General features: G+C 49.4%; 1 protein-coding gene and 2 pseudogenes across 1 annotated transcript; 1 reads left to right on the top strand and 2 right to left on the bottom strand.

Annotated features, from left to right (window-relative positions):
• Positions 1-14,954: 14,954 nt before the first annotated feature.
• On the bottom strand, positions 14,955-17,111 carry LOC112628020 (annotated as a pseudogene).
• A 3,680-nt stretch (positions 17,112-20,791) lies between these two features.
• On the top strand, positions 20,792-20,983 carry LOC112628070 (annotated as a pseudogene).
• Positions 20,984-44,876: 23,893 nt separating this feature from the next.
• On the bottom strand, positions 44,877-125,922 carry SMAD6 (SMAD family member 6). The gene is made up of 4 exons (XM_025390668.1): positions 124,007-125,922; positions 116,061-116,117; positions 111,416-111,493; positions 44,877-45,872 (listed from the first exon to the last, which is right to left on the bottom strand). Exons 1-4 carry the CDS (start codon positions 124,821-124,823, stop codon positions 45,334-45,336), a joined length of 1,491 nt encoding a protein of 496 aa, XP_025246453.1. The 5' UTR covers positions 124,824-125,922; the 3' UTR covers positions 44,877-45,333.
• Positions 125,923-141,478: the final 15,556 nt, after the last annotated feature.

Here is a 141,478-nt window from a genome sequence, read left to right as displayed (position 1 = left end):
TTCCCCCTTGCTTACCTTTCTTTCCTGCCCATAGGACACAGGCCTAAGCTGTTCCTAGAAATCCTCCTTCCTATGCTTCCTCAGGCCAACTCAGCTCACCTGTCCCATCTCAGCAGAAGGCCGGTCCTGGAGCAGCCGCTCTTGGTCTCCCACTTCCTGGGGTAGTACAACTTCTCGGCCAGAGCCGGGCCACACCACAGCTCCACTCTCCTAGCCATGGATCTTGAACAAGACTTTCCACCTATTGAGACTCAGTTTTCTTACCTGGAAAATGGCGAGAGCAGTGGCACCCACCCTGCAGGAACATGGTGAGGATCCAGTTATCAAATATCGAGTGCTTCGGATGCTGCAGCCACATAGTAAGTCCTGGCCTTTAGGAAGAGTCAGTTCTTATTATCCACTCTTGTAACATCTTGTTCTTTTCCTTCCACGCACTTGCTAAATTTTGTAATTTTGGTCAGGCGTGGTGGCTCATGCCTGTAATCCCAACACTTTGGGAAGCTGAGCTGGGAGGACTGTTTGAAGCCAGGAGTTCAAGACCAGCCAGGGCAACATAGTGAGACCCCTGTCTCTACAAAAATAAAAATAAAAAATGTAGCTGGGTGTGGTGGTGCATGACTTAGTCCTCCTAGCTACCTGGGAGGCTGCCCAAGTAGGAGCCTCCCAAGTTGGGCCGGAGAATTGCTTGAGCCCAGGATTTCGAGATTATAGTGAACTATGACCGCACCACTGCCTTCCAGCCTGGGAGACAGAACAAGACCCTGTCTTTTAAAAAAATTGGAATTTTGTATTTATTTGTATTGATGTGTGTGGCTATTTGTTTAAGGCCTTTCTCCCCCATGTGGACTGTAAGCCCTAGAAGGGCAAGAGTCACCCTCATCTGCAGCTGTATCCCCAGTGCTGAGAACAGAGAAGGGGCTTGAAAAGTGTTTGTGGAACAAGTGATGGCATGAATGAATGGTAGATGAGAGAAAGGATGGACTGTGGCCAGGGAGGGCACAGAGACCCAGTCAGGGGTCTGGCAGGAGTAGAAAAGGCTTCATTATCTTTGGCCAGCATGGCCTGACTATTACAAGGTTCATCACTAAGTGTAATCTCTTTCTATCCACAAATCTTAAATTTCACAGGAACCTGCTCCACCCACTCCCAGACCCTGTGCAGGGGATGCACCCTTCTCCGAGGAGTTGATCACCCTGGCTGCAACCCCAGTCCTTGGTGCCCTAAAGCCTGAGGTCTCTCCCCACCACATGGGGAGGATCACACAATCAGGCTCACTGTCCTCTCTCCCTACCCCTCACAACAACCTGCCAGAGGACTAAAATGGCTACTGCTTCCATTTCATACAGGAGGAAACTGAGGTTGCTAAGTTACCGAATGAGTCTGTCCCACGCCCCACAGAAATATCCAAGAAACTAGCCCAGAGCGCCCCAAGTGAATGGATGTTGAGCAGAACCAAGCTTGGGGATCCACGGCCTGCCTGAGCCTTCGCCCCTGAGAGTGTTCGGGAGAAAGAACCTCAGGCTGGAAGAGTCAGCAGAGATGGATTCAACTCTGACTCCTGCCCTTAAGGGTCTCCATGATGGGGACCCATTTTCTGCAGCGTTCAAAGTCCTCCACCCCAACCATCACTCAGGCCTATACGCTCACCAAGCAGGCTGACTGCCTCTGCCTGGACCACAGCCACCCCTGGGGATGTCTCAGTTATTTTTGCCAACCACAAGTGCTGATGGGAAGTTATGACCGTCTTGGATCCCTAGGAATGGGAATGAGGATTTCGTCCCTGTTATTTGGGAGTGCACGGACTTGTCTATACTGAGGCTCTGCTAGGCTCCTTTCTGCATACCTTAGAGCACCGTCAGGTGAGGCTCAGTATTTCCATTAGGCAAATGGGAAATCTGAGGCTGGAGATATTAAATTATTGGCCCAAAGTTACCCAACTAGGCAGTGATGGAAGTTGGGGTGTCTTAACTGTCAGTGGCTTTGGAACCATTTTCCACTTATTTGTGCAAGTTTAGTTGCTTGGGTTGCCATAGTGGAGGGGAGGTGGTCATTCCCCTTTAATGGAATTTTTCTACTTCAAGGACTTGTCTGGCAAATGTAACGCTTTCAAAATATGAGATGGCATTAGGGGTGAAGTGAAATGGTTCCTTGGTGGGTGTCCAGCCTTTAGATCATGCTCAAGTCTCCCCTGTAAAGGTCCCTGGCCTTTGCTGCTATTCTCTGGTCATAGAGAGCCCACCACTTCGGGGGTCAGGTCCTCTGTTCTGGCCGAGCATGTGGGACCTGCCCTCCTTGAGGTTCCCAGATACTGTCCTACTCAGAGATGAAAACATATTCTCCGTAGACCCAGTGGCCTCGAACTTGTCTCTCATTTTCTGAGGCCAGCCCGTTCCTTTCCTCCCAGGGAGATCATATGTGCTCGCGTAACGGAGCTGTGGTTTCCACTCCAGCCTCTGAAGCCAAACTCCGAGGAGTTTCAGATATCCCCAAGGCCTCCGAGGAGGAAGGCCCCTGAGCACGTACGGGGAAAGGGCTGCATCTGGTCTGCGTTATCCAGTAGCTGCTGCTGCCTTGAACCCTGTCAGGGAATGGAGGCCCAGATCAAGGGGGGACCTGGAGGGAGGACCAGGAAGGAGAGGTCTCAGCTCCCTGCTAGCCTTCCTCCAGCTGTCCTCCAGCCCTTTCCATGGGACCACAAAGCTGAGGAGGCCCTCTGTGGATATTTTGACCAGATGCTCCATTTCCCAGGGTGGAAGCTGAAGTCTGAGGTGGCACAGCCAGCTTTGTGGCAGGACCATGAGGCACTTGGGGCTTCTGATACTAATCAAGAGTTCTTTCCACTGCCCCATGCCAGATGCTTAAAACCTGGCAAGTACGGGGCAGGGCCTTCTCTCTGGAGGGGGACACTGCCCTGCAGCCTCTTCACCAGTCACGCTGCCTCAAGATGGCACAGGGAGGTAGCTGCTGGAGACCAGTCTGTGCGGAAGCAGAAATTGGCATTAGAGGTTTACATGACTTCAAGATGAAGTGGGGAAAAAGAACACCCCAATGCTGCAAGAAGAAGAAGTGATTCACAGAAGACACGTGCTTCTCAAGCTAGGAACAGAAAGAGTTCCTTAAAAACTCATGCTTTTTGACCTGCAGAAGCTCCTCCCTACCCCAAGCCCATCTTCACAGACGGGGCTCAACCCACATGTCCTGAGCTCCTGCCCCAAGCCTAGTCCTCCCTCCCACCAGTCCCATGGGTCATCCTGGTGGATTTTCACAACAGCTCCATTTTACAGATGAGAGAACTGAGGCCTCCTCTGTCTGACCAGGGACCCTGTGCTGGGCTGGGGAGCCAGCATCACAGGCCTGGGTTGTGGGGATCTAGTCACTTATTTCAGTTGCTTCCCTGCACTTCTGAGCCTGAGCCAAGGCATGCGAAACTCCCCTCCTGGGGTTTGCTGGCCTTGCTTCCTGGTGCCTCCCAGACCTTTGTCCTGGGGCTCCACCCAGGGCCCAGCAGGGAGAGGAGCAGATAGCAGAATGGTTATGACCTGGTTTTGTTTTTGTGCTTGCTCTCCAGTCCTGCGAAGCCTTCAGGACAACATTTTATATAAACAAGAAAGAAAAAGGGTGTATTTTTGGAGATGAGTTTTCTACCTCCCTATCCACACCCAACAACCTAATGATTTAACCTTTTTAAGTACAAAAACTTTAAGCGGTGCTGGAAAAATTTAAGCAGCGCTCATTCATTATCCTCAATTTCTGGCAAAAAAAAAAAAAAAAAGAGAGAGAGAGAGAGAGAAAGGAAGAAAGAAAAAAGAGAGGGAAGAAAAAGGAAGAAAGGAAATAAAAAAACAAATGAAAACTTCCCAAAACTCATGGGAGCACAGACTAGAGAATAAGAACATCAGGCAACGATGATACTGACCTGTTCAGATTGTGTCTTGGGAGTGCAGAATTACTTGGGTCCCCTGCTCTGCTATAGGATCCTTTAAAAACGTGACATCCTGGTCGGGCACAGTGGCTCATGCCTGTAATCCCAGCACTTTCGGAGGCGGAGGTGGGCAGGTCATGAAGTCAGGAGATTGAGAATCCTGGCTAACACGGTGAAACCTCGTCTTTACTAAAGATACAAAAAATTAGCCGGGCATGGTGGCAGGTGCCTGTAGTCCCAGCTACTCGGGAGGCTGAGGCAGGAGAATGGCGTGAACCCGGGAGGCGGAGCTTGCAGTGAGCCAAGATCGCGCCACTGCACTACAGCCTGGGGACAGAGCGAGACTCATCTCTTAAAAAAAAAAAAAAGTGACATCCTCAGGGCACAGGGCCCAGCCCGACATTAATTCTCTAAACCTTTGGCTATATGTTTTTTTATTTTTCCCCATTATGCTTCTGAAACAAAATTGGAAATACTGAGAACATGGGAAATGTAAATTGTCAATATTCCTACCACCTATTGCAATCAAACACGCATACACACACACATATACATTTAGTATATTTCTTTTTTCACTTAGCGACAGACCGACAGACTTCTGTTTAAACCCCAACTTCAGGCAAGTTGCTTTGTGCCTCTGTGCCTGTTTCCTCATCTATAAAATGGGGATAACAATCATGCCATAAAGAGTATATGAGATCATGTGTGGGAAGTGCCTGGCCTGTAGTGAGGAAGTGGTTCATTAATGATTGCAGTTATTAATGCTGTCATCCTAGACGCTGCCTCTCTAGTACCCCTTGTGAGCCCCAGGGGACTAAGATGACCTCTACACTCTTATGCATTCCATAGCCACTCAGAGGGTATGTGCTCTGGGCCAAGCCCTGCACTGGGTTCAAGGGCAGAGATGAACATGCCCAGGTCTTGTCCTCAGTGCAGGAAATAAGGCAAATACATAAATAAATGACAATCTGACAATCTTGGGTGACAAGAGTGATGGTGGTCACATAGGTGGGTATTGTGGGACTCCTGAGTTAGGAATCCACTCAGACTCTGCAAAGAAGGTGATGGAGCAGCCAGCTCAGAAAAGAGGAGTAGAAGGAGATGTGTAAAACAAATACGTAGAAGGACACTTTGAATAGACGGAAGAGTGAATGGCAATGCCCAGAGGCCCAGAGGCCCTTCCTGGGAAGAGCAAGTTCTCGACTCTGGCTACAGCAGATGATGTTGACAAGAAACAGGGCTGCAGCGCTTAGGCTTGAATGATATATGGTTTTGGGGTTCATCTTCACACCAACAAGAATGCTTTCAGCTGCAAGGAACAGAAAACCCTGATACAACTGGCATAGCAAGTAAGTGATACAAGATCTCATATGTCAAGGAGATGAGAGGAGGCATCCAGAATTGGTTAATTCAGCAGGTTAATTCAAAATTCATCCACACCTTCCAGAACTCAGTTAATTCCCTGCCTCCACCCCACCATCTTCAGTGTGTCAGATTATTCTCAGACTTGTCCCCTCGTAGACCTAAGGTGGCTGTCATAGCTCTGACATCACACGCAGACACATGCAATGTCCAGAGGTGGAGGAAGGGCTAGCCTGTTCCTGGAGGATTTTCCTTCCTGCCCCAGCTCTCTTTTACAATTAAAAGAACTACTTCCAGCCAGGCGTAGTGGTACACACCTGTCATCTCAGCACTTTGGGAGGCCCCGGTAGGCAGATCACTTGAGCTTAGGAGTTCAAGTCCAGCCTGGGCAACATGGCAAAACCCCATCTCTACTAGAAATACAAAAATTAACCAGGTGTGGTGGCATGCACTTGTAGTCCCAGTTACTCAGGAGGCTCACTTGAGCCTAGGAGGTAGGGGTTGGAATAAGCCAAGATAGGCCACTGCACTCTAGCCTGGGCAACAGAGTGAGACCCTATCTCAAAAACAAACAAACAAACAAACAAACAAACAAACAAACAGACCTACTTCCAGAATTCTCCCAACTTCCCTCCACTTCTAAGAGGCCAGGAAGGCCTGTACTTGAACCAATCTCTGGCAAGAAGAGTGAACTGTCATGATTGACTGAAACCAACAAAGCATCTAACCTGAAGCTGGCCCCTCCTAAAGCTCCAGTGGTGGGATAAGGAGGATAAAGGAACAATGCTACTGCTCTGCCAGTAAGGTAGAAATGAAGTAGTGCATGAGGAAGGGGCAGTGAGCAGTGTCTGCTAATATCCTGAAAGCAATGGGGAGTCATTACTTAACTTCTCTGTGCCTCCATTTCCCCAACCACAAAATGGGAATAAACAGTACCCACCTCATAGGGTTATGTTGTGGATAAACTAACCTTTGTAAAGCCCTGAGCATAGTGCTTAGCACATATTAATCCATTATTAAATATGTTATCATCATTATCACCATCATTACACTACCCTTCTGCCTTATCAAAACTCTCATTCTCTAAGTTCATTAAGTCCCAAGATGAAGGCCGGGCGCAGTGGCTCAGGCCTGTAATCTCAGCACTTTGGGAGGCTGAGGTGGGTGGATCACAAGGTCAGGAGATTGAGACCATCCTGGTTAACACAGTGAAACCCCGTCTCTACTAAAAATACAAAAAATTAGCCGGGCGTGATGGCGGGTGCATGTAGTCCCAGCTACTCCAGAGGCTGAGGCAGGAGAGTGGCTGAATCTGGGAGGCAGAGCTTGTATTGAGCGGAGATTGAGCCACTGCACTCCAGCCTGGGCGACAGAGCGAGACTCCATCTCCAAAAAAAAAGAAAAAAAAAAAGATGAAAACAAATCTAGAAATGTGACAATTAGGAGGTCTCTTCCTCTCCCGCTGGCTGTCAGTTTCCTCATCTCTAAAGTGAGATGGTTGGGCCAGGTGACCTCTGCATCCTGCCCTTTCCAGTCCTGATTTTCTCTAGGGTCCATGATGTGCACCAAACTGCTTGCCAGTCGTGGAATATACCATGCTTTAGCGATCCTCCAAGCCTTGCTCAGGCCATCTGAGCAAGTTGCTCAGTTCTCACCTTGGAATAAACGTCATCTTTTGGGGCTTATCTCAAACGTCCCATCTCAGAGTCTCTTCCCAGCCTTACCCCTCAGCGAAGCCTGCTTCACATTGCACTCCTCCTGCAGCGAGTCAGTGGTTTCTGCCCCAGGAGGTTGGTAAGTGTAAGTCTCATAGACAGTGAGCCCTAGAGGGAGACCAGTGTTTGAACTTCTGAGTCTCCAGTGAGCAGCAGGAAGTGATATACAGCAAGAGCTCAGAATTGTGTTCATTTTTTCTTACCAATAATGTGAGCAGGTAATATTTATTGAGGTCTTACCTCTAGCCAGGGAGTATTTGAAGCACTTTCCATGGAATGTCTTATTTCATCTTTGTAACACCCTACCCACAAGATAGTTACTATTATTGCCCCTACTTTACAGATGAGAGACCTAGACCTGAGGCTCAGAGAGGTTTAGTGAGTGAACCAAGGTCACACAGCAGGTGAGTGACAGAGTCAGGATTATATCACATGTCTGTCAGGCTCCAGAGGCCCTGTTCCTTAAACAATGACTTGATCTCTGTCAGATACTAAAGCCTCCAGATGTTGCCTGGATGCCATATGCAGCTAGCCGGTGGTCACTGTCTAAGGACATGGAACTCTGAAGAGTTGCCTTGCTTTTTTTTTTTTTTTTAAATTAATAGGCATTATTCTTTAGTAGCAATTTTAGAGAATAATTAAGCAAAGAATACAAAGTTCCAATATTAACATCTTGCATGAGTGTGGTACATTTTTTGCAACGAATGAACCAATATTGATGCATATTAACTGAAGTACACAGTTTACATTAGGGTTCCCTCTGTGTGTGGTTCAGTTCTGTGGGTTTTGACAGATGCATGTCATGTATCCAACATTACAGTATTATAACAGAATGGCTTCACTGCTCCCAAAATCCTTTTGCCTCACCTATTCATCCCTACCCCTAAACCTTTGGACATCATTAAATTTTTTAGTCTTTAGTTTTATCTTTTCTGGAACAGGTGGAATCATACAGTACGTAGCCTTTTCAGACTGACTTCTTTCACTTAGTAATAGGCATGTGAATGGCTTCTTGGCCTTTGGCTAAGAAGTGCAATAACATGCATTTGAGCTTCCTCCATGTCTGTTCATGGCTTAATACTTCATTTCTGTTTACCGCTGAATAATGTTCCATTGTTGAGGTGTACCACAGTTTATCCACTCCCTTATTGAAGGACATCTTGATTGTTTCCACTTTTGGGTAATCACGGACAAAGCTGCTCTATAAACACTCATGTGTGAAGGTTTTTATGTGGACATACATTTTCAACTCAACCAGATAAGTCCCTAGGAGTGTGACTGCTGGATTGTGTAGTAAGAGCACGTTTAGCTTTGTGAGACACTGCCAAATTGTCTTCCAGAGTGGCTGTACCATTTTGCATTACCACCAGCAATGAAGACAGTTCCTGTTGCTCCACATCCTGGCTAGCATGTGGTATTGTCAGTTTGGATTTTGGCCATTCTAATAAATCTGCAGTGGTATCTCATTGTTATTTCAATGAGCAATTCCTTACTGATAACTTAGGTTGATCATCTTTTTATATGTATGTTTGTCATCTGTATATCTTCTTTGGTGAGGTGTCTATTCAGATCTTCTGCCATTTAAAAATTGGACGGTCTGCTTATTGTTACATTTTAAGAGTTCTTCATATATATATTTTGAGACAGGGACTCACTCTGTCACCCAGGCTGGAGTGCAGTGGCAGTGATCACAGCTCTTTGCAGCCTCCACCTCCTGGGCTCAAGCAATCCTCCTGCCTTAGCCTCCTAGAGTAGCTGAGACTACAGGCATGCACCACCATGCCCAGCTAATTTTTGTATTTTTTGTAGAGATAGGGTTTCGCCATACTGTCCAGGTTGGCTTCATGTATTTTGAATAAAAGTCTTTTATCAGCTATGTGTCTTGCAAATATTTTCTCCCAGTCTGTGGCTTGTCTTTTCATTCTCTTAACAGTGTTTTTTGCATAACAAAAGTTTTTAATTTTAATGAAGTCCGACTTAGATATTTTTTCTTCCATGGTTCATAGTTTTGGTGTTTTTTCCTGAAAACTCATTGTCAACCCAGAGTTACCTAGATTTTCTCTTATTTTATGGAAACTTTATAGTTTTATGTTTTACATTTAGGTATATGATCTATTTTGAGTTAACTTTTATGAAAAGTATAAAGGTCTATGTCTAGACTTTTTTTTTTTTTTTGCACATGGATGCCCAGTTGTTCTAGCACCATTTGTTGAAAAGACTACCTTTTCTCCATTGAATTACCTTTGGTCCCTTGTCAAAGATCAGTTCACTATATTTACATGGGTCTATTTCTGGACCTTCTATTCTGTTCCATTGACCTGTTTGTCTATTCTTTCATGAATATCACACCGTCTTCATTACTGTAGATTTATAGTAAGCTTTGAAGTCAAGTAATGTCAGTCCTCTGACTTCCTTTTCAGTAATTATGTTGACTGTTCTGTTAATATCAAAAAATAATTCACTGAGATTTTAATTGGGTTTGCATTGAATCTATAGAACAAGTTGGGAAGAGTCATCTTAATGATATTGAATTTTGCTATCCATGAATATGGAATATCTCTCCATTTTCTTTTTCTTTTTCTTTTTCTTTTTTTTTTTTTTTTTTTTTGAGGTGGAATCTGGCTCTGTCACCCAGGCTGGAGTGCAGTGGCGCGATCTTGGCTCACTGCAAGCTCCGCCTCCCGGGTTCACGCCATTCTCCTGCCTCAGCCCCCGAGTAGCTGGGACTACAGGTGCCCGCCACCACGCCCGGCTAGTTGTTTTTGTATTTTTTTTAGTAGAGACGGTGTTTCACTGTGTTAGCCAGGATGGTCTCGCTCTTCTGACCTCGTGATCCACCTGCCTCGGCCTCCCAAAGTGCTGGGATTACAGGCGTGAACCACCGCACCCGGCCTTCTTTTTTTTTTTTAATGGAAGCTTCTGACTTATTTCAGACAAAGTATTAGACTTGCTATTAAGAATCACCTTGAGGGGCATTCCAAGATGGTCGAATAGTAACAGCTCTGGTCTGCAGCTCCCAGCATGATCGATGCAGAAGACGGGTGATTTCTGCATTTCCAACTGAGGTACCTGGTTCATCTCGTTGGGACTGGTCAGAAAGTGGGTGCAGCCCACAGAGGGCGAGCCGAAGCAGGGCGGGGCACCGCCTCACCTGGGAAATGCAAGGAGTCAGAGATTTCCCTTTCCTACCCAAGGGAAGCCATGACAGACTGTACCGGGGAAATTGGGACACTGCCACCTAAACACTGCGCTTTTCCAATGCTCTTAGCAAACAGCACACCAGGAGATTATATCCCGCGTGTGGCTCAGCGGGTCCCACGCCCACAGAGCTTTGCTCACTGCTAGTACAAGATCAAACTGTGAGGCAGCAACCCTGGATGGGGGAGGGGTGTCCGCCATTGCTGAGGCTTGAGTAGGTAAACAAAGCGGCCTGGAAGCTCAAACTGGATGGAGCCCACCACAGCTCAACAAGGTCCACCTGTCTGTGTAGACTCCACCTCTGGGGGCAGGGCATAGCTTAACAAAAGGCAGCAGAAACTTCTGCAGACTTAAACGTCCCTGTCTGACAACTCTGAAGAGAGCAGTGGTTCTCCCAGTACAGTGTTTTTATATATATATATATATACACACACACACACACACAGTATTATATATATATTATACTTTAAGTTCTGGGATACATGTGCAGAACGCGCAGGTTTGTTACATAGGTATACATGTGCCATAGTGGTTTGCTGCACCCATCAACTCATCATCGACATTAGGTATTTCTCCTAATGCTATCCTTCCCCTAGCACCCCAGCCCCTGAGTGATGTTCCCCTTCCTGTGGCCATGCATTCTAATTGTTCAGCTCCCACTTATGAGTGAGAACATACGGTGTTTGGTTTTCTGTTCTTGAGATAGTTTGCTGAGAATGATGGTTTCCAGCATCATCCATGTCCCTGTAAAGAACATGAACTCATTCTTTTTTTATGGCTGCATAGTATTCCATGGTATGTATGTGCCACATTTTCTTTCTTTTTTTTTTTTTAGAACACATTTAATTTGCAAATACATAGTTATGCTTCCATCTATGTAATACTTCCTCTTGTAACTGAAAACAGCTAGCTCTTACCCTAATATAGTACAAAGTCTCATATGTCACTTTATCTATCTTTGAGTGATGTTCATTCCTCTCCTAGCTGAGCCTCAATATTTCATTATTATTATTATTATTATACTTTAAGTTCTGCATGTGCATAACATGCAAGTTTGTTACACATGTATACTTGTGCCATGTTGGTGTGCTACACCCATCAACTCGTCAGCACCCATCAACTCGTCATTTACATCAGGTATAACTCCTAATGCAATCCCTCCTCCCTTCCCCCTCCCCATAATAGGCCCCAGTGTGTGATGTTCCCCTTCCCAAGTCCAAGTGATCTCATTGTTCACTTCCCACCTATGAGTGAGAACATGCAGTGTTTGGTTTTCTATTCTTGCGATAGTTTGCTGAGAATGATGGTTTCCAGCTGCATCCATGTCCCTACAAAGGACACAAACTCATCCTTTTTTATGGCTGCATAGTATTCCATGGTGTATATGTGCCACATTTTCTTAATCCAGTCTGTCACTGATGGACATTTGGATTGATTCCAAGTCTTTGCTATTGTGAATAGTGCCGCAATGAACATATGTGTGCATGTGTCTTTATAGCAGCATGATTTATAATCCTTTGGGTATATACCCAGTAATGGGATGCCAGCACAGTGTTTGAGCTCTGAGAACGGACAGACTGCCTCCTTAAGTGGGTCCCTGACCCCTGTGTAGCCTAACTTGGAGACATCTCCCAGTAGGGCCGACTGACACCTCATACAGCCGGGTGCCCCTCTAAGATGAAGCTTCCAGAGGAAGGATCAGGTGGCAATATTTGCTGTTCTGCAATATTTGCTGTTCTACAGCCTCCACTGGTGATACCCAGGCAAGCAGGGTCTGGAGTGGACCTCCAGCAAACTCCAACAGACCTGCAGCTGAGGGACCTGTTAGAAGAAAAACTAACAAACAGGAAGGAATAGCATCAACATCAACAAAAAGGACATCCACACCAAAACCCCATCTGTAGGTCACCATCATCAAAGACCAAAGGTAGATAAAACCACAAAGTTGAGGAGAAATCAGAGCAGAAAAGCTGAAAATTATAAAAACCAGAGCATCGGCCAGGCACAGTGGCTCACGCCTGTAATCCCAGCACTTTGGGAGGCCAAGGCAGGCAGATCACAAGGTCAGGAGATCGAGACCATCCTGGCTAACACAGTGAAACCCCATCTCTATTAAAAAATACAAAAAATTAGCCAGGCATGGTGGTAGGCGCCTGTAGTCCCAGCTACTGAGGAGGCTGAGGCAGGAGAATGGCGTTAACCCAGGAGGCAGAGCTTNAAAAAAAAAAAAAAAAAAAAAAAAAAAAAAAAAAAAAAAAAAAAAAAAAAACCAGAGCACCCCTTCTCCTCCAAAGGATCGCAGTTCCTCACCAGCAATGGAACAAAGAAGGACAGAGAATGACTTTGGCGAGCTGACAGAAGTAGGCTTCAGAAAGTCAGTAATAACAAACTTCTCCGAGCTAAAGGAGGATGTTCGAACCCACCACAAGGAAGCTAAAAACCTTGAAAAAAGATTAGACGAATGGCTAACTAGAATAAGCAGTGTAAACAAGACCTTAAATTACCTGATGGAGCTGAAAACCACAGCACGAGAACTACGTGATGCATGCACAAGCTTCACTAGACAATTCAATCAAGTGGAAGAAAGGGTATCAGTGATTGAAGATCAAATTAATGAAATGAAGCGAGAAGAGAAGTTCTGAGTAAAAAGAAATGAACAAAGCCTCCAAGAAATATGGGACTATGTGAAAAGACCAAATCTACATTTGATTGGTGTACCTGAAAGTGACAGGGAGAATGGAATCAAGCTGGAAAACACTTCTCGGGTTATTATCCAGGAGAACTTCTCCAACCTAGCAAGGCAGGCCAACATTCAAATTCAGGAAATACAGAGACCACCACAAAGATACTCCTCGAGAAGAGCAACCCCAAGACACATAATTGTCAGATTCACCAAGGTTGAAATGAAGGAAAAAAGGCTAAGGGCAGCCAGAGAGAAAGGTCAGGTTACCCACAAAGGGAAGCCCATCAGACTAACAGCAGATCTCTCGGCAAAAACTCTACAAGCCAGAAGAGAGTGGGGGCCAATATTCAACACTCTTAAAGAAAACAATTTTCAACCCAGAATTTCATATCCAGCCAAACTAAGCTTCATAAGTGAAGGAGAAATAAAATCCTTTACAGACAGGCAAATGCTGGAGATTTTGTCACCACCAGGCCTGCCTTACAAGAGCTCCTGAAGGAAGCACTAAACATGGAAAGGAACAACCAGTACCAGTCACTGCAAAACCATGCCAAATTGTAAAGTCCATCTATGCTAGGAAGAAACTGCATCAACTAACAGGCAAAATAACCAGCTAACATCATAATGACATAACAACATTAACCTTAAATGTAAAAGGGCTAAATGCCCCAATTAAAATACACAGACTGGCAAATTGGATAAAGAGTCAAGACCCATCAGTGTGCTATATTCAGGAGACCAATCTCATGTGCAGAGATACACATAGGCTCAAAATAAAGGGATGGAGGAAGATCTACCAAGCAAATGGAAAGCAAAAAAAAAGTAGGGGTTGCAATCCTAGTCTCTGATAAGACAGACTTTAAACCAACAAAGATCAAAAGAAGATCAAAAGAAGGTCATTACATAATGGTAAAGGGATCAATTTAACAAGAAGAGCTAACTATCCTAACTATATATGCACCCAATACAGGAGCACCCAGATTCATAAAGCAAGTCCCAAGAGACCTAAAAAGAGACTAAGACTCCCACACAATAATAATAGGAGACTTTAACACCCCACTGTCAATATTAGACAGATCAACGAGACAGAAGGTTAACAAGGATATTCAAGACTTGAACTCAGCACCAAGCAGACTTAATAGACATCTACAGAATTCTCCACTCCAAATCAACAGAATATACATTCTTCTCAGCACCACATCACACTTATTCCAAATTGACCACGTAGTTGGAAGTAAAGCATTAAAAACAGGTGCTGGAGAGGATGTGGAGAAATAAGAGTGCTTTTACACTGTTGGTGGAAGTGTAAACCAGTTCAACCATTGTGGAAGACAGTGTGGCAATTCCTCAAGGATCTAGAGCTAGAAATACCATTTGACCCAGCAATCCCATTACTGGATATATATTCAAAGGATTATAAATCATGCTACTATAAAGACATATGCCCATGTATGCTTATTGCGGCACTATTCACAATAGCAAAGACTTGGAACCAACCCAAATGTTCATCAATGATAGACTGGATTAAGAAAATGTGGCACATATACACCATGGAATACTATGCAGCCATAAAAAAGGATGAGTTCATGTCCTTTGTAGCGACATAGATGAAGCTGGAAACCATCATTCTGAGCAAACTATCACAAGGACAGAAAACCAAACACTGCACGTTCTCACTTGTAGGTGGGAATTGAACAATGAGAACACTTGGACACAGGGCAGAGAACATCACACACCAGGGCCTGTCATGGGGTGGAGGGATGGGAGAGGCATAGCATTAGGAGAAATACCTAATGTAAATGACAAGTTAATGGGTGCAGCAAACCAATATGGCACATGTATGCATATGTAAAAAACCTGCACATTGTGCACATGTACCCTAGAACTTAAAGTATAATATAAATAAATAAATAAATAAATAAATAAAATTTATTTCTTCTAGTACTAAAAAAAAAAAAAAAAAAAAATCACCTCAAAGTGATCACTATTATGGTCATTACCACAACAGCTAGTGAAGCAGGATGGAGGCAGACACCTGCAGGGCCACCAACATGCCTGAGAGCCAAGACCAGCCCTAATTCTTCACTTCTGCAGCCTCCTCCTCAGTCTTTCCCTTAGCCTTCTTCTTCCTCTCCACCTCTCCTCCTTCTCCAGCATTGCCACTATCTCAGCTACCTGACTGATAGAGATGTGAACATCTTCTTTGTCCACCAGCTCAATCACCTTAATGAGGTTGTCAATATTGACCTTGCCATTTTAATTTTTATCCAGTGTTGAGGCCAAGCTGATCAGCTTGTTTTCTGGAATGTTCTTGATTTGCTTCATGGTGCTGATGAGCTCGGTGATACTGATGACTTTCTCTCCCGCTCCCCCTGAGCCCTCTGCCTGGCCCAGCTTGCCAGGCCTCTGATCCATCTCCAGCTGTGTGATCAAGCTGTCTATCCACCAGATCATCTGCTGAACTCTCTTTGTCAGTGTCTTGCTGGCTTTAGATTTTTCCACATATTTTTCTTTGCTGATCTTAGAAACTTCCTTCTTGATCTCTTGCAAATCATCACTATAGTCCTGGACGTCCTCCTTCAGTAGCTCCAGCTCCTCCTTCTCCTTGGTTAGGGACTTATTTTGCTCCTTCAGTTTAGAACACGAGTCACTAAGTACACCCATTTCTTCTTTGGTTATTTTCTCTTCCTTCAAGATCCCCAGCACAGGGACAGTGTCCTTCAGGGCCTCTGAGGGCAGGATCATATCAGGCACTTCTGGCTGCTGGTCTGCCACTGGCCTCTCAGGGGTGGCTTCTTCCATTTCATTTCTTGGGATAGCTTCTGCAGCTCATTCTCCCTGTGCTCCTGCTGGATGGCCACCTCCTCCTGTAATGTAGCCTCCAATTTCACTTTGTTGTCCACCTGCTCGCCCTCAACCTTGGCCACTTTCACCTGGGCTCCCTCTGCCGCTATCTCTGGAAGAGTCTGCAAGGTGGATTTGAGCTGGTCAGTAGGAGAGAGGGTGTCTGGGAGGTATATAGCTCGGGACAATGACAGCAGTGATATGGGGATCTCTTGATGCAAATGCATATCCAGCCACTGCTTCAGCAGGCTCCTCAGATGGTTTTCTGAAACCCAGAGGGCCCACATCCCTCGAGTTCTACATGTCGACAGCAGTTCCTTGATATTCAGGCTGTCCACCCCTTCCTCAGCAATCAGCTCATTGTTGGCCTTTATGGCCCTCAACCTCATGGTGAGCTGAAAGCATAGGAAGTTGTTGGTGCCTATGGCCTGGAGATCCAGCAGCTCACACAATGCCACCAGCTGCTGGCAGGTGAGGTTATCCAGGGTCAGCTCATCCTCAAATAATTTGGGAAAGCGCATGATTTCTTTGCTGTTAAGTCTTTCCTGTCTCTCAGATCTTCTGGAAAAACATGGAGAAGTCTTTGGCAGTCCTCCCCTTCACTTTTTTGTTCTTCACAGCCATCTCCTTGATGGTGTCCTGGAGAAATTTAGCCAGTTCCAGTTCCCCCATAGCTGCTTCTTCGGTCTCTCCTCCTTGATGGACTGGGTCTCAAATGTGGACAGCAACATGTTGGAAAAGATTTTCACTACCATGAGCAACAGCAACTCCATGAAAAGCACCACTGCAAAGATCAGGAGCTGGACCAGGCAAAAGAGGTCAGCACAGACACGGACAAACTGCCTGTGCTCCCAGCTGGTCAGCATGTGGCCACTGAGAATCCTCCAGAGCGTGTGTGTGGCTATCTTGGTGGCGGTCCAGAGAAGGCAGAAGCCGTGGTAATAGTGCTTCAGCCTGTCCAGGACCCTCTGCCCCACAGACTTCATTGGCGCCTCTTCAGCGGGGCTGTATACGGGGCTGCCTTCCTGCAGCTTCTTGTTCTTGTCCTTGGAGGACTTGACTACGGAGTCGTTGCCAAGGTGGGGAGATGAGTGCCAGGAGCGCGCAGGAAGGTCCTGAGGTCCCGTGACCACCAAACATGGCGCCACCGTTGCCACTGTGTGCCAGCGCTCCCGCCTCACAGGCCAACGGCTGAGGTGATGGCCTCTGAAGGAAGGTCACCGGATAGGCGGGTGTGCGGCAGCTAAATGGAACATTCACGGGGCTCGTCAGCCCTGCGACGGAGACCAGCACGATCCCCCAGGTTACCCCTCAGGGCAGCGACGTGGGGTGGTGGGAGGCGGGAGGCCGCCCGGCCCTGACAGCTCCTCAGTAAGATGGATGACATGGGCCTCCTGCAGCAGCTTCCTCCTCCTCCTCTTCCTCCTCTGAGGCTCCTGGGCCTATGTTGCGCCTCAAGCTGGCCCGCAAGGACGACTGACAAAGGCTGCGGACCAACGAAGAGCTCCAGGACCCAGCATCAAAGGCGGCCAAGTCACTCACAGACTTCCGGGGACCAGGTGGGCAGAGCAGGGACGGGAGGGGAGGCCGGGTTGCCTTCACCATTGGGCGCTTCCGCTCCTGCGCACTCCATTTCTTTAGATGGTTGATCTCTTTCATTAGTTTTATCATTTCCTTGTGTAGCTCGTGTACACATTTTGTTATATTTATACATAAAAAATTCTTTTCTTTTTTCCTTTTTTTTTTGGTAAGTGTTATTGCATTTTTAATGTCAAATTGTTGTTGTTCATTGCTGGTATCTATGAAAGCAATGGACTTCTGTTATTAACTTTCTTTTTTTTTTTGAGAGGGAGCCTTGCTCTGTCGCCCGGGCTGGAGTGCAGTGGCTCAATCTCGGTTCACTGCAACCTCTGCTAAAAGGATTCAAGCAATTATCCTGTCGCAGCCTCCTGAGTAGCTGGTTCTACAGGCACCGGCCATCATACCTGGCTAATTTTTGTATTTTTAGTAGAGATGGGGATTCACCATATTGGTTAGACTGGTCTCGAACTCCTGGCCTCAGGTGATCCACCACCTCAGCCTCCCAAAGTGCTGGGATTACTGGCATGAGCCACCACGCCCAGTGCTGTATATTAACTTTGTATCTTGAAACTTTGCTATTTGTTCTAGTCGTTCTTTTGAAGTTCTTTGAGATTTTCTCCATAGACTATCACGCCATCTGTGAATAAAGAGTGCTTTATTTCTTCCTACCTAATCTATAGACCTTTTCTTTCTTTTTCTTATCTTATTACATTAGCTAGAAATTCCAGTATTATGTTGAATAGGAGTGGTGAGAGGGGACATCTTTGGCTTGTTTCTGACCTTCACTGGAAGGTATCTAATTTCTCACTATTAAGCATGATGTTAGCGCTAAAGTTTTACAAATATTCTTTACAAGTTGAGGAAATTCTCCTTTGTTCCTACTTTCTTGAGAGTTTTGTCATGAACAAGTGTTAGATTTTGTCTCTTTACTTTTAACCTTTATAGTTAAAGTGGCTTCTTGTAGACAACAGATAGCTTTTTTTTATTCCTCTGACAGCCTATTTTTAATTGGTACATTTATAGCATTTGTATTTAAAGTGATTATTGATATAGTTGGATTAATATCTACCATGTTTGTAATTATTTTCTATTCACTGCACTTGTTTCTTATTTATTTATTTATTTTGAGGTGGAGTTTCACCCTTGTTGCCCAGGCTGGAGTGCCATGGTACAATCAGGCTCACTGCAACCTCCATCTCCCAGGTTCAAGCAATTCTTCTGCCTCAGCCTCCCAAGTAGCTGGGATTACAGGCGTGTACCACCATGCCCAGCTAATTCTGATTATTGTTTTTTGGATTTTTTGTTGTTGTTGTTTGTTTGTTTTTTTAATGTGTGTGTGTGGGGGGGTAGTTTTTGTTTTTTTTTTTTGACAGAGTCTCACTTTTGTCACCCAGGCTGGAGTGCAGGGGTGTGATCTCATCTCACTGCAACCTCTGCCTCCCGGGTTCCAGTGATCCTCCTGCCTCAGCCTCCTGAATAGCTGGGATTACAGGCACCCACCACTATGGCTGGCTAATTTTTGTATTTTTAGTAGAGATGAGGTTTTGCTGTGTTGGCCAGGCTGGTCTGGAACCCCTGACCTCAAGTGATTCACCTACCTCGGCCTCCCAAAGTGCTGGGATTACAGGCATGAGCCACCATGTTTAGCCTGGGTTTTTATTTTAATCTTACTAGAGCTGAGCTGTGTTTAAGATTTGCTATAGCTAAAGGTGCCAAAGGCTTTGCTATAGCTGTAGGTGCCAAAGGCTTTGCTTTCCTTTAATTTCCTTGGTTTGTTTTTTTCTCCATGGTTAACTTTGGGTTTCCCTAAGAACTTCTTCTTAAAGAGTCTGTGTCTTATAGCTGTTTCAGTTGTAATTCATTGTTATTATACTGAAGACCTGTTGTGGTGGTGGAAATAAAATGTTGGGGAGAGGAGGCATTCTATACTCTTATTGTTAAATCTTAGTTTTTTAGTTGGCCTGAGCCCCTGGGCTGTGACCTTCAGAAGCATTTTTTGGCCCCATTATTTTTTCCCTTCTCCTTAAGTAAGACAGACAGGAAGGATGGAAGGGGTTGAGTTGTCTAATTGCCCCAGTCAGACAAGGCTCTGATAAAGTAATTTCTCGGGAGGGTTGGCCTTTTTCACTGAGAAAGCTCTAGGGGTATTTCAAATGGTGATTTTTCCACTCTTTCTGTCTGGAACAGGGTTTTTTTTTTTTTTTTTTTCTCTCTGATCTTCCCAGTGTCAGTCTGGTCGGGTTCCTGGAGGTAAAACCCACTTAAGTATTGAAGGGAGACCTACAACTAGGCCCCCAGAAGTTTTTAATTTTCAAACAAGTTCATTCTTAATTTCCAGAAATTCATCAAAATTACTATTCAAGTGTTCCCAACAGTTCCTGGCTCCAGTGGTTTCTGCTTCAAGTAAGCTGATCTTGGCTGTATTCACTCATCTCCCCAGATTTCAGAGTGGCAGTTTGCCCTGTGACTTTAATTCTCTGATGAGAATTAAGAAACATTGTTGACTTTCAGTTTGTTCAACTTATTTCATGGTGTGAGGATGGGTGTGACAACTTCCAAGCTCTTTATACATCAGAGCTGAAACCAGAAGTACCCCCTGCTGGTGTTTTAACGTATCTGCCAAAGGCCTGCCTCCCAGTCATGCCTCCCAGTCATGGGACAGAGGGACAGAAAGTGCAGGGGAAGCAAAGCCAGGAGGAGCCAAACCCATGATAGGTCCATTCAGTAGACCTGTCCCGCTGCCCTGCAAAAAGGAGGCCCAACCAGGGGAAACCAGGGCCCTAGGGAAGGAGCCACAAGCTTCATGCCCAAGACCCCTCAGACTCCCTGTTCCTCTGCCAGCCCTGGCCTCCTGGATCCCCCTCTAGGGCTTGAGTTGGGTTGCAGGGGAGGAGGAAGCATGGGGCACATGAGGGTGGCTGAGGTTAAGCTGGCCAGGCAGACCCACCAAGCACTAGCTCCACCCCTCACTAACTGCAATACCTTGGCCTGGTCACTGCCCTTCTGGGGCCTCAGTCCCCATCTGTAAGATTATAAAATAACAGCACTATCCTGGTATGACTGTGGAAGGGAAGAAAGTGCCTGGCACTGAGCCTGGCATACCCCAGTGTCATACAAACACATTTCCTTCTTCCCGCTACAGGAGTCACCTCCAGTCCAGTATCCCTGCCTTTGCACTGCTTTCTCTGACTCCTCACAGGTCAGCACCACCTTCCTTTCATCCCACCCCAGCCCAAGGGTCACCCAGAGGAGGGCAAGACAGAAGACTGACAGCAAGTGATGAGTGTTAATGGCGTTATGTGCCAACCACTCTTCTAAGCATGATGTATATATTTGCTTAGATATATGCACCAAGAAAAGGTATGATCTAGAAAATGTGTTACCTCGGAGCACGGGAACAAGGTCATGAAAACAAGGTCTTGGTGAGATGCCGCCATTTCATCCGTCCTCGGTCTCTGCGCCTTTCGTAGAGCTTCCAGCAGCACTATGTTGGGTCAGAGCATCCAGAGGTTCACAACCTCTGTGGTCCGTAGGAGCCATTATGAGGAGGGCCCTGGGAAGAATTCACCATTTTCAGTGGAAAACAAGTGGGCATTGCTAGTTAAGATGTGTTTGTACTTTGGATCTGCATTTGCTGCACCCTTCCTTAGAGTAAGACACCAACTGCTTAGATCATAAGGATGCTTCAGTTCATCCATTTAACAGATATGAAGAGCATTTTAAGAGATATAGCCTCTGGAAATGGATCAAACTCTAACTCATATGGCATACTAGATATGTTTGTTAATAAACTTATGACATGAATGCTTAATGCCTCTTTTTTGAAATAGGGAATGTAATAATTGGCCATTTGCCTACTTTATTAATTTGGATAACATTCCAGTATTACTCTGTGATTTAGCTTATTTAACGGTGTTCAACTGAGGTTATATTAAATTTTTGATTCCCAGGTCAGGATTTTGTTGGTAATATATACAATAAAAGGGAAATACAAATCTGAAAAAAAAAAAAGAAAAAGAAAAAGAAAAGAAAACGTGTTACCTCCATATTACAGAAAAGGAAAACCAAGGTGCAGAGAAGTTTAGCAACTTCCAGGATCACAGTCAGTAAGTGGCAGAGCCTGGGTTAGAACCCAGAGCCCACATTCTAGGAAAAGAAATAAAGGAAGTGAAGATCCTCTACCTTGGGAAGTGGCGACTCAGAAGGGTGAGAGCCTCCCACTCACTGTACTAGTTTGGCTGTGGGGTTTTAAGAACTGGAGGCTTCCTCCAGTGACCTCAAGTTCCAGGGTTAACCGAGGGGATGCTTGTGCCAATGAGGGAGCCAGAGCCCCCCATGGAGCTGGACTGAGCATGGCGCAGATCCCAGATCCCCGTGATCCTGTAGTGGGAAGGGGTCGGGGATCTGCCCGTGTGCCTCACCCAGGACTTCTTGAACTTGAATGTGCTCACAAATCCCTGGGGATCTTATTAACATGTAGATTCAGACTCAGCAAGTCTTGAGTAGGGTCCACGATTCTGCATTTCTCATAGGCTCCCAGGCATTGCTGATGCTGCTGCGCCAGGGACCACATTTGGAGAAGCGGTTCTCTATGGGACCCTGAATCTCTCTCAGGCCTCACTTCCTTCAGGCCTCTTCTTGCTTCTTTCACTCCACTTGCCTGATTCTCCAGTTCTGGAGTGAGGGTTCTCCCCACTGCTCTACCTCTTAGGTGGCAGGACAGCTTCTGAAGGGCATTTTAAGACAAGTTACCCAGGGAATGGCCAGCCAGCTACCGTACTAGTTAGCCGGCATGGGCCAATCTATGAGTTGGGCCTAGCATCATCCATCACTTCTGAGATCCCAGAACTGTGGCTTCTGGTGAAAAAGCAGCATTTATATCACCTGTAAAATGGAGAAGTTATCACAGAACCTGACCTCAATGGGTTGGCTTGAGGATTCAATGAGTTAGTATCCACAAAGCAGTGAGCTCAGTACCTGGCACACAGTGAGCGCTACTTGAACCTTAGATCTCACTTTGTTGAATGACTTTTTAGCAGATGTGGGTTTGATATTGGCCCCCAGATTATTGCATGCAGTGGTCCTCAAACTTCAGCATGCATCAGAATTGCCTGGAGGGCTTGTTAATCACAGATCGCTGGGCTGCACCCCAAGGTTTCCGATGTAGTAGGTCTGTAGTGGGGAGCCGAGGATCTGCACTTCTCTCAAGTTCCCAGGTGCTGCTGATGCTGCTGGTCCAGGGACCAACTTTGAGAACCTCTGATCTAGGAGCAACCCCTGTCCCTGCCCTACAAGGAGCCTGAAGGCCAGAGCTGGCAGTGCTAGGCCAGGTCACACCCAGAGTTAGAAGCCTTACCAGCCAGGTATCCTGGGCTCCAAGGACACCAGAGAGGGGCTTGTCTGAGGCCCGAGGCCCCTCCGCAGGCCTCTCCTGCAGGCCTGCTGCCTCCTTCCTGGCCCAGTGCCCTGGCCCTCGGAAGGCCCCTCCACCCAGCTTTGTTTGCATTCCTGGAGCCTGCGTCAGCCTGGGCAGCGGGCGTGTCTATGCGGGCTGGCCTGGTGCAGCTCTGATGGCTGGCCCTGCACTCCAGGCCTCCTGGGCTGGGGCCGCAGTGGCCACGCAGGGCTCACTTAGCAGGCCGGTGACTCATGCTTCCTCCCAGATTCCGGGAAATGCCTTCCTGCTGCTGCTGCTGCTTTTTTCTTGTTTAATGAGAAGTTCTCTGCAGATTCCCATGGCAACCTCAGGATGGGGAGGCAGGGGGAGGAGGAGGCCAAATCTATTCCCAAGAGGGGCCCCGAGAATTCCCATCTCTCTCACACACGCACACACGCTCCCACCCTATTGCCAGCCCCGGCCTGAGTCCCCAACCCACCATGGTGCTTTGGTCCAGGAGGGCCAGCCCCAGAAATGCTTGCTTTTATTAAAAAGGAATGGCCTCACAAAGGCACAACTGTAGGAAAGGTTGTAATTTGCCCAAATAAAACTTAATTTGATCCATGAAATAGCTGTGGTTTATTGTGTAATAGATGTGCTATGTGTTTCAATTTAATAGAAGCCAATATAATAGGGGGCCAGTGGGGGCCTCCAGAGGCCCACCTCTTCCCCTACTCACAGTAGGGCCACACAGCCCGCTCCATTGTTGGGACCCTCCACCAGGAGAGGACGGAGAAGGGCTGGCCATAGACCTCTGGCCCAGACCACGGAGGCTCATGGGAGAGACAGCTCAGGGACAGAACAAGTAAGAGTGCTTGAAGAGGAAAAAAAAGGAAAGAAATGAAAACCACCCTTTTTCCAAAGCAAAGGCTGTGGGTGCGTGAGTCTGAGGAGGGGGCCGTGGGGGCTGAGTCACTTTCCTGTCCACTGCTGGAACAGGAGGGCCCCTGCTAGGGGCTGTGGGAGAAAGAAGGCTGAATCTGTCACTTGGAGTATGTTGAGGGGATCCCTTTGAAGAAGGCTTCAGGGACAGTTCCTGGGACAATAGGCAGCTGCTTCAGCCCCCAGAGCCTGTGTGTGCTGCCTGTGCTCAGACTCAGAGCGAAGGTAATAGAAGCCGGGGGTAGGAAAAAGACAGGAATGGGGCTTAGCTGGGTCTAGTGAGGCTCCCAGAGATGGTCTCACCCAGCATCCCCCTGCCCCCCACCACCCTGGTGGTCCAGACTGAGGCCCAGAGAGGATAAGTGAGTTGTACGAGCTCAGCTGGTCCTCATTCCATAAATTCTTAGTACACACTGGTGCTAGATCAGGATGGGGGTAGGGTGGGATGCCAGGCTGGTTTTACAGGACCCACCCCCAAGAGTGCTGAGCAACTGACAGAGAGCAGCAGGGGAAGGGAAAGCAGGTATTGCTCTAAGCACGTCGTGTGCATCATCTCATTTAATCCTCATGACAACGCAGTATGGTAGGTATTGGTGGCCCCATTTTTCAGCTGAGGAAATTGAGGCCAGGGCGGTGGCTTGTCCAAAAATCACAGTTCCCCCTCAACCCCCTGCTGCCTCTTGTGAGCGGAGACAGTATCTACCCCATCCTCCCGTCCTTCTGGGTTCTGGGACTCTGATCCCTACATCCAGGTTATTCCTCATTCATTCTTCCCATTGGGTGCTTTTCTTTAAAAAGGCCTTTATTTGGCTCAGTGTAACGTTGGACAAACTTCTGAGCCTCAGTTTTCTGATTCATAAAATGAGAACTGTATGCATCTCACAAGGGCTATTCTAAAGGTTAAATGAGATGCCACTTGAAAGCACCATAGCCAGGGCCTGGCATTTAGTGGGTACTCACAGGTACTCATGAAATCCATCTATTTCTAACAACCCCCATTGAGAATACCATATGCTAGGTAAGTTCTGAACATTAATAAGGGAGGGAGAATAACTGGGATTTGAATTTCAACTCTGCCATTTACTAACATGGTATTGGAACAGGTTCTCATCTTACCTTTCTAAGTCTCAGTTTCATCATCTGTAAAATGGGTATAACATTGCCCATCACAGGGATGATGGGACAATTAAATGAGATAATGGATGGCACATAAAAGGTGTTCAATAAACAATAGTTGCTGTTTCATCATTATTATTATTGCTTCCTAAATGCTTTTCAGTGGGCTGGCCTCCAGTGTATATGACCAACATGTCTAGTGTGATGCTTCCCCCTTAATCTTGGTCCTGTCGGCTCCTTTCGCGAGAATTTTCAGTGCGTCTGTGAGCTGGAGTTTCTGCCCTGAGGCTGAGAGAACGCTCTGTGTCCTGTCTGCCCCAGAAAGAAATCACACATGAATTCAATGACTGAAGGAACGGAAGGCAGTTACCCTGGAAGCATTTGCAGGACACAGTCTTCTCTTTTGTTCTTCCAAGGAAATGCCACCGCACTGCCAAACCCACTGTTGGGCTGAGAAGGGCGGGTTTGTGGGGCAACAAGAGGGGGAGAACTTAGTCAGGGACAGCAACAGGAAGCCTTCTCTGAAAGCCAAATGAGAGATGAGATGCCCCCATCCCCTCACAAGGACCCTGGGGTGCTCCTCTCCTCCCCTGCTGCCTTGCCAAATCCCACCAGTGCCCACTGGACCACAGGGAGGCCAAGAGGCCCAGTTAGAAAGCTGTGTAACGGCTTGTTCATCAAAAGTTGCACCATTGGGCTTGTGTGATATTGGAGCCCTTGAAGACCGTGATTCACCCAAGGTCACAGCACATTTGTGTGCGTGTGTGTGTGAGTGTGTCTGCTACTTCCCTATGTTGTGTGATCTCCCTTCATCTCAGTACCTCACAGAGGTGCTGCAGGGATCAAGGGAGGCAGTCACGTGTGGAAGTCCACTATTAAATGATACAAATGTGAGGATTTATTTATTTATTTATCTGTTAGACGGAGTCTCGCTCTGTCGCCCAGGCTGGAGTGCAGTGATGCGGTCTCGGCTCACTGTGACCGCTGCCTTCTAGGTTCAAGCGATTCTCCTGCCTCAGTCTCCCAAGTAGCTGGGACTACAGGCACGTGCCACCATGCCCGACTAATTTTTTGTATTTTTAGTAGAGATGGGGCTTCACCGCGTTAACCAGGATGGTCTAGATCTCCTGACCTCGTGATCTGCCTGCCTCGGCCTCCCAAAGTGCTGGGATTGCAGGCATGAGTCACCTCGCCTGGCCTGAGGATTTATTTATTGTCTTTTAATAGAGTCAAACTTCAGCTAAGCAGAGCACTGGCAGCCAGAGATGTTTAATTGAGATTTAATGGCAAATCCTTTTTGTTCAACATTTATTGTGGACAAACGTTTTATAATTATAATTGATAATGAAGTTTAATAGAATGAAAATGATATATGATCTGTGTAGAAAATTTTTAAAATGTGGGAAACTATAAAAGAAAAAGATTGCAAAAATAATTTCTAACTTCATATATGCATGCATTTATATCATTAATATTATTATAAATTTGCATGCATATATACACCATTTTATTCTGCTAGGGGCTGAATTCAGTGCTTACTACATTATCTATGTATATACGTATAAATGAAGTATCACATTACACATATGTATGTTTATCACCTGCTTTTTTTTCTCATTCAGCATTATTTAATGATAATTTTTCTATACAATAAAAAGTACTCTAAAACATGATGCTTTTCTTTATAACAATAATACATGTGTATGGTAAGGTAACTAGTCCAGAAAAACAGAAAGTAGAAAGAAAAAATCCAGTTGTATCTCCATCTCCCCCCGCCATTCCCCAAATGCAAGTGCCATTAACCATTAAGCATAATTTTTAAAAGCTGTATAATATTTTGACACATAGATGTGCCATCATTTCTGTAATTTCCTATTATGGGACATTGAGACTGCTTCAGAATTTTTTCCGTTATAGAAAAATGAATATTTCTCAGGAAAGATCCCCAGAGGCAGCATTGCTGGAACAAAGGGTACAAACATTTTTAAGGCTTTTGATCCAGATTGAGAAACTGATTTCCTGAAAGCAGCTGCCATTATAGCCTCATCCGCATGGAAAGAGAACATGCTTTTCGCCCATCTCATTTTATCTCAGCCCCACTGAGCATGACTTAAAAAAAAAAATACTTTGACCAAAGTGATCAGTGAAAAGCAACATCTCCCTCTTGTAATGGAATCTTTTGTTTTCTACTAAGATTAAGCATTTTTCCATATACTTAGCCACTGAAATTTCCCCTTTTGATTTCCTTTATACATCCATTGCCCATTTTTTCTCATTCTGGGTTTTAGACTCTTTTTCGTTTTGATTTGTAAGTGCTCTTTACATATTTCTTTTTATTTTAATTCTATTTATGGTGTGTTTTGACGTACAGAAGTTTCCAATTTTAAATATTCAAATATACGCATCTTTTCCTTTATAATTCCTTCCATTACTGCTGTGCTTAGAGAAGCCCTTCCCATCCAGAGATCAAAATCACGAACATTTTATGTTAGTTATTTTATGATTTCATTGTTTTCACATTTTGCAGTCTCATCCATCTGGAATTTATTCTGCTCTGTAGTGTGAGGTGAACATGGAGCTATTTGCTCCCCGCCCCACCTCCCTCCACCATCTCCTCAGTTTCCCCTGCTCTACTTCTTAAGCAAATCTCCCTTTCCAGGGGAGTTCTGTGCAATGCTGCAGCTCCAGGCACTGTGCCATCACCATCTGAAGACCCCTCAGGTCTCCAGCATCACCTACATTTGCCCACCATGTGCCACGGCCCTCGCCTCCTCCTGGGGACACAGACCCCAACACAACACAGTTGCCACTCTCAGGCAGCTCCCAGGCTAGGGAGACAGTAGTTCTGTAAACAGACAGTCACAATAGCATGTGCCAAAGGCTGGAACAAGGACGGGTGTCTGGGGGCTGTGCAAGCCCTCGGAGAGGACTCAGGGTCTACCTGTGCTAGGTGAGGGGAGAGCCGTTAGGGGATGCATCCCTGAGGAAGGGACAGGTAAGCAGGAGCATTGAGAAGCCAAAATAGCAAAAGACTCCAAAACACACAACCAACAGGTAGCTCCAGGGGATCACAGTGGCTGGGCCTGGGTGGGAGGAGACAATTGTCACTATATGCCATTTGGTCCACGTGCATGTATCTCCTAATAAAAACATTAAATGTTCACAAGAATCACCATTTTGTATGAACAGAAAAGAATTTCCTTTCTGCAGTTCAGCAGTGGAATGGGTGAAGGGCCTTCTAGGAAGAACAGAAGCAAAGGCTTGGGGTCACAAACCGGGAAGGCATGACAGCTCAGCCTAGGGAGGGTGAGAAGCTGCAGACTAGGAAGGACCTTCTATTCGCTGGGAAGAGCTCAGGCTTCGATGGGCAGCCATGGAAGGCTTTGCAAGAGCATTGACTTGGCCAAGGCTGAATTTTAGGAAGATCCATCTTTCTAAAATTGGCTGCATCCTAGAAAGAGGAACAAAAGTCACTCCTGGGGTAAGCAGAGGGACCCAGGATGAAACAGCTATGGTGATGTCACAGAGAGATGATCATGTACTCAGAGCCATGGTGGTCTGGGGCTGCCTCTTCCAGCCTGGAAGAAGGTGAACATGTGGACACCTGGCATTTAGTCACTTTGGGATCCTACCATGGGGGAGGATTCTGGGTCTGCTCTCCCGAGGCCCCAGCCTCAGTGTGTTTGGCTTCTCTGGGCGTGAGAGTTAGGGGGCTAGAAAAGGTGAGGAGCCCCAAAACAACTAGTCTCTATAGCAAAAAAGATCTCAGTCCAAACCCTGACTCTGTCTCTTATTTCTCGTGAGAACTTAAATTACTGAGATCCTGCCATCCTCATTTTTCTATATCTGCACAACAGGACGAAGGGGTTAGTGTGAGTACCCAGTGGTAAGTATCCCATTAGAGAATGTATGTAAGATTCCATGTGCATGGGCTTCCATTATGTTATATGTAAAATACAATACCACTGCTCTAAAGAGGAGGAGTACTTTAAAAGGAGAGTCTAGGCCAGGCGCGGTGGCTCACGCCTGTGACCCCAGTACTTTGGGAGGCCGAGGTGGGTCGATCACCCGAGGTCAGGAGTTTGAGACTAGCTTGGTCAACACGGCGAAACCCTGTTTCTACTAAAATTACAAAAAAATTAGCTGGACGTGGTGACGCCACCTGTAAGCCAGCTACTCGGGAGGCTGAAGCACGAGAATCGCTTGAACCCGGGAGGCAGAGGTTGCAGTAAGCCAAGGTCGCACCACTGCACTCCAGCCTGGGCAACAAGAGCGAAACTTCGTCTAAAAAAAAAAAAGAAAAAGGAGAGTCTAAAAGATGCATTGCTTAACTCAAAGCCATATCTGGGATTTCAGGCACAAGAAGGCAGCTCATGAGAAAACCCTGGCCCAGACTCTGATTAGCCCTTTCCACTCTGCTCTGTCCATCCCAGGCCCTCTGGCAAGCCTTTCATTCTCTCCTGGGCCATGTCTCAGACCACATCACTGTCCACATCAGTACTTCCCATTTTACAAAGCACTTTCCTGCTTCTGAGCTCATTTTTTCCTCACCACAAGACCTAAGCATGTCTTAGACCCATTTCACAGATGAGGCAATGGAGATTCCCCTATGAGTAGGGGGCATTAGGGAGCCCATTGGCTGCTCCGTGCCCCGCCCCACCCCCAGCCTTCTAAGCCTCTCCAGGCTTAGATCTGGTGGTATCCGGAACCAAGAGACATGAAATGCTACAGGCCAGGGTCTGTAGGGCACGTGAAAGAATGCCAGCACTTTGGATAAGGGAAAAAACTACTGAGGCCGAATTTAGGGAGCACTGGAACTGAAGTCAGGCAGACCTGGTCACAACCCAGTGCCAACACTTGGCTGTGTGACCTTAAGCAATCGCTTGACTTCTCTGATCTTTTGCTTCTCCCCTGCAAAGCAGGCACTATCCCACAGAAACTGAAGCATTACTGTGAGCGTAAAACAAGAGGCCTGATGGTGCAAGAGTTATCTCTTACCTGTGTAACAAATTATGTGTCTTTGAAGAGACTGCCTAAGGGCAGTCAGTCCAATCTGTCCTGTTTGCCTACACCACCAGTCAGGTACCATTCATCATTCCATGAAATGATGCATGCCCCACCACCTTCCAAGGTGTCCGTGGAACAATGCGTGTGGGGCAGGGCAGACATCCGTAAGTGCTGACAGGTGTTTTGCATGGGAGGTGCAGGAGCTGGGCTATCTCATGCTATTTCCTTTAACTTCTTAGTTTTTCGGTAAAGTTAAGGGAAATGGCAACCAGATAATGGTTAGAGCCATCTGGTGCAGGATGATCAACCCAGCAGTTATTAAATTTAAGGCACTTGCAACAGTTTGGGAGAGCAGCACCAGGGCATCTTCCATTGTGAGAAAGCCTCCTGAAATCTAAAGTGTCCACCCTTTCCCAGGTGCTGGGGTGTTGCTTTTCTTCCACTAACCCAAAAGCAGTGTGTTCCATTGCAGTAGCTGTAACTTCACCTTTTTTCCGATTGTGCCTTACATGTATCCAGACTTTTCTTCCAGAAGGGTCAGGTACAAGAGCAACAGGGTATTTTTATAAAATTTAAACAGAATTCAGTTTGAATCCCCAAGAGACCAGCATGGGCAACATGGCAAAAACCCATCTCTACAAAAATACAAAAATTAGCCGGGTGTAGTGGTATGTGTGTGTGGTCCCAGCTACTCGGGAGGGAGGAGGCAGGAGGATCGCTTGAGCCTGGGAAGTCAAGGCTGCAGTGAACCTCTTGGCCGAACTATCAACTGTAGGTTGTATCGACTAGGCTGGCCATTCAGGAGAAGTAAGAAGTACAAGGCCCAGGAATTGTTAGAGCAGAATCTCAAATTTTCAAAATTGATTTTTTTTTTTTTTTTTTTTTTTTTTTTGAGCCATGGTTCTCACCTTGGTGCCAGGCTGGAATGCAGTGGTGCAATCTTAGCTCACGGCAGCCTCAACCTCCCAGGCTTTCCCAAGTAGCTGGAAACATAGGCAAGTACCATCATGCTCAGCTAATTTTTGTATTTTTGTAGAGATGGAGTTTTGCTATGTTGCCCAGGCTGATCTCGAACTCCTGTGCTCAAGCGATCCACCCACCTTGGCCTCCCAAAATGCTGGTATTGCAGGCATAAGCCACCATGCCCAGTCTCAGAATTGGTCTTTATAAACCCTCCACCTCTTTCATCCTGGTCATTACCCAGAAAGTGGCCAAGAGTAAATGATCTCTTTCTGGACAGCCAGAATCGATGACCAAACTACCAAACTGTCTTATTCAGGTGTGTAGACTAGGAGATGGTGAGACAGAGTTGGAAACCTCTACCCAAGTTTTGAGGAGGTTGTTCCAACACTCAGCAGTATTGGATGCCGGTGGATGGCAGGAAGCATGGAAGGTCATCAAATACCTTGATGGTCAGCCCATTATTCGGTGCTTTCTGCAATCAAACGTACTCTCTTTTTTTTTTTTTTTTTTGAGATGGAGTTTCACTCTTGTGGCCCAGGCTGGAGTGCAATGGCGCAATCTCGGCTCACTGCAACCTCTGCTTTCTGGGTTCAAGCGATTCTCCTGCCTCAGGCTCCCGAGTAGCTGGGATTACAGGCACCTGCCACCACACTCAGCTAATTTTTGTATTTTTAGTAGTGACGGGGTTTCACCATGTTGGTCAGGCTGGTCTTGAACTCCTGACCTTAGGCAATCCGCCTGCCTCAGCCTCCCAAAATGCTGGGATTACAGGCGTGAGCCACCATGCCCAGCCCAAATGCACTCTTATCAAGCTATAAATTGTCCAGAAAGCTGAAGACAAGACAGATAAGTTTCAAGGACCACAATGTTGTAGCTGGAATTGGCCGGTGAGACTGCAACAGCAATGCCAGAACCTGAAAACGTGTCAAGAGAAGTGAGGCAGCCAACAACAGCTACCAGATGAGGTCCAAGGTTCAAGGTAGTCAATCTGCTATAAGCAGACAGAGGCCATGCCCACTGAAAGACATCCAGGTCAGCTTTTGGCAGGAGTCACGAGTCTGGCAGGCAACGGTAGAAGCATGGAGTCCTTTACTTAGTATATCTCTATGAGGTAGAGGTATTGACAGGTCTGGTAGGATGACAGGTCTAGGCAGCAATGGGGGCAGTCTGAGCAGAGCCAGTTTGCCAGTCAGTCTCATCAGAGAACAGGCCCTTATGATGGGCATCTTACAGGAGTGACCCAGATCAGCAGCCTCAAATGTTTCCAGTTGGTGACCCCAAAGAGGGATGTCTTTAATCTGCCAGTCTGTAGTTTTCCAAGTGGCAGATCAAACAACCAAGCCATGGGCTACATCCAAGAGTCAGTAAAAATATCACAAGCTTCATCAAAGGGAGTTGGCCTGAGCTGTGAAAACAGCATGAATTTCTGCTCATTTCTGGTTCCACAGAGCTGACACTGAGGTTGGACAGCCATAGCAGCCTGGTGGACACCGTTGGGTTTTGGCTCAGTTGAACCATCAGTGAACCAGGTCAAGTCATTTGGGGGAACCTCTGTGGATCAAGGTCCATGCTGAGCCAGCAGCTTTGCTTCAGGTGGTATAGGGTGGGATCAAGTTTCCCCACAGGGATGTAAAACTAAGATGCTGTTGGGGCCAGGTGAACTCTGTTGTTGAGTCTACCATTCCCATTGGATGAATAGAACTTGGCCTTTCCCACCTTGTTAGTCACTGAATCTGAGTTGACCCACCCCAAATGGGAATATCAGACCATGCAGTCACAAGGCCCCTGTTTGGTTAGGTGTTCAATTTCACTAAGCCCACAAGCAAGCTAACAGACAATTTATAAAGGAGTATAAATCATATAAAGCTTCTTTTAGCCAGAAGCTTCGATCAGCAAAATCACCTGTCACATTTTGCTCTTCTAGCTCAAAGGGGTCGTCAGGATTGTGGGGCCCCAAAGGTATCAGCATTTCTCTGTGTATGAACTTTCCCCATTGAGAGAATCTCAATGACCCTTATGGGACAGGGAAGCACGAGCATTGAATTGCCAATTCCTGCCAGCCATTTAGATATAGAAGCCACAATAGCAGTATATTGACGTGGCCCAAAGTATCATGTTAGTTTCCCTTCCCCTCAGTGAACCTACTCAAGTACATTAGCTGAATCCAGGCTCCCCTCCCACCATGGGTAGGATGTTGATTTGGCTGCCTGTCTCCCTCAAACCCATAAAGATTTGAGTTCTTCTCCTCTCTAAAGCTCCTCAGCGTGCTTGAATGAGAGCAACTTTAGCCCCCTTGGGAACAAGAAGACTTTAGTCCCATCTCAATCTTTTTTTTTTTTTTTTTTTTTTTTTTTTTTGGTGGAGTCTCACTCTGTCGCCAGGCTGGAGTGCAGTGGCTCGATCTCAGCTTACTGCAACCTCCGCCTCCCAGGTTCAAGCAATTTTCCTGCCTCAGCCTCCTGAGTAGCTGGGACTACAGGCACGCGCCACCACACCCAGCTAATTTTTGTATTTTTAGCAGAGACAGGGTTTCACTATGTTGGCCAGGATGGTCTTGATCTCTTGATCGATCCACCCACCTCAGCTTCTCAAAGTGCTGGGATTACAGGTGTGAGCCACCATGCCCGGCCCCACCCCAATCATCTTACTCCTTAGATCAGTTGAGGTTGTGGTAGCAGAGGAGGGAGCAATCAGAGGTGTGAAGGGAGAGAGTGCTTCGGTGCCAGTAAGCAAGGTGCATTCACTTTTGGCTTCAACCAGCATGGTGGTTGCTTATGGCCCAGCTAAGCAGTCCACTTAAAGCCCTATATTGGGACATTCTAATGTTAGTATATTAGGACATTCTTGCATTGCTTTAAAGAAATACCTGAATGTCTAAGACCAGGTAATTTATGAGAAAAGATGTTTAATTGGCTCATGGTTCTGCAGGCTGGACAGGAAAACATGGGGCCCGCATCTGCCTCTGGGGAGGCCTCAGGAAACTTTCACTCATGGCAGAAGGCAAAGTGGAGCAAACCCGTCATATGGTGAAAGCAGGAGGAAAGAGTAAGGGAGAGGTGCCACACACTTTTAAACAACCAGGTCTCACCACTCTCACACAACCAGGTCTCACCACTCTCANACACTTTTAAACAACCAGGTCTCACCACTCTCACACAACCAGGTCTCACCACTCTCACACAACCAGGTCTCACCACTCTCACAAAGACAGCACCAAGCCATGAGGGATCCACCACCACGATCCAAACACCTCCCACCAGGCCGCATCTCCAGGACTAGAGATTACAATTCAACATGAGATTTGGGCAGGGACAAATATCCAAACTGTCTTACAGTCATCGTTGTTGACACCTCTAGCTTAGTTTTAGTGATACCTTGACTCAGCGGCTGTAGCCACACTACTTTCTGGCTGGGGCCACGGGATTTATGCCCATAGACTAAGTTGGGCCTGACCTGCAGACAGTGCAGCAACTTGTTAAAGGAGATCACCTGAATTCAGGGCATGTGCTGCCCCAAATGTAAGATCTTTCAACTTCTTATGTGGTTTCAACATAAGGACTAGGAGAGTTTTCCAGGGTGGTGGGTTGATAGCAAAAATTTATCTAGATTTCTTTGGCTCAATTTCTCATTCTCTAATGGGTCACCATTGGTATTGCAAACCCAACATGAAGGATTAAGAGCCCTAATACCAGCCAGGCATGGTGGCTCATACCTGTAATCCTAGCACTTTGAAAGGCTGAGGCTAGCGGATCACCTGAGGTCAGGAGTTTGAGACCAGCCTGGCCAACATGGTGAAACCCCATCTTTACTAAAAATACAGAAATTAGCTTGGCGTGGTGGCGTATGCCTGTAATTCCAGCCACTTGGGGGGCTGAGGAATAGCTAGAACCCTCAAGGCAGAGGTTGCAGTGAGCTGAGATTGCGCCACTGCACTCCAGCCTGGGTGACAGAGCGAGACTCTGTCTCAAAAAAAACAAAAAACCAAAAAAACAAAACAAACAAACAAAAACCCTAATGCCCACCAATTCTTCATTTCTGGTTTCCTCTAGGAGTTTGTTTGTCTCAGAGAAATCTCCCCAAGCAGGCCAAAATTCCCATATATTCCCTTAGAGCAGCCAGGGCCCATGGTAAAAACAATAACAACAACAACAACAAATAAATAACAAAAAAACTGAGACCTATTGCTGTCATCTCCAAATGGATGGCATCTCCAGTTGGCATGTTAGAGGGCAGGAGGGGCTGAGTGTTGTCCTTCTTCCTTCATAAGCATCATGTGCTCACCTCCGCATCTCCCGAGTGAACCCGCCTAAGTTGTAACAACCCTTCTAGTTTCTGCGCACAGCAGGAGTGAGTTTGCCTCCCTTCACTTTCTGTGCATGTGGCCATCTCTGTAATTGCTACCTGAAAGGCAGTGCCACCTTCTGCCCACCCAGGATAAAGCTTAGTGCTTCTTTGTTGCAGTGGCGGGGGGGCAGGGATTGAGGCTGGCAGTTAGATTGGTGAGGAAGCCCAGAGAAGAGTTAACAACCACCAAGGCACTGTTTTGGCAGCTGTCTTTGAACCTACTTCCCAGTACTCAGCCTGCAACCACCTCTCCAATTCCTTCTCATTAACAAGAATTAAAATAAAATAGTGGGCCACTTATTGCCCATGTGACCATACAATTTGATTAGTATGTTTGGTGCTGATTTCCATGGACTTCCCTCAAATTGCATGAATTGGTTTGTGAGATCCTCATCTTTCCTCTTCAAGAAAGCTATTTCTCTGTCAGCACCCCATCCTGATCATCAAAACTGTCAAGAACTGTAAAGAATCTGAGATTTTATCTATTTTTTAAATAAGATAAGAAGTTAGCTTGTCACTGTTTCATGAAAGACATGAGAAGACACAAGACTCCTGGGTCAGAGACAAAGGACTTCTTTCTGTTCCTCATGACACAGAATGAGCATCATCATAGTTTCCCTTGTGATGCCAAGAGAGACAGGTGATACCTGCACACTCAGTGGAGGTGCCTTACAGGAGAGGAACCCTGGACCTAGGGAACCCAAATCTTTTATAATGGGCAGTAAAGATGCCTGCCCATTGCACCAAAGGGAGACACTATATCTTCTAATGCTTGTGGCTATCATATATCTTTTAAAAGATAGTCCAGAACAAAGGCCATCAGTGCTTCTGCTTGCAATATTTGCAGAGAGACCCATGGAGAATTGTCTCTAAATGCGATATGCTTTCTCATTTGATTCCTACATGGTAGAGGATATCATCCCCATTTTACATATGAGAAAACTAAGGCTCGGGGGAAATATGAAATGCCTAAATTCACACAAACTGGAAAATGATGGAGCCAGGATTCAAATCTGTGTCCACTTTCACTTCTCTCTGAAGCTTGCCCCTCCATCATCATCAGTAGCTCAGGCATAAGGCTTGATGGAGAAGGTAGAGAAATCTCTCTGTCCAAGGATGGTTTTCATTGGCTTTGTGGACTTCAGGTACCTAGTGTCTCCTCTTTCCCCAACGATGGAAAATTTAAGAACAAACTTACCTCAAAGGCCTTTGGTTTCTCCTGGTCACTTGGGAGCCCACCCCCAAGGCTTAGGAACTGTCACAGAAGATGTGTGATGACATCTCCTGCTTCCTCTGGGTCTGGGCCAGCCCTCACCTAGCAGAGCACCCAGGCTCAGACTCAGACAGAACAAAGTTTCCCAGACATATGGATTGACAATTCCTCAATTTAAAAATCTGAGTGGCTCAAGTCTTTTCTGCAAGCTGTGACAAGGACACCTCTCATCATGGCCAGGGTGCAGCAGGGATCCTAGGTGTGGGCCCACATGGTGCCAAGGGGCCCTAGGAGCTAGACCTCAGAGCCCCTGGGCCCTAGAGTGAAGAGGGTTCAGGAGCCACCAGGACAGACCCAGTGCCATTCAGCTTTTTGGGGGACCTGATGTGCCTTTTGACATTCATTGATGTTATATTTGGAGCAGCACAAAGCAGAGAATTCTTAAAGGGTCAAAATAGTTGTCATCAGGGCCAGGAATGGCAAACATCCTTGCCTCATCGGTAGAGAAGGAAAGGAAATAAGGAACGGGAGCAGTCAATAATTCCAAAAGATCAGCTTCTAATACACACACTGTACTTGGGAAACACCAAAATGCTGCCCATTTTAGGCAACTTGAGGAACTTGGCCAACATTGAAAGGCCTATTTTGGAAGAGTTTTTTTTTTCTCCTCTGCAAAGACTCATGAATAGTTGTGTTTCTGTTAAAATGTTAACGAAAATGCATCTCGGACTGTGTGCATATATGCAGTGGTGTTTATGTGCGTGTTTTCCCAGGCATCCCAAAAACTCCATTTTGTTCATTGCTCAATGATGAGAAATAGAAAGCAAAACTATTTTAAAAATAAACATTTCCAATTTGCTGGTTCAAGCAGAACTGACCCAAAAAACTGGCAACAGACATAATATTTTATGTATTTAATTTTTTTAAATTATAGAGACAGAGTCTCACTATGTGGCCCAGGCTGGACTCAAACTCCTAGGCTCAAGTGATCCTCCCACCTCAGCCTCCTAAGTAGCTGGGACTATAGGCGCACATCACCATGCCTGGCCCAAACATGATTATTTTAAAGATTCAACAAATACTAAATGTCACTCACGACAGGCCAGGCCCTGCTTAACTACTTCACAAATATTAACTCATTTAATTTAATTTCCCTAACTACCATATTATTATGCCCATTTTACCAGATGAGAAAACTGAGGCTCAGAGACTATAAGTATCATGCCTAAAGTCACTTAGCTCGAGGAAGAGCTGGGCCTGGAGCCCCAGAAGTTGGCTGCAAAGCCTGTGTGCTCAACAGCTGTGGAAAGTCAAGTTCAGAAGTGCTGCCACCAGCAGGGGTGTGGGGGTAGGAACATCAGCTCTGGAAGGAGAGATCTGAGTGTGAGACCCAGCTCTGATACTTACCAGCTGTGTGACCTTGGCAAACTTGTTTAACTTCTCTGAGACTCATCTATAAAATGGGATAAGGATTACATGACATAATATAAACATAACAAGTACATAACAAGCCCCTGAGTAAATGATTACTGCTATTATTATCACTAAGCGAAGTAAGAGTTCTGTTACTAGCAATCGTCCCAGCTCCTCTCTGCAGGTTCAACATGAAAGTCCACTGTATCTGCCTCTCTTGGGAGCATAAGACTTTTGAGTGAGGGGCAGGAGTTCTCTTGAGACCCTGAATTCCCCCAGAAGCCATCTGGCTCAGACTTTTCATTTAAAGGGCAGTTGAGGCCTGGGAAGAGGGGGAACTCTCCCAGCGTCACTTACCCAGGTCTCCCATGGTACCCCAGGGAGCCCAAGGAGGTCAAGTTGAAAACCATCTCTCCTCTGCTCAGACCATGGACTCCCAGTCTCAGGCTCAGAAATCCTGGGCACTTTATCCACATTCCACTAGCCCCATTGATAGTTGTTTTAAAAATGGTTAGAGAGGGCCGAGCACGATGGTTCATGCCCGTAAACCCAGCACTTTGGGAGGTCAAGACAGGCAGATCTCCTGAGGTCAGGAGTTCGAAACCAGCCTGACCAACATGGAGAAACCCCGTCTCTACTAAAAATACAAAATTAGCTGGGAGTAGTGGCGCATGCCTGTAATCCCAGCTACTCAGGAGGCTGAGGCAGGAGAATCTCTTGAACCTGGGAGGCAGAGGTTGCGGTGAGCCGAGATTGCGCTGTTGCACTCTAGCCTGGGCAACAAGAGCGAAACTCTGTCTCAAAAGAAATAACTAAATAAAAAGGTTAGAGAGGCTACCAGGCTCTTTCAGTCTGTGTCGCTAGTGGTGATCAGCCTAGCCTGAACACCCCCTCTCCAACTCCGCAACAGCCTCCTCCAAACCCCCAAATGGACCAGGATGACACACACCCTCCTCTGGGTTCTCAGGGCTGCTGGAAGTCAGCAAGGGCTCAAAATCCCAGGGTGAAGGATTTAAAAACCTTGTCTTCATTTGCCTTTCATTAAAAAGCATAAGGAATGCAACAATGAGAATGTGCTTAACGCCACAGGACTGTGCACTTAAAAATGGTTAAAACGACAAATTCTGTGGTATGTATATTTTACCACAGTAAAATGTAAAAAACACAGGGAAGATAGAAAAAGTTCTGAAGATGGATGGAGGTGATGACCGCACAACAATATAAATGTATTTAATGCTGCCAAACTGTTCACTTAAAAATGGTTAAAATGGGAAATTTTATGATATATATGTATACATACATACATATATATATATATTTCACCACAATTAAAGCAAAATGAAACATATGATCCACACCCCAACTCTTCTTGCCTCTCAACTGCTTTGCTCAGGCCAGTGCTGGCTTCCCAGAAGCCTTTGCTGCATTGCTGAGGCTGGCTCTGGAAGGAGCTTCAAGTCATGTATTGGCCTCCCTCTGCTACTGCCTTGCTGTGTGACCCTAGTTAGCGCCCTGCTCTCTCTGGGCCTCAGTTCAGGGATAGCCATGCACTAGACGCACTCTGAGGCCTTTCCCAGTTCAGATGTTCCCTAAGTCTGTGGTTCTAATTCATCCAATGGATGCCCCCCCACCCCGCCCACCTCCCACCACAAACCAAGAATTCTTTTTTTTCTCCTGTACTTTAACAGATGCAAACAGCAATTCTTGCCATCACACTCTCAAGAGGGTAGAATAAGGCTGCAGGCCATGAACCCCCAGAGCCTGGGCCTGAGGGTGGGGGAGGGGTGAGTGATCTTAGGGGCCTGTAGGGAGAAGCCAGCTGGGGGTTGTCATGGAGATACATGACGCTAATAAACATACCCCCCTCTACATGCCTGCTTGGCCCTTTAGAGTTTATATAACTCGCCCACATCCACTACCTCCATGGTCTTTTCATTCCACAAACATCCAGGGAGTCCATCCTTTGTATCCGCCACTAGGCTGGCCCGTGGCCACGGGAGCCAGTGGGATATGAGACATCTCTGGCTCTCAGGAGTCTCCAGGGGAAGAAAGAGTAGACACCGGTGTGGTCAGAGCCTGGATGGGGTAGGCTGGGAGATGATTGAGAGGAGGGGACAACTTGGGCAAAGGCCTGGAAGACACAAACAGACAGAGAGAGAAGTCTGGAGTGCAGTGTTTGAAGGGGGTTGTCTGGGGTTGAGATGGGGCAGAACCACATTCCATCAGTGCATCACAGGCCACTCTCAGAGGCAGGTCTACATCCTCTGAGGGTACAGGGAGTCATCCTGGCACTTGGAGGAGGAGCGGGTCAGATTTGGGTGCAGACCATCCCTGCGGGTGGAGGATGGATTGGTGGTAGCAAGAGAGGGGCAGCAGCTGTCAGGGGAGGGATGTGACTGTGGATCATTGACTCAACTCCCCAACTGAGGAAACAGGGGTTCACATAGGTCAGGTGACTGCCCAAGGCCACCAGTAGGCTCAGGGATCTGGATCTGAGTCCTCACACTTGAGGAGTCCCCACACCAAAGCTTTACTCACCTCCCTGAGCTGCCTTCCAGGCCCCCAAGTCATACCTGTGAACACCTGATGAGTGCTTAATACAGGCCAGGTCTGAGTGCCTGACAGGCACGAGTTCATCTAATCCTCCCAACAACTCTAGGAGGTAGATACTCTCATATTAGTATTCCTCACTTCTACAGATGAGGAAACTGAGACAGAGAACTCAAGTAACTTGCCCAAGGTCACACAGCTGCTAAGTGGCAGGGTCAGGATTAAAACAAGGCAGCTGCAGCCTAGGCGGTTGGGGCTTTTATGCCCCTTGCAATGTGTGGGATGGGAGTTTGCAGGAGGGGACACATGGGCAGGAAGTGGCCTATGGAAGTGTGGAGCACCAGGAAGTCCCCAGAGATGAATAATGTGTGTGCATGCTGTGTGACCTCAGGCCACTCGCAACCCCTCTCTTGGCCCCAGGTTTTCTCATCTGAGACAAGAACCCAAAATCTCCAGGTTCTCTTCTCTCTCCCCATCTGTTTCTCTCATTCCTTAGGTCAACCCCTCCATTCCTACCCTCAACATACACACCCAGAGACTAAGGCAGGGGAGGTGCTGGAGATCGGAGTGGGGTATGGAATGGAGGGGAGAGGAGAATGTGGGGACTAACCCTTCCCCAAAAACCTAGTCAATTGCAGGAATACCTCTGGGGCATCACCTTGGATTTGGGGGGCAGTAAGTCCTACCAATCTTGTCTCCCAGGGCCTGCAGGGACCGGGCTCCCCCCAGCACTCTGCAGAGAACCCAGGGCTTGTTTAGAAAGTGTCTCCATTGGAGCCTGAGTCACCAGATCCCTGGGTGGTCTAGGGGAAACCACAAAGTTACTGCGAAGCAACAAGACTAGGAGAGGAGGGAGAACGGCAGGTCCTGCCACCGCTGAACTCAGCAGCTAGGCCAACTCCCAGAACTCGGTTTCCCCTTTTGTAAACTGAGGGGTTGGAACTGGACTCTCAGACCCCCGAGAAGGCGGCCACAGGGCCTCTCCCTGACACTTGAGGCCATCCGAGGACCTCAGGGAAGTCCTCAGCTTCGGAACAGGAGATAGCTTCAAGGTTGAGATCCCTGGGTCCCCAGAATTCAGTCTTTCAGGAGGGCATATTGCCCCCCAAGAGACAAGCCCACTCCAGCAAAGCCAATCACAACCAGGGCATGGGGAGAACTCCAGACTGTCATCTGAGACAGGGGCTTGTTCCTTCCTCCAGGGAGCTTGGACAAATGATCATTAATGTAAGCATCAGCTTCTTTATCTGCAGGGACTCCCAGGGAGTGAGTGAGTGTCACTAGTCATCGCTCCAAGCACATCCTCACAGAGCAGCCTGCTATGAGCCTGCAGAGTTCAGACAGAAGGGCCAAGGCCTGAGCAGTGCGGGGAAACAGAATGGGTAGGGAGCCATGGGGACTTCCACGTTCAGTTCGGGCCTCGGGTTTGCAATGGGAAGGGGTGTAGGGAGTTTGGGTTGGCAGCAGAACGAGGAGAGTTTTCCTTGAAGGCCAGGGTGGGGCCAGTGAGGCTTAGCTCTAAGAAGCAAATGTCAGCCAGGCACGGTGGCTCAGGCCTGTAATCCCAGCACTTTGGGAGGCAGAGGCGGGCGGATCACCTGAGGTCGGGAGTTTGAGACCCGCCTGGTTAACATGGTGAAACCCCGTCTCTACTAAAAATACAAAAATTAGCCAGGCGTGGTGGTGGGCACCTGTAATCCCAGCTACTCGGCAGGCTGAGGCAGCAGAATTGCTTGAACCCGGGAGGCGGAGGTTGCAGTGAGCCAAGATCACACCACTGCACTCCAGCCTGGGCGACAGCGTGAATCCGTCTCAAAAAAAAAAAAAAAAAAGTCATCTGCCTGGCTGGTCGCCCTCTGAGAATCTGGGAGACAGAGAGGATGACAACTTTCTATATGCATGCAATAGTCCCCAGGGTAGGGGGCAGGAAACCTGGGTCACACTCCAGCATTCCTTGACTACAGGCTTGAGATGAGCACCTCCCTGCTCCAGGTCTGTTTCTTCACCAATAAAATGGGGCTGTCAACCCGTGATGATGGCAGATTATAATGATCACTTCCACATCCAGGCACTGCAGGGTGACTGGCTGCTTCCTCTAATGGCAAGAAGCCCCTCTCAGGAGACTGGCATTGGTGGGCACCAGGCTCAAGGGGAGCCAGGATGGGTTCAGGGCTCAGAGGACCTTGCAATGATCCTTAAGCTGCCCAGATCTGCTCATCTCCCTGGCCCACTGAGAAGCAGCCCACCTTCCTCCCTGCCCCCTGAAGATCACCCCAGCTCCTCATCTTGGTGTGTGAGGGCCGCCCAGCCCTTTCCAGCCCTGGCTCTGTGTGAATAATGGCAGCTGTGTCCTGGTGACAGACCAGGTACTCTGTGGCATGCTTCACTCTCCCAATTCGTACCTACTTCTGAGGTAGGGGCAATCTTATTCCCATCTTACAGATGGGAACACCAAAGCATGTTAAGAAGTTATTAAGTCACTGAAGTCACTCTGAGTGGCAGAACTGGGATTTGAACTCGGGCAGCCCGGCTCCAGAGCACGAGTGTCTGGAAACTCCCCTCCTGCTTCCTGGTCTCTGCCATCCCCAAACTCTTTGCTCCTGCACCCTCTGCCACCCTTAGCCTGCCAGCTTCCCGCTCATTTGTCCTGTGAGGACCAGAGGTCAAGGCACTGAGCCTCTTAGGAGGCCTCCCGATTCCTCCTTCTCGGCACTCGCATGGAAGTGGTTGCTTATTCCTTTTGGACGTGCACCCACAAACTGCCTGTGAGCCTGTGGTGCCTCCCGTCCTGCCCCCACACCAAGAGCCCTCTGAATACTCCAGTGTGACAGCCATCTCTGCTGAGTGTCTTCAGGTCAGGGCCTCAGTGCAGAGCACCCTGGCGTGAACAGCTGTGGTCAGCCCGGAAGCACCGGCATGCCTCAGTATGGGGACATTATTACAGGGGTGGGGACAGTCTATTCGTAAATAACTTTGGGAAACAAAGTTAAACGGTTTTTCTTCTTGGAGGATGTGGTGGCCATGATTCCTGTCTCCTGGTATTCATGTCCTTGTGTAGTCCCTCCCACATTGTAACAGAGATGGTTTGTATGACAAGTATGGCAGAAGCGATGGTATGTCACTTCTGAGATCTAGTTACAGAAGACAGCAGCTTAGGTTGGGCATGGTGGCTCACATCTATAACCGCAACACTTTGTGGGGCCGAAGTGGGAGGATCATTTGAGCTCAGGATTTCAAGACCAGCCTAGGCAACATGGTGAAATCCCATCTCTACCAAAAGTACAAAAATTAGCCAGACATGATGGTGTGCACCTGTAGTCCTAGCTACTCAGGAGGCTGATGTGGGAGGATCACCTGAGCCCAGGGAGTTTGAGGTTGCAGCGAGTCATGATGGGGCACCTGCATTCCAGCCTGGGTGACAGAGTAAGACCCTGTCTCAAAACAAAAAACAAAAAACAAAAAACAAAAAACAAAACAAAACAAAAAAACCCAGCAGCTTCACCCTTGCTGTTCTGGATCACTTGCTCTGGGGAAGCCATCTTGCAAGTAGCCCAGTGGAGATGCCCACGTGGCAGGGAACTGAGGGCTCCTGCCAGCAGCTAAGTGAGCGAGCTTGGAGCAGGTCCCCCAGACCCAGTCAAGACTCAGATGACTACAGCCCTGGCTGACAGCTTGATGGCAACCTCACCAGAGACCCCGAGCCAGAACCACTTGGCTAAGCTGCTCCCAGATTCCTGACCTACAGAAACTGTGGGAGATAATAAATGTTAGTTATTTTAAGCTGCTAAGTTTGGGGATAATTTATTATGCAGCAAGACATAATACACAGGACTTCTCAGAGCACTTAATATGTTAATATAAATCTCCAAGAAAAAAGATATACAATGCAACATTCCTCTTAGTTATCTGGCCAAGGAAACTTTCTTTTTTTGAGAATATTCTTCAGAAAGCTGATCTAATGATATGGCTCTGGTCCTACAATTCCATGTAACTTCTAACCTTGATTTTGTCTCATGAGCAAATCATTTATCCTTCCAGAACCTCAACTTTTCCCTTTTACAAAGTAGAAATAAACCATCTGCCTTTACATAAATCATTAATACAGCCCTGGATGGGCAGATTCTGAGCTATTTTTGGCTGGGGGGTGGGAAATAGCCTGTCGAGGTCCTAAAAGGATCTACTCACCATGGGGCTTCAGATGGTTCTGCAAGGTAGCAGGTGGGCTTAAGGCCCATTTCAGTCTTTGTTCCCCAGGCCATTTCCACAAAATGGTGAGAAATAGTGTCTTCTTTTAGCTTGCTCATAGCTCAAAGATGGGAGGCATAGACCTGGGCCCTTCTAGGCTGGGGCATGAACCTCCTCCATGAGACTGGAAAAGCTTGTTCAGGATAAATGGCCAGTATATTTTCCCTTTCCTCACCACCATCCCTATCCAATGGACACACCATAGCCATGGGCAGGAAGGAACAACACAACCTTCTCTGGTTTACTTGAGTAAATGTGACTTTCCTCCCTTTTCAATCCGTTCTATCTTTATCCAATAAAACATGAAAACTCAAGTCAAGTTTCAGGGTACACGATGGGTCAGAAATCCGCTGAAGCCTTACCTGCCCCTCTTCGTAAAAAGAAGACAGTTTAAAAAAAACTATAATGCGAATACTTTATTATCGAGTGACTGGTATTAGCTTTTTGACTGGGCTTTAATATCTCAAAAACCATACACCAAACCCAGGCTTTTCCACCTAGCTCTGCTGTATCATTTTCTTTATATATATATATATATATAAAAGTAAAGAAGAGGAAGGAGGAAGAGAAAGAAAATATATCTGTATTGAAAGAATTATAAGCCAAAGTGCGTCTTTCTTGTTTTGTCCATATACACACATTGCACCATACATAAATAATTACATTGTAAAAATGACTCCATAATTACAAGTATAATATATATTTCCATATAATATATAAAACTTTATATTAAATCTAGGTAGATGATATCTGGGGGATTTTGTCCGTGGGGGCTGTGTCTCTGGGCATCGGCCCCTCTCGAGGCCGGCAGGTGGCGGCGGCCGCGGCCTCCCACCCACCCCTCCGCCGGGCCCGCCACTATCTGGGGTTGTTGAGGAGGATCTCCAGCCAGCAGGGGCAGGAGGTGATGAACTGCCGGGAGTAGCAGGGCCCCCAGCCCTTGGCGAAGCTGATGCGGACGCTGTTGGGATCGTAGGGGCCGTCGGCGGCGTCGGGCTCGGGCGCATGCTGCAGCCCCGAGCGCTCGAAGTCGAACACCTTGATGGAGTAGCCGGGCGGCACCTTGCGCACGACCAGGGCGCGGCCGCCGGGCGCGTCCAGCGTCGGGGAGTTGACGAAGATGGGATGCTCGCCGCGGTTGTAAGCCCACACGCCGTCGGGCTCCTTGCTGAGCAGGATGCCGAAGCCGATCTTGCTGCGCGTTCGCCGCACCGACTCGCTGCGCTGCTCCAGGTTGAGCTGGCCCAGGCAGAAGCCGCTGCCCTGAGGTAGGTCGTAGAAGATGCTGACGGCCTGGTCGTACACCGCGTAGAGGCGGCCCACGCGCGTCCGGTGCTCCCAGTACGCCACGCTGCACCAGTGGCTCGGCTTGGTGGCGTCCGGAGACATGCTGGCGTCTGCGGGACAAGCACAGGGACTGCCGCGTTATTCGGGGTGGGGAGGTGGGAGGCACCAGGGAGGGGAGATGGGCTCTGCTGTCTGCACAGTGGGAGCTGGGTAAGGTTTCCAGCATTCAGCAGTCATGTGGGCACCGACTGTGTGCCAGGTTGTCCTCAGGAAATATAGCACACAACAGGACATCTCTTTCACACACACACACACTCACACAAAGGAGAAAACAGAGGTTATGAGCCACAGAGTGCAAGCCAGAGAGCACCTGTTGTGTGCTAGGTGCTGTGGAAGCACAGACATGAACCCTGCATACCCGGCCCCTGCCTCTTCATGCTAGCAGGAGAGACAGGCAGCTGCCTGCACGCCCCCAAAGGAGGGACTGACTGTGGAGCACCCATCACGGACCAGGAGTGGAGCACTGTGCTTCTTACTCTTCACAGCGCACAGGACTCACTTGGTCCTCATGATCACTCTGCAAGGGCGCCACCTTCTCCTCCTTCTACAGAGGAGGGCACCCTGCCAGGATTTGAACCCACTAGTCCAAGTCTCAACCTGACAGAGTAGGGTTAGGCTATTGGTGGATGGGGGCGGGGGTTGACATCACCACATTAGAGGACTCAAGTACAGGAAGGTGGGCTGGGGGTGGGGGGAGCTGCCCCCAGGATCCCATCTGGCCTGCAGCAGCAGGATTCCTGTGGTGACCTTGTTATAAATATGACTGCCCGACTGCTCTCTACCTCAGCCTTAGCCTCCCGGTACCGCCCACTTCAGTTGGCTTTCTTGGCAGGAAATGCAGGTTTTCACCAGAACTGCAGCCACTTCTGCATGGCAGAGGAGCTGAGGGTCCCTAAATGACAAAGAAAATGGCTCCTTAAGGGCTCTGGAGCTGCCCAGCAATCGAAGGTGTGTGCTGCTCCTCTCTGGGCCTCAGTTTCCTCACTGTATAGCAAAGGGGTAGCTAAGGTGTTACTGAAATCCCTTGTCACACTCTGACTCGGGCCATCTGTGTGTCTAGGGGAGTTTAACAATTTTCTGAGACCAAAGTTCAGACCAACACAGACCAGGGTGCTCCCTGCTCTCACGTGGCCAGCTTCTCAGATTCTGATATCTGGCCTTTCCTTGGAGCTCACAGCTCTGAGAAGCAGGCAGGCACCTATAACTGCCCAGTGAGGTGACATGATTTGCCTGCCATGCCTGCTTCCACACAGGTCCCTGGCCTGGGCCTATGCAGAGGGAGGTGTTCTGCTGGAGGCCTGACAGAGCAAAGCAAGGTGCTTCATGGCTGTTTTTCTGAGGAAAACTGATCAAAGTCCAACCAAATCTCAGAGGACAACACTTCTAACAGCTTCACCTGGGAGCCTGCGTGGGGCCAGCTCTGGCTGCCTTTGCCTTGGTCTTTCCCCTGCCTAGAAGCCCCAGAAGAACAGGGTGGCAGGGCCCCTGACATCCCCTTACACACTGGGAGGCCCGCCCAGCCACCTGGCAGGAGGCTGTCTGCCTCAGGGGCCTCCTGGAGGCTGACTGCTCTGCTGTGGCTTTGGGCTGGGCACAGGCTTCATGAGTGTGCCCCTTGCCCTGTGCCTGGCACTGAGTCCCAGACCCAGGTCCCCAAGTCTGCTGGGGGGTAATCCAAGTCCTCACACCAGCCCACAGCTTGGATCATTTTGCCTCAGAGTCTCCAGGGAGGCCTCTGATGCTTCCAGCTGATGGTCAGGAGAGGAGGAAGAGGAGGTTCTACTGCCCTCGACTGAACTGCCCTTAGCCAGTGAGCAATAGTGACAGAGACAGCTCAAGCCCTTGGGAGGTCACTAGGTTCAGGAACTAGGCCATTCCCAGCAGATGGGCAGCTGGGAGAGCCGACTCTGAGCTCCAGTCACTCCACTCCAGTGCCCCTCTCCCCAGCCATCTATCTGGCATGGGTCTGGGAGCCCCCAAGGGCCAGAAAAGCAGCACCGTGCTAGCCTGACCATGAAACTCCAGCACCCACACTGCCCACCAACCAACAAGAATTCCATGACTGTGTCAGGCACAGCAAGGTGGGGATGCAAAAAAAGCGATGCCTGGAGTATGCCGGGAGACAGGATGGGCAACGGCATTCGTGAGTGCCTTCTGTGAGCTGGGCCCCTTCTGCACAACAGCTTCATTTCACCTCTGCTAGCAGCCCATTCCACAGGTGAGGAAACTGAGGCCCAGGGTACACACCAGTGAATGCTGGGGCCGCCTTGGTGCCAGGCCACACTCTAGAGGGGAGCTCTTCTCCACACTCCAGAGAGTTCTGCCCTGGCTCCTTCCTAAAACCTGCACACTGAGCAAGTGCCGCTCCCTCCCTAAGCCTCAGTTTCCCTATCTGTAAGCATGACTGCTCTCATGGTCCATGAGTCCTAGAGGTGATTGTTTACAAGCTGAGGCGTCACTATCCCCACTCTTGGAGGACTCCATTTACTGTCTCACTGAGGGAGGGGTCACTGCTGCACCTCTTCACAGACAAGGCTCTGAGACAGTTGCCCAGCCACTCTACCCGACCCATGGAAAAAGGCAGAGTCTAGCTGGGGAAGGGCAGGGGCGCAGGGGGCGGGGGGAGCGACTTTCTCTTTCCCAGCTTCCAAAAGGTTGCTGGCTGGGAACTCTGGGAGGCTGAGGCAGGAGGCTCACTTGAGCCCAGGAGTTTAAGCCCAGCATGGGCGACAAAGCAAAACCTCACCTCTACAAAAAACGTTTAAAAATTAGCTGGGCATGATGGTGTACATCTGCAATCCCAGCTACTCGGGAAGCTGAGACAGGAGTATTGCTTGAGCCCAAGAGTTTGAAGCTACTGGGAACTGTCATTGTGCTACAATGTGTCACCATTCCAGTCTGGGTGACAGAGTGAGACCTTGTCTCAAACAAAAAGAAAAACAAAAAAGAAAAAAGGAAGTTTTTCAATTCAAGGATAGGTGGGACTTCCTATTCCCCTCCTCTCAGTTCCCAGCCAGGCCAAACTCGCCCCATTTCTCCGCTCAAAACCCATGTCCCCAGCCTAGCCCCAGTGCGTGTTACGGTACCCTATGACTGGGGATGAATCCACAGAGCCGCCCTCAGGCCTTGCCTGCCCCCAGCCATCCAGCTAAGGGACACCCAGGGCTTGAGCCAGGCCCCATCCCCTGCGGCTTCCTTGGTTGAACAGACTGGGTTATACCTCATCAGGCCTGCGCTCCTGGCCATGTCTCCCAAATCCAGGGAGACAGACCGCCACCTCCGGGAAGCCCTCTCTGACCTCTCCTTCCCGGGGCACCTGAACTGCAGCCCCTCCTTTGTCCTTAACAGGCGTCTGCGCTCCTGGCCAGTGCCCCCAAGTTGGTCTACACTCTGACTGGGAAGGGGTGGGGTGGGTCTCCATCTATCCCAAGGCTGCATATCTTTCTTGGGCTCAAGCAATCCTCCTGTCTCAGCTTCCCGAGTAGCTGGGACCACAGATGTACACCCTTGTGCCCAGCTAATTTTCAAAAGCTCTGTTGTAGAGATGAGGTCTTGCTTTGTTGCCCAGGCTGGGATTAAACTCCTGGGCTCAAGTGACCCTCCTGCCTCAACTACTTTTGCACCAACCTAATAAAAGGGAAGGGGGCAGAAAATAAATGTCCAGTGCCTGGACATTGCCCCCACCCCCCACCCCACAGGGAATCCTGAACCCAGCTGGTGGGCTGGTGGCTTCAGGCCCTAGGGCACGGAAGGGTGGTGGGCAAAAACCAGGGTCTCTTGTCTGATCCAGAGGGTAAGCCAGCCACTCTCAGCCTCCCTGTCCCCACTCAGCTCTCAGTCCCCGGGCGTCAGAGCTTGAGTATCCACTGACATTATCTTATCCAGTGAGACCCAACACTTCAGCCTTCCACAAACCAACACATTTTTTTTTAACAGGGGAGCTGGGAATGACACAGGGTGACCACTGCTTCATTTTTGTTTCTGTTTGAGAAACAGTCTCACTCTGTCACTTAGGCTGGGGTACAGCAGTGGCGCAGTCTCGGCTCACTGCAGCCTTGACCTCCCAGGCTCAAGCGATTCTCCCACCTCAACTTCCCAAGTAGCTGGCATTATAGGCACACACCACCGGATTTTGCCATGTTACCCAGGCTGGTCTCAAATTCCTGGGCTCAAGCAATCTGCCTGTCTGTCTCCCAGAGTGTTGGAATTACAGGCATGAGCCATTGCACCCGGCCTACCACTGCTTTATTTTGCCATGTACAGACTTATTTTCTAACTTATTTTTATTTCTTTCACCATGGACCAATGAAAACTTAGTTTTGAGACTGGCCTGTTGGGACCACTAATGGAGTCCAATCATCTGGTGCCCCACAGACAGCATCCTGGGAGGCGTCGAGGGACTTGCCCAAGGACACACAGCAGTGGGTGGCAGACCTAGGGCCAGAACTTGAGAGCCCAGAACTCTACTCTAACCCATGCCGCATGGTCCACAAGGTTTCACAGTGAGACTGTCCTAAGGCTGCCACCACTGACTGGATATGTGGCCATCGATAAACTGCTAAATGTCTCCAAGACTCATTCACTGTATTTGCAAAAGGACTGATTCAATAATCAAGTGCTCCACTCACACACTGTCCATCTCTGAATTTTCTAGACACTCCGGCAAAATCAAGTGGGTGCAGAAGGAAGGAGCTGCCTTGTTTACGGGCTCCAGTGTTGGCCTTACCCTTCAGAGGCCAGGGATCTTTAGTGGGGTTGGGGGTCATGGCCCAGGGTCGCCGCCATGGAAGGTCTCAATAGGACTGTGGACAAGGCCCTTTGCAAACTGCAAAGCACTTTACAAATGTTAGGGGTTAGCCCCTAGCCTGGTACCTGCAGTGAAAGAGGTGCCCAGTGAGTGAAGGAATGGAAGAATGAAGCAATGCATGTCTGAATGTCTAGAATGAGCCCTGCTGTGGCTCCATTCTCTCACACACATATGTGCATTCAGATTTCATGCGGTGTGTCCAACACAAGCTGACATGCTCTCTGTGACACCATGAGTGAGAAGGTAGGTGCCCCCTAACCCATGGTCCCTACTCTGTACTTCCCACAGCTGCACGGCCCCTTCACCCTGTGCCTCTCAGTCACAAGCCTAGGCTGCCACTCAGGTGAGGGGACAGTCTCTTACAGAAGGATCTTTTTCTCCTCGTGGCTCCTAGGCTGTGGTACTGCCATCTCCCACGGCCATCAGCCTAATTAGGAACCAACTCTTTAATTGCAAATAAATACCGGGGAGTCAGACCCGAGTGAACAACATCAAAGATGACCGAGTTTTGACCGAAACGCCCGCTCACTACCCCCTGCTCAGGGCCTGGCCTAGTTCCCAGCCAGACTCTGGGTCCTGCTGGGAGGGTTCCGGGGGAGGAGGAGAGGCGCTGTGTCTGGGATGGATCTGGCAGAGTGGCACTAGCCTGGGAGGAGTCCTGCCTCCTGGCCCTGATCCAGCAGGTCATCTCCCTCCTCCGGCCTCAGTCTTCCCATCCGAACAATGAGATCATTACTCTCTCCCCAGCTCTAAATTTCCGTGATTTAATGTTCCTAGGACTAGCAGCTCTAGTCCTAACCACCCAAACCCAGAAACCAGCTCAGATATCTATCAACAGAAAACCAATAAACAAAAACTAGGAACATCCAGCCAATGAAACACTACTCACCAGGAAAAAGGAACAAGCTACTGACACCCGCAACAAGGTGCATGAATCTGAAGGGCATCCCACTGAGCGTGGGAGGCCAGACACAGAAGGTTCGTGGTATATTTCCACTGAGACAAAACTCTTGAGAAGGCAAACTAATCTACGGCAGTGTAAATCAGAACAGTGGCCAGGCATGGTGGCTCACGCCTGTAATCTCAGCACTTTGGGAGGCTGAGGCGGGTGGATCACCTGAGGTCAGGAGTTCGAGACCAGCCTGGCCAACATGGCAAAATCCCGTCTCTATTAAAAATACAAAAAAATCAGCCGGGTGTGGTGGCGGGCACCTTAATCCCAACTATTTGGGAGGCTGAGGCAGAAGAATAGCTGGAACCTGGGAGGCGGACGCTGCAGTGAGACAAGATTGTGCCACTGCACTCCAGCCTGGGCAACAAGAGCGAAACTCCATCTCAAAAAATAAAATAAAATAAAATAGATGAGAACAGTGGTTACCCCTGGGGAAAGGGAGACAACTGGGAAGAGGCACAAGAGAACTTTCCAGCATGATGGAAATGTCTGATTTCTTGATTGGAACCATGGGAACTTGGGCATCTGTGCTGTAAAAAGACACATCCTGTACGCTTAAAGAACCGTGGATTTCATTTTAGGTATGAGACCTTGAAAAAAATTAAAAAGAAGAAAGTGGCAATGTCCTGTAGCTGTTCTAGAGTGGCCCTAGCAGGGCTCCGCAGTGGCCCAGGGGACAAGCCCTTTATCCTCCTGGTGGCAACCACATTCCTGCCACCAGAGGGTGGTGGCTGTCTGCACCGAGGAGGAGGAGGTGACTGGTCCCAACAATAGGCCTTCTCCCCTGCACAGAAATCCGCCCCTCCGATGGCTGGCATTCTTTCCTCTACGCCTCTCTGCCCAGGGAGGGTGCTGCGAGCCCAACATGTAATTTTGTGGGGGTGCAGGGGCACCAAGGGAGCTGACTGCAGTCTGAGGGAGGCGGGGAGTGCTGAAATCCCAAGAAAAGCCTTTAGCTTCTTCGAATCAGCAGTTTTCTGTCAAAACAAAGGGCAGGAACGTTCCTGTGTGCTCCCCCGTGGGCTGCAAGCTCCAAGAGCCTGAGCATAAACTGCAGCCTGCTTTCTTCCTGCTTCCCCCTTTCCTTTTGACCAGACTGCCTCAGACTCAGCCATCCCCTAAAGGAACCAGCGTTGTGCCCAGCTTAGACTCAAAGGTTCAGGGCATTCATGGGAGGCTCAGCCCGAGTCCTCTGGGTCTTCAAGGGTCTGGGTCAGCAGGGGAGCAGGTGGTCCCTACTCCTTCACCTTCCAAGTCTTTGCTGCTACTTCACACACACCTGGGCCATAGCAACCTCCCTGGCTCTCCCAGGGCTAGATGGAAAGGGCCTGCTCAGCACCTCGTTGATAGGCCTGAAACAAGGGCAGACAGGCCCAGACCCTATCGAGAGCGAAGAAGAGATACTCAAAAGTCTCAGAGGCCCAGAGAGGTTACGTGACTTGCCCAGGGTCACCCAGCAAGTTGGTGGCAGAGCTGAAGAGGGGCCCAGGGCTGGCTTTTCCAATCTCCTTTGCACAGGGCTGCACTGAGGCCTCCTGCCCTCCTGGAAAACTCCTTTCTTCTGTCCCATGTCATGCCTGTGGCTTCAAGTTCCAGTCCAACCGGCAGCTTTTCATCTGTGGCTCCCAGGCCTGGGAGTAATTACGTGGCCCTGCATCTGGTTAACCTAACACCCCTTTTAAAGCCTTGTTTGCCCATTAGATAAGTAGTTTTTGTTATCAAACTTAGAGGGAAAAAGGAGTTTCCACTTAACTCTCCTTTGTCGTTTTAAGCTGCAGAAATGGCTTCAGGTTTTGCAGCAAGTCTCGAGATGCAGCATTAATTAGAGGCTCTTTTTCTTTTCTTTGTGAAGGGAGGGGAAGACCAGTTCTTTCTTTATCCACTGGGCTCCGGCAGTAAAAGCAGAGAAGGAATGTGCACAGGGCCATGTTAATGGTCAACAGCTTAGAACGAGCCTCTCTGCTGAACTCTTTCCAAAAGCTGGGCCCAGCTGACAGGAGTTTCCTCTTATTCGCTCCCACCCACCCCTCCCCACCCCCCACCTCAGCTCCAGCACCTTTGGCTCCTAGAGGAAGCCGGGCTTCCAAGGGGAAGTTCCTAATCGGTCATTACATCACGGGCGGTCTGGCCACCACTGCAGCCTGCCTGCACAGGGCCCACCTCAGGGGCTCTTTTGGCGGCTGGTCTCTACACTGGCCACCACCCCCCAGACAGCCGCTCAGCTAGTCGGCTGCGGGTGGAGGGATGCCCCTAAGACAGGGAGTGTGATGGGAACAGGAGGGCAGCATGACAGAACCAGGAGGAGGGAGACTGAGGAACATGCCATCCACATGGCCAAGGCGCAAAAACAGGCTCAGAGAGGTAAAGTGACTTGCCAAGGTCACAGTGGAAATGAGTGACACAGCTGGGACCAGGATGTCTCCTGCATACGGTTAAAAGCATGGACTAGGGAGCAAAGGTGCCTGCATGTGAATCCCAGCTCTGCCACTCAGAGCTGTGAAATCTTGGGCGAGTGACTTCACCCTTCTAGGCCTCAGTTTCCTAACCTGTAACACAGGGATGCAATCAATGGTTACTTCATCAGGGTGTTGGGATTAATTTCAAGTGTGTCAAATAATGCCTGGCTCAAAATAGGCATTGCATAAGTTAACAGCTATTATGATTACTAATATTATTACTACCATGCAGCCTTATCTACATATATATAAAAATTATATGACAGAGTAACTCAGCCTGTGTGGTTCATAAGGGCATTCGTATTCAGTAGTAACACCTGCAAACATAATATGTGCCAGTGGAGTTGAGAATCAAGGGGAAATAATAATAGTCATGATAATAATATAATAAACTAGCTCACATTTAAGAAACCTTTACCAAATACCAGGCAGTGTCTGAAACCCTTTAAATGCACTACCTCAACATATGTTAATTCTCCCATCTTAAGATGAGAGAGCTGAGGCCTGAAAGTCCGGAAACATACCCCAACTTCTCAGCGACGAAGCTGCAGAATTGGGATTTGAGCTTCCATCTTTCTAACCTTAGAGATGCGGACTCTGCATCACTCCTGTGGTTGCAACCTGTGGGCTGCAAAATCCTAGAGGACGTCAGGGCAATGGCACAGAGACCATGCTATAAGAAGCTAGCCATGTCCACTCCACGCCATCACGTGGGGGTTCTGCAAAGACTGGACGAGAAGAGGGGTCCTCGGAGGTGACAGTGCTAACGACACTGCCCCACGACATGCTGCCCACCTTCCTAGGAGGACGGTGGGCTTTTCAAATATCACACCCTAACAGCTATTTCTGGCCCCCCTATGCAGCCCTGGAAACACACTTTTTGGCTTTTAAGTGTAGTTTTTCCCCCACACTCAAACATTCTACCCCTCTAATACACAAAAATGAGTATTTTGTAGATGGGCTACAATCATAATAATTGATCTTGGGCAAGGGCTGCTACCCCGGGCTTGTCCCTGGGGAGTGGGAGGTGCTCTACATGCTTCATTCATGATCCTTTTTGAACTGTGCAAGTCCAGGAGGCAGAATCATCCCAATTCTCAGGACAGACCCAAAGTGAGAGTGCAGCGCAGGAATCCGGATAGACTGGACTGACCCTGAGCCCACTGTCTCTCCTCTGGGCCCTCCTTGGTGCTGCCTCATATGCTCCCTTAGCTCTCCTGGGTGGTCCTCAGAGTCCCCCAGTCGCAGGAGGGGTTTAGGAGTGATCTGGGGTATCCTGACGGTCAGCGGCCACCTGGCTGGGCCGTACCCAGCCTTCTCGAGGCCAAGGGTTTTCTGCAGGCTTTTCTCTGCAGAAAGGCCTTTCTTTCAGCTTCGGCGCCCTGACTGCAGCCTGCTTGGCCCCACCTCTCTGGAAGAACAAAGTGGTGGCCTGGGCTGTGATGGGTAAGGTTTCCATTCTTTTATCTCTTGCAGTATTCAAACAAATCCTGAACAGATGAACTCATCTTGCAACCCTGACACAAAACAAGCTTTTTTTTTCACCCAGGTCCTAATATACAGGCCTGCTCAGTGTCTCCTCCACAGGCCATTTCCCCAGGAGCTATTAGGCCTTACCACTCCAACGGGCAAGGGGACCCACCAGAGGATGAAACCTGGGGCCCCACTCCCATCAGCATGCCTCTACCTGCCCTCCACCTGCAGCTCACCCGTCTGGCCCTGCCGAAGAGATCGTCTCCCACCCGCTAAGACTGCTCTGGGTTCCCTGGGCCCAGACAGCACGGCTTTTCTCTGCAGGTCCCAGGGCTCTGTGGTACAAGCTCCCTTCACTACACTCTCTGCAGGCAGCTATAGCTTTGAAGAGCCACACGGAGGCTGGTGGTACAGCTATCTCCTCCATCAGAGGACTCATCCCTCAGACTCTGTGCCAGAAACAGTGGTGCTGCCCTCTTAAAAGAAACCCCAATTACTCAAGCCTGAAAAGGAAAAGACCACCTGGCAAGCAAGGCAGGGAAACCCCTCAGGCCCTTGGGGAGGACAGGAGCCCAGGTGGGGGAACTCTGGTTCCCTGTGTCCTGGAGGGAACGAGGGTGGAAAGGGAGAGCCAGGGCAAGACAAGCAGATTATAAAATCAGCCCACGTTTTGAGAAGGAACCAGTTTCTGCAACAAAGCCTCTGAACTTTGCTCCCATTCCAAGTCCTCTTTTGTTTTATCATAAAGTCAGACTCTGGAGTGTGTTTGTTTGTTTTCTTACTCAGAGACCACCTGGGGTGGGAAAGCCTTGCTTTCATTATTGCCCCTGGAAAGGTTCTAAAATAACAGTGTGCAAGACAATGAAGCTGGTACCTCAGTCCCCAGGTGGCAGTTGTGAGATGGGAAGGGGCCCCCAAATCCTCCCAGCCTATGGGTCTGCACTGCTTATGGCCAAACTGCCGGGTTCACCTATAAACCAGGGCCTGCAGCGGCCTTCAGGGCTGCTGTTCTCACAGCAGGCTGGGCCTGAGTTCTCATCTCAGGCATTAAATGCCCAAGTTCACCAACTGAACCTAACCCTGAAGTCCCTGGTTAATCTGAGATCACAGAGACAAAACTGGCCCTTTGGGGTTCAGATAGGGACAGCCTGGGCGTGCATCAGAGGTGCAGGGATGCTGGTTTGTAGCAGATGATGGTAGGCTTCAAGAAAGCCCTTCTCAGCTGGGCGCGGTGGCTCAGGTCTGTAATCCCAGCACTTTGGGAGGCCAAGGCGGGTGGATTGCCTGAGGTCAGGAGTTCAAGACCAGCCTGGCCAACATGGTGAAACCCTGTCTCTACTAAAAATACAAAACTTAGCTGGGCGTGGTGGCGGGCACCTGTAATCCTAGCTACTCGGGAGGCTGAGGCAGGAGAATAGCTTTAACCCAGGAGGTGGAGGTTGTAGTGAGCCGAGATTACGCCATTGCATCCTGGGCAACAGGGCAAGACTCCGTCTCAAACAAAAAAAAAAAAAAAAAAAAAAAGAGCCCTTCTTTTGGCACATTCTCCATCTTGCAGATTCCCAGAGCTGACAGAACTTGAGGCACCTTTAATTGTCTTTTATTCCCCATATACAATGTGTTTTATTGGCAAACCTCCTGCCTTAGACTTCTTCTTGGACCTAACTAATATAAAGCCATAAAAGCAAAGTACCTAAAAATTGCCCTCAATTAGCCTGTCTCAGCTCTCAGGAACAGGCACCCACACTGGTGTAGAACTGTCCCAGGGGGTAACCAGGTAAGGTACCCACAGCCCAGCCCCCTCAAATCCTTGGCCTCACCATCTCCTGCCACCAGGCCGCTTAGCTCCCTGGGCTTTGAGCGCCCCACCCAGTGTGCATTTCCTCCATCCACTCTCTTGATCTGGAATGCTTCCTGAGACCACAGATGATGGAGAGGTGAACTCGTGCAAATCTTCACAGCTATGTTACCGTGGGCAGGTGACCACATCTCTGAGAACCAGGACCAGCTGTCTACCGTGGGCAGGTGACCACATCTCTGAGAACCAGGACCAGCTGTCTACTTGTGAGGGCCCAGGGAGAAATGAAAACGCAGGGCCCCTTGTTCCAAAATGATGAAGATTTTCAAGATGGTGAGAGCACAGCATTCAGTTAAGCAGAGACCTCTTCTGAGCAGAAGCCCTGAGTTACCCCACACATCGAACACCCATGGAGCCAGTGCTGCCAGGGCCTGGTTTCCTCTAGGTGATTACCTAACTCACAGGGGTTAAGGGGTTTTCAAGAAGAGCCTGACAACAGTACCCGGCACTCAGTGACCATGAGTTTCTTTCTCCATTCCCTAATACTTGTCAGAAACTTGCTTAACCATCCAGACACCACTGTCACTTCCTTTGGAAAGCCTTCCTCAGCCCCTGGGTCTCAATCACACACCCCTCTTCTGTGACACTCAAATTTATGCTGTCAACAGAAGGGTACGTGTCTCCATCCAATTCATCCACCAGCAGGCTGGCCTGGGATTCAGCTGGCTTGATCTCCCCTCTCCTCCCCGAGGACCTGGTACTATGTGGCCTAACAGAGGTGCTCTCAGCAATGGGGAGCTGAATATAAAAACTCAAAGGCTGGAAGGGCTTTTGGAAAGTCGTCTGCCTCCTTTCAAACCAGGTTTGAAAAAGGCACTGTGGCAACACTGTTCCCATTTAACAGATGGTACTACTGATGCTCAGAGGTCAGTATGTTAGGTAGGCGTGGAGAACCAGTGTCCCCATTTGCTGATCCTCCTGATGCAGCCTGGTTAACAAAATGGCAAATGAGTTCACTATGTGTGAGGATTGTTTCAGTGGCTCGAAATAAAATGAAATAAAATAAAATCACCTAAAGCCTACAAGTCATCTAATCTGGCCATGGGGGTGGATTTAATTTCCCTGGCTTGCTAAGTCTATGAAGGTAAATGGAACAGGGAACATGGCTTTGAATGGAAGAGCCAAAGAATGGGTGGAGAAGCTGGTTTCCTTATTTGCAAAGCTCTCAAATGTAAGCTTCATCTAACACTATTTTGTTGTTATTTACCAACTAGACAGAATCAGGTGACCTTTGCAAGTCAAATATACCTGCCTCTATTTACACTAAAGATGTAGGCTGGATACGGTGGCTCACGCCTGTAATCCCAGCACTGTGGGAGGCCAAGGTGAGAGGATCACTTGAGCCCAGGAGTTTGAGATGTGCCCTGGCAACATAGCAAGTCCCCATCTCTACAAAAAAATAAAAAAATTATCCAGGCATGGTGGCATGTACCTGGAGTCCCAGTTACTCTGGAGGCTGTGGGAGGATGGCTTGAGCCCTGGAAGCTGAGGCTGCAGTGAGCCATGGTTGCACCACTGCACTCCAGCTTGGGAAACAGAGCAAGACCCTGTCTCCAGAAAAAAAGAAAAAAAAAAAAAAAAAAGATGCAGCTTGGGATAATCACTCCAAAATTAAAAGTACAAAGGTGGAACATTAGATAATAATTCTTGCATTAAATCCTTTCCTTTAAAATAGCCTTTTGTTATACAAAAATACAGGATCCACACCTCTTTGGTGAATGCAGAGACCTATATATACTGAATTTTCTTAAAGTGAGTATTGCCTCGGTCATTCTTGCGTGTTTCTGGAACAAGCAGGAATGCTTTATAATTAACAAAAAGCTAATATTGACTGGAGAGATTATTAATCCACAATTAAATACTAACATTTGCTGTAGAGAATGCAGGAACATGAGACTTAAGCATTCTCAACAAAAATGTTGCAAAATGCCCTACTGGCTTGGCAGAAGTACACAGCTCTGCCATGGCCACCCGTCTGTACTCTGTGGCTGTGCTACTATGCAGGCAAGTTGAAGCTGCTTGACGCATCCATGCCCAAGCTCCCAAGCTGCCAGGAAAGAGCTGGCTTGTTTGATCAGGGGTGAAAGGTGCAGAGGAGGGAGGGAGTCAACCAGTATATCCATCCTACCAGACTAACAGGCAGACATAGCCCCACAGAGACTCCAGGACCCATACCTCTACCCCAAGTCCAAGACTGGTTTCCAAGGTAGAAGGAGGCCAAGCTTGGCTCCCACAGCCCATGCCAAAAGGGTGGTTCTATCCTCATTGATGGTGATGGTGAGATGTTCTTTTGAACTGTGGAAGGTTTCCCGATTCTGCAAGCCCATTCATAAATGACCTTGTTTTCGCTTACGGAATATAAAGCTCAGAGGTTTGGTGACTACCCCGCGGCCCACAAGGTGCATGACGAAGCAGGATCAGATGCTCCTTCCAATGCCACTGCCTCCCGCTCAGCATCTTGAAGAAGTTGAGTCATTAGCTCAGTAAGAGTTTCATATTTCTCGGAGTAATTCTTTAGCCTGTGTCTGGATAACAGCACACACTGCATGACTAACACCAACACAGCAATAACATGAGGGCCGTGATCACAACTGTCAACCGGCTTCTATTTGGTATTCTATTGCCAAGGTTAACTTTTCAGTGAAGATCAGCATGCCATGTTTTCCATGATCCAGTTCATCATTCTGGATTTCTTCTAGAAAAGACCAGAGTCCCATGGAGACGTCTGGGCTGAACTCAATGATGGCAATGCCCAAGTGCCTTCTAGAACTGTTTCCCCCTCCAGCGGGCTGTTTGCAGCTACAGAGACCTGTGTGATAGGTGGGAAGAGGGGGTGCCTTTCCTGAATCACAGGGAAGCCTTGCTGGAGTCTACCCAGCAGGCAACTTACATACATGGGCCCAGCAAACATTGGCAGAGATTCGCTAACAGGGACCCTATTTAGGTTGCTGCAGACACCCTCTGTTCTCGCTGGGTCTCCTATGGGAATCTAGTGGCTACTGAGCATCTATGTCCACATATCCCATCTCATTTAATGCTGACAACAATCCTAGGAGGCAGGTATCACTTTACAGAGGAGGAAATGAAGGCTCAGGGAGGTTAAGCCCCCAGCCTAAGTCACACCGCTGACAAGCCCCAACCGAACCCAGGGCAGCCAGACCCCGCAGCCATTCTTCCTGCCATTTCTCTTCACAGAGTGCATCCTGGACGCTGCTCAACTTCTAGCCTGTACCTAGTTCCAACAGGCAGTCAGCACAGTCCCTCTCCTTGACATCTCCCACGGGTGTGACTTGCGCCTCCTCCGCGAGGCTGGCGCCTGCCCCCTGCCCCCCATCCCTTCCACCTCCCTTCCCCATGGGCACAAATGGCCCTGCAGGTCCCCAGCGTCTGCATTCCTAGAGCACATGCCCACTAAGGAGGATCCTGAGTAATTCAGCCCATAAATCATGGCCATTGTGAGTTTCCCTTTTAGCCACAGGCAAAGTCAAATTTTCCTTCCCCCACTGTAGTTAACCACTCTTTGTTCACTGTATCTCTCTCAGCTCTGTCTGGCTGGGGGCCAGCTCTCAATTATTAATTAATCTGGGAGGCGCAGGTTGCATTCCTGGCCACCTAACCACTTCCTCCTCAGTAGGGAACTTGCAGGCTGGGCCTTTTGAGTTACATCAAGTGTCGCACAACATCCCAGTCCTGTCTTGTGGCCACTGCTGCAAGAAAGAATGCCTAACATCAGAGTTAAAAATAACAGCAGAAAACCTGAATATCCAGAAGTCGCCTTTCCCAACTTCATCCCATAGCACCAATCCAACCTGCATGCCCCCATCATCATAAAGCCATGATGTGCCTCAGTTTCTCTTGTCTGTGAAATGGGTAGATGTTCCCCGACCAAGTAAGGCAGCGGTCTGTGTGTTTGTGTAGGGAGGGAGTAATCAGTGAAATCAACGAGCCCTCCCCTCTGGCAATTCTTACTAGCTGGAAAGGGAGACACCAAGACTTAAAAGTTACGAAGCAGTCCCAACATTTTGGGAGGCTGAGGTAGGCAGATCACGAGGTCAGGAAATAGAGACCATCCTGGCTAACATGGTGAAACCCCATCTCTACTAAAAATACAAAAACTAGCCGGGTGTGGTGGCGGGCGCCTGTAGTCCCAGTTACTTGGGAGGCTGAAGCAGGAGAATCACTTGAACCCAGGAGGCGGACGTTGCAGTGAGCCAAGATCACGCCACCGCACTCCAGCCTGGGGGACAGAGCCAGACTCTATCTCAAAAAAAAAAAAAAAGTCCTGAGCCTGAGCCACAGCAGGTGCTGCTTCTCACCTCATCCACTCGCTTTCTCCTCGCTGGATGAAGGAAAGCTCCAGGCGACTGGGATAGTGGGGATAGCAGGGGTGAGGGCTGCAACTCAGCCTTATTAAAGTCATTCAAGCATCTTCAGGGGTGTTGAGGGAGAGGATGGAAGTGTGACCCCTCTTCGCTGGGTCAAGTTTTCGGGAGGTCTCTGCATGAACAAACACCCCGAGAAACAAGGGGACCAGCCTTGGTGTGAAATGGAGCCTTATGGCGGTGAAACCCAGGGGTGGAATCTGAGCAGTGTCTTTAATTCCTAAAAGTAACAAAGGTCTTTCCCTCCTTTTAAGTTACAAGTTAGAATGGGTACTTGATGTCAGCAACAATGCTGAACCTTTGCTGCTAGCTGGATGGAGCTGGATGGAAGACAAAATGAAGCCGTGAGATCAGAGAAGGACAAAAATGGTAGAAGCAACCTATCATAGCAAGGACAAACACTTACGTGGTAAATGCCATCAAGTATCCTAGTATCCTTTTGGTCATCTCCCTCCTCTGGGTCTATACACAGCTTCCAGTATGTCAACCTTACCCACAGAATCCACCGAGCTGTCAACTGTAAACTCCAAGGACTCAGCACCTTAGGATATATAGTCTAGGAAAGATCTTTAAATCTCATGCTTTCTGCATTCCATGTTATATCTGCTTTTGATGTGACAAGACAGATGACTTGGCCCCATATCTTCATATACTCTAGGGAGGAAGGGACGCTTTTGTCTCTTGGCTTCCCTTCCCTAAATACTGAGGCTTTCGGATAAAGCACGCATCCCACCAAGATAAATTACTGTGCACATACAATAAAGTACCATTAATTAGGACTCATAAATCCAGAGTTTGTAATAATTCCGAAAGCAGCTGGGTCGAAGTAAAAAAAAAAGTTTTGATAAACAAATGCAAAATATAAATAAGGTTCAGGAGAACTGTTTATCCTATTAGCAGTGTATAAACAACTGGCATACCAATTACAAATCGCTCTTATCTGCTCTCGAAAGCACATCTCTGCATGACCTCTGACGGGAAACATTATCCAGTTAGTATCACAGTCTACAGTATTTGGAAATCACAAAACCTGATTTCTTAGACAGTATCCTTTCCAATTACCCACCACCCAGTCAGCCTGAACTGGTGAGGAGCCCCTGAGCTGTCAGTGTTCTTTCTCTGTGTATCTGGAAAGGAAGTCCAGTGGATGGCCGAGGCGCTTCAGCCCTGCTCTGGTAGTCAGTGGCCACCCAGGAAGGAGTGGCAGCCCTTGGCTCTGGCATGCCAACACGCCACCCAGTTATCTCCATGCCCATCTTCGAGAAGCAGCGTTGCCTAGGGCATTTGGCCAGGGGGCTCTGCCAACTCGGGCTTTTCCAAACGGGCAGGGTGGGCCCCACCCCTGTGTGGAAACCCCTCAGGCGTCAACTGCAGTAGGTGAACCAAGGACAGCCCGTTTGTGGCTTCCTTGGTGATTTACACATTAGCTGGGACCCAGGTTCTCTCTGTGGGAGGAAGCAGCATTTTCAACCTTGGGGAAGACAGACATGAGGGGCCCCAGATAAGCTGGGGAGTGTGGAGTGGCAGGAAGAGGCCCCGGGCAAGGCTGTGAAGCCAAAGCGTGGAGAGAGTGCGTCGGTCCTGGCCTGAGAGGGACAGACTGCGAGGCCCCAGAGAAGTGGGCAGGGGGCCAAGCTGGAAATACCGAGGCTGCTCCAGCTCAAGGAGATGGCCCTGCCAAGTCGGGGAGGCGGCACTGACGAGAGAATGGCAGGTTCCGGCTGGGCCAGTCCCCAAGGGCACCAAGTCAGGAGCAACTGCCTGTGTCTCTGGGCACGTGGGGGCTGGAGCCATGCCAGGGAGACCCAGAGCCGCCAGTCTCCCCAGGGTGCCCCTGTCCTGGTGCTACCCTGCAGCCCACCAGCCTGAGGACCCCTGAGGAATGCAGAGCCCCTCTCCAAGTGGCGTGCTGACCTTGGGCAGGGAGTCGGGCCTGGCCACCAGACTGAAGATTGCTCTTTTCCCCTCCACCTTCCGACTCCTAGTTCTGGAGGTGCTCAGCACATCTCACTGAGCCCACTGTGCAACGGGTCCCTGCTGCTGCTTGCCTTGAGGGCACTTTGGACATCTTCTGGCTCAACAAGACCCTGACTGCACCCACTGGGTGAAGGAAGCAGCCTCAGAAGGGGATCCCAAGACTGGTAGGGACCTCTCCTCTGTGTCCTTTGGAGACGACTCCTCCTTTGGGACAGGGAAGCCAGGTATATTAGTGAACTCCTTTTTCTCTTTCCCCCTACCAACTCCTCTGCATCTTCCCCTTGGGCTTCAAAAATTGCTATTGTAAGACCAATAAAAACACTAGAGTTGGGGCTTGGCACTGTGCAAGCATCCTGCCACCAGACGGACATTCTGCCACAGACACCATGGGTTCTGAAGCTGACCCTTAACGGTACAGTTTGATGGGCGGGATTCTTTATCTCTATGTCTGGAATCTGAGCATCCACTGAGTTCAGCCCTCTTTCCCCCCATGGTGTTTACTCTAACCAACTCACTTATTTGTGAAGACCCAGCAAGAACCACTTCCCGGCAGGTCCTTCTTGCTGGAGTCTGACCACCTCTACCTCCCCCAAAGTGCCCCCTCCAGGCAGTGCTCCCGCCCCACCACAGAGGGCTGCCCTGGCCTTGAACACAGGGAGCTCCACCCAGAAACCCTGGAAGCAAATTCCCTGAGGGGAAAGAGTGGGTAGAATGTTTTCAAGAACCACTCATTGTGGGTTTGGGTTTCAGCCAGCAGAAGTGCCACTGAGATGCCAGAGAGGCATTTCCTTGGGAGACAGAGTCCCTCTCACACGCTTGCTAGGCGCCTACTGTGTGCAAGCATGCACCCACGCAGGCATACCGGAAGGAGGACTCATGGTGCGGTGAGGGAGGCATTGGAGGTGGAAGTGAGGAGAAAATAACGGGGGAGTTCAAGGAAATCAGGGAGACTCTTGTTTTTGTAAACATCATTCCTTCCTTCTGGTCAGTTCCAAGTTCTTTAGTGGGCTATACACGCATTATTTTTTTCTCTCACATCAAAATAGCCCTCCCTCAGACTGGAAGAAGAACACAAACATTCTTTGCTGCTGGCCTGCAGGAGGTGAGCAGTCGCCTAGGGCTGAGCTGACTATAAGCCTGAAGACGCCCCAGCCTGGGAGTTCTGAGCGCCACTTCCTTGCTCTCGATTCAAAATGGACTCTGCTGTCTGGGGAATCTGCACACCACCCCAGTGGGCCATGTAAATGTCATGGGGTGAGGTGGGCATGCCACCCTTGGGCTGGCGAAAGCTCTGAGAAGTACAGGGTGCTGTGGAATGTACCGTCCAGCAGCAAGGGTGTGCGTATTTCAAAGAAATGTGGAGGAAGCCAGGGAAATCTAAAGGATTCCTTGGGAATGTCTGGGCCAGAGATCATTCAGCCTGACCTCCTCCCTTTACAGAAGAGGGAACTGAGGCCCAGAGCGCAGAGATCACTCATCCAAGGTCATCCAGGAAGGTAGGGCCTTACAGCTAGGGCTGCTGCCTCGGAGGAAGGCCCCCCATCCTAGATACCACCAGACCCAAGGAACGGAGACAAATAATCCTGGTGAGTCCAGCCAACATGAATTATTTTTGCAAAATGGTCTGTTTATTTGTTCTTGTGGGTAGAAGGGAGAGAGTCCTTCCTCGCATGGCTGTCGGAACAACTCCCGCCTGTGCCTGCGAAGTGACCCGCCCTGGCTGGCCGGCACCACCACCAACTCTCAGGCAAAGGATGTGCGTTGCAAAAATGGGGCAAAGTTTCCTATTCTGAAGATAACATTGTAAGACACAGGAAGTCTGAGAGCACAGCTTGGTTTCCAGAAAGCCTCTGCACGCCCGTTCGCAACCCCTTCCATTGTACGGGGCTGCCAGAGATTCTGAGGCTGGGGGTGGGGCAGGAGGGACAGGGACAGTGCTAGGAAGTGACAGAAGCCACAGACCAGGTAAGAGCCCAGAGAGGGGTTTTCCCGGCTCTCAGGCTCACTGGATCTCGTGGCAATGCAGACGCCCCTCTGAGTTCCAGCTTCCTCAACTGAAAACTAAAAGGGTTAAAAGAGGCAGTGTTTCTCCTGCCCTGGTGTCCAGACTCCCAGGCCCCGCCCCTGGAGATTCTGATTCATGGGTCCTGGGTGGAGCTCGGGAACCTATGCTGTTAACGAGATTTAGGAGGCCCCTTTTCTGACTCTGATATATCATGATCCCTCGAGAGGAAGGTTCAACAGCCTGGCATGGTGGGGAGGGAGTTAGCTTCCTCCAGGGAAGGATGACAAGGGCAGGAAGGAGACCAAACCAAGTCAACTTCCTAGCATAAGACAGACGTGGTTGGTCCCAGCGCCAGGCCTGGGAGACTGGCCGGGAAGGCGACACTCTGGAGCCGTCACGGATGGCCCTGACTAGTGTGTCTGGGTGTGTTTGAGGACAGGCCCTTGGGACAGTGTGCACCTCCCTGTGGGATTTGGAATCAACGACCTCAGTTCAAATCCTAGCTCTGCCGCTTCCTAGCTGTGTATCTGGGGTGAATGCCTCAGTTTCTCTGGGCCTCAGGTTTCCCAACTGTGACATAAGATCAGGAGCAGCCATGAGGATGAATCACTGGAAGGGGACTAAAGTACTAATCACTGACAAGTCCTTCGAGCCCGCCATGTGCCAGGCACACCTAGTTCTCACAATAACCCTACAATGTGGATGTTCTCAATTTTCAAAGTCACACCGGTGGTACGGTATTCTGACGGTTCCGCTCTGGCATGCAGGGAGTCTTCCCCTCATGCTGCCTTCCTTCCCTTCTCTGGATTTCAGGCACCGCCTAGCAGCCATGACGGGCACTGCTCTGCATGGGGCACCAGGAGACTGAGACACATCTCTGCCTGCAAAGCTCCAAGTCCAACAGGAAGAAAGGGTGTGACCGCAAAAGAGCATTATAATGAGGGGCAGCGAGGCAAGGAATAGAGAGACATCACATCCGTCTAGAAAAGGAAGGTTAACAATTAGAGATTTGAAGGCTGAGTGCAGTGGCGGGGAGGGTGCGAGAGATGGGGAGGAAAGGCGGCATTCCAGGTGTGGGGAACGGCATAGGCAGAGGCACACAGGCAGAAGACAAGGCCAGAAAGGTCTCGTTTGACCAGATTGCAGAACGGCATAAGGGCTAGTGAAGAGTCTGCAGAGGCCGCCTGGGGACCAGACCACGCAGGGCCCTGACTATCTGGTCAGGAGTAAGCACCTGTATTGGGCAAGGAGAACCAGTTCCCAGTTCCCAGTCTCAGGTATGCACACCCCAACAGAGGGCAGGGACCCTGCTTACACTACCTCTGGATCTCAGGATCCCACCTGGTGCCGACAAGTGGATGTAAATAATATTAGAAGACAGGTGGATTCTACAAGTGCAAACTCTAGGATTGTACAAAGCAGTGAAGATTCAGAGCTTTTGTTCCTGGTCTTTATTTCTGAAGCCTATTTAGAGGTAAGACAGACCACTCTAGTTTAAAAAATAAAAGGAGTAAACGAAAATCCAGCAAAGTACAGTGGGACGAGCACCTATAAACATATACATATGTAGATCATCAAGTTTACTGTGCCGCAATCCATAGTCACAAAGATATGGAACCAACCCAAGTACCCATACATATCGGGTACAGTGTACATTGCTCAGGTGACAGGTGAACTAAAATATCAGAATTCACCACTACAGAATTCATCCATGTGACCAAAAACTACTTGTACCCCAAAAGCCATTGAAACAAAAAAGTTTGCTGTGTTGTTCATGAATATTTCTCTCTCTCTCTGTCCAATACGTCTGTAAAGCACTTCTGAAAGCATGATTATAAAGCCCCACTTTTTCTGGGGCTTTACCAAATTCTCTTATTTCTGTCCATTTTTGATTTAGGTATTTCAAAGACATGTTATCAGGTATACAAAGATTCTTGACTATTACACCTTACAGATCGTTTTGGCTTCGATATAAATAAGGGAATCAGCAAAAGAGAAATTTGGCCTGCTAGCTGTTTTTACCGAGTTTTGTTGGAACGTAGGCATACTCATTGCTTTATGTATTATCTATAAATGTTCTCAGGCTACAGTGGCAGAGCTGGATTGTTGCAACAGAGACTGTGTGCCCTGCAAAGCCTAAAGTGTCTACTATCCTTTTTACAGAAAAAGTTTGCTCTGAACCTCTTGGTTCCTGCTTTTTTGCCTGGAATTTTATTACTTCATATTAATATTGCTCCTCTTGCTTTCTTTTTCTTTAGCATTGACTACAATGTCTTTTCCCCATTCCCTTTAGTTTCAACCTTTCTCCATAATTTTGTTAAGTTATATCTCTTCTAGACTAGCATGTAGCTGGATGTATAAAGACAAAATCTGAGAGCGTTTATGTTTTTTTTTTTTTTTTTTCCTGGAGACAAAGTCTCACTCTGTTGCCCAGGCTGGAGTGTAATGGCACGATCTCAGCTCACTGCAACCTCTGCCTCCCGGGTTCAAGTGATTTTCCTGCCTCAGCCTCCCGAGTACCTGGGACTATATGCGCCTGCAACCATGCCCAGCTAATTTTTGTATTTTTAGTAGAGATGGGGTTTCACCATGTTGGTCAGGCTGGTCTCGAACTCCTGACCTCAGGTGATCCAACCACCTCAGCCTCCCAAAGTGCTGGGATTACAGGCGTAAGCCACCATACCCGGCCCTGAGAGCATTTATCTTTTAATAGATTATTTTAACACATTCATATTTATTGTTATGAGTATTTGGACCTGCCATGCTGTTCTGTTTTTTGAAATTTATCATGTTTTGTTGTTGTTTCCATCCTGCCAAGCTTTGAAACTCCCTCTCAGGAGAAGAGTGGGATGGGGAAGAAAGAGAAGCTTCTGTTTAGCAGTATGTTTAAATTCTATAGAGAGAGAATGTCACTATATTTCTTGCATAATCATGTATTACTTCATATTAATAATAAAAAAGAGTTTTCAAGAACCAAGAGTTGTGAATGTACAGGGATCTCTGTGATTAATTCTCAAGTCAGCAACAGTTCCAGTCACACTTTCCTGCCACTGCGTCCACCCGCAGACACACAATGACAACAACTTTCTATCCATGGAGTAAATGTGGAATTCGCTTCAAGGAGTATCCCACACCCACTCCATCAGACTAACAAGAAGCTGGCCCCACTGGGCTCTGCTGGTGGCCATGGGAAAGTGCTGTCAGGGGTAGGCACGCATGCCTGAGAGCTGTCCCTGCTGCCCCTAGTCAGGCCACCACCACCACGTCTGCAGAGCCTACCCCAGTGCCCAGGATGCCCAGCGCATTCCACGCAACTCTTGTCCTGCCAGCACTTCCTTTGTGGCTCAGTGGACATTCTGGCATCCAGGCTGTGTGACCAGAATGCGGCACTCAGGGCAGCCCTGGCCAGACCCCCTCCAGGCACTGAACTGCTGCCCTCATGCCTCTGCCAGGGGGCCCCACCTTCAGAATTCTCTTCAGCCCTCCCCAGAGTGTCAGAGCCAAGCAGGACCTCCATGAGACTGTGGGACAAGAGCCAGAAGGGGCTGGCATCAAGGCAGGACAGACCCCAGCCTGGGAGACCCAGCCTGAGGGTCCTGCTGGACACCCCTCAGGAGTGAGCCTGGGTTCAGCTCTGCCTCCAGCCAGCCCCACACCATCTCTGGGCCTCTGCTCACTCCCCTGGGCTAAATACTGTGTCTACTGTCTCCTGAGTCCACATGAACCTCTGTCATTCTGGGGGACTCCTCCTTAAGGAAAGGGTGGCTAGAGGGGGTCCCTGAGCTGAAAGGAAAGCAGCATTTCTTGCTATGTCTGACACCCCTAGACACCAGGTTCACTCCTTCAGAGGCAGGCCGGGACCGCACACCATGCCTCCTTCCACACCCTGCGTATCAGAGTTGGCAGTTGGTGAGGATGTTTAAGAAGTGTTCCCTGGAGGTCTGCTGTGTTTTGTGTGTCTCGCACCACCCCTGTCTATTAGATCCTTATGGCGTGGCCAGGAGACGAGGACTATCATGTACGCTACAGATGGGGAAACTGAGGCTCGGGGAGATTAAGCCATGTCCTCAGGACACCAGAGCTAGTCAGCAGCAGAAGTTCCCCATCGCTAACCCCAAGTCTAAGGACTCCCATTCGGGGTTTTTTCCACTACACCACAACCGTCTCAGGTAGACATGAGGCAGAACTTCCCTCCCAATGTATGAGCATCGGGCCCAAAACTCCCTGTAGGGGAGGAGGAAGGAATCTTCCCAGGGAGGAGAAACAGCCAAAACAGACATAAGGGTAGCATCTTCCTCCCACCCCCAACCCTCACCTCTGTCCAGGGGACACAGCTCATGCTGCAACCACTCTGCCTGAATCCACTTTGTGATTTTAGGCAAGTTAAGTCCTGGACTTTGGTTTCCTCAAACCCAAGAGGATGGACTATCGGAAGCTCTGGTGTCCCTTCTGGCCCCACCAGTCCAATCTCCACTGGCAGATTCTGCCATGTGTATGGGACCCTCCCCTTTGTGGGTATGTGGGATGGAGGGGAGGGCAGACAGAACGATGGAAAACAAATATTTTCAAGGGATGGGAGTAAACACCACTGTTGGCATGGCAGCACCAGTGGAGCTGCTGAACTAGAATCCTGAAACCGTTAAAAATAGGAAAAGAAATGGTACAGTTCACATATTTTGCAAAGCTAAGTTAAATCAACATCTGCAAAAAATATCCCTGTTAAACGGAATAGCAGGATTTCATTAAGTAAATTGCAAGTTGGCAAAAATTCTGAAAGAAAGGGGAAAAGCCACGGGCTGGCCTGTAATTTAAACCTTATTTTAACTGTGACAGCATGACTGCAAAGGGCTCCATTTCCAAACGAAAGGAAAAAAATAAAATAAAACCTAAAAAAAAAAAAATTTTTTTTTAAAGGGCCTCCTGCACTCCCAGGCACCCCCTACTCCTAGCTTCCATGTACCCACAATATTTTCAGTAATTATAATGTTACCTAGTTTTCCCATGGATACAACAAATGAGGGACAGGGAGAAGGGGGAGGTGTGGGGAAGAAGGAGGAAAAAGTGAACACACAGACAAAGTCACCATTGTCACCTCTAATTAGTTTTGTTTTTTTTTTTTTTTTTAACCAAAATGGCTTGAAGCATAGAACTCCGGGAATCTTTTCCTTCCTCCAGGAGGCCTTTCTGTTTAACCCCACTGTGGGTTCCCCTGGCATGAAGCCCCATACAGTGGTGGGGGCCAAACCCAGCTTAGCCCAGAGAGGAGGAGATTGCCCCTTCACTTGCTGGGATGACCCTGCTGCTCACCTCGGGCAGGCTCCTCCCTCCCTGAGCCTCAGGTCCTCAGCCCTGGAATGGGGTGACAACAGCAGCCACTGCCCAGACCCTGGAGTACCAGCAGAGCAGTGGAGAGGAGGATAGGAAAGCCCTTTGCAAAACCCAGAGCACCTGAAAGTCCGGAGACAAGCTGGGGCTCTTCCACCTGAAGCCCAGGTAAGCAGATGGCTGCAGTGGTGATTTCACGAACCTGTAAGCAATTGCAGACACAGCCTTCAACACTCAAGATCCTGCCCTACATCCTCTACTGAGCACCGCAACCTCTCCCTTCATAGCTAAAACCCAGGGTTCCCTGCATCAGTCCCTGTGGTGTCATTCAAGGATGGTTCAATACCTGGAATGTGCTTCTCATAAAAGAAACTTGAGCAGAAGGGATCATCTACTTGGCTGTTGAAAAATCTGTTTTCTTATTTGGCAATGGAACACACACTCACTTCTCTCTTCCCATAAAGAATCTTACTGTTAACCCTCATATCTAAAAAAGATCAATGTAAAGCCAACCTGTCACGCTGGCTGGGCCTGTGAGTCCATGAGAACCTGCCTGGCACCATCCCGTGAACAAACAGAAATTTCTGCTGGATCCTCAAACTGGTGTTGATTCTTCAACATGGCAGTGGCCCTTTGTAGTGGGCCATGACTCCTCCCCATCCCCTCCAAACCCTTATGAAGGCTTTGAAGGGTAAAGACAGCACTGGAACCAATAAACAGCTTCTTTTCTGCACACAACTGATCTGCTGCCAGTTTCCAGAAAAAAACCAAAAATGGACCTTGAGAGTGTGCAGTAATTTACAGGCCCAGAGAAGGTAAGGTGTTTGCCTGAGGTCACACAGCAAATAAGCAGTAGAAGAGGGGATTACAGATAAGAATAAAGCAGCCTATCCCTCAGCCCCTACTGGAATCTTATCTGCTTGGTGAGGTGAGACACATAGCACCCCCAGCCCATACAGCCTCCCCTTACCTAGCACCCCTCTGCTACCTCTGCTAGGAGCCACAAAGCCTCATTCTGTCCTTTTCATTGTTGTCTTAAATGGACTTTTAGCTCCCACCCTGTTGGGGTACCTTTCCTCTAAGCCTTAGTGAATCCATCTGTAAAATGGGAATTACAATTAATCATATCCCATCCTCAGGATGGTTATAAGGATTCTGAGAGACACTCTACATAAAAGGCCCAACTCTGTGCTGAACAGCTATTAGGCACTCATTCTGCATAACCCTACAAAGCCCAGCACAGAAGGCACTCAGAGAAATCACTAAATGGTATGAAAATGAGAATAAATGAATCCCATCCACCTCGTAGTATCAATGCTGAGGGACAGAAAATAAAATGGGCACATGCATTCACTGAGCTCCTGCCCGGTACCACTGGCTGTACTTCACACAAGAGACCTGGGTGAACAGTGTATGTCCACGTGCAAGTGGAAGGTGGTGAGGGGAGGCTGTCTAGAAGATGCAAGTATGAACCCCTGAATACTGCAAAGCTCAGTCCAGTCTTTCTGCAGCACAGGAAGAGCCTGCCCATTACCCAGGCAGTGACACCCAGAGCCAGGCAAAGGTCTGACCTTTCTGCAAGGGTAAGTTTCAGCTTGACCCCTGCCTTTAATTTGAGAGCACAAGCAAGAGGTTGGCCCACTTATTGAGAGTGGCAGAGGTTGAAGGAGTCCAGAGAATACTCTGCTGTCAGGCAGAGAGACTGGAGGAATGAGAAATATGCCCTTGTTTTTGAAGACCAGGTAGCCATAGCACCCATTTATGGAGCATTACTATGTATATTCTTAACTCAATCCTGAGATGAGATTTTTACTTTTACAAAGCAGGGCAGATGAGCCCATGACCACCCACCTACATGTCACTTATATAGAGGCGACATCTGAACTTGAGCTTCCAGGCACCCTGCACACTGCCCTTTGGGGCCTCCGAGGGCAGGCAGTGCCAGGAAGTTGGCAAGGAAATGAAACCCGAGTCATCCAGCCTGGGCACCCCTGAGCCAGGATTGAGGAGTCCTGGCTACCTGTCTGGGGCTGTTTCCCTCAGACCTAAATCTCCGAAAGAGTGATGAAGTCCTGCAAGAAGAGGAAGAAAAAAAATGTAAATTTCCTCTTCAAGTTCAATGAGGATATTTGAGGAAGGGAGGCCTGAGTTGTGCAAGGTGGGGAGCAAGTATTAGATCCTGTTGGCCCTCCTACCATGGCAGAGGGCTAGAGGAGCCACAGGGCTCACTCCTAGTTCTGCCCAGTTCCTAGTATGGTATGACTCTGAGTAAGTCGCTTCCCTTCTCAGAGCCTTGGTTTCTCCATCTGTGGAATGGACTCAGGCCCACAAATAAGATCCTTACAAAAGGCCACCCAAGGGAGCCGAGGCAGGAGGAGGGAATAGAAGAGATGGTGCCTAGAGCAGCAGTGCTGAGTGCTACAGGAACAAGGAGGTGCCACTGGGGCTCCTTGGAGATGGCCCAATGCACAAGGACTCACATCTGCCCAGATCCCTGTGACTGGAGTGACAGAAGGGCAGGCTGGGATATGACAGGCTGCTGGCACTGAGATGGGCACTGGATGTCCCTGCCCCTCCCTGGGCACACCCTCTTACAGGACCCATCACCTTTCCCACATCCCGGATCCTAAAAGTGCTGGGAGGGTCTGATCAGGCCTCAGGGACCTTTGTGGGAAATGCATGGGAGGCTGTGGAGGAAGAGGAGGGAGGACAAGGGGCTTTAAAACCCGGGCTGCAAGACCCCAAACAAGCATTCTTCCCTCTCTGGGGCCCTTCAACTTCACCTGCAAAATGGCAATAACAAAACAACCTTCCAAGGGTTGTATGTCATGAGAATTCAGTAAGACAGCACACTGAAAGCATGCAGCACATGTACGCCTTTGGCAAACATTACCCCTCTCCCCCTGCACCTTCTCCCTGGATGCCCCTTGCTGTCCCCTGTGCCAAACATCACCTCCTCTGTGAAGCCTTCCCACACTTACCTAGGCAATTCTTCTGGGTTCCCACAGCAAAATATTCAGATTTCTATAAAAGTTTTCTGTTTTTTTATTTTTTATTTTTTATTTTTTTAAAGAGATGGGGACTCACTCTGCTGCCCAGGCTGGAGCGAAGTGATGCAGTCATAGCTCACTGCAGCCTCGAACTCCTGGGCTCAAGCAATCCTCCCACCTCAGCCTCCTAAGTAGCTGAGACTATAAGCATGTGCCACCACGCCCAGCTAATTTTTATTTATTTATTTATTTTAGAGACGGGGTCTCACTATGTTGTCCAGTCTGGTCTCGAACTCCCAGCCTCAGTAATCCTCCTGCCTCAGCCTCCCAAAGTGCTGGGATTAAAGGTGTGAGCTACTGCACCCAGCCCTATGTATGTATTATTAAATTATGAGTCTGCTTCCATTCAACTGTGAGCATTCTGAAAGCAGGGGCAAGAGCTGGTGGAGTGACACAAGATCATCTATCCTAGTGGAAGAACTCAAAACACCCTCCAAAGTCACACAGACAGTCAATGCCAGACCTGGCCTTGAACCTGAATCTTCTGAGCATGAGCCTGGGGCTCTCCCCTGAGGCTCTCCTCCAGCAAGATCTGTGGTCTGTCAGAAAGTAGGGAGGGCCCCCCATGGAGGCAAAGCTGCCAGCACTGGCCCCAGCCGTCCTGACCTACGAGAGTCCCAGAGTCCTGGGAGTCCTGAGACCCAGAAAAGCTTCCTAGGCCTCAATGACTCCAGCTTGAAAGTGGGCAATTCTCATTCCACCTCCCTCAATGGTTTCCCTGAGGAGCAAGTGAAAAGCTGGATTATTAACTGCCTGGAAAAAAAAAAAAAAAAGAGCTGCCATTAAATGACGGGGTTTTTATTATGTTTATAAGCAACTATAATAAAACATACCTTACATAGCAGCTTCCTACGGAAGAAGTAGGAGGAAAGGCACGCTGGCCCTCCAGGGCCCAACTCCAATTCTGGCTGTCACTAAGTCACCGTGTGACTCGGAGAAGTCACTGGTGTCTCTGAGACTGTTTCCTCTTCTCAACAAAACAAAGGTTTGGTCTGGCCCATCGCCAAAGTCCCTCCAGCTCTGACATCCTGCTCTGTGCCTGGCACCGTGCAGATGTCGGGGGTAGAATGGACAACTCAGGCGTCCAAGCTCTGGTGAGTCAAACATCTGGCACAATGACCCACTGAAGACGGGGTGAGGGCCACAGCCAGAGCATGGCCAGTCACCTCCTTCCCACCACTGGCTTCACACACTTTGCTTTGACCTTGACATAGGCCTGCCACATCAGGAAAGCAGTGTAGACTAGGGGCTCAGGAGGCCAGGGCTTTGGGTCTTAGTTCCTATGGGCCTCAGTTTCCCATTGTGGAAGAGGCAGTGATAGACCCACCCAGCTTGCCACCTCACAGCCTGATGGGAGGGCCATGGGAGGGCATGCACGATCAGCCTGGAAGGGATGGGAGTGGGAATGAATAGTCCTAAACATCCACTATGCGGGGAAGTACCAGGCACTGTTCATGGACTACCATTCAAGGCTCACAGTTGGTGGGCAAGTAGGTTCAGCAGCTTCACCAGGGCCACGGGCTACCAAAAGGCCGAGCTGGGACTGGCCCCGCCTTTGGATTCTAGAGTAGGAGGTAAAGCCTGCAGGTCTGAGCCCTCTGTGCAGAGCAAAGATGATCACCACCACCACCCTCTGACTTCCTGCAGAACAAGGCTCAACATTTTGCAAAGTGCTTTTACTCAGAGAACCTCAGGCACAGGGCCTTCTCAGTATTTGTTCTCCAAAAGGCAGGGACTTGCTGGGTTCTCCTTTCCTTAGAACAAACTACTGCTCTAGGAGACCAGTGCGGGGGGTGGGGGTGTCTCTGGGTTACTCATGGCCTGACACGTGGAGGCCCAGCAAACACCTCTGCCGGTGCTCTGCTCACGTACCCTCAGCCCCTACCAATTCCATGCAAATGCCAACACCTGCTTTTGTCCTAGGACTCGCCCTGCCTGCTAGGGGCTTGTTCTGCCTGAGTACTGGGAAGTACCAGGAACACGTGCGCTAGGAGTGGGGAATTAATATCCCAGCTCCCTCACCCGTTGAAGAGGATAGCTGGGGTGAGTTCTGTATTGCTTCTCTAACTTCCCAGCAGGATTCAGCTCCGATTGCCCACAGAAGTAGCTGGCTTGATAATGCCACCTGCACTGGCCCCTTCTCTTTCCTTCCCAGCACTCTCCTAACTGCTGTTTCCTGGGTCAACCCCCCTGCCACGATACACTGTGCACTTGAATTTCTGGTGCGAGATCTGCTCCTGGGAAAACTGCCCCTTGGCATCAAATAAATCAGACCATAGCCAAATCCAAGTCCTTCAAAAGATGGGAAGCACTGTGAGAACAAGGTTTGGGTCCTATCTGATTTGTACTCCACACTAGGTACAGGGATGTTCCCTTAAATGGAGCAAAATGAAATTCGGATGAGTCATTCAATGAGCATTCACTGGCCACATGGAATGTCCCAATCTTCTGAGCATACAGAAGGACACTTGTCCTTGTCCTCAAGGCACCCCCAGTCTAACTCGGAGCTAAGATATGCAACAGTTTATGAAGATACCCACAAAGAAAGAGGGGTTTGGTACCAAGGGGGTTTTCTTAGTTGTCTCGATTTGATGCCTCTGTCTTACTCAGCGGTGACTGGCCCAAGGTCACGTTGCTCTGCTGTTTATCTGTAAAAACAGATTTCAAGCCATTCCAGGGTAGGGTTGCAAAGAAGCCCCACTGTGTCCCTCACAGCAGCCCACAGGATAAGCTGGCAATCAGTACAGGGCCACTGGTTAATCTCTGAGGAAAGAACACGTGCGTGAGGGCTACGTGTGCTTCCCATGTGTACACATTAACCTCGAAGGACAACACCTCGCCAGGGCTGGAAAATGTGCCGAGGACACATGATTTTCCCTTTCTCTCTTCAGAGCCAAATCCAATCTGCAGCAGGCTCCACTGTCTCAGCAACTTTGAACAACTGTCCATGTACAAAGACTCGATTCTGGCACACAGAAGGGGGTGCCACCTGGGATCAGTCCTCCTTGGGTAGGTATCAGCTGCAATTAGAATCACAGAGTCCCTGGACCCAGGAGGATTCAACCAGGCACCTTCCATCATGTATTGAGCTCACTGGACACAGGAAGTGCCCAATGATCGCTGTGTCTCTGCCCCCTCGTTTCCTAGACCTGCAAGGGCCCTCTGGAGCTTCCACTCCATTAATTTTTTTTTGTTTTTTTGAGATAGGATCTCTGTCACCCAGGCTGGAGTACAGTGGAGTTATCATGTCTCACTGCAGCCTCCAACCTTCTGGGCTCAACTTTGCTCCCATCTCAGCCTCCTGGGTAGGTGCATGCCACCATGCCTGGCTAATTTTTGTTTGTTTGTTTTCAGATGGAGTTTTGCTCTTGTTGTCCAGGCTGGGGTGCAATGGTGTGATCTCGGCTCACTGCAACCTCTGCCACCAAGGTTCAATCGATTATCCTGCCTCACCCTCCCAAGTAGCTAGGATTACAGGCACCCACCACCATGCCCAGCTAATTTTTGTATTTTCAGTAGAGACGGGGTTTTACCATGTTGGCCAGGCTGGTCTCAAACTCCTGACCTCGTGATCTGCCTGCCTTGGCCTCCAAAAGTGCTAGGATTACAGGCCTGAGCCACTGCACCTGGCCAAGTTTTGTATTTTTTGTAGAGACAGGGTTTTGCCATGTTGCCCAGGCTGGTTTTGAACTCCTATGCTCAAGCAATCTGCCCATCTCAGCCTCCCCAAAGTGCTGAGATTACCGGCATGAGCCACCACACCAAGCCCACTCTGGTAATTTTGAACTAAGAAGGCACAACAGAAGCACCTGGGGAACCAATTGAATTAGAGTGGGCATCGGGCATGTGTATTATGACAAAGTTCTTAATCTGAATTCCTGATTTAACAGAGGAGAAACTGAGTCCCCAGGGGTGGTGACTGACCCAGGAATCCATAGCTCGTATCAAGTCCTGGCAAATAAAATATTTTGAAAAGCACATCTCATCCAAGTCTCTCCCTATAGCTTTAAAAGGAAACTCCCGTCGAGTCTCCTTTTCCTGACAGTCTTGGGCAAAAGCAAGTTAGGGAACAGCAGGGAAGGGGAAAAGCCTGGGGAAGGGCAGGAGAGTAGGAACTCCCTCCCCTGAAAGGGCCTTGCAATCTAATGAAGTGAAGAGAGGGAGATTCAGGTGGCAGTTCAAACGCTAACGTTTTAAAGATGAAAGTATGCAATTCAATTAAATGTTTAAATAGTGTTTTCTCATACTAAATCACTGAAACATTTGTGCATTCCTTGAATTTCTCAGGGAACTGTTCATTTTTATTTATTGTTGTAACCCAATGCCCTTAGCTGCGTGAATGGTGCTATTCGAAGGAAACTTGTTTTGCAAAGGGGAAAGTTGTCCCAGGTCTCTTAAAAGGTTCATTATGTGCATGGCAACTAGGCTCTATTAATAATCCCGGACTATATAGGCAGGGCTTACTTTCCATTTAGCATTATATTTTCCACAATTCTGTAAACAGCTCCTCCACACAAACTCTTTTGATATTTAATTCCTCCCTATTTTTTTGCCTAACCACTCTTCTCTCTGGGCCTACTCCTTATTAAAAAAAAAAAGGGGGGGGGTGGGGGAGAAAGAAATCACCAAGCACACATATTTTTTCAATTAAGCCATGCTTGGTGCCAAAATATATGGATCCCACTAATAGCCATAAGTAATCTTAAGGTCTTTTCCCCAAATATTTTGATTATTTTACAAATCCCCCAAGGAATGTGCTCTTAGGATGATTTATGGAGCCCAGGGAGGCTCATGATTGGAAGGAGGGATCTGGCTACAATGGGCAAGTTAGGGTGTGGGGTGGCTGTGTGCACCCCCAGCCACTGCCTCATGCCGGAGAAGGAGAAGTGGGGTGCAAAGGGCTCTCAGGGAAGACTTTAGGCCATCTCTGTGAGAATGGTAAGGATTAAGGGTTCCTACACGGGACAGATGGCTGCAGTCAGTCCTGAGGAAATGGTAGCCAGAGCAGAAGTGACCACCCCCAGACAACCCCTGATGTCCAGTAATCCCCAAGTGATTTGCATTGGCCCTGCATTCTAAGGCAGGTGTTTCGTCCAACCTCTATCAAGTTTACGCTCCTCATTTTCCAATTATCCTAGGTAGGTGTGACTAGGGGAAACCATGGAGTCAGTGTCCGAGGAAGGCTAACCTAGTCCTAAAAACTACCTATGAAACAGCTTCAGGTGAGAAGCAGCAATGCCAGTAGGCAGATGCCAGTAGGCGGTGCCAATGCCAGGCAGGCTCTGCACTCTGAATCTCCCAGCCTCCTGACCACGAAGCTCCTGAACCCCCAGAAGGAACACCCAGAAAAGAAGGGGGCCAGGGCCCACAAAGACCAGCCGGGAGGAGCAGGCTTAGTGCCCCCACAGGGAAGCAGGGAGTCTGACCAGAGCCTCCTGCTGACGGAGGGAGTCCAAATCAAGGCCAGGCTCCTTAGCACCGGCAGGTAAGGCACTCTTGGGGAAGGGCAGGTGTGGTGGGAAGGCCAGGCCTTGGCAGTCAGAGGCCCATGGCCCATCCATGTCCCACTGGCCTGGTCACGCAAACACGGCAAACCACGCAACCTCTGGCCAAGCCTTATTTTCCCCACTTGACATGTGGAGATAAGAATTTCTGTCCTCCTGGCTGGATCCTCTCAGGGAAGATCAATTGGATCAATTAGATTAGTTGGATTATTTTTGTGAAATGAAAATCAAGCCAGGAGGAATTTTATGTATTAGTGCTATTATAGCAAGAACTGACATACTAAATGTCCAAAAGCACAATATCCCAGAAAGTCACTCAAACATACTCTTCTCTTATTAATACTTCAAAACAAGATTAACCCTTTGGAGCGCTGGATCATGCCCCCAGCTCTGGGGGATTCAATTCTTCCCCCACCGTCAACTCTGATTTGAAGGGTCTGGGAATCACATGGAGCCGGGGAACTTGCTGGATTCACTTATGGGTACTGTAAGTTCAAGTCCAGAAGCGAGCCCTCTGCACTACCTCCGCCAGCTGCTGTCAAATCAAACCTCACTCTGCCTGGTCACCTGAGCAGTTTGATTATCGTGTCCACCAAGGACACAAAATCAGCCACAGCCAGAAGTGTCCAGGCCTCAGCTTGACAAAACTCAGGGTACAAAAACCTCGGCAGTCACTGTCTCAGCCTCCCACATGCAAGACGGTGTCTCAAAACAGCATTTTTCTCTGAATGAGTGATTGACTTTTAATAAGCAGGTATGCACAGATCCCCAGCCCCCACGGCCAACACCAGGACCCCCCACCCCACCCTAGTATAAATCCAGAGAGGAACTTGGAGCCTCTGTGTCAGCAGGGGGAACAATAGGCTGAAGTCAGGGTCCTTGAGGATGTGGAACAAAGAGCTGGCTTGCCAGGGACGGAGACCTTTAACTTCCAGACCTTTAAACCACACGTCCCAGCCCACGCGAACCAGCCCATGCACCCCAGCCCACGCGCCCCAGCCCACGTGAACCAGCGCATATGCCCCAGCCCACACAAACCACCCCAGGCGCCCCAGCCCACACGAACCAGCCCACGCGCCCCACAGGAGGGAGGAGGATAGCCTGTGGGTCATGCGGCCTTGTGAGGGTTCCAGCTTTGCTGGGGCAGAAAACCCCCACTTCACAAAGGATTAACAGGACAGGAGTCACCAAAGTTGCACAGCTGCCGGGTCCCTTTCAGCAAGTCTAGCATTTATCATGAAACTTTCCCTCACCTGTATGGGAGGGCTTGGGGAGGTTCCAGAAGGGGTGGGCAGAGGATAGTGAACCCACTGCCAGCCTGCTCCATCTCCCCCACCCCCAGCACCCTGTGATGCTTGGGGAGCCTGGGCCTCTTATCCGGGCCCACCAGCCAGGCACTAGGACACATCCCCACTGGTCACACCTGCCTGCAACAGGCCTTTGTCTCTGGCTCTGAACTGGCTGTGGGACATGGGGACGAGGGAGGGGTGGGGGTACCACAGGACTTTGGGGAAAAACAGAGGAACTGCAAGGGGCCTCCACACTTGACACCATGTGGTTCTTATCTAGACAAAGAAATAGAGATGAAAGAACTCAAAGAGCATCTACCACCCACCCATTCACTCTGTGGGTGAGCAAGCTGAGGCCCGGAGAGGGAAAGGGACTTGTCCAAGGTCACACAGCAAGCCGGAGGCAGAGCTTGGGCTGCAGCCTGACTCTGAGTCTTCTGCCAGGCCACTGCTGGGCCACGTACCCGGCACAAGCAGCATCACTTTTCTAATACTTGGTGTCCTCATCAACAAAATAGATTGAGTAGTCAGATCACCAAAATACCAGGAAAGTCTAAGATGGGTGTTTCTGCCAAAGTACAAGTGTCCTCCTGGAGTAGGAAGCCCTTTTCCCCTTGGCCTGTGGGGAAGGGGCGTTTAGGGAAAGGAGTAGAAGAGAACAGGCGGGAGGAGACCACTGAGAGCTGTTTAAAAGTGGGGCCCAGGAAGCCGGGTGGGGTAAGGAGAGTCCTCTCTCGGGGGAGGGGCCTCTGGAGCTGCCAGGCAGAAGGCGTGCCAGCTGGGGTGGGGGTGCTGTGAAAGAGGGACCTAGGGTAGGGGTGCGGGTAGGGGGCTCAAGGCCTAGAGGGCTCGGCTGGAGCTCCGGATTTTAAAAGCAGGATGTGTGGCTGGAGCCTCTCTTCTCTCAAATAAACAATCCACAACCTTATTCAAAACAGAGGGGCAGCCAGGGAAGAGTTGGATCACCTTATTTCCATACCCCCTGGGGGTGCCACCAGCCACCTTGGAGGGTCCTGCTAAGAGGTTTTGGGGAGGGCAGGGTCCTGGGCTGGAAAGCAGCCACCCTTTGGCCAGAGGTCACCTGGTGGGGGGCAGGCTTGCTGGACCTGTAGGGCCAAATTCTTGGCAACTGACCCTCCCCCCAGCCCCCATCTTGACCACAGGCACCCAGATTCTTGGCAAGAACCAGAAAGGAGCCCCCAAGAACAAAGTCTGGTCCCTTAAGAACACTGAGGCTCAGTCAGGCAATTGCCCGGGTCTCATAGGAGCTGGGGACAGGAAATCAGCCCAGACTCCCCACCCAGTGCTTCCTAGCACCCACTAGAGTGACTGGTGATGAGGGCTGTGGGCAGCACACTGGCTTATCCCACTTTCCTGCGGGGATCTAGACCACTCCACCAACCTTCTTGGATTCACTGGTCCCACAGAGCCTTTGTTCACTTGACCAGTATTTATGACAACAAGGTTCTAGGCTTAGGGGGTGTAGCCAGCCATGAACAAGACTCAAAGCTTACTTTAAGGAGTTCACCATCAGCTTCTGTGGGTAACACACTGTTTTCTGTTGTTCAACATTCACTGCACGTCTAGTCCACATGGCCCTGAGCAGGTGCCAGGGATGGAGGTGGATGGAGTGGATGTGGTGGCCATGGCCCCACCCTCAGCCTGGACTTGGGATCCGGTGGCCTTTCAGGTGTCTGCCAGGTGTCGCGACACATGATGTCTTCCCCCTTGAGGCACACGGAAGCCGCCTGAGGACACAGACCTGGTCTTTACTCTTTAATACCTTCCCAAATGGCCTGGCCCGAGGCAGGCCACACAGCATTCACTCAAAAACTGGGAGTGGACTATTTACCAAATGCCTCCCTTCCTCTGGCAGGAAGTCGCTCCCAGAGTCGTGGTTTTTGTTTTTTTCGACTCTTTCTGGGCTCGTGGTTTGGAAATAGCAAAGGGTTGTGAGTTACAGGATCCGGGCCCTCTCCTCCAGGGTTGCTGAGAGAGAAAACAGATACAGCCTTTCCGGAGGGCACTCTGACCTTAAATGTGTGTGGCCTTTGACCTGGCAATCCCACTTCTAGGAATATATCCTAAGGAAATCACCAATGATGTGCACAATGACATAAGATGCTCGCCAAGCGGCAATGTTTTATGATAGTTTCTTTTTTAAAAAAGTCACTGCAACAACCTAAATATCCAGCCTTGGGGGATTGGTGATGTAAATATGGCATGGAATACTAAGCAGCCATCAAAAATCACAGACTGTGTGTTGAATTGAGGACAATGTTTTCAGAATTGCTAAGAGAAAAGAGCTATAAAACAGCTATATGAACTTTTTCATTTGGCTACATAGAGACCATTTCTACTTCCCATATTTTGCTAAGAAAGAGGATGATACAAAAAATAACATCCAAATAATTTTAAGAATAATAATATAATTATTTTCTTTTAGGGCAGTAGCATTAAGGGTAATCTGTTTTTCCTTTGTGCTTTTCTTGTTTTCTAGATGATCTGCATGAATCATGTATTGCTTAAAAAAAAAAAAAAAGAAAGAAAGAAAAAGAAAGAGGAAATGCTATTGAGGTAGGGCTTGGGCTCAGCTCCTTCACTAACTGGCTGAACAAGCCATTTAATATCCTTGAGAGCCTCTTTTCTATATAATGAGGGCATCAGTGACGTTGATAGCTAGGAGGATTATACCTGCACATGTATGGGCATATGTGATCTCATTTTACACTCACAAAAGCTTTTTCAGGTATGTACCCATTTTACAGATGCAGAAACCAACTCCATGCCAGCCCAGAGACCCCTGCTCACCATTCAAGCCCAGCTACTCCAAAAGAATGCAGTCCAAGTCAGCCTTGTGAGATTGGCTTATTGGGGGTGCCCTGGGAGATAACTACCCAGCCCAGAGCCACTCTTTCTTAGAAAGAAAACTCAGCTGCCACTCTCACTGCAAACTGCAGGGAGCTCTCAGGATCCCATGAGGAAAAAGGAACTGGAGGGGTCTCTGGCTGGTGGGAGCATCCATCCATTCACTACGCCTTCCCTGGGCAGCTGTCACATCAAGGACAGGGTGACACATGGTGGGGCAGGGCTATAAAGGACCTGTTATTTGACAGAGGGGGAAACTGAGGCTCACAGAGGGAACGGTCACAGGGTCAGGGCATGGACCACCACCACATGCTAACTGTGGAAGGGCAGCTGTTCTGGAATGTAGACTCCAGGTGGGGGACTCCAGGGAAAAGATGTCAGGGTTGAAGATTCAGAGAAGAACCCAGTAAGAGCACCCAAGCCCAGAAACAAAGCCAGGCCTCAGGCCAGGGAACGCAGAGGGCAGTCCAAGCAAAGGCAATGTCCACCAACCCCCCTGGCTTCCTTAAGGACAGCTGGGGGCCTGGGAATGAATGCTAACTGTGGACAGGGTCAGAAATGCTGGCGGTGACCCTGAGAGCACGAGCTTCATTATGAGGGAGTGCGTAGCCAATCAGCTACTCCTTCCCCACAAAAGGGGTCACCTGTGGCTGAATCCCATTTTCAGAGCGACCAATTATTGTCCAGAGGGGCTGGCTAGACCCCATGGGGCCTCAAGACCACAAACACGGAGGTTGCAGAGGATCTTGCACAGGGTCTCACTGCCGGGAAGACACAGGGTGAGTGTCCTGGCCAAGACCACCAGACATACCCTCAGCCAGGGCAGGCGCACTGGGAAAAAGTCCATCCCTTTCATTGACAAGGTGGAACAAAAGTCATTTGTCCCCCCACCCTAAGACTGTGACCCTCACAAAGGCCTGTTAGGGGTGAAGCTTCCAGGTACCCCAAGTCGCTCTGAGGGAAACCAGACATTTGTGGGATTATGAGGACCAGGGCCTCAGCCCCTAGTGGCCAGAGGAAGGGCACACGCTCAGGGCAGTGAGGGGATGCTGACTCCTGTGAGGGGGGCTGAGAAAGGGGAGAGGGGCTTCTCCAGGGTACGGGGCCACCACTGTACCTGTGTCGTGGCTGTGAGATGCTAAAAGTGCCACAAGAATTCCATATGCTGAAGCTGAAAGGGTCATTAGCTCTGAGTAAGTGACTGCCCCCCTGCTCACAGTGTGTGGGGCACTGGGGACAGGGAAAGGCAGCAAGACCTCCGCTGTCCTGGAAAGTTGTAGAAAAACAGGGCAATCTCTCCCCCAGTCTGGCTTCCTCCTCTCAGAAACTTCTCATCTTAAATCATAAAGGGCCTGAAAACCAGATTCTGTCAGCAGGAAACCCCAACCAGGAGAGTAGCCTTGCAGCCTCGGTATGTAAGGGTCCAATTCAATGCCTCAGGACATGCACTTGTAGAGCTGCCCAGAGGGACTGGCGGCAATTGGAATCTCTTGGGGCATTTGAATGAGGGAGTGGTGACAGCTGCAGAATGTTGCAAATATACTAAAAACCACTGAACTGTGTACTTCAAAATGGAGTTCTGCAAATTTACTCTCCATTTTCTAAATTGCCCCAAAAATGTACACTCAGAGGCCCTACCCTAGAGATTCTCTGATTAGTGAGCCTGAGCCTGGGAACCTGCATTTAACACATGCTGCAAAGGATGATGGTTCCCAGTCAGGGTTTAAAACTCTCAACCCCAGGACCCCTAGTTTCGATATAACATTGGGTCTACAAGTTATATGCCCTCCCACCCAACCTCCTCCTCATTTTACAGATGGGGAAACTGAGGCCAGGAGCAGGAAAAGGACCCAAAGTTCCTGCAGGAGCCTAACGAGACACAAACCTTCCCCACCTAAGAGCAGGGTCTGCTCCAGAGGTAAAGACCCTCGGCAATCCACCTCAAACGTGATGGGTTTGAGGGTGGGGTTTGAGGCAATCCACCTCAAATGGGGTACAGTGGTTCAATCTTCTGCAGATGAGGGAGGGTTGGGGAGGGCCACGGATGGCCTTTCTTGTCCGGCTACCCTGAACAGAGAGCTGCTTACAGGGCAAAGGCATCCACCATCTCCCCACCTGGGGCCGAAGAAACCAGAAGGCCAGAGGAGATGGAGATTTTTTTTTTATTATTGTTATTTTTTAAACACGAATTATTTCCAGCCGGAAGGCAGAGGGATGAGGGCCATTGGAGGCCTCCGGCCGCCGGCACCCAGCCAGCCTCGTAAATATCTGGCAGCTGGAGGGAGACTCAGCTCATTGCTATCGAAATGAGCTCGTTCCTGCTAATTTCCCCGGCTCACCAACTGATGTATCCAGTGTGTTCCCAAATCTCCAAAGACATTTCCTAAGCCACCCCCCAGGGATCTGAGAAAGTCATGAGGTGTAGGTGGGAACTTCAGGGTGGCCTCAGTTTCCCCAACCAAAGTGTGGGAGGAAAAAAATAGAGCACAAGATAATTCACTCAACTGTAGTTGAGTCAACTATAGTTCTGGTCAACCTTTACCCACTGGGCTGCTCATTCTGGTGGGTGGAAGGGGAGATGGCAGGATAAAATAGTCCCACTACTGACACTCAGAATAACCCCCATCCCTTATCAAGCACCCAACATGTCCCTGGCACAGTACTCAGCACCTGGCATATAATCTCTTTTGGTTTTCACAAGAACCAGGCAAATGGTCCATTACTATAACCCTTATTTTACAGAAGAAGCACCAAGACTCAGAGAGATTGAGGAATTTGCCCAAGGTCACACAGCTAGTGAATGGCAAAGTACTACTCTAAAGTCAGGCTCTGCAAAGAACTCAAGAAAAAGAGGTCAAACATGGCAGGACTGATCCCACCATGCCATCTGGGCAGCATGTACTGAGGATCAGCAGTGTCTCCTTCTCAGGAGTTCAGAGAGGATGGCAAATACCCACTGGCCACCCCAGGCTGGGTGATCAGAGAAGGCTTCCTGAAAGAGCCTTCAATTCATGCCCAGGACTGCAAGGCTCAAAAAGGGGAATGGATAATGCTGGATGTCCACAGGACTGGGCAGGATGTAGCACAGCCAGGAATGCACAGGGGAGGACTGCCAGGGTGAGAGTGCCATGGCCTGCCATGTGGGCAAACCCCACCTCCCAGCCGGGGCTCTTTCTCCCACCTGGGAGACCAGGTGTCCAACTCACAAGCTAAGAACTCAGCCCTAGTAGATCCATAGGCCAGAATAGAACGCAGCCATCAAAAACAATGTTTATGAAGAATGTTAATGACACAGGAAAATATTTATGTAATGTTGAGGAGAAAAGGCAGGACGCAAAACTGTATTTTTTAACAGAACAGCCAGGTGCAGTGGTGTGTTCCTGTGGTCCCAGCTACTCGGAAGGCTGAGGTGGGAGGAGCGCTGGAGCCTCATAGTTTGAGGCTACCCTGGGCAACAAAGGGAGGCCCATCTCTTTAAAAACTAATTAAATTTTGGCCGGGCGCGGTGGCTCACACCTATAATCCCAGCACTTTGGGAGGCCGAGGCGGGCGGATCACGAGGTCAGGAGATCGAGACCATCCTGGCTAACATGGTGAAACTCCGTCTCTACTAAAAATAAGAAAAATTAGCCGGGTATGGTGGCGGGCGCCTGTGGTCCCAGCTACTCGGGAGGCTGAGGCAGGAGAATGGCATGAACCCGGGAGGCGGAGCTTGCAGTGAGCCAAGATTGCGCCACTGCACTCCAGCCTGGGCAACACAGCAAGACTCCATCTCAAAAAAACAAAACAACAACAAAAAAAACTAGTTAAATTTTTTCTTTTAATTTAAACAGAATACAGCAAAATGTTAACAGTGGTTATCTCTGGACAGTCAGATTATGGGAGTTCCCTCCCTGCATCTCTTTGCACTTTTCTCGGCTTTCCAAGTTTTCCCTGAGAAGCCACATGCTTCTTTGCAAAACAAAAGCAAATAGGTATATTTAAAGCAAACTACAAAGATGCCACTGCCAGCCCCCCGCCCACACCTTCTGCACCCCTCACCAAGGGCTCTTAACAATGCACACCTGCAGTCCCTGAGTGGCTCTTGCTGGCCTGCCTGCCCACCCGTGCTCCATGTGGGAGAGGAGGGGCTCTGTGCTGGCAGTTAGAAGGCCTGGGCAAGGCTGGGCACAGCGGCTCACGTCTGTAATCCCAGCACTTTGGGAGGCTGAGGCAGGCAGATCACGAGGTCAGGAGTTCTAGACCAGCCTGGCCAACATGGTAAAACCCCATCTCTACTAAAAATACAAAAAGTAGCTGGGCGTGGTAGCAGGTGCCTGTAATCCCAGCTACTTGGGAGGCTGAGGCAGGAGAATCACTTGAACTCAGGAGGCGGAGGTTGCAGCGAGCCAAGATTACACTGTTGCACTCCAGCCTGGGTGACAGGGCAAGACTCTGTCTCAATTTAAAAAAAAAAAAAAGAAGGCGGCCTGGGTAAGGTTCCTGTCTTAGAGCCCTGGGAAGACGGACACATAATGCTAAACATTCACAGGTCACCTCTAGTGTCCAGAAGGCTGCAGGATAGCACAGTCCACACCCAGGTCCTATTTGCAACCAGATGAGGGCCTTAGCTACTCTCAGGTGATACAGGACCCAGAGAAGGACGCCTGTGAATGCACTGCAGTGACTCAAAGATGCCACCTGAACAGTCTCGGCCTCCACCATCCATGACCTTGCTCCAGATAGGTGCCCTCAAACTGCCAAAGTGTCCCTCCTCACTCCTCCATTTCAGTCCACCCATCGGAACCCGTTCTCTGGCCCCAGATGCAGCCACTCCCACACCCACCCTGCTGCTTGGAGGGGAATTCATGGAGGACACACTCCCTGGACAAAGCAGGGTTTTTCGTAGACATTTGGAAGCCTGGGTGCAACATGGAAAAGTGTTTAATGTGACGTAAGGTGAGGAGGGCAGAGAGGAAAATGTTATCTTCTCTGCCACTGGGCTGTGATCAAGTGGAAATATGTGCATGAGACAAGAAACTGAGGGACAGAAAGGAAACTGGGCATGGTGGTTGTGGAACAGGCAATATTTTTCTATTTTCCAAACTTCCTGGAGGATCGTGACACTCCTCTCATAACCCCCTGCAACGTCCATGGTGACACGAACAGATCCATGTATGAGAGCGGCACGTGTGCACAGCCCCAGTGTCCTGTTCGGAGCTGAGCCTGGAGCGTGCGCCTGCTGCACACCTCCAGCTCTGCCTCACCATCCTCCCTCGAGCAGCCTTCCCTGGCTCCATGGGCCTGTCTGTCCTGGGATTGCCTGCCCCACAAGCGTGGGAGCTTCCCACAGGCAGGGGGCTGTTTTCTTCATCTGTGTCCCCAGCTATTGATATAAGAATAGCCTCTTGGTGTACATTTTCCACAGGATAAAATAGGAGGCTTTTCTCCTTTTGCAAGATTAAGAGTTCTGTGGATAGATGGTGGTGATGGTAGCAGAGCAATGTAAATGTACTTGACGCCACTGAACTGAACACGCAAAAATAGTCCAGACGGTCAATTGTATCACAATTTTTTAAAAGCCTTTTTATTATTACCATAGAGCAGGTACCCTGCAGTTCCCTTTCCTAAGCAGGGTCCTCACCCCCTCTCCTCCTCCCAGCCCTATATCAGAAGGGAGGAGGCGGCACTCCTTACTTCCATGTTTATCCAGAGTTAAGTTCTGGGAACTGGAGGCTCAGCTCCGCGTGGCTGGGGCTTGGGTCCCAGGCTCTGGGTTTGCCACATAGGCCTTTTTCCACCTCCTTAGGCCTGAAGCTGGAACTGCATGACTTCCTGGCTCACTTGCCTTTTTTTTATTTTTTTTTCCCCTTTTTCTCTAAAGTTGTTATAAACCTGTTTACCTTTGGGCTGCAAAGGGCCCAGGCTCCAGGCAAACAGAACTTAGGTGCCAAGCAGGAAGAGGAGTGGTGGGAAAGGGGGATCCCTCCAGGGCCAGTGGGGTGAGGAGGAAAGACGGGACCCCACTCGCCCAACAAAACCATTCCTCCTTCCTCCAATTCAACACTCACGTGCCAAGTGCCTACACCATGCCAGGCACTGCTGTCGGACGTGGAGAAGTACTGAGCTAGCAGCAAAGTGGGTGAGCCGACCTGCGCTCACTTCTGCTAGTAGAGTGCTACTCCTGAAGCCACGAGTCAATGAAGGATGGGGTGGCCAGCTCTGCTGTGGGGTCAGGGCAGGCTCCAGAGAGAGATGATGTGTGTGGGACCTTCAGAAGCAACAGGAGGAGCCAGCCAGATGGGCAAAACCAGCCTGGCAGGGCATTACAAGTAGAGGGACTGGCAAAGGCTGGGAAAGAGCCTAGCATGCAGGCAGTTTGGGGCAGAGTTCATGTGCCAGGCTGAACCTGGTCCTGCTGGAGGCAGGGACCCAGGGAGGATGCTGAAAGGAGAAGTGATGCCAGCTCCTCCAGAGGCCTGTGCTCCCTGCCTTCCCCCTTGGTTTATTCCTTCTCAAATTCATGAACAATGAGAGCTGGCGGCCCAGGCCAATGATTCTTGGCCCTGAGTGCATGTTAGATTCACCTGCAGACCTTAAAAAAGGCACTGAGGGCACCACGTGCAGTGGCTCATGCCTGTGATCCCAGCACTTTGGGAGGCTGAGGCGGGCGGATCATGAGGTCAAGAGATTGAGACCAGCCTGGCCAACATGGTGAAACCCCATCTCTACTAAAAATACAAAAATTAGCTGGGCGTGGTGGCGCGCACCTGTAGTCCCAGCTGCTCGGAAGGCTGAGGCAGGAGAATCACTTGAACCCAGAGTGGGACAGAGGTTGCAGTGAGCCGAGATCACGCCACTACACTCCAGCCTGGCGCCAGAGCAAGATTCCATCTCAAAAAGAAAAAAAAAAAAGGAACTGAGGGGGAAGGGGAGAGTGTCTAAGAGGGACTCTGATGTAATTGGTTTGGGGTGGAGCCCAGGCCTCAATATTTTTTCAAAGCAGTCTGGATGATCCTAATGGGCTCTGCTGTCAGGCAGCACCCTCATGAGGCCCTGGTGAGAGAATGCCTCCAAAAACCTTTTGTTAGTGCTATACCCTTCAGGGGTGAAAAACATAAGCTTCAGGGTCAGCTCCACCTCACTATGAATCTCAGCTCCACCACTTACAAGATGTGTAACCTAGGTAGTGTTATCAGATAAAAATATAGGATGCCCAGTTAAAATCTGAGTTTTCGATAAACAGCAAGTAACTTTTTAGTATGCGTATGTCCCCAGTATTGGATGGGACACATGACGCTATAACTCATGCAAAACTTTTTTCATTGTATTCTGAAATTCAAATATAAGTGGGCATAGGTTTTTTTTTTTTTTTGCTAAATCTGGCAACCCTACACCTAGAGCTGGCCCTTTAACTTTCCTGAGTCTCAATTTCCCCACTGGTATCGGTGAAATCCCCGAGACGGAAGAAGGCAAGCAAGATGCCTGGCATACAGCCAGGGCTCAGTGGGTGGCTTTGCTTCCTTCCTCCTCAGAACTTTGTTCCAGTAGAGGTTTTTTATTTTTTAGGAAAAATGTCAAGCATACACCAAAAGTGAAAGAACAGTAACAATAAACCCCCATACACCTATGCCACGGATGCTGTGACACGCCCTGTCCAGGTCCTCTTTACTTCTAGCTACTGGGAGTTTTGGGGTAATGGCTCACAGATGTCCCTTTATCGGGAGAATTGTCCTGGGTCAGGCAATAATGCCCTGCTCCAATGAGGGGTGTGTGTATGTGTGTGTGCACGCGCACATGCCTGTCTGCCTACAGCCAATGACCAACGGACATGGGAACAAAGGGCTGGGCCCCATACCTCAAGGTGTGACCATTCGGAGGAGCAGTTCCCTCTCCACGTCCCCAGGGATCAGGCTGTGCTAGACTCCAGCAGAGACCACATTCCTGCTGCCCCAACATGCTCCCCTCACTCCTTTCTTCTGAGAACATGCCCCCCAATAAACTATGTGCATCTGAATCCCATCTCAGGCTGTGCTTCTAAGAACCCAACCTAAACTACCTCTCACCCAGATTCAAAAGTTATCAAGATTTTTGCCACACTTGCTTCATCTAGCCCATTTTATTTGGTGTTTGGCTTGTTTGTTTTGGCTGAAGTACTTCATATCATTTCCCCCTACATCCTTCATGATGCATCTCTAAAAAAATATAGGCAGTTAAGTTCTGACTTCCTTCCCTGATTGCCCTCCCAAAGGAGAAGGCTCTTGTTGGGGAAAGAGTCATAACTCCCAACAGTGCCAAGGGACAGAGACCAGAGGCCAAATAGGCAGGCACCCGGCCATCCACTCTGGCTCCCACCCAGCCCTGGACTATGGTGTGGCTTTGGTGGCCAGCAGGCCATGGTCACCTCAGGTCCCACCTCTTTTGTGTGGACCAAGAGCTCTGGGATGGTGTCCTGGCATCCTCATAATGACGCTGCCAGGGCCTGAGTTTCTCTCTATCCTAAAAGCAGGGGATGGCATGAAAAGGCTGAGCTGGCTGTGGCTATTCTGCTGACCACAGCCCCTGCACACCCTTCTGCTAGAACCTGGGCAGTCCTACCCACTGGGAGACACAGCCACGAGGGTCCACACTCTACCATGCCATGGAGCCTACCATGGCAGGAGGCAGTATGGAAGGCACAACAGCTTTTATTTAAAAATATGGCAAAATACACATAACATAAAACTTACCAACTTAACTGTTTTAACGTGCATAGTTCAGTGGCATTAAGTACATACACAATGTTGTACAACCATCATCCTATCTAGTTCCAGAGCTTTTTCATCATCCTAAATGGAAGCCGTCTACCTAATAAACAGTCACTTCCCGTCACACCAGCTTTTGAGTTCAGGGAAAATTTGGGTTTGCATCGCAGTTCTTTCACTTGCTATCTGTGTGACTCTGGTAAGTGAAACCTCTCTAAGCCTCAGTTTCTTTATCTGTAAAATGAAATAACTTACAGGGTATCATAAAAGTCAAAGCTAAAGGGTAGTGCCATGTACGTAGAGCTGCTCCTGGCACTATTAAATAAAGGCCAGGCTAGGGCCTGTCTGATTAAAAAGGCTCTTCTCCTCCCTTAACCTCCACTCCCTGCTCTGTTCCCCCTTCAGTTTCCCGAGCTGTCTGCAGTGACCAAGGAAGACGAGGTTGCTTCCCTCTCCGAGAGGCAGGGCGAATGGAATGAGCACTAATGCATTCCAGTGTTTTCCCCTTGCCATGCCCAGAACCCAGTTCCAAACCAAAGAGTTACAAAGGCCTTTAAACTCCACACTCAGTACCTCGGGGTGAGGTCAGCCAAAACCCGCATTTCCAAGCACAGTGCTTCTCTACTCTGAAAACAGCCAAATGTGAACTGGCCACTCCTGGGGGTCAGAGCTCCCGGAAGAGCCTTGGGCCTCTTGGCTGCAAGCACTGATGGCCACCTCTCCAGCCTCTCCCTGCCTCCTGGCTGTGCAGTCGCCTCCCAGTCACCATGCTGGGTTGCCTTTCCCAGTCCAAATCAGGAGTGCAGGACCCCAGGTCGGGCACAGGAAACCTGTCCCCTCATCAGCCACTGTGCAACCGCAGGCAAGTGCCCTGCCCTCTCAGTTCTGTACAATGAGGAAAGCATTCCCCATGACAAGGACTCAGCTCTCCTCCAAATCTCCCATCCTGCAGTTTATGTGAACATCAGTGCCCAAGCGGAATGGGACCTCACTAGGTCTTTGAATCCACTTTTCTCCATTGCCTTCCATTTTACAGACAAGAAAAACTCACACCCAAAGGCTGAGGCAACTTGCCCAAAGTGTCACATTTGTTTCTGGGAATCCAGAAGAAATAAATTCTTCACTTTGCAACTCTTCCCCTGAAACAACGCACTCAACACCGAGCATCCAAGCCATGCAAGTCCTATGCATACATGGTCAGGATATAAAAATCAATTATACACTAGCAATAAATAACTGGAGAATGTTTAAAAGTAACATTTACAGTAACACCAAGAAACATGAACTACCTAAGTACAAGTTTAACAATAATGTGCAAGATCTGTATATTGAAAACTACAAATCATTGATGAGAAAAATCAAAAGACCTAAATATTTGGAGAGATATATTATATTCATTGACTGTAAGAAGCAATACTATCAAAGTGACAACGATGCCCACATTCATCAACAGATTCAATGCAATGCCAATCAAAACCCTAGCAGGCCTTTTTTGTAGAAATCAACAGCTAATTCTAAAATTTATATAAATATGCAAATGCCTAGAATAGCCAAAACAACTTTGAAAAAGACAAAAGACTCACATGACCTGATTTCAAAACTTACTATAATAAGCTACAGCAATCAAGACAGTGCAGTATTGGTAAAAGGACAGACACATAGACAATGGGACAAAGTTAAGAATCCAGAAAGAGAACCACACATACATGATCAACTATTTTAGACAAAGTTAATTCAAAAAGAAAAAAGTAGTCTTTTCAACAAATGATACAATAATAGAACACCCTCTATATGCAAAAAAAAGAAACTAGACTCATATTTACACCTCATACAAAAATTAACTCAACATGGATTATAAACCTAAATGTAAAACCTAAAACTATAAAACTTCCAGAAGAAAACATAAAAAAAAAAATATTTCTGACCCTGGGTTTGGCAGAGTTCTTCATATAACTGACATAAAAAGCATGAAAAGAAAAAACTGATAAATTGAATTTCAGCAAAATTAAAACCTTCAAAAGACTTCATTGAAAAAAAGACAAGCCACAGACTGAGAGGAAATACTTGCAAAACACATATATTTAAATGGCTGCTAACCAGAATATGTAAAGAACCCTCAAAATTCAATAATAAGAAAACAAACAACCTAATATTTAAAAATTGGCCAGGTGAGATGGCTCACACCTGCAATCCCAACACCATGGGAGGCCAAGACAGGAGGATCACCTGAGGCCAGGACTTTGAGACCAGCCTCGGCAACATAGCAAGACTCTGTCTCTAGAAAAATATATAAAATAAAATAAAACTTAGCCAGATACAGTGGGACACAGCTGTAGTCACAGCTACTTGGGAGGCTGAGACACGAGGATCACTTGAGCCCAGGAGTTCAGGGTTACAGTAAGCTATGGCTGCACCACTATACTCCAGCCTGGGTGACAGAGTAAGACCCTGTCTCTTTGTGGGGAGGAGGGGAAGTGCAAAGATTTGAACAGACACTTCACCAAAGAAGATATACAGATGGCAAGCCAGCACATGAAAAGATGTTCAATATCATTCATCATTAGGAATGTGATTTAAAACCACAAGGCCAGGCGTGGTGGCTCATGTCTATAACTCCAGCACTTGGGCTGAGGTGGGCATATCACTTGAAGCCAGGAGTTCTAGACCAGCCTGGCCAACATGGTAAAACCCCACCTCTACAAAAAATACAAAAAATTAGCTGGGTATGGTGGCGCATGCCTGTAGTCCTAGCTACTCAAGGGGCTGATACACAAGAATCACTTGAACCCAGGAGGCAGAGGTTACAGTGAGCCAAGGTCACACCACTGCACTCTAGCCTGGGTGATGGCACAAGACTGTCTCAAAAAAAAAAAAGAAAACAAACCACAATGAGATACCACCGCTTAATAACTCAAATAAAAACAAACTGATCATGTCAAGCACTGGTGAGGATATGGAGTAACTAGAATTCTCATATATGGCTGTTGGGATTGCAAAATGGTACAACCACTTTGGAAAACAGTGCCTGTTGTACAGTTAAATGTACTTTCAACCATATGCCCAGCAATCCTACTCCTAGGCGTTTACTCAAGTGAACTGAAAACCACATTCACACAAAAACCTGAACACAAATGTTTGTAGCCAAAAAACCTGGAAATAACCCAAATGTCCATCCAAGCAACAACACGGATAAATCTCAAAGCAGTATACTGAGTTTTAAAAAAGGTACAAAAGGCTACTTGCTGTATAATTACATTTGGAAGATGGTCTGGAAAATGCAAAACTATAGAGACAGAAATCAGATGGGTGAATGCCAGCAGCTCAGGGTTGGGGTTGGGCTGACTACAAAGACTCACCAAGTAACTTTTAAGGGTAATGGAAATGTTCTCTATCTTGACTGTGCAATAATGGTTACATAATTATAAAAAATCATACACTAATACACTTTCACAAAATTTTACTGTATGTTGATTATATCTTAATAAACCAAAACAAAAACAACAAACTCTATGCAGCCTCATGAGGGCTTCCTGTTTCTCCACCCAGTCTATGAGTTCACTGATAGAATGTGATGACCATTCTGGCCCAGAAAATAAAGTGACTCATCCAAGGAAACAAGCTCTGGAGGAAGGCAGGCCTGGGTTCAAACCCCAGCTCTGCCATTTACCAGCTTGGTGCCACTGGGCAAATTACCTCTCCCCTCTGAGCCTCAGGTTTTTCACCTGTCAAGTGGAGGTAAGTGACAATAGAATTCATCTTGTTGGTAGGACGAAATAAGCTTAAGGAACAAGAAACAGCACAGTGTCTGCCACCTGTTTTGTACTCATCTTTTAGCCACTGTTATTACTACTTCTACTGCTGCTGTCATTATTACTATGAGCCAGGACTGACTCTTGGGGAATGACTCCACACCATGTCCTCCTGCATGAGGTGGGCCATGCCAGGCACCAGGGCCACCAGTTTCCTGGTTACAACCCCAAGAAGCAAATGCAGACCAAGGTCCTGCCCAAAAGTCACTCACAATCTGACTGGGACAGCAGATAAACTCAATGCAAATTCAATGCACTACAAGGGAGCAGTACAGAGATGAAAGCTACTGAAGGTTCAGAAGAGAGAGGCCACTGTGGGCTGTGCAATCCCTGAAGGCTTCCTGGAAAAGGAAGCTTTTCATGAGCCTTACAGACAAATCAGATGTCACAAAATCAAAGGAAAGAAACTCTCAGAAAAAGAGGAGCCAGAAAATCCCTCTACCCCAACTTCTCCCCCATGGCCCAGCCCAGCCCTCCATCCATCCCTGGCAAAAGGCAGTGGGCAGTCCGCATCCTTGGCATTTCCTTCCAAGGAACAGCCCTGCACCAAGGGGAGGTGCGGGCATGAAAACAGAGAATCCGGACACCATGCGTCAGCGGGGCACCCACATGTGTCCCTGCATCTGGGCAGGAGGGTCTGATGGAGGGCTGGTCTGGGATCTCGGGCTTTAACTCCCTCCCCACCTTTTTTTTTCCATGGACCTGAATTTGAGTTTGTCTGGGGAGTGTTTTCTTAAGCCCAAGTGTTTTTCCTGCAGTCCAGGCCCACCCCCTCCCCGCCCCTTCTGCCGGCCCAGGCCCTCGTCTGGAGCAGAGAGCCCAGCGAAATGCTGACTGGCCGGGCCGCGGTGCTGCCTTTGATGCACACCACTCTCCAGACTTCAATGTCGCTGTGTGCACGGCCCCTTTAATAAGTTATTTCCGTGGAAAACCCTGGTAACTCGGTCGTGAATCAAGCCTATAAACACCTCAAACCCATCAAAGCACCCAAGAAAGGGAGGGGGCGGGCCAGGGAAGAAAATCCCTTACGGTAACTCACACAGTGCTCCCTCAGAAGGGCCTGGGAGTCCATGCTGTCAGAGGGGCCCGGCGCCCCCTCGCCTGGGGCCCAGTCAGCCAGCTGAAAACACCACACTGTCACCCTGAAATCCAAGGATCCAAAGCCCCAAAGGACACTGCCCGTCTGTGTGTCCCGGGGACAATCTTGACCCAACTCCCAGCAAGATTTACAGCCCAGAGAGGCAGACCCGGCCGGCTGCTCCCGGGGTACAGGAATGTAATGTTTTGGCTACCGGTGAAAGGCCCAGTTTATTGGAAACACACTTCTTTTCCAATGTTTAGTTTCCTTTCACTCTTTTCTCCTTTTTGTTTTTCCCAGAGTGCACTGCCCAGGGCCTTAGGAAAGGACATTATGGAGCTTAAAATCTGGCCTCAGGGGTGCCCGGGGATGCAGGGAGACGCATGGGGACAGGACTCAGTTTTGTCTGAGTAGCAGGATGGCCACCACCTCCGCGTGGGCAGAGGTCCTAGACACAGAGAGACAGAGAGGGGAGACCCTGCTCTAGGCCGAGGTCTGCTACTTGGGAACTGGGGACCAAGCACAGGCGCTGCCCCTCTCAAAGCACCATCTGTAAGGGGGCGAATGAACCAAATCCCCTCTAGAGGGGCTTCTGACTAAAACGCTGTGGTCTTGGAAAACAATCTGGCACCATATCTAATAAGGCTGACCACACATATAATGTAGAGCTCAGCAATTCCACCCCCAGGTATGTACCCAAGAGAAGTATGACCCTGTGTCCTCAAAAAGGCTGGTATAAGGTATTGATTGTAACATCATGGGTAGAAACCAAAAGCCAGGCACTATCAATAACTGGTAACCATCAGTAATAGAATGGATATGTTAGACTAGAATCACGGTCCATTCCCACAGAATATTATCCGGCCATGAGAATGAGCAATTGGCAATACACGGCAACAGTATGGATGAGGCTGGGCACAGTGGCTCACACCTGTAATCCCAGCACTTTGGGAGGCCGAGGCGGGTGGCTCACGAGGTCAGGAGTTCAAGACCAGCCTGACCAACATGGGGAAACCCCGTCTCTACTAAAACTACAAAAATTAGCTGGGCGTGGTGGCACACTCCTGTAATCTCAGCTACTCAGGAGGCTGAGGCAGGAGAATCACTTGAACCTGAGAGGTGGAGGTTGCAGTGAGCCGAGATCACGTCACTGCATTCCAGCCTGGGTGACAGAACAAGACTCTGCCAAAAAAAAAAAAAAAAAAAAAAAAAAAGGATGAATCCCACGAATATTCTGTTGAGTTAAAGAAGCTATATTCCAAAAAGGCAACAGGGTATGCCTCTGTGTGCATCGGGTTCAAAAACCAGAAAACTAGACAATGGGGTTAGAAGTCAGGATAGAGCTGAGGTACCCTTGGGGAGTGGGGAGTGGGGAATGGCTGAAAGGGGACATGAGAGGGGGCTTTTGAGGTCATGGTCTGTTGCTTCATCTGGGCTACAGTGACACAAGAATGCTCACTTTGGCCAGGCATGGTGTGACTCATGCCTGTAATCCCAGCACTTTGGGAGGCTGAAGCGGGAGGATCACCTGAGTTTGGGAGTTTGAGACCAGCCTGACCAACATGGAGAAACCCCATCTCTCCTAAAAATACAAAATTAGCTGGGCATGGTGGTGCATGCCTGTAATCCCATCTACTTGGGGAGGCTGAGGCAGGAGAATTGCTTGAACCCGGGAGGCAGAGGTTACAGTGTGCGGAGATTGCGCCATTGCACTCCAGCCTGGGCAACAAGAGCAACACTCCATCTCAAAAAAAAAGAATGCTCACTTTGTGAAAATTGTTCATATGTGACATCTGCACTTTTCTGCATGTATTATGCATTGGTAAAAAGTTTACATTAAACAAACAAAAAAACTCTACATTTTGAGGCCATACAAACCTATTCGCTAAGCCCACAGTCATCCATGTATCAATTAACAGGATTTCTGGGACACCCATCCCTGACCTATCACAGACAGAAGTCCAGCCCGCCCTGAAGTGGCATTCAAGGCCCTCTCCCTGTGGGCCTCATTCCTTACTGCCCTGCCAGAATCACTCCCCATTCCCAGAACAAGTGTCCTCACATCTTCCTGCCTTTGCCCAACAGTTTCCTAGGCTGGGATGCCCTTTCCCTGCTTAAGCCTGGTGAAACCCTCCACCTTCAAACCCAGCTGTGACCCCAGCCTCCCTGGCAGCCACCTGGCACACTACTCATTGGAGAAACAGCATTTATGGCCGGGCACAGTGACTCACACCTGTAATCTCAGCATTTTGGGAGGCCAAGTCAGGCAGATCACTTGAGGCCAGGAGTTCGAGACCAGACTGGCCAACATGGTGAAACCCTGTCTCTACTAAAAATACAAAAATTAGCTGGGCGTGGTGGCGCATGCCTGTAGTCCCAGCTACTCGGGAGGCTGCGAGAGGAGAATCGCTTGAACCTGGCAGGCAGAGGTTGCAGTGAGCCGAGATCACACCACTGCACTCCAGCCTGGGTGACAGGGTGAATGAAACTCTGCCTCAAAAAAGAAGGAAAGAAAGAAAGAAAGAAAGAAAGAAAGAAAAGAAAGAAAGAAAAGAAAGAAAGAAAAGAAAGAAAGAAAGAAAGAAAGAAAGAAAGAAAGAAAGAAAGAAAGAAAGAAAGAAAGAGAAAGAAAGAAAGAAAGAAAGAAAGAAAGAAAGAAAGAAAAGAAAAAAAAGAAAGAAAAGAAAGAAAAGAAAGAGAAAAAAGAAACAGCATTCGCCTTGCCTCCCTAGGAAGCGCTTTTCCCCCAGTCTTTTCTATTAGATTCTAAGTTTGCTGAGAATGCCCAGTCTCTTGGGTATTTTCTCCTTCTCACAATCCCATCCCTCAAGCTAACACTTGATTACCAATTCATTAAATTACCATTCGCTGAAAAGTACACGTGTGCCAGGCACACCGTGCTACATAGGGTCATGGTGATCTCCATGACCTCCTACAAGCTGTTGCTGAGCCCACCTCTCAGGAGAGGAAATGCAGGCCGCAAAGGGAAGCAAAGTGTTGTTGACAGCAGGTCTGCCTGGCCCCAAAGCCTGGGCTTTCAGCCTGTGCCGGCCATCCCTACCCCTCACTCCACACCCCACTGCAAGGTCTGCAAGCGGGCCTTGGGAGCGCTGTATGGCTCTTTAGTTTTTAGTAAAATTGTTCAGACCCAAGGGAGGCATCAGGGCAAGGGCGTATCAGGGCTCAGGTGGGGCTAGCTCCGGCTTTCCTGAACAATCACAGAGAATCTACCTGCATAGGATGACAACATCCGTTTGGAGGAGTTGGTCAGCAAATGTTACTTTAACCACTGCCAGACTCAGTTTGCTCATCTAAAAACTGGAAGTTACAACACCTGCCTCACCGGGTTGTGGCGAGAATCGAATATGTAAGCCCCCAATGACCCCTCTCAGAGGGATGGTCAGATGTAACCCCCTTGCACAGCTAACCCCCAGAACATAAATCACAGCTACAGAGACTAGAGCCAGCACAGCTCACAAAAGAACAGGCTGTTTATCCCATGTATGTTCATGCCCAGAAGTAATCAGGTACCAGCCAGGGGCTCTGATACAGAAAGGACTCCTGCCTTGAGGGGGAGACGGTCTGGGAGCTCTGCGATCCTTCCAGGTCCATCTAGATTTGGGTTCTTAACCCAGGCTGCGCATTAGAGTCACCTGGGGAATTTAAAAAAAAAAAAAAATTCCAATGCCCAGTCCAGCCCCAACCATTTCTGGAACAGGGTCTGAGCTTTTCAAAAACTCTTCAGAGGATTAATGGGCAAAGAGGGTGGAGAACCAATGATTTGGACCAAAGGATCCATTTACACATGAACAAGCCCAAGTGGAAGCAGTTTGAGGCCACCAAGAAACAGGGAACAGAGTCAGGACTAGGAGCTGGGCCTCCTGGCCCCCAGGTAGGGGTGGTGCTACCTTTAGACTCAGAGGAAACCCCTGGGCTCTCTCTGGCCTCCGCCCTGTGAGGGAGAATGCAGCTAGGACAGCTGGGCAGCCACGTAGCAGGAGACAGGGTCTGCCCACTGAAGAGCCTGGGCCCTCTCTCCACCGTCCTCGGCTCCCCTCTCAGTCAAACAGCACAGGAGGCCCCAGAGATTTCATCACCTAGCCCCCCAACCCCAGTCAGAGTCTCCTTGGGCCTGAGACAGACAATCCCAGCTGAAAGAGTCTGGTGGTGTGGAGACGCCTTGGCCTCTCTGTGCAATCTGTCCTGCTTTATTTTGAATCCTTGGAGGGGGGAAGGAGCAGTGGACCCCTCCATGAATCACAAACATAACCCCAACGTCTACAACACACCAGGCTCTGCTCTCAGAGCCAAGCCCCCCAAGCCTCATTCCCAACATCTGCCCTTGGGGAGCAGCCTGGAGTCCTCACTTTGGAAACAGCGTCTCCTCCTCCCCAGTGATCCTGGGGTGGGGGGCGGCGGTGCAGGGAAGAAGCCTAGGAGTGACCTTGCACATCCCTCAGGCCCAGCAGCCTCCTCAGGGGCCGAACCTGAGGTCCAGAGTGGACGTGTGGTTTACAGACCACACAGCCACTGGGTGGCAGGGCCAGGGACATTTCCCTTGAATGTCATACATAAGGCAGTGGGCAGGACTGGGGAAGGTAAGTGAAGGGGTGGTAGGTGGGGGAGAACCAGTCCTGGGACACCCGGAGGACACAGGCCCTGAGGGGCTGGCATGGCCACCTGTCTGCAGCAGTGCCTGCTGGGTGCCCCATTTCACCTCATTTCTCCAAGGAGGCTGGAGTCAGACAGCTGTACCCAGCCTAGCCCCCCCTCTCCCAATGCTCCCCGCTGACCACATCTGCCCAGCAAAGCCCCTCACATTAGCTGCCTCCCATGGCTGCTGAGGAGCCAAATGGTGCCCTGCCCCTCCCAATTTCAGCCCATGTGACGGAGCTGGCCTCCCCTCCTTCTTCCCCACCTGGCATGGAAGGCCTCCCAGCCCAGCTTCTCCCTGCTCTGTCCAGCAGTGGCACTATCCTGGACAACTCAAAGAGATCAAAATGACTTCCAGACCCCGATCTGTGAGCTCCCACCTCTCCTTTTAAAGATCAATTAAAGTCTTGGCAATGATTCACCTTGCAGTCTGGGATGGTAGCTTTGATGTCCGCTCCAGACATGAGACCTCTGTTTTTCCAAATCTAGAAACTGCTACCAAATGGTGAGGGTAGGGTCCCTCCCTGGGGCCAGAGCAGCCCCGGCTTTGCAAAGATGCCAGCCCCAAGGTCTTACCCTCGCTGGCAGGGGGTGCCAGGCCCTGACTGGGGGGCATGGGGAAACAGGCCATGAATATCAGGAATTCCTTCCACAAAGGACAACTGGGAAAGCAATGCATCTCTGCTTCCCTTGGCAGCCAAGGGCCATGGAGGAAAAATGTTTAATATAAAAACATCTGACAAAGTGCCTTCAGGATATATTTTCTGCATCAAAGAAGTAGCTCTTGGCAACAGCCACTCTACCCTGACAAGGAAACTTTCGAGCGCAGTTCCCGATTGTTACAGACGCCCGATTGTTACAGACACCCGGGGAAAGCATGCCAGTGGGGATAGGAGGAGGGGGACCGTGGAGCCCGGCAGGCAGATGGTTGTGATTAGGCTGGACGCAACCAAGTACATTTTCTGGAATTTCAGGTCTCCTCAGACAACCTGCTGGTTCCCCTGATGATGCAGGCTGCCAATGTATAGTGAGGGGTAGGGGCCATCTGCAGCCAGCCCTGGACAGGCACCCGATACCCTGCCTCGCCAGCAGCCTCCCCTCACAAGCCCACCCACCTGCCATCTCACTGGTCATTCATTTATCTACTCAGCAACCACCCAATGAGCAGAGCTGCTGGGGGGCTCAGTGATCATTGTTCATGCTGAGTCTCAGGTACCCAGGGACACAGAAGCTCAAGAACCATGTTTGTGTCCTGAATCTTCCAGGGCCAGCAAGGGCACCTCATCAGACACAGAGGAACCCAACAAGTGCCAGACTGCCTGGGTTCCAATCCCAGCTCTATTGCTTTCTTGCTGGGTGACCTTGGGCAAGTCACTTAACCTCTCTGAGCCTGTTACGTCTTCCTTTAATTTGGCTAATAAAAGTGGCTACTTCAGAGAGTTGTTGAGAGTAGTCCATGAATAAATATATCTATGGCACTTAGAGAATACCTGGCACAGAGCTCTGTGTTAGCTGTGATTATTAAATATGTGTGATGATCTTTCTGTCTTTAAGAGCTCTCTCTGGATCTCTTTATCCCAGGCAAAAATTCATTCATTCATTCATTCATTCATTCATTCCACAATGACTCCCTGGCTCTGAGCTAGGCCCAGTATTAGAAGTCAGATGAGGTCCTTCAGGACCAAGTATATCTCAGGGTTCCCTGGTATCCATGACCATGATCCCTCTGTTTCAGCTCATTCCTCTAGTGTTCAGGACAACCTCTCTGGATTCATCTTTCCCCATTCCTCCATCTCTCACTTATTTACTTTCTAGCCACAAACTCTTAGAGCATATGGTATTAACTGCATGCCTCCTTGCTTTTGCACAAGCTGATCCTCCTACTTGAAAGGTTATCTACAGCCTGTTGTCCTCTTGGTGAACTCTTAGTCATCCTACAAAACCCAACTCAGAATCACCTTCTCTGTGAAGGTGAATGCCCCCTGAACACTCCCATCCCCACCCCAACAGAGTCCACTGCTTTGAGCACATCTCTAGGGCAGCACTCAGCATGATCGGTCACCACTGTCTGTTTGCTGTCTGCCTCTCCTCTAGACCAACAGCTCCTAGAGGGGAAGGTCCAGCCTTTCTCCATTTTGTGTCATCTGCCACTGGCATGTAGTAGATTCTTTTTTTCCCCTTTTTTATAATAAATTCTTGTTTTTAATTTTTATTTTTCTTATTTTTTTAGAGACAAGGTCTTGTTCTGTTGCTCAGGTTGGATCACAGTGCAGTGGTGCAATCACGGCTCACTACAGCCTCCAACTCCTGAGCTCAAGTGATCCTCTTACCTCAGTGGCTGGGACTACAGGTGTGTGCCACCATGGCCAGCTAATTTTTAATTTTTTTTAAGAGGTAGGGGTCTTGCTATGTTGTCTCCAGCTGGTCTCAAACTCCCAGGCTCAAGCAATCCTCCTGCCTCAGCCTGGGATTACAGGCACAAGCCACCACACCTAGTTGCAGTAAGTTCTGAATAATAAATGTTCAATACATTGACTTGTCATTCAAAAGCCCACACTCAGGAAACACAATAACCCTGAAGTCCTTTGTCTGAGGCCATGGGGCGTCTAAAAGCTCTGTTACCTCTGCTGAGTCAGTTGCCCTCTCTGGACTTTGCAAGTACACCCCCACTGCAGCCCCCAAGCTTTAGTGCTTTGGGATGGAGGGGTGGAGGTCCAAGACACTGATCCCTCCCTCCTCATGACTTTGTTCCATACCACAGTTTTGCCTTTGGACAATGACAGGAGAAGCTAAGATGCCCCAGGACAGAAGCCCTAGCCCTTTGACTACTCCCCACCCCAAGGCCTGGGAGCTGGTATTTACAGCCCGGAACACATCAGCACCAGGAAGCCCTTGAGATCAGTGACCCAGTGGACCCAATATACAGCTGAGCAAACTGAGACTAGAGAGGCAAGGAATTTGCCTGAGGTCACGTGGCAGGAAAAGGGCACAGCTGAGCCTAGAAACCACTCTGGCACACTGCCCACCGTCCCGCATTGCTTCTTGGCAGGCACGGGTTTTCTGGGCCCTCCTTCAGCTGCCTGTTCCCCCAGGACTGCTCTAGTCAACCCCATCACTCCCACCGACCGCCCCTCACACCTCTCCCCCAGCCCAGGAAGAATGGGTCCTTCTGTGAGATACTCAGGAGGCGTTAGGGAGGGAAGGCATTTTTTTTTTCCCTTTGGTTGGTCAAAGCTAAAAAGACACATGGCAAGGGCTTGATGTGAGTAGTAAATACCATCCATGTGGAACTGGAGCTGAATGCAACTTCTCCCCTACCCATTACTGAATTGGACATGGCAGGGTGGTGGTGGCCAGAATTGGTGTCAGTCTGGCAACCTGTCCATTGCCTCCAGGCTGGAGCCTGACCCCTGAGGATAGGCAGAGTGGGCATGGGTCATGCCCGAGGGCCACCTCTTAAACCCAAGGGGACCAGGCTAGGTTCAAGTCTGATTGATTCAGGGCACCACTCACCCAGATGAAATGCCCTTCCTGCTCTCCAAAACTTAATGAAATGTTCTTTTCAGCTAAAACGTATCCCTTGCCCTCCTGCTTTCCCTTTGAAACCACTCTGCATACAGCACCCCAGACCCACAGGCAATGAGCACCCTCACGTGACAGGCCGGAGCATCGTCATGTGATAGCCACAGCCTGCACGCCCTGCCTATCGGTCAGGTGTGATCAGTCTGTGAAAATTCACGGAGCTGGCACTTATATGTCCACTCTGCAGGTTTGGAAAAAAGTTTTTTTAAAAAATCTTTCCCAGGTCCTGGCCTCTGCCCATCTCGTCTCCCACCAACATCTGGAGCTTTGCTTCCCAGTCGCTTGCAACTCCTTTGGTTTCTCAACGTCAAGCTCTTTTCACACCTCCAGGTCTTTGCATCTGCTATACCTGGAATGCTCCAAATCCTATCTTTCTGACTTCCATTCATTCTTTAAATATCGCCTTTAGATACTGCCTCTTCCAGGAAGCCTTCCCGAGCTACCTCCCTACCACACCAACAGTTGATCACTAATCCCTTCTTCCTCTGGACTGCCTCCTGTTATTGTTTGTGTCTTCACCTATCTGTGAATACCTTGAGGGAAGAAATAATGTAACTTTTATCTCTGTGCCCCTAGCCCTATGCACAGTGCCTGGAACACTGCGATGGCCACACCCACCACATGCAGTGTGCCAGGCCTTGGCAGACTCACAGGCATCATCTCATTTAACCCTCACCACTAGGGATATGTTGTTATTATCATCCCCATTTTACAAGTGAGAAAACTGAGGGACAAAGCAGCTGAGTGGCTCTCCCAAGGTCACACACCTTATAGATGGCCGACTCGGGGCTTGATCACAGGGACCACTGGTGCAGAGCCCATGCTCTTCAGCCCACCACAGCTATAGGGACTCAGGACCCACAGAATGGACCGAACCGCACACCCTGGAACACAGAACTCTTAGAATCTGTTAGATGAGGGTGTTGGACGAGAACACACTTGCTCCCTGTAATCGAGAAAGCAGCAGGAAATGATGCTGCACACACACACTCCTCTCCCAGCTTCATTAGGCATTGATGATAACATCAGACAGCACCAACCCCAAGGGACCCCTGAAATGGGCAAATGGCAGGCACAGTTGCTACCCAGTGGCAGGTGGGTAAGCAGTGTGGACCCACCTTGGGTTGCAACCCTAGGTGGATCCACACTGCTCTGTTTGCTGTGTGGCTCTGAGCCAGTCTCCCAACCTCCCTGAGTCTCTGTTCCCAAACTCTGCCAACTTACACAATGCAACAATCTATACAATGATCCGCGCCCTCAAGGAGCTTACGGTCTGGTTGGTGGAGGAAAGACACCCACATCCAGCCCAGCCCCCAACTCTCCAGGTAGCCTACTGTGGCTCCCTTCCTTCCCCTGGCATCCTCCTTTCTAAACGGAAGGGCCTGCTGTCACTGACAGAGCTCTAAAGAAACCCACATGCTGTGAGGACTGAGATACCAGGCACAGAGGGCCAAGGTTCCAGCAAGGACTGCCCGATCCCAGTGATGGGCAGCTTAGCCCATGCCTTGCATACAGCTGGACAGTGACTGCCCAGCTCCCACCCTGAGGGCCCTTGCCCAGTGTTCCATAACAAGCATCCCCACCCCCTTCCCTGCGCCAGACCCTGGCAGGGGTAAAGTATCTCATTTAACCCTCACCATTAAGGATATGTCGTTATTATCATCCTCGATTTACAAGTGAGAAAACGGAGGGACAGGGTGCTTAATAAAGCACTTGAACGGTTATCTTACAGGCACTAGAATAAGATAGCAGAGGGGAGCCACTGGTCCTAAAGAAGCTTGCCCTGTGCACCGCCTCCAGCCCCACAGCATGGAGTCAGGCAGGCCCAGGTGCTTAAGCAGCCCTGCCACTTCAGGCTCCCGCTAAGTGACTCAGAGCTCACCCAGCCCGGCCTGGCCAGGGCTCCTTCCCTCACCCAGGGCTTAAAGCTCCTTCTGACATGTTCATTGTTTTTCTAGGCTGGAGTCAGAGATGCTGAGAGAACCCTGCCCTCTGCCACCAGCCTTTCTCGGAACTGCCATTTCTTCATCCTGCAATTCTGAGAATTATGGCATGTTCTACTTTAAAGTTGAAAAAAAAAAAAAGTTTGCCTACCAGCCACTCACACCTTAGTATGAATTTACTTAACTAGCTTTCTCTTCCTTTCCTCCCCAAACTAAACTGAAATCAAGCAAATGGAAGAGGAATGGAAATACTGCAGAGAAGAGGACAGCCTGACAGGGGCCTTGGACAGTCAGGTGACAGTACCCCAGGCCCTGAATTAGGTGAGGAAACCAGAGTGCCAGAGTCCTGACAGTACCCCAAAAGTTCTAGGCTTTCCATTCTTCCCAAATCCCATCAAAGACTCCAGGTGTAAGGTCTCTAGATTGGCTTAAAGCTCTGCATTCTAGCCTCCCTCCACCACCCCCAGCCCCAGTCACCTTGGTGAAGCCACTTGCCCCCTCTACACTGTTTAGTGGGGATCCCGTATCCAAATTGGGAGCTGATGTAGAGATCAAATGAAGGTTTTCCATCAACTACTCAGCAGAGCTGAAGCAAGTGCGTCTCCTCTCCTGCAGCCCCTCGCCCTGCCCACGCATGCCTCCTTGCCTGCCTGGACCTGGGACTAAGCCTCAAGAGGCCCATCCTTCCCCCAAGTAACCTCAACAACAGGTCAGGGAAGTAAAGCAGAGACCATGGAGCTGGATAAAACAGAGTCCCAGGCCCGACGCTGGGATTGTCATTGTGCGAGACAAACTAGGGCAGTCTCCATCCTGGAACTGCAGACACCCTGTTTGGGGATGACATGCATCCCAGGACAATGAGGGTGACAAGGCTCTTGCGATCAGCAGACCCCCAGAACTCCAGGAGATGGAAGGCCAGGCCAGCAAGTGGTGTGATCTCTGGGTGGTCCCCAACGTTTGTCTAGTAGTGGCCTGGGAGGGCATGGAGCTGCCCTGCACCCTTGCTAGCCCCTCATCCCCTTCCCCGGTACTTAAATCAGGACAGGTGCCCACCAGGCTCCTTTTGATCATTTTACTTTGCTCCTGCCAGGGTCTGGCTTGGGGAAAGGAACAGGGATGCTTGTTGTAGAACACTGGGCAGGGCCCTCAGGGTGGGAGCTGGGCAGTCACAGTGTGCAGGCTCACGTTCCAAGCCTGCCACTTACATTATGGGCAGTTGGCCCGGCAATGAGCCTCAGTTTCCTCCTCTATGAAATGGGAAGAATCACACTTGTCTCACTGGGTTGTGGTAAGGAGTCAATGAAATGGAGGATGCTGGCGCTTAGTAAAGTGCCTGACACGTAGTGAGTGTCAATAAATGTCAACTGCTGTCATCATCAGCACCATCATATTATTTGTCCTTAGACACATCAAATGCCCTGGCCTGGCCCAACACATTGTGCCCGCCTCTGCCCCTCACCTTTCTGACTTCACCTCCGGCCCTGCCCTCCCACACAACCTTGCATTCCATCTTGCAGAATGACTCGTGCCTTCACCACCCACCAAGACCTGTCACCCCTAGGCCATTTCCCTCCCTGAATATGTCCTCCAGTGTGACAGCCAGTACAGCCCCCTGTCTCCGGGCTCCAAGTAGGCAGGTGGGCAGCTTAACCCACAGGACCTCAGATCTCCACAGCACAGAGCGAGCTGGAAAAGCTAACAGTGGGCCCTCGGGGGGAAACATTCCTCGCATGGCATCCCTGGAAGGGACCAGGATGACACAAAGGTAAACACTCCATTCACCTACTGAGGCCACCCAGAACTCAGACCAAAGTCCTTCAAGACCTCACTCAATGTCCTTGGCATAGGAAATCCCCAATTTCCTCCCCAAATCCTTCTACCCCTTAGAATTCTAAGGCATTGGACACATTTTCCAACACAGTCCTTTTGCACAGTCACGAGTAGCAGAGACCTTCTCACCACCCAATACCAAAGACTACTTTGGGGTATCTGGGCGGAAATCTCAGACACAGGCCCAGTGAGGCCCAAAGGCAACCAAACTAATGGCCTTGGGGTCTCCTGAGACCTCCCAGCCTCTGGATTTAGGGAGGGGCTTCCTGCAAGTGCTTAGGGGTCTGGTCCTTCCAGCCTGAGCCACACCAGGCCTCCTCTGGAATGGCTGGGATCAAATGAGACTACATCTGCAAACACCTTGAAACTGTAAGGTATGCACATGCACACACGAGTGCACACACACACACCCCCACAGACTTTCCACCATTAACAATAGGGAGAAAGAGGATGCCAAAAAATTACCCATCTGTCCAGACAACCAACGCCAATGGAATCCATCTGAGGGCTGGCAGTGACACAAAATCGTAAATTCAGAAATACTTTTAAGCCCCCTGCTTCAAAATTATATATGGCTTTCACTCATGTAGGTGCAGAGGAAAAAGAAAGGATTGAAATTTTAACTTGTGTTCATCTGGCTGGGACTTTGAGGGAAAGAAATTATTAGAGAAGGAAGTACCCTAATGAGGGGAGCCACCAGAGACCAGAAGGCACTCAGGAATAGGACCCAGAAGACCTGGATTCCAGGACCACTGGAGCCCAGGACCAGGCTGCCCAATGTGGGACCCTGTGTGGCAAGTCACATTCCTGCTTCCGCTTCCAGCCTCCCCATCTCTGCAACAGCCATACTCTTGTGAGCTCCCATGCCTTGGTGAGAAGGGAATGGATTGGCAAAGGCTGTGGGTTAGGGAAATGGCCAGGCAGCTGTGAGCAACCAGTGCTGCATTATCCTTAGAGTTTCAGAGAGACCGCATCAAGAATGACAGGACTTTAGGGGAAATACATGTATCGAAGGTACATTTGGCCCTTGCAGAAAAGTGGGGGACAAAACAGTGACGAAGAGCACAGACCCTGGAGACAAACAGCCCGTGGCTGTTCCAAGAGAATGCACATAAAGGCAGCCGAGTGGAGTGCTAGCCATAGCATACACTCAATAAATGGCTATTATTTTGGCGACTGCTACCATGGCATGGATGTGGGGTGAGGGAAGAATGGCTCAGATGGAGACACACAGCCATCCAGCCATGCCCACTAGGTATGCAGCCCCAGCCTGAGGGGTGTCAGTCCCAGCCAGCACGCCACCAGGCCACTATGCCACCAGCCATGCTCCCAAAGGGCCCCACAGACCTTGCCTCTGGCCCTCAATGTCCCCAGTCCAACACCAACCTCTCATTTCTCAAGGAAAGTTTGATTCAGGTATTCCTCCGGATGTGGGGGTCCCTATGACCAGCTTCTAACTGCAGGGGACAGAGGACTCCAAAGCAGGGTTCCCTCGGCTTCCTATCCCAGCATCCGCTGCTCAGGGAGAGAGACAGAAACCACTGGCCTTTGCCAAACTCCTCACTTGCCAGATCCTCCCTGCAAGCTCATTCAACCGACTCCAATTTCCCCAATCTTCTGACTCTTCACACTGGTCCCTCCCCCAGTGTGGGGACAGGAGGAAGACAAATGTGTACCACTTCCACTTTGCTGCCTCTCGCAGCTGGGGGAAGAGGATCTCTTTCTAAACGAGAGATGGAGAGCTGTGCTGAGTTTTTATCATTTCCAAGCGAGACAAGGGAGAGACAACTGGTTAAAACAGGGTAGACAGGTGCTTGAAAAGTTATCTTCAGGTTTCATTTATACAGACTGTTCTTAACCCCAAGAACACCAGCGACTGAAACACTGGCAATCTTCCCATCCAAGGATTGGAGGAAAAGGGAAACAAAAAGAAGAAGGGAAGTCAAAAAGTCTTCCACCAAGCCCCCTCCTCAGCTGTCCCCTTCGATAAATTTCAACACAACAGCAATGCACGAGAAAAAACGCCGACCTGAGAATTCACCCGGAGCAGTGATGAGGGAGTTGGTAGCCTCCGTTTCAGTGTAAGACAATGTGGAATCGGACAGATCTGTGGGAGAAAAGAAAAAGGGAACTTAGTTGGCCGTGGGGCAGCGCTCTCTTTTTTCTTCTTTCTCATGCATCTGTGTATGTGTGCACGTGTGTGGATGTGTGTGCTTGCAAAGGGCAGCATGTCCCTCCCAACGTTCTGATGTCACCCTGTAACCCCTTCTCAGGATCACCCCAGACCAGCCCAGCCCAGCCCAGCCCAAGAACTCTTCTGGAAAGTGCTGACTGTGAAGCTGGTACCTGAAAACGTACTGCCCTGACCACAGAAATAACCCAAGTTCAGGGGACCGAGCAAGTAGCAACTTGGAGCCTCCCTGGGTAAGGTTAAATTAAGCCCCTAAACAATCCATAGTTGCCGTACTTAATTACAACCATTAAAATTCTTGAAGTTGTTCCTTCTTGCTTCCTTCCTTCCTTTCTTCCTTCCTTCCTTCCTCCCTCCCGCTGGAGCTGGGGAAACTGTTTTAACAAGTCACCAGCCGTCCTCACTCTGTCCCGCTTACACCCCTCTAATTAAGGGCTCAAGCATTTGCTCCCAGATTAACTTTGTTTTTTCTCTCCCCTCCCCCACTCCCTACCATCCAAACCTGCTCACACAGCAACTTTTAATGCCTGGACTGTTTTTCTTAAGGCGTTCTTTTTTTATTTTTAAGTAGCTTTAAGTACATTATTGGTTTTCCTCTGTCTGCAGAACAGTTAGATGAGAAAGAGAAATTCTTTTGCACATTTTCTATAGAACACTGAGCTGCTATACTGAGCTGCTTGAACAGTGACAAGCCGATGCCTTTGGGGACAGGCAGACTTGGAAAATTTTTCCTGGGCCTGTGCCTCTGCTACCAGCAATGGGTGTTGCCCCCGTTAAGGGACAGGCCTGTCCAGAGTTGGAACGCCTGCAGCACACTCACCTTCTCACCCAGCACAATCCAGGACTGGCTTGCGTGGCCCCACCTGGCCCCACCCGGTCCAGCACAGCTACTCCGGGCAAAGGATTCCTGGGATAAAACCGTTTGCCCAGGCCCTCACTAGCTAGAATTCCATTTGATCCTGCAGGAAGTTTTTTCCTTTTACCACATGGCTTGGGGAGCAGGAAGATAAAACATTAACCAATTTGGCCTGTTTTTTTGTGTTTTTTTTTTTTTTCCTCTCCAGTTTCCCACTTGCCAGATGCTGACTGGGTGTTCTGGGTTTTATTTTGTTTTTTGGTCTCATGTGATCACAGAGGCTTAGAAGTGAACTGGCTTTTTGTTTATGAAAAAGCAACAATGCAAGGAAGAGAAAATAATACCAAAAAATAACCCGGGACTATTTATCAGGGAATGAAAAAGTTATCTGCTGGAAAAATATGTTAGGAGAAAAATAACGACACACGGAAAAATCTTAAAAGAAAAAAACAAAAAAAACACAAAAAACGAAAACAAAAAAAAAAACCCCTCAATGCTCAACTGGGAACTTCTTAGAAGAGTTTTGCTTTTAATACCGAATGTTCCCAAAGTGCTTAGTGCTCAGAGCCCTGCTGCCACCTCTCATCTGAAGTAGCAACATCACAAGCCGAGTCCTATTTCTTAGTGAACTGCCTTACAGCCAACACAGACAGCATTGTGAGGTTTCCAGAAGAGTGGGAACGACAGGCGGTTTCCACCTTTCACAGCTAGTAAGTCCCTATCACGCCCTTGCCAAACCCTCACATCTAGTGTTTCTAGTGAGGCCCTGGACAGTGTCTCAATGGCTGCTGTGCAAAAGAACGCTCCCAACCTCCATCACTGCTCAAGCCTCAAGGAGGAAGAACTCTATCTGCAAGTTGGAGCTCCAGGTTCAGGTCCCGCCTCCACTATGAGTCAAGCAACATCAGGGCTCACCACCTTTTTCTATAAAGGACCAGAGGTTAATATTTTCAGCTTTGTGAACTATACAGTCTCTGCTGCAACTACTCAACTCTGCCTCAGCCATGGACAAAATGGAAATGGACAAGCCTGGCTGTGTTCCAGTAAAACTCCACTTCTGGACACCAAAATCTGAATTTCACGTAATTTTCAGGTGTCACGAAATATTAGGCTTCTTTGGATTTCTTTTTTAACCACTTCAAAAATAAAAGCCATTCTTAGCTTGCAAGCCATATAAAAACAGGTGGTGGGCTGAGCTATTTGACCACCGGTAAGTGTCACTTCCTCTTTCTGGGCCTCAGTCATCTCATTTGTAAAATCATGGGGACAACTGTTTGATTTCCACATGGTCACTGCAGGGCTGGGCAGTGCCCTGATTTTTGCTGCTTTATCACATGCTAACTGACAAACCCTCAGGGCGATGATCCTTGACATTCAAGCTGAGGTGCTAAGAACTTTCACTAAGAACTTTTGAAGGTTTTTTTCTCTAATGGAACTAAGGATCTTGCAAGCAACTAGTGCAATTATGCTGACTTAGGAAATGCTGAGACAGGCCTCCAAGGGAAGGACAGCCAGCCACCCACCTGAGTGGGGGCTGCTCTGAGTTTGTGCCTCAACCCTGTAGCTCATTAGCTGGGCAGCTCCTCCCCCTCACTCAGTTTGATTCTTCATCTCTTAAGTGACAAGCTCCCACCAGAAGATCTCTCCAGTTCCCCAGAAACTAAGGCTCCCCCATTCATGGGACAATTCTACTTCTGGAACAACAATAGGGTGGCCACCATAGTTTGGTCGCTGACTCCCACACCCTCGTGGGACAGCCTCTGCCCACCTAGCCTGAGAAGGTCACACTTCTGAAGGGACCTGGTGGGCACTTCTGACTTCACGGCAGGTGAGGGGTCTGGAAGGAAAACTGGGGTGGATATGCCTGAGTGTCTACGACACTAAGAAGGGACCTCCCCAGCCAGGTGCAGTGGCTCACGCCTGTATTCCCAGCACTTTGGGAGGCCAAGGCGGGCAGATCATGAGGTCAGGAGATTGAGACCAGCCTGGCCAATATAGTAAAACTCCGTCTCTACAAAAATTAGCCGGGCGTGGTGGCGGGCACCTGTAGTCCCAGCTACTCGGGAGGCTGAGGCAGAAGAATCGTTTGAACCCAGGAGGCGGAGGTTGCAGTGGGCCGAGTTCACGCCATTTCACTCCAGCCTAGGTGACAGAGCGAGACTCCATCTCAAACAAAGAAAAAAAGAAGTGACCTCCCAGATGATGCTAACACACGCTACTGGAAGGAGGCCTTTACAAAAAAACCAAACAAAACCCACTTTTTGCGGTCACTTGGTGGAATGTTTCAGCATCGTTGCCACACCACCTGACTTTTAAAGCTTGAGTCCCACGGGAACTGCTTGGGTCACAAAGTTGCTTTCCTGGCACTGTCAGGGCCAAACTAACTTGCCCCAGTCAGGATCCTACAGATTCCATCACTTCTCTGCCTCAGAACCCATGCCCTGAAACCCCACTAGAGGAAACAGAGAGCCAAGCACTCTCCACTTTTATTTTATTTTACAGAGGGGGTCTTGTTCTGTCGCCCAGACTGGAGTGCAGTGGCACAGTCATACCTCACTGCAGCCTCTAACTCCTGGGCTTAAGTGATCCTCCCACCTCAGCCTCCTAAAATGCTGGGATTACAGGCATGAGCCATCGTTCCCAGCCACAATCTCTACTTTTTTTTTTTTTTTGAGACAGAGTTTCACTCACTCTGTCACCCAGGCTGGAGTGCAGTGGCGTGACCTCAGCTCACTGCAACCTCCCAGGTTCAAGCAATTTTCCTGCCTCAGCCTCCCGAGTAGCTGGGATTACAGCTACTCGGGAGCATGTGCACCACCACACCCAGCTAATTTTTGTACTTTTAGTAGAGATGGGGTTTCACCATGTTGGCTAGGCTGATCTCAACCTCCTAACCTCAAGTGATCTGCCCCCCTTGGCCTCCCAAAGTGCTGGGATTACAGGCGTGAGCCAACAGTCTCTGCTTTTGAAACCATTTACATCTACCCCAGAATATGGGCTGATCATCTAGGCTCAAGGTTTTACAGAAAACATGTTCTGCCTCTGAATGGGAGTTGTCTAAAATTACCAACTCCACTAAGCTCACCTAGGGGACAGTCCATGCCAGGGGCTTTGTATACCAATATACATTCCTTTTTAATACTCCAATTGTTGTTTCTGCTCAAGTGAACATCTTGGCTTAAAAAGGGGGAAAATACACAGCTCCTCTCAACAAAGACTTCACGCCCAACCTATTTGTCATACTACTAATTAATACACTCTAAAGGAGAATAACCCAAGGCTGGGGGGCCCAAGAGACAGGAAAGAGACACAGAAATACCAACGCACCTCCAGTGAGATGCGTAAGTCAAAACCCATTCATCTTCGAAAGGCCCATGTTTAAAAGGTCACGGAGAGGTTAATGATGAGCCGTGGAATTTCGAGATGTAAATAGCCTGCTGCAGAAGCTGGGTCTGCTTTGGCCCAACTGTGGGAGTGTTTGCACAACTTCACCCCATTTCACAGCAACCGGTCTGGCTTTCACCCCTCCCCTCCAGCCCTCCAGCCCTGAGGCTGGACAGACACTGGGCTGAAGGGGACCCAGTGAGGGACACTCCTCTGCAAGGGTAGGAAGGAGGGTGCACTTACCCAGTGGCTTGTACTCGTCGCGAGGAGACAGCCGAGAGTAGGGAGGTGGCGGAGATTCTGGAAGACAGGAGACAGCATGTCACTGCCAGGGTCGGTGAGCTCACACCTCAGGTTCTACATGCTTCTAATTTCTGGTTTCCGCAAATAATAAACTCAGCCTCCAGAAAGCCCTCCCTTTGTCCCACCTCCTCTGCTGCCCAAATCCCCTAAACAGTTAAAGCCACAGACTTGGGGCACAGACAGATACGGGCTCAATCCCAGCTCTGCCATATTTGGCTGTGTGACCTCAAGCAACTTACTTCACCTCTCTGAGCCTGTTTCTTCAGCTCTAAAATGAGGATAATCATCATCTAGACCTCCCAGGTTTGCTGGGATAATGTATGTAAAATGCTTAGTGCAGCTCTTGGCACTATCGAAAAACACCTCCATAAACAGTAACTGTTACTACTTTAACAAGAGAAACGTGAGTGCAGGGAAAGTCAGAACCAGGGCTGCTGGATAAAATACCAGATGCTCAGTTACATTTGAGTTTTGGATAAACATAGCATCATTTTGTAGTATAAGTGTGCCCCTTTCAATATTGGTGGTGTACTTATACTAAAACATGGTGTGTTGTTTATCTGATACTCTAATTTAACTGCGCATCCTGCATTTTACTTGCTAAATTTGGCAAGCCTAGTCAGAGCTGAGTGTAAGTGCAAAGGCCCAGACGCAGAAACTCGTGTCCAAACAAGCTGCATTAGAGCTAGCATTCCTAGGTGCAGGGGAGGACAGTAGAAAGGGTTAGGACCCAAAGGGCCAAACCCAGCTATCTCAATAGGAGGTCTTAAAGCCAGTCACTTCCACTCTTGGCCTCAGTCTCCCCTTTTGTAAAGGACAGGGGTGGAACGCAAGTTCTCTACAGCTCAGATGCTATTATTCCTTATTGTCTATGATATTTTTCTTTGGGTTTCCTTTCATTTGCCTAAAATACTCCTCCTTAAAAACATATACTTTGCCTTCAGAAGAATTCCTTAGCTTCTTGCTTTATGGGAAGTAACAATTTGCTAAACTAAGTAACAATTTGCATGAATGAAATGACCCTTCATTTTCGGTAAATGAAACTAAACACAATCAAATCGCAAACTAAAACAAACTCTCAGTGGTAATAAAGTGGTAATAACTATTATTAGGCAGGTATCAGTAATGACACAAGGGGTAATAAGTGTTTTTCACAATTGTAATAAGGCACAATTAGTTATAGGAGCACTTGTTTTGCTCCATACACCCAATGAGGCCTCACCTCTTCCCCACCCTGGCTTTTCCAGCTCAAAGTTACTTCCAACAAAGTCAAAGCTCTGAGGTTTAGAAACAGAGACTTTCTGTGGACAAATTAGGGAGAAGGAAAAGTGAATCACAGAGTAGCCACTGAGAGAGACGTGAACATTTGCTTGGTGCCTACCTTGTGTCTCACTCCATGCCAATCACTTTCAATTTTATTATTTTAGACCTCAGGTACAGAGTAGTTAATTATGCTCATCAGGCACCTATTTTTATTTAATCCTTTCTCAAAATACAAAAAACAAATGAGATGACATTATTATCCCCATTTTACAGGTGAGAAAACTGACTTGCACATGTCTCCTGAGCCAGTCATGGTGGAGCTGGGATTCCAGTCCAGGCCTAACTCTGCTCTGCCACCCAATGAGGTGGAATCAAGAGATGCCCTTTCTTATACCGCTTCATCCCCGCTGGGTCTGGAACATCACCTGCACAGAACATGCTCACTAAATATGGACATAGACAACTGGGATGAGGATAATGGTAAAGCTGAATGCACCTGTGGACAAAGATGTGCAGAAAGAGGATCTAGGGGGCTCTCAGGCCTAGAGGCCAGCCTTGAGGAGGACCGGCCTCTCAGGACAAGGGGCAGTGCAGAGGAAGGGCTGGAGTTCCACAGGAAAAGAGAATTGAGGCCAGTGCTTCCACTGTACAGAGGAGGAGGCTGTGGCCTGGTGAGTGGAAGTGACTTCCTCAGGAGCTAGGTATGGAGCCAGAACCAATGCCAGGTCCCTGACCTCCATGCCCTTTCCACTACCCGCAAGAGCTTATCAGAAAGCCTGCAATTTCTTAGGGTTACTTTTGCAAAAATCTGACTGGCTGAGGCCTAGGCCACACATGGCATGGAGCTCTGGACATCCGCCCCCAAGATTTGTCCCCAAAGGTGAATCTTGACAACTATGGGCAGTAGTGGCTGGAGTCAAGCCTCTGTAACCAATGCCAGCATCTCTTCCAGGGGCTGCTTACCTGGGAATCAAAAGGTGGAAGGCAGGAAAGGCTAATGAAGTCCCACCTGGAAGAGCTACCTGAGCCTTGAGTTGTGACACCCACTACCCACGGCCATAGCTGAGTTGGGAGTTCCAATGTTGTGAGATAGAAAGAAAATCTATGAACCTGAACCAGGAGACATGCCAGGTAGTGGAGCACTGCAAAGTGTTCAGGAGGGACCTCACCAGGCTCCCATTAGCTCTGGCAAAATGGTATGCACACAACTGTTTATTTATTTGAGACAGAGTTTCGCTCTTGTTGCCCAGGCTGGAGTGCAATGGCGTGATCTCGGCTCACCGCAACCTCCACCTCGCAGGTTCAAGCGATTCTCCTGCCTCAGCCTCCCTAGTAGCTGGGATTACAGGCATGCACCACCACGCCCAGCTAATTTTGTATTTTTAGTAGAGATGGGGTTTCTCCACGTTGGTCAGGCTGGTCTTGAACTCCCAACCTCAGGTGATCCGCCCGCCTCGGCCTCCCAAAGTGCTGGGATTATAGGCATGAGCCACCGCACCCAGCCAACTGTTTAACAACTGCATGGACTGAAAGCTAATCACTAGATTCCATTGTAGGCAACTAAAAAAGTATGAAGGCTTTAGACTCCACCCCACAACACAAGGATTTAGAGTGTCAGAGACAGAAGAGGCCTTGGGGTTCACCCAACTCAATTCCTTCTTTTCACTGGTATGAAAACTAAGGTCCCACTTGCTGAAGGACCTGCCCAAGGCCACATATGAAAGTAGCTGCAGGTATTATGGGGAAGGCCAGCTGGAGACCAGTATCAGGTAACCCTTTCCAAAAATTGAGATATAATTCACATACCCTAAGATTCATCCTTTTTTAAAATATACCATTCAGTGGGTTTTTTTAGTATATTTACAATGTTGTGCAACCATCAACCACAATCTAAACACAGAACATTTTTTTTCATCGCAAAAAGAAACACCATCCCCACTGGCAGTCACTTCCTAGACCCCAACCCCAAAACCCTGGGCAACCACTAACCTACTTTTTGTCTCTATTCCCATGCCCATTCTGGACATTTCATTTCATACAACATATGGCCTTTTGTGGCTGGCTTCTTCTTTCATATGGCACAAAGTCGTCGAGGTTCATCCATGTTGTAACATGTTTCGGTACTCCGTTCTTTTTCATGAGTGAATGATATTCCATTTTTTGGATGTACCATATTTCATTTATCCATTCATCAGCTAATGGACATTTGGGTTGCTTCCTCTCTTTAGCTATTATGAATAATGTGCTATGAACACTACTGGGTAACAATCAGCCACCATTCCCACGTGGCTGCACCCTATGGATCTGGACTGATGGAGCCCCAGGGCATTACCTCAGGTGGGCAAGGTGGGCACTCAGGTGGGACACTTGGTGGGTGAGACCAAAGATCAGAAAAGAAACTGTGAGCTGCCACCAGGCCCTCTGTCCACTCCCCTCTTAGAAGTTGTCTTAGTACTTTTAAAAGTTGTGTTGATTTTAAAATAATAACCCATATGCTCTAAACTTTAACAGGAGAACTTTTAGAGCACTGCAGGCCCCTCTGAAAGAAGTGGACCTGGTAGGGAGGAAAAGAAAAGAGAGGGAGACAGAAAGACATCAGCAACTCCAACCCCCTTGGACATCCAGCCTGAGGCATCAACTTCAGGAATCTCCTCCAACTTCCTGCAGAAGCAAGAGCAGTCAGCCAGGGGCCAGTGCACCAGAAGGTTCAGCTCAGCCCAGGCATGCCTCTGGTTAGCCCCCAGGGGGTACTTAGCCTTTTGGGATCTAGACCTAAATTCTAAAGCCAGAAGAGTTCACAGCCTCTCCCAGTGCCTGGAAAAGTTTCAGTTTGGGACATTACCTTCCACCCCCAATCTTTGCAGCTCAGCATCTTGCTTAGGAAAAGATTCACATGCCTCCCGGGTTGCCAAGTTTCCCCCCCTCCCAAAGAGGGGCTGTGGGTGGGGAGGGGGCCTCCTGAGTGCCCATCCTTCCTGCCCCCAGAAGCCGAAGACTCAACCCTAAGCCCCATGATGGGACACGCAGAAAAGGAGCTCCTGGCACTTTAAGGCTGGCTGAGCCTAATTGCCCAGATTCCCCTGGCAGCCAGATAAACAGCGCAGCCGGCTGGCGCCAGCAAGAGGCAAACTGCACATTATCACCCCTTCCTCACCTCCAGGAGGAGCTAGGAGGAGCAGACAAGCAGGGCTAGGGGCCGCTGAGCCGGGCAGGGCGGGGGCTTGGAAGCCCAACTTGAAATTGATCTCATTTCAAAGGGATAATGCCAGGCCAAATAAAAGGAAAACTTTCTAGCCCATTCTAATTCCTATAGTCCTGGCCTGGGAACCCTGTGTTTTCCTAGGCGGCCTCCTCCAGTCGTTTAGAAGTTCTCTCTCTCGCTCTGTCTCTCTTCCCCGGGCGCAATTTGGATAATAGTAATTTACTGAATATAATTACAGAAAAAAAAAAAGTGGGGAAGCAAAGAGCAGGAGATTTATTCCGAAGTTAATGGATACTTTCAGGAGAAAGGAGCTCTATAAACACAGGTTAGAGCTGTGATTAAAGTATTTCTTCACATTTCCGTCCACATAGGCACCCACCGAGCTCAGCGAACTGGCTTTTCCTGGGACAGAAAGACACCCAAGGGGTAGGCAGAGCTGGGCCTGACTCCCACGGGCTGGGAGGCCAGGAGGCCCCCAGCTCATGCCCAGCAGAGGTGGGTCCCCTCCTCAGGACCCCTGTTTCCGAGACAAGCCTGGGGCAGAGTGGGGGAGGGGACGGAGGCCTGTGTGGCCTGGAATCTGCATGTCAGCCCGCAGGGATTCCCTCCAATCCCTTACTTTAGATACGGGAAAAGAAGCCCAAAGGCGAAACTAGCCCCAAGCCACAACTCAAGTTGATGGAGAATGGGCTCCGAACAGCAGGGGTCCACACTGCCCAGGACGGGGTCTCCTGTCACGGGGGCTCCCTGCGGTGGTCCATGAAGGTGCAGAGGTGACGGCTGCCAGGTGGGAGTCCCTCAGTGCTGGTGTTCCAGTGTACTTTGCTCGCTAGCTGTGTGCCTGCGCTGTGTGTGCGAGCGCGTCTGTCTGCCTGGTGCCCGGGCTCTCTCCCCAGAGCCCTGGAAGGCGCAGGCTCCTTATCAGGACGCGCACGGCTGAGCCCCAGCTATGCGCCCGCCCAGTTATGGGAGCCAGGCTGGCGGCCAGGCGGTAGAGGCGGGGTGGGCAGCCCAGGGCTTCCCCAGCTCTCAGGCTAGGGGCAAGAGGGTCAACCTGGCACATACTGGAAACTCTTCCCTGACCATCGGTCCTCCCAGCGGTCCCCAGGGTGGCTGAATGGGGGCCCCACCTGCTAGCAGCTAGCAAAGGAACAGGGGAGGAGACTTGGGGTGCTGCTGCCCTGGCGTGCTGCAGCCCTGGCAACAGCGCCTCCTTCGGGGAGAAGGAGGGGAATCAAGTCCCAAGGCTTAGTCCAGATTTAGATGGGGAGAATGTTCCTAGAGCCACCCCCACTGACCAGCACGGTGGCTGAGGAGAGGTAACTCATCCAAAGTCAAGCGGCAGGTTACGAGCTGGGCAGAGCCTAGGACTAGGTCCATGGTCAAGAACCGTTCCACTGCAGCTTGCCAGGTATCTCTTGACCTGTACCTCTCCAAAACCACTAAATGTAAACCAACACCCAAGCCAGCTCCTAGTCCCAGGAGTAGTAGCAGGAGCGGTCCTGTCCATTGTCTCCAGCTTTTTCACTCCTCCCCGCCCTGCCCACCCACCTGAGCATGGCTGAGCTGGCTGGCTCCCTCTCCTCCGACCCATCCTCCAAGGTCCTGCTCCAGGCTGGAGCTGTGGAGCTCCTTCAGGCCATCCTATTACATACACCCCACAGCCTTCTGGTAGTTCAGACCCAGGGACCTGGCCCTGCACACTTCCCTTCTTCCCCCATTTCTCCTCCATAAATCCCTCGTGGGATTATGTTTCTTGAGGGCACAGATCCTACTCATATTTCCACTCTGCTAGCCACAGCACCCTGCACAGTGCCTGGCCCAGAAGAGTTGCTCAACAAACATTTGCTGGCACACTGAAGTGGCGAGAGAGAATATACCTGCCAGGGGCTTCTACAAGAGTGGAATGGGCCCACTTAAAAAAAAAAATGACCAGGAACAAGACAACCATAAAGAGGGGTCTCCTTCCCCAGAGGCAGGGAGGAGACAGAGTTCGCAGAGGGGAGAAAGTCACTTCCAGGGAAAGCTGTCAGCAAGGGGAAAAGAGTGCATAGAAAGCCTGGCATGGGCCACAGATCAGGGACTGCTCATAGATCCTAAATTAGGACTGGAGTTACCATGAGGGGAGTAAGGTGCCTGATCAACAATGCCCCTCCCCACTCACCCCCATCAATGCCCTCTATACAGGAATCATTACTGAGGGAAAACTTCCTTTCCTCTCCAGACACTACTCCACACACAGACAAGACACCTAGGACAAATGCACCATCCTAGGCGCATCTTCCTCTTCCACACAGAGTCAGGAGACCTAAGATCTGACCCTCTCTGTGCTCCCAGCCTGGGTGCTGACTCTCCCCAGGGAAGCCAGAATGGAGGGATTCATAGCCCTCCCAGGCTCAAGAGCCTGTGACTCCCTGCCAGTCCCACCCCTGCAAAACCCCAGTGTCACCTGATGGACTCCCATACATCCCTCAGAGGCTAGCTACAGGCTAAAATGTGTGTTCCCCACAAGGCAGAGGTCAGAGCAAGGCAAGTGCAAGCTCCTGGCCTGCTGGAGCCTCCTGACCTGCTGGAGCCTCCGCCTGTCTGCACCTGAGCACCAGGGCCTAGCCGGGTAAGCAAGGCTAAGGGTGGGGTGTGTGCAGGAAATCCCAAGAGGAGAACAAAGAAGGGGGGCAGTTCTCAGAGGTAATCGAGTATCTGGCTTCTTCAACTACTCACAGATGCCACCAAGACCCTAAACTCTATACAAAAGCTGAAAACAAAAGTTGAGAAGGACTATGGAAGACCCTGGCACTTGACACCCAAGGGATGTGGGGAATGATAATACGTGGGGAATAAAGACGGTGCTCTTTACTCCAGAGAGGGATTACCCTGCAAAGCTTTGTCGAAAGTATACAAAGGCACAAATTGGGCATTTGACGAAGACTTTTGATTCTAGCTATGATTTGTGTACACCCAATTTCACAACTTACAGCTGCTTGGACATAGAAAAGCACAGTATGGGTAAGGGCACGTGCATACAAATGCTAGAAGCCTGGGTACAGACTGGGGTAGATTCCGGAATTGAGGTAGGAGGAAATAGTACCTACTTCTTTGGTTTCTCCTTGGCCTGCCCTCCCCTTTCACTGCCTATGAAGTTGGAGCCTACATCATGTCCCTGAAACTGCACAGAGAAAACTACGACGTGTACCCTTTTAAGTTTACCGGAGACTTGAGAAAAAGTTGCCACTTGAGGTGTGTGCTGGGATACCCACTCCCCTCGGCTGGGCTAAGGCGCCTCTCCTGGTGGCTACCGTGCTCCAAGGGCACCCGGGGGAGCACCCGCAGCTGCGCCGACCCGCAGTGTCACAGAGAGAAGGGCAAGGAAGGGGACGGGGACCGGGAGCCGGGGCCCCGCCGGCCGGCGCAGCGCGCTCACCTGGCCCGCAGAGCCGGCTGAAGTGGTAGGGGTTGCAGCACACGGTGGGGCCGTCGGCGGCGGCGGCGAAGCTGTGGCAGCCGCACAGTGGCTTCAGCTCCACTGCGTGCTGCAGGTCGGGCCAGCGGAAGAGGCGGCCGAGCAGCAGCTGCGGCGGCGCGGGCTGGCCGCCCAGGCGGAGGTCGGCTCGCGGCACCAGCACGCAGCCGCCCGGCACGCCGCCGCGGGACTCCACCGCCTCCAGCAGCGTGTCCAGCGAGCGCTCCTTGAGCCGCTTCAGCAGCGAGTACGTGACCGTTTTGAGTTCCTGCTCCAACAGCAGCAGCCGCGAGCGCGCTTCGCGACTCCGCCCGCCGCCCGCCGGCTCCAGGGCCGCCCCGGCCAGGGGGTCGCTGGCGTCCCGGGGCGCGCCGGCGGCGTCCCGCTCCGAAAAGAGACAGCAGGTCACCGTCTCGCAGTCACTCTCGGGCAGCCAGCCCGGGCCTCCCGACTCCGCCACGTCCAGCAGGGAGCCCCCAGCGCCGGCCCCCGGCTCCGACATGGGCCTCGGGGGGCCCCCTGCGCGCCGGCGCCTCCCCGCGCCCTGGGCGCCTCGCTGTCCCACTGCGTCCCGGGGCCGCCGCGGGGCTACCGGGCGGACTTCGGAGCGGCCGCAGCCTCCGCCCTCTCTTGCCCGCGGGGCCGGCTCAGCTCGGCTGCCCAAGCTCCCATCCTCGTCGCCGCCACCACCGCCGCCGCTGCCGCCTTCCTCCCGGTCGGGGACCACACGACTTCGCCAAAGTCGCCGCACCAGCCCCGAGCGTTTGGACCTGAACATACGATATCCTTTGGCGCCAGGGGTGGGGGGGAGGCGGTCTCCGGTTACCGGGGGTCCGTTCCCTCAGCGAGGCGCCGGCTGCGCGGGTCGCAGCCCCACATGAAGCTCCGCCGCGGAGCGCCGTGCAGACCTTGCACAGCCTGTCGTCGAAGGGGCGCCGCAGGGCGACAACATGAGGGAGCTCGCCGAGGCGGGACGGCCGGGAACACGCGCACGCCGAGCCGCAGTCCGCGCGCGGCCAGCGGCTACATGGACCGCAGCGTCCGGGCTGCTCAACAACTCCAGTCCCCGCGCTTTAAGGGGGCTGCAGGCGGCGCACCGCCAGAAAGACCCCACATGGGCCGGCGAGCCTTCAAAAGTTGCGCGGCTGGTCCATGAGCACAAAGCGCTCGCGCGAACCCCAAATGTGTTTGGAAAGCCCTCCCTTTCCCCTGCCTTATTTTAAACCAAAGCGCTTAACTACATGGGCTTTTCCTGCAGGATCCGAAAGGCAGGCTTGTTGATAACCCCAGCTCCCTTCTTACTCCCTGCAAAAAGAAAAAAAAAAAAAAAAAAAAAGGAAAGAAAGAAAAGGAAATCCCAAACAAAACCTAAATCCCTGGATTTGCATGCACGAAAGGCCAACGCCGTCTCAGGTCCCAGGCGCTAGATGCACTTGGAGCGAGTTTCTCCTGGACGCGGGTGTCAACACATGAGTGGAAGCTGTAAAAATCCCAAAGAGCTGCTGGGAATCCTTAATTAAAAATGCAGTCCACCGAGGCAGAGGTCGCAGCCCGCCCCACGCTGCCCTCGGACGCTTCGTGCGCCGACGCTGCCGAGGTCGCCCCCCCTCCCCCCTCCACAAAAGTGCCTCCCGGTGGCCCCGGGGTCCCAGCGAGGTCTGGCGAGGCAGCGCCCAGCGGCTCTTTCTCTCGGCTCGGCTCCCTCGATCGCTCCCCTGCTCCGCTCGCTCTCTCTTTTTTGTTCTCCTCAAACGCACACTGAGGGCCCCCGGAGGAGCGCCGCGGAGTCATTGGCTGACTCCCATCATATGCCAGTCTAGACACTTTGGCGGCTCCGCGGCGCTGATTGTTGCGCAAACAAGGTTTCAAGTTTCTTAACTCTTAAAGGAGAACACGTCCCATTGCAGGGCCGGAGGCTCCAAGGGGCCGGCTCCCGGGGCGGGCCGAGCTCGGGCCCCCGCCCCACACCGCCCTGGCACCCCCGCCCAGGGCCTGACAGCTCCCGCGGCCCGCTTTCTGCCTCGCGTTGTGCCCAGGGCACGGATGCGAGCGAGCACACACGCGCCCGCGGACACACACACACACACACACAGGGTTACATGAGCCACGGGCAGGCGCGCGAGGCTCGGCGGACCCACTGAGACTCGGACGCAAGCGGGGCGCTTTGCCTCTCCCTGGCTTGTGCACAAACTTATAAACACACTTTGCACTTTACAGTTGTTCCAAACCCCCATCCCAGGGCAGGCTAATAAAAATGGGTGTGCGTGTGTGCCTTCCTGGGTTGAGCCTGAGGAGCAGGGGGCGGCGGATATGTTGGGGTAGCGGATCTTCCGTGACTGCACGAGGGGCTCTACGCTCCTTGCACAAAGTCGGGGGTCGCTCTGCCGGGCCAAACAGGGAACTTAGGGCGCTTTGCGCACGGTGGCTCCAGGCTCGCCCCGAGTGGAGAGATGGAGAGGGTGGTGTAGAGGTGGGGAGTGTCTACTCGCTGGCTCCTCTCGGTCGCCACGGCCCTCCCTCGGAGCGAGGCGGGCCGCCGGCCGGCCGGGCCGCCTCCAGGCTGGGTGCTTCCTCTCCCCTCTCCAGTTTACTCTCCGCACCTCGGAGAGGGCTGTAGGTGAGGGATCACGCTTTCCCTAGCGAGGTTTCCACGCGAAAATTAGGGTGAGTTGGGGGCGGGATCCGGGGCGCGGCGGCAGCAGCCTGACGCCCGGCGCGGGAAGGGTTAAGGCCGCTCCTGCCCCTGGAGCCGGCGCGGCGGGGTACCTCCTCGGGCGCGCTAGCTCGTCCGAGGGTGGCAAAAGTTCAAGCTTGTAAAGTCGGGATTGGTCCCGCGCGGAGGGGAAAAAAGGCCTGGGCCCCCCTCCCCCCCCGGGCGCGGCGCCGATTGGCCAGGCCGCGGGGCCGGCACCGCCCTCTCCCCCCGCTCTCGGCGGCCCCACCCCCGGCGCGGCGCCCCGCCCCTTTCCGGGCAGGAGCCTGGCCCCGCGCTGAATGAAAGAAATTCCGCTACTCTCATTGGCCCGGGGCTGGGCGCCATTCTCCCGCGGTGGCCGCGGGGCGCCGGCGAGCTGGTCTCCCTGGAGGGTGGCCACGCGTGGGGCTGGTCTGTGGCGTGCGCGGCGGTGCGAACCCCCGGCCGTGCCCAGAGGCTGTGTGCGCTGGGGGAAGGGTGGCTTTTGCAAGGAGGATTCAGAACCATTTGCTGAGCTTTACCTGGAGCCAGGTACTGTTCGCGCTGCGCTCTCTGGGAGTGGCGGTTGCTCCCCGAACGAAAGATGGGACTGAGACACTTCCTCACACCCATCTCCTACTTTGGCCAAATTAAAGTAGCGGTCCTAGCCTCATTTTCTTGTTTGAAACCGTGGATAAGGATGCTTGCCCTTCGGGCTTCACAGAACCAGGAAGCTCCCTGGAGATTGTGCACGTTAAATGCACAAATCTCAAGCGAACAGCAGGATGAATTTTCACAAGTGAACAAACACACAAGATGTCACCAGCACCCAAAAAGCAATGCACCCCAGAAGCCCGTCTTGTGGCCCCTTTCAGTCACTTTTCGCCCCTGGGGAAATTAATACATCTTCAAATACAAAGAGAAACTCAATGTATTTTCTTTTATCCCCGTGTCTGCTCTTTGTGGATTATCTTTGACTGTGGATTACAATAATAATAGTTCATGCGTATTGAGTCGTTACTATGGGCAAGGCAATGTTCCAGGACTTAGTTAATTCTCACACCACTTAACATAGGTACTATTATTATTAATATATAAGAACTTAGCATAGTTACTATTATTATCTCCACTTACAGATGAGGAAAACTGAGGCACAGGAACTTACTTGTGTAACATGCCACTAAAACGAGGATGGCATTGACAATGCTAACATGCTGAAACCAGAGAGGCGTGAACCAGCACGCCTGCTCATCCTCTGGCTGGAAGTGGTGTGTAGGTCTGTGTTGCCAGACTGTACTCTTCAGGCAGGGATTTCCAAAATGTGGTTCAAAGGCCCACCCGCTGAATCAAAAGTGTCAGGGGTTGAGGCCCCAGAACAACACTTTGGGGATAGGTATGGTTGTTACCACTATTTTGTTTTTATTTTTTATTTAATGTATTTGTTTTTTTTGAGACAGAGCCTTGCTCTGTCCCCAGACTGGAGTGCAGTGGTGTGATCTCAGCTTACTGCAGCCTCTGCTTCCCGGGCTCAAGTGATTCTCGTGCCTCAGCCTCCCAAGTAGTTGGAACTACAAGCATGCACCACCACGCCCCGCTAATTTTTGTATTTTTAGTAGAGATGTGGTTTCACCACGTTGGCCAGGCTGGTCTCGAACTCCTGACCTGCCTGAAGTGATCTGCCTGCCTCGGCCTCCCAAAGTGTTGGGATTATAAGTGTGAGCCACCACGCCTGGCCTGTTACCACCATTTCTTATTTGGTTTTTGAGACGGAGTCTCACTCTGTCCCCAGCCTAGAGTGCAGTGGTGCAATCTTGGCTCACTGCAACCTCCACCTCCCGGGTTCAAGTGATTCTCCTGCCTCAGCACCCCCAAGTAACTGGAACTACAGGCATGCACCACCATGCCTGGCTAATTTTTGCATTTTTAGTAGAGACGGGGTTTTACCATGTTGGCCAGGCTGGTCTCAAACTCCTGACCTGCCTGAAGTGATCTGCCTGCCTCGGCCTCCCAAAGTGTTGGCATTATAGGCACAAGCCACCACGCCCGGCCTGTTACGGCCATTTTATAGATAAAGACACTGAGGCACAAAGGCTTGCCAAAAGTAACTTGCACAAGCTTGTAGTTAGTGGCCGATGCCGGATTAAAACCCAGCTAGTTTGGCTGAAGAAGGGGTATGCTTGTGTAATGGGAAGCCAAGGAAATGAGCCGGCAGGAAGAATTACCTGCAGGTAACCTGCAGGTAACCTGCAGGACCTCCTGAGGGCAGGGACGTGTGTGCTTCCACAGATGCTCAGCACGTACATACCCCTAGGGGCTCCCTTCTCCCCACTTCCACCCCCATGCCTCTCTGAGGTACCATGGCATCCCAATCTGCAGAGTTCCTGGAGGAATGCCCTGAGAGATGCCCCAACAGCCTCAGACCAAGGAGAGATTGAAGCAGTGACCTTTCTGGGGAGACCTGCCTTCTTTGCTGGGCAGTAATGGGCAAAATCTGGCATCATCTCTTGCTCACTGGGAGATGTGGCATCGTTCCTGATGTGCTCAGGAGCGATGCCACCTGAAGCTCACGGAAACCAGAGTCTGGTGGGCCTAAATTCAGTACTGACCCTACTTACCTCCCTCAACTCTACGAGCCTTGGGATTCTCATCTGTGCAGTGGAAATAAGAATCATGCTGGAGGTGATTGACAAAATTAAGTGACAAGAGGACCTAGAAGCAGCCATCCTTACAGGACCACTGCATCTGAGTGGAGATAATGTCAGGATGGGAAGAGCAGTGACATCTGCTCCTGTCCTTGGATTCCTAGGGCCCATTCAGCCTAGTGCCTGGCATGCGTTGTGGCCACTAGAGGGTGTGTATGGCGGGGCCCAGCAGGGCAGGGACATGCTACAGCCCAAGAACACCCTCCCTCGAGACTGCCAGACTGGAGAGCAAGCTCCAAATCCCTGGGGATGCAGGGAAAAGAGAGGAAAGGAAGAAGGTGGGGTCCGTGATGCTTATCCACAGGTCTTTGCACCCGAGTTACTCACAAATTAACTCACAAGTAACTCTGAACCCTTCAGATTCAAATGTGCCCCCACTCTCTTATTCCAGTATTTTCCCCAAAGAACTCTATGCTTCCCCTTTACTGGGCTTATCCTAGTTCAAAACCGTACAATCTTTTATCTTTCTCCTCTACCTTTGGGATGTAAGCTCCACAAGGGATGAGATGGTGAAAGTAGCAGGCCCAGGCCACCCACAGCAGCGTGGAGGCAGTGGAGTCACAGATAGGCCATTTGATGCCATTCTGCCTGTGCCATTGAAAAGCTAAATCACATAAGACAGCACTTGCCCCATTTCTTCTTCCTGGTCCCTAGTTCAATGCCTGTCACATAGTGGGCACTCAATAAATATTTGTAGGGTGGTTGAAATAAAATCCCACTTAACTCCATGCTTATCCCTGTGCCAAGCACATCAGTATCTCATCATATCCCCCCAACAACATAGTGAAGAAGGTTTTGTTCTTCCTAGACCCATATTTTTAGAAGAGGAAACACAGAGGTTAAATAATTTGTTACAGATCACACACCAAGTAGGTAGCAGAGTTGAAACTTGAACCCAGAGCTGCCTGAGATGTGTGTGCATCTTCTTTCTAGTCCTAGAAAAGAAAACCAGTCCCTTGCCCTTGGGAAATGTCCCACACTACTGGAAAGGCACAAGGCATGAAACAGCAGAAATCATGCAAGGGAAAGGTTACTTCTGGGTGGTGGGAAAGGGGCAGTATTTAGGGGCTACCACTTATGAACAGAGACATCGCAGAGGGGATTAGGGCCACCTGTTGCTATAGGCAGGTGGATTGGCAGGGAGACTGAGTCATCATGACCCACTTCATACGAAACTGATGGATAAACCAGGGTCCCACTTATTAACTCCTATGGCCCAAATTTTGTAGACTAACTATAGGCCCAAGTGGCTAAGTGGTATTGTCTCCCCCTTTGGAGGGTAAATCTGCTTGGTCAACATAGCCCCAAATGGGAGAGTTGGGCACCTGTGGGCAGTAGTAAACAACCCTTCTGAAGCGCTGATGAATGCTCTAGACCCTCTCTCCCTTGGAAAATGCATATGTGAATGAATGGAACTTTGTGTTCATTCATTTAACACAAATTACTGAGCTCCTACTGGGTGCCAGGCCCTCCTCTAGGTGCTAGCCATCCTGCAGTAAGCAAAACACAAACATTCCTAGCTTAAGGAGTCTAAGGGGAAGATCATAACAAAATAACCAGGTAGCCAGTGTATTGAAGGTAAAGGTGCTGAGGTCAAAAATAAAGCAGAGAAGAAAAGAAAGGAATGTTGGGAGATGGCAGTTTGTGGTTTAAAGAAAGTGGTCAGAGAAGGCCTCCCTGAGAAGGTGACATTTGAGCTAGGTATTGCTGGTGGGGGTAGAGTGGGGAGGAAATTAGCTATGATGCTATCTGGGGGAAGAATGTCACAGCCGCAGAGAACAGCAAGTACAAGGGCCCTGAAATAGGAGCAGACCTGGCCCATTCCAGGACCATCAAAAAAGTGATGAGATCAGAATAATATTGGGGGCAGATTGTAAGTTCATATAGGCTAGTGTTGGATCTTTGGCTTGTCATCTGAGTGACTTGGGAGCCCCTGGAGGTTCTGGGCAGAGAAGGAATAGGATCTCCCTTCTGTTTCAAGAGCCTCCCTTGAACTGCCTTATGAACTGACTGCAAGGGCGGGGTGGGAGAAGGGCCTGGTAGGAGACTGTGGCAGTGGTCCAGGCCAGAGGCCATGGTGGCTTGGACCAGGGTGAGAGCAGTGGATGTGGGGGAGCAGCAGTTGGATCCCAGACATTTTATATATCCTAAAGATAGAGCCAGCATGATTTGCTGTCACATCTTTGAAAGTATAAAAGAACATCTGAACAGTATACTCATGTCATTGATGCTTAATCTTTTGCTGGTAATAGTAATAATAATATAAGGAGGTTGTTTTGAAGATCAAAATGCTTAGCGCAGTGCCTGGCATCTAGTAAGGGCTCAATCAAAAGTAGTTTTTATTAGTGAAATGAGCATGGAGTCAGTCATTACCAAGTTAAGCCTCTGAACTAATAGCAACCCTGCAAACTATTTAGCCTCTGTGACCCTCAATTCCCTCACCTGTAAAGTGTACCAACTTGACCAAGGTGGGAGTTAAATGAATAAAGTTCTGGCACACTGTAGGACTCAGCAGCTCAATAAGCTGATTAATAAGGTTATTACCTCATATGATCATTGTGAGAGTTGACCGAGATAATATGTACACAGCATTTAGAGCTGCCACTGTTATTCTGCTCCTTGTGTACCCACAGGGGAGGGCAATGTCCTGGGCATTGTCAGCCTTCAAAAATATTGCATGGATGAATGAATGAATGGATGGATGGAGGCATGAATGAGCAAAGTGCAGTGAGTTTCATGGTTGTTAAAAGGGATGGAGGCAGTTGTACAGAGGCCAGGGTGAGCACTGTCAGCCTGCATTACCTAAATCCATCCTCCTCAAACTGGGCTAATGTGGGTCCTTTTGGAATCAAGGGATTTTTCTGGAGAGCTTACTTCATTCACAGATGTTGGGGACATTTTTTTATTTTATTTTATTTTATTTTATTTTATTTTATTTTATTTTTGATACGGAGTTTCACTCTTGTCGCCCAGGTTGGAGTGGAATGGCATGATCTCAGCTCACTGCAGCATCCGCCTTCTGGGTTCAAGTGATTCTCCTGCCTCAGCCTCTCGAGTAGCTGGGATTATAGGTGCCCCCACCATTCCCAGCTAATTTTTTGTATTTTTAGTAGAGACGGGTTTTGCCATGTTGGCCAGGCTGGTCTCGAACTCCTGACCTCAGGTGAACCACTGGCCTTGGCCTTCCAAAGTGCTGGGATTACAGGCATGAGCCACCGAGGCCGGCCCGGAAATTTATTTTTTATATTACATTTGTCGTATATTTGATCTTTAATATTCAAGCTAACCCAGATATATCAGGGAATAGAATGCACAGTTCTCATGAGTTCTGAACAGAGATGGGAGACTTCTGAAGCATGTCATGGTCACTGTGAGCAGCATCAGACTCTGACCCCAGACTGATCACAGACCTGACCTCGCCCTCCTGGAGGAGGTTCGCTTTTCTAACCTTCGGGGGATTGTAGAAGCCCTCAGTTGAGAAACGATAACCAGAGATGTGTCACATTTTGGTGCTCGGCTATAATTCAACAGAGCATTTCTACTGGGCACTTACTATGGGCCAAAGGCAGTTAGTGCAGGGAGCCCTGCCCTTCAGGTACTAGGAGTTTATTTGAAAAAATGTCTGCATTCAATCACTCTTTTATAACATGGCCAGAGAGAGCCTTCCAGCAGTCCTCTCTGACTATCAGACTTCCTGATTGAGAATGCTTTAGTGGATCCCCGTGGCTAACAAGCTAAAGAGTAACCTCCCAGCCCTGTTAGGAGCAGGACCCACTCCATCTCCCTGCCACTCCACTACATGAATCCTGAACAAGTGAGGGCTGCTCTCTGGAACACCCCAAAGTGCCCCACCTGCTCTCTAATATCCCAAACTTTGCACTTGCTGGTCCATCTGCCTGGAATGTCCTTCCTCCCTTTCCTCTGGGCAAATTTTTTTCCCCCTTTCTCCCCAGTGACTAGCCCAAGCCTATCTTCCTTGCACTGCCCTGGCATTTTACATTCCTACTTCCTAGAGCTGGAGATGATTTGTCCACATTGGAGAGACCCTCAAGAGCAAAGCCTGAGTCCTCATCTCTGCACCCCTAACCCAGCACCCAGGAGGTGCTCTGTTTTAGGGAGAGGAGACAGATCTTTTTTTTTTTTTTTTTTTTTTTTTTTTTTTTTTTTTTTTGAGACGGAGTCTCGCTCTGTCGCCCAGGCTGGAGTGCAGTGGCCGGATCTCAGCTCACTGCAAGCTCCGCCTCCCGGGTTCACGCCATTCTCCTGCCTCAGCCTCCCAAGTAGCTGGGACTACAGGCGCCCGCCACCTCGCCCGGCTAGTTTTTTGTACTTTTTAGTAGAGACGGGGTTTCACCGTATTAACCAGGATGGTCTCGATCTCCTGACCTCGTGATCCGCCCGTCTCGGCCTCCCAAAGTGCTGGGATTACAGGCTTGAGCCACCGCGCCCGGCCAGATCTTAACTTTTGATAGATATCAAAAGTTAAACTGGGTACTCTAGAGAAATTGTACCAATTTCTCCCCCCCTGCAGCAATGCCCATATGTTGACCCTGCAATTCCAGTTTATACATATACGATAGAGATGTGCTTGCATATGAATGAAATGATACATGTATGTGGTCATGTATTGTGTAACTGAAAGCGGGGAGTTAGGTTCCATAAGGTTACTTTATAGCAAAAAGAAAGAGATTGGAAACAACCTTAACTTTATCAATACAAGATAAAGAAATTAGCAGTAGTTAAAGAAATTAAGGTATATCACCCAACTGTTGAAGAAGAAGGAGGGGGCCCCCCTGTATAAAAAGATCAACACAGGCTGGGTGTGGTGTCTCACGCCTGTAATCCCAGCACTGTGGGTGGTTGAGGCGGGCAGAGCACCTGAGGTCAAGAGTTCGAGACTAGCCTGGCCAACATGGTGAAACCCTATCTCTACCAAAAATACAAAAATTAGCTGGGCGTGGTGGCGCATGCCTATAATCCCAGCTACTCAGGAGGCCGAGGCAGGAGAATCGCTTGAACCCAGGAGGCAGAGGTTACAGTGAGCCAAGATCACACCATTGCACTCCAGCCTGGGTGACAAGAGTGAAACTCCCTCTCGGAAAAAAAAAAAAAAAAAGATCCAGACATTAACTAACAACGATGTATACAGTGTGCTACAATTTGCTTGAAATGTTTAAAAGCATAAAGGCTTGTATACACAGAAATGTTGGAAAGATACATGATAAGTTGGTATAAATGGTTGCTTCTGGGGAAGGAAACCAGAAGACTGGAAAGCTGGGTGAATAAACTCTTCAACCCATACCCATCTGGTTTTTTGTTTGCTTGCTTATTTTTATTCTAATAAATAGGTAATACTTGAACTTGGTACAAAATATAAGACAGACCAAAGATTCAGTACAAAAGAGACCTCTCTCCTGCCCTCAGCCTTCTTGGTATATATCCTTCCGTACCTCCTGAATTTTTGCACCATGAGCTGAATTACCCATTCAAAAACAATTAAATCAGGGCCAGGTACAGTGGTAATCCCCGCTACTCGGGAGGCTGAGGCATGAGGATTGCTTAAAGCCAGGAGTTTGAGGCCAAAATGTGCTCTGACCATGCCTATGAAGAACCACTGCACTCCAGCCTGGCAACAAAGTGAGACCCTGTCTCCAACCTCAAACACACACACACACACACACACACACACACACACACACACACACACAAACACACACAAAGTATTTTAAAATAATAAATATATTATTAAAATAGTAAATATTTGTTGAAGAAAGGAAGAAATCAACAAAATAATTGTTGATTAAATCATTAAGTACATAAAACAATTCAGTAACCTGCAAAGCAGAACACTGACTGACTGACAAACGAAACGACAAAAACAAGAAGAGATCTAAGTAAGAACTGCCGACAGTCAGAACGTGCATCCTGTCTTGTCTTGCTTTTAGTTTCCTGTGTGTACATCTCCTCTTCCTAGGCAGACCAGGACAGGCTTTATGCTCTTATTTACTTCCCAGAATGAGGCACACAGAAAGTGTGTAATAAACATTCCTTGCTTAATTCCCACTAGCCTGAGCCATGCTCTGGAAGGGGCTGAAGGACATAGTCACCAGTGCCCTCCAGGGTATTATGACTTCCATGGGCCTTAGACACTGTCTTCACAGGCCCCTTCTCCCATGCCATTTTTAAAAACTATATTTCACTAGTGTATTGGCATCAAGACAAATGAAATCCAGGCTGGATTAGTTGTTATATATTTATTACTACCATTATTATTGCTTTAAATACAATTAAAATTAAAACATTTTGTAGGCCCCCTAAGATATCATGGGCCCTAGGCCCTGGACCTGCTGTACCTAATGGATAAGCCAGCCCTGGGCCTGTACCTTGGGCAATTGTATTCAGTAAGCAGGCACTGCTTCTAGGAGCGGCCTAGCTCAGGGAAATACACATTGGCTTCGGAGCCATGAAGACCTGGATTTGATCCCAGCTCCAGCACTTATCCTCTGGACCACTGTAAAGCAATCACTAAGGCTTCTTGAGCTCAGCATCCTCCCTGCTAAAACGCAGGGTTGCCCTGAGGATTAGAAATAATGTATGATGCTTAATAACGCCCATTACTACTGGTTGATTTGTCCCCAAAATGGAAGGGGTGCACTGGAGATGGGCCAGGTACATGGTTGGTGTTGAGAACACTGACCACAGCCAGGAGTCCCAGCCCCTTCAGAGGGAGAGGTGGAAGGTAGTGGTGGGAGGTGCATTCACTTGGCATTCTCTTAGTATAAGTCTGGAGCAGATAAGGAAAGATTAGAATTCAGAATCAAGTCTCTGCTCAGTGGGTCTCAGTTTTGGCTGTGTATTAGAGTCACCTGAGAGTTTTAAAAAACTACTGAAGCCCAGTCCCCATCCCAAACCAATTTAATCAGAATATTTGGTGTGGGGCCCAAGTGTGTTGGTTATTTTTGCTTTTTTAGCTCCCTGAGGTCATTCTAGTATGGGGCAGGGCCCAAGACCTCCATGGCTATACCTGTGGATGGAAGGGGTGAGCTGGAGAGTGGATCTGTCTTGTCTGGCAAACAACTTCTCACCTCAACCACTTCTTTTTTTTTTTTTCGTTGAGACGGAGTCTCACTCTGTCGCCCAGGCTGGAGTGCAGTGGCCGGATCTCAGCTCACTGCAAGCTCTGCCTCCCGGGTCTACGCCATTCTCCTGCCTCAGCCTCCCAAGTAGCTGGGACTACAGGCGCCCGCCACCTCGCCCGGCTAGTTTTTTGTATTTTTTTTTTTTTTTTTTTTTTTTTAGTAGAGATGGGGTTTCACTGTGTTAGCCAGGATGGTCTCAATCTCCTGACCTTGTGATCCGCCCATCTCAGCCTCCCAAAGTGCTGGGATTACAGGCTTGAGCCACCGCGCCCGGCCATCCCTCAACCACTTCTAAGACCATGAATTATTGGTGGCTGCCTGAGTGGATTGAAAGTGGGCAAACATCAGTTGTAGGAAGCCCTTACAAGACCCTGTGCCCAACAGAGTATTATTTTCTTAAAGACGGCTTCCCATACTGCAGTTTCAGGCTGCATCCAGCCTGGATCGACCCCTGCGGGTGCTGCTTTCAACCCAAAACCTTTCTGGGCCCCCAGATAAAAGGGACCAGAGCATGCCCCACCCCCCAACAGAGGAGTAACTAAGAAGACACAGGACTTATCCCAGGAAGCATTGGGTGGGTTTCTGCAAGGGTGGACCACAGGCGCCTCTACCTGAAGGCCTGGGTATAACTAACCTGTTGACTCCTAGGCCATCCCAGGCCCACTCAACCAGCATCTCTGGGTTAGGCCAGAGGTTGCAGTTTTTACCTGCTCCTGAGGGGATTCTTACACACAGTAACATTTTTGAGTTAAGAAAGGATGCACATTTGGATCTGGAAAAAGGTTAAATTGTGTATACATTTCTATCTGGAAAAAGGTTAAATAGTATATACATTTTGATCTGGAAAAAGGTTAAATTGTATATACGTATGTAAAAAAATCATCAAGGTTTACATTTAAGATGTATACTTTACACACCAGACACAAAAGACAAAAGAGAATCTACCTACCAGGAGTCTGCAGCTTTGGGAAGGAGAATAAGGAGAGGCTGCCTGGAAGAGGGGCTCTTTGAGCTGGGCCTAGATCGGCAGAAAAACAGGGAGCAGAGCAGAGGGAGTTGGGAGGTTCAAGAAGAAGATACTTCTGTAGCAATAGCAGTGGAGAAGGGGGGTGGAAATGGAGGGAGGGTTGGTTCTGGGGCCTTGTCAGGCAACTGCCTCATCCCCACCCAGGAGCAGGGTGTCCTCAGAGGACCAGGGCCTGTGTGGTCAGCAAAGGTAGCCCATGTAAACTCCCAACTTGCCTGCAAGTGCATCCAGGTCATTCTCCCCAACAAGACAGCATTGTTTGGGGTTCCAATGCAGGGCAAGAAAAACAGAGAGCCCAATTGTCCCTGTCATCATGGGTATATAATTTATAATAATGTCAGCTATTAAAGGATTTTTAGTAATTAACTGACAGTGGTGTGCTATTTCACTGCATTTTTGCCTGCCATAATGATCTTGAACTTTGCAAGGCAGTTTTGAACTTGCTCAAAATAAGCCCTGAATACAAAGAAGGGTGAGATAATTCCAAATGAGGGGTAAGAGGGGTTGGACAAAACAGGGCTGTCCTCCTCCCAGGAAGAGGGATGCACTGTGCAGAGCCAGGGAGGCTGAGGCCCCCCGTCTTTCCAGGGAGCTACCCACCCAGTAAAGTGCCTGCCAGGCCAGAGTGGTCAGTAAAGCAAGTCAGCCGTTTCATGATAATGTGGTAAGTTGCATGTTTTCAACATAACTTATTTGCATGATACACAGCTAGGAATATTTTTCCCTTCCCCAAAGAAATATGCTTCCTTTTTTGCTTTTCCTGAAATATATAACTCTCTTGGTATATCCTTTGCTCTTTTGATTTTTAACAGAGACATAAGAATAGGAAATATTTCTTTCTCCTCTTATTTCACTTAAAAAAAAAAAAAAAAAAAAGCCAACATAAGCCCAAAGATGAATCGTAACTGACACTGAGTACTAGAAAGGTATTAAGCCGACCAGGTGCAGTGGCTCACGCCTGTAATCCCAGCACTTTGGGAGGCCAAGGTGGGTGGATCACGAAGTCAGGGGATCAAGACCATCCTGGCTAAAACGGTGAAACCCCCGTCTCTACTAAAAATACAAAAACTTAGCTGGATGTTGTGGTGGGTGCCTGTAGTCCCAGCTACTCAGGAGGCTGAGGCAGGAGAATGGCGTGAACCTGGGAGGCAGAGCTTGCAGTGAGCAGAGATTGCGCCACTGCACTCCAGCCAGGCGACAGAGCGAGACTCGTCTCAAAAAAAAAAAGAAAGAAAGAAAGGTATAAAGCCATGGTGAGCTCAGGCCCAGCGTTAGTGAAGCATATGCTTCTCCACAATCAGGACTGCAGGCCCAAGGCAGAGACAACCTCAAATGACAACCTCAATTCTCCCTTTTCTCCTTAATAGCAGAATGATTACTCTTATTTAAATTATTTTTAACTGGGCAAATTTTGTCCTGGAAAAAAAGACTACCTTGGCCTGAGCACAGTCACGTAACTACCCCTTCTCTCTCCCTTGCACTCAGTGTAGCCATGTGACTCTTTCTGGCCAATAAGATGTAAAGAGAAGCATTGTGTGAGACTTCTGGAAAGACTGCATAAAGGCTGCTGATTCAGCCGAGAAGCACCTTTTTTTGCCTTCAACCTTTCCTTCTTTGGCCTAGGTTATAGATGTGACAGCTGGAGCCCTGGAAGTCATCAGGGACCATGAAGCGACCTTTGCAGAGAAAAGCCATACACTGGGCTGGGCACCATGGCTCATATCTGTAATCCCAGCACCTTGGGAGGCCGAGGTGGGTGGATCACCTGAGGTCAAGAGTTCGAGACCATCCTGGGCAACATGGTGAAACCCTGTCTCTACTAAAAATGCAAAAATTAGCTGCACGTGGTGGCACGCACCTGTAATCCCAGCTACTCAGGAGGCTGAGACAGGAGAATTGCTTGAACCCAGGAGGCAGAGGTTGCAGTGAGCCGAGATTATGCCTGGGTGACAGAGCGGGACTCCATCTCAACAACGACAAAAAAATAAGCCATACACTGAAGATGGAAGAACAGAAAGAGAGAGGAGCATAAGTCCCTGATGGCTTTTTGAGTCTCCCATGCCAGGCCTGGGCTGTCTATTAATCTTCTGACTTCTTTTATATGAGAAAGAAGCATCCATCTCATTTAAGCTACTGCTATTTTGAGTTTTTCTGTTATAATTGGCCCAACTTAATTCATGTCAGAGTAACCGGGCTCACTGCAATGGACTGAATGTTTGTGTCCCTGCAAAACTCACATGTTGAAACCTAATCACCAATGTGATGATATTAGGAGGTGGAGCATTGGGAGGTGATTAGGTCACGAGGGTAGAGCCCTCTTGAATGGGATTAGTGACCTTATAAAGAAGGCTCCAGAGACCTCCCTCCACCTTCTGTCAAGTAAGGACACAGCAAAAAGACAACCATCTGTGAACCAGGAAGGACCTCACCAGACCCCAAATCTGCTGGTGCCTTGATCTTGGACTTCCCAGATCTGTGAGAAATTAATTTCTGCTGTTTATAAACCACCTCGTCTATGGTATTTTATTATAGCAGCCTGAATGGACTAAGATACTCTCTGTCACCTAATAGTCCAAATTTCAAATGTAGCCAGGTATACAGATTTGTATATGACATATTATGATGTCAAAAATGTTAGAAACCACGTAAAAATATTTAAAACACTGAGCAGGCCAAACAAACCATGTCTGTGAGCTGTATTCAGCCCAAGTGGCCCTCTGGCCTATACCACGAATGGTGGTGATTAGGCCTGTTAAAAACAGCCAGTCCTGGCTGGGCGTGGTGGCTCACGCCTGTAATCCCAGCACTTTGGGAGGCTGAGGTGGGCCGATCACGAGGTCAAGAAATCGACACCATCCTGGCCAACATGGTGAAACCCCGTCTCTACTAAAAATCCAAAAATTAGCTGGGCATCGTGGTACATGACTGTACTCCCAGCTACTCAGGAGGCTGAGGCAAGAGAATTGCTTGGACCTGGAAGGTGGAGGTTGCAGTGAGCCAAGATCGCGCCACTGTACTCCAGCCTGGCAACAGAGTGAGACTCTGTCTCAAAAAAATAATAATAATAATAAAGAAAACAGCCAGTCCTGTCATTTCTGTAAGGATTGTACTTCCCCATCCACTTGAACTTAAGTGTGACCATATAATTTGTTTTGACTGATGAAATATGAGCAGAAAAGATGAGCAGAAGGGATGTAAGACATTTCTGGGCAGACAACTTCAGAACCAGTGTGGGGTTTGTCACATCCTCTTTTCTCTGCAGCCACCATTATAAAAGTATGTCAACGTGGAGCTTCCTTCAGCTGGATCTTCGAGTAACTTGGAAGAACAGAGCACCCTGATAACCTGTCTTATAGTGCATAAACAAGAAATAAACATGTTTGTTGGAAAGCCGCTGGGACTAGAGGGGTGTTTGTTACCACAGCATTACCTAGCTTATCCTGACTGACCTGCCATCTTGCATCCTGGATATTATTACTGGAATTGCACAAAACCCTCCCTTGGGTTTTTTTCTGTGGGTGAAATTTCCCCCTCTTTCTAGCCCTCCTACTCATTCTTTTTTCCATGCATTATTTCACTCTTTCACACATTCATATGTCAGAGGCATGGGAGGAGGCTTCTAGGTGGCAAGTCAAGCCCCTGCTCTCAGGGAGCTCACATGCCTCCTCTGATTGAGTGGTCTTCCCTTATGGATCCTTGTGGACCCTTCCCAGCCTCCCTCAACCAACCTAGCCATGAGTGGGGAACAGAGCAGGTGGGGTGGAGTCCTTTGAGGACAGCCTCTTAGGACTAGGATTTGTGTCAGGGTTGGGTTTTTGTTTTTATTTTTTAATTTAATTCAACTCTTACCACTTCTAGTTAGAAAATCAATGCTCAGAGAGGTTAACTAAC

Source organism: Theropithecus gelada, chromosome 7a, assembly GCF_003255815.1.
Source record: "Theropithecus gelada isolate Dixy chromosome 7a, Tgel_1.0, whole genome shotgun sequence".
NCBI lineage: Eukaryota > Metazoa > Chordata > Mammalia > Primates > Cercopithecidae > Theropithecus > Theropithecus gelada.
Note: the sequence above shows the minus strand (reverse complement) of the source record. Positions and strands in the feature narration are given on the sequence as shown.

Bases quoted from the DNA above. Each gene is read 5' to 3' on its own strand.
- SMAD6 (XM_025390668.1), bottom strand. From the start codon at position 124,823: ATGTTCAGGTCCAAACGCTCGGGGCTGGTGCGGCGACTTTGGCGAAGT. The intron at 111,494-116,060 runs GTAAGTGCACCC...TTTCTCCCACAG, and splicing joins CGACGAGTACAAGCCACTGG to ATCTGTCCGATTCCACATTG. The intron at 45,873-111,415 runs GTCGGCGTTTTT...CTTGTCCCGCAG, and splicing joins TGCTCCGGGTGAATTCTCAG to ACGCCAGCATGTCTCCGGAC.